Source organism: Scyliorhinus torazame, chromosome 1 (assembly GCF_047496885.1).
Source record: "Scyliorhinus torazame isolate Kashiwa2021f chromosome 1, sScyTor2.1, whole genome shotgun sequence".
NCBI classification, from domain to species: Eukaryota; Metazoa; Chordata; class Chondrichthyes; order Carcharhiniformes; family Scyliorhinidae; genus Scyliorhinus; species Scyliorhinus torazame.
The window spans coordinates 76395550-76539728 of record NC_092707.1 but is presented as its reverse complement, the minus strand read 5'-3'; the positions used below and the strand labels follow the sequence as shown (position 1 = coordinate 76539728).

Genomic DNA, 144179 nt, shown 5'->3' with positions numbered 1-144179 from the left:
TACAATTTCCCTAGCCATCTCTTTTAACACTCTGGGATGCATCCCATCAGGGCCAGGAGACTTGTCTACCTTTAGCCCCATTAGCTTGCCCAATACTGCCTCCTTAGTGATTACAATCATCTCAGGGTCCTCACCTATCATATCTTTATTTCCATCAGTCACTGGCATGTTATTTGTGTCTTCCACTGTGAAGACTGACCCAAAAAACCTGTTCAGCTCCTTAGCCATTTCCCCGTCTCGTATTATTAAATCTCCCTTCTCATCTTCCAAAGGACCAATATTTACCGTAGCCACTCTTTTTTGTCTTATATATTTGTAGAAGCTTTTACTATCTGCTTTTATGTTCTGAGCAAGTTTACTTTCATAGTCTACCTTACTCTTCTTTAGAGCTTTTTTAGTAGCTTTCTGTTGTCCCCTAAAGACTTCCCAGTCCTCTAATCTCCCACTAATTTTTCCCACTTTGTATGTTTTTTCCTTCAATTTGATACTCTCCCTCACCTCCTTAGATATCCACGGTCGATTTTTCCCCTTTCTACCGTCTTTCTTTTTTGTCGGTATGAACCTTTCCTGAACACTGTGAAAGATCGCTCGGAAGGTTCGCCACTGTTCCTCAACTGCTTCACCATGAAGTCTTTGCTCCCAGTCTACCTTAGCTAGTTCTTCTCTCATCCCATTGTAATCGCCTTTGTTTAAGCACAAAACACGAGTGTTTGATTTTACCTTGTCATCCTCCAACTGTATTTTAAATTCCACCATATTGTGGTCGCTCCTTCCAAGAGGATCCCGAACTATGAGATCATTAATCAATCCTGCCTCATTACACAGGACCAGATCTAGGACCGCTTGTTCCCTTGTAGGTTCCATTACATACTGTTCCAGGAAATTATCCCGGACACATTCTATAAACTCCTCCTCACGGCTGCCTTTACCAACCTGGTTAAACCAATCGACATGCAGATTAAAATGTCCCATGATAACCGCTGTACCATTTCTACATGCCTCCGTTATTTCTTTGCTTATTGCCTGCCCTACCATCCTGTTACTATTTGGTGGTCTATAGACTACTCCTATCAGTGACCTTTTCGCCTTACTATTCCTGATTTCCACCCAAATTGATTCAACCTTGTCCTCCATAGCACCAATATCATAGAATTTACAGTGCAGAAGGAGGCCATTCGCCCCATCGAGTCTGCACCGGCTCTTGGAAAGAGCACTCTACCCAAGGTCAACACCTCCACCCTATCCCCATAACCCAGTAACCCCACCCAACACTACGGGCAATTTTGGACACTAAGGGCAATTTATCATGGCCAATCCACCTAACCTGCACATCTTTGGACTGTGAGAGGAAACCGGAGCACCCGGAGGAAACCCACGCACACACGGGGAGGATGTGCAGACTCCGCACAGACAGTGACCCAAGCCGGAATCGAACCTGGGACCCTGGAGCTGTGAAGCAATTGTGCTATCCACAATGCTACCATGCTGCCCTTACTATTGCCCGGATGCCATCCTTAAACAACAAAGCTACACCACTTACCGTCAATTCTATCCTTTCGTATAGTCTGATACCCTTGGATATTTAACTCTCAGTCGTGACCACCTTTTAACCATGTTTCAGTAATGGCCACTAAATCATAGTCATTCACGATGATTTGCGGCATCAACTCATTCACCTTATTCCGTATACTACGAGCATTCAGGTAAAGTACACTTATGCTGTTTTTTATGTCTTTGTTATGAATCCTATCACCTTGATCAGTAACTTTTCGCAAATTATTTTTCCTCTTACCCTTTCTCCTAATTTTCCTTGTCTTTGAACCCATATCTCTACATAATAACCTGTCACGTAACCTGCTGCCTTGATCTCCATTAACCATTATACTGTCCATAGCTTTACCCTTCCCTTCCCCCCAACTTGCTAGTTTAAAGTCCTTGTGACCAACCTATTTATCCTATTTGCTAGAACAGTGGTCCCAGAATGGTTCAGGTGAAGACCGTCCCAACAGTACAGGTCCCTCCTACCCCAGTACTGATGCCAATGCCCCATGAAATGGAATCCCTCTTTCCCGCACCACTCCTTTAGCCACGTGTTAACTTCCCTAATTTTCTCAACCCTATGCCAATTGGCACGTGGCTCGGGTAGTAATCCAGAGATTATAACCCTGGAGGACCTGTTCTTTAATTTAGTCCCTAGTGTTTGAGAATCCCCAAACAGGTCCTCTTTCCTAGTCTCATCTATGTTGTTCGTCCCAACGTGGACCAGAACAACTGGATCCTCCCCCTCCCTCTCCAAAATCCTTTCAAGCCGATCAGAGATGTCCCTCACCCTGGCACCGGGCAGGCAACATACCATGCGGGACTCACGATCTGGCTTACAAAGGATGCCATCAATCCCCCTAATTATAGAATTCCCTACAACTACCACTTGTCTTTTTGCTCCCCACTCTTGAATGGCTTCTTGTACCACGGTGCAGTGGTCAGTCAACGCATCCTCCCTACAGCCCTCTTCCTCATCCACAGAGGGAGCAAGTACCTCATACCTGTTGGACAAGGTCAAGGGCTGAGGCTCCTCAACTCCTAAACTCAGGATCCCCCTACCTGCCTCCCTTGCAGTCACACCACTCTGTCCCTGACCACTGACCAAATTAACAGTACTTATTCTACCAGGTGTGACTGTCTCCTGAAACAAAGCGTCCAGGTAATTTTCTCCCTCCCTGATGTGCCGCAGTGTGTGCAGCTCGGTCTCCAGTTCATCAATTCTGAGCCGAAGTTCCTCGAGCAGCCAACACTTGCTTCAGATCTGGGGCGTCATTCTCCGCCGGCGGGAGTCTCCGTTTTGCCGGCGCCCGGGGGGTTTCCCGACGGCGTGGGGCTGCCCCACAATGGGAAACCCCATTGACCGGCCGGTGTTACGGAGACTCCCGCCGGCCGGTCGGGGCAGAAATGTGACGGGGCGGGTCGGAGAATTTTGCCCGTGGTCACTGACGGTCTCAATGGGATCCACCCGTTCCATCATCATACAGCAACAGCATATCACCTGTCCAGCCATATTCAACTAGTTAATTAATTTAAATAATTTAAAAAAATGTTTAATAGAACCTCAAGGATAAACCCGAACACCAACAAAAACACAGCCCTCTCTCGCCACTCACCCGAACTCAGTCACTCACCTAAACTCAGACGCACTCTGTTCCAATCAGCACTCCCGTGTCTAAAGGCACTCCTGCCACACCTTTTGTACCCTGCCTGATTTCCAATGAGCCAATAGGCCTGCTCCAGGAAGTGAAGTCTCCAACTGCCATCGACCTGTAAACTAAGCTCTTTTAAATATGCACTCACCTCTCCCAGCAACCCTGCAGCCTGTGGCCTGCTCCAGGAACTGAAGTCTCTTTTAAATATGCACTCACCTCTCCCAGCAACCCTGCAGCCTGTGGCCTGCTCCAGGAACTGAAGTCTCTTTTAAATATGCACTCACCTCTCCCAGCAGCCCTGCAGCCTGTGGCCTGCTCCAGGAACTGAAGTCTCTTTTAAATATGCACAGGGTCCAGGACAGGGAAAAAAATCCTAAAGTGGGCCCGGCAGACGAAAGCGAGCACGTGGGAAGGGAAGACCATAAGGGTGTACCAGGACATTGGGGCGGATCTGGCCAAAAGAAGGGCTGAATTCAACAGGGCCAAATCAGAACTCTACAAAAGTAATGTGAAATTTGGGATGCTATTCCCGGCCAAACTCTGGGTAACATTTGAGGTAAAGGAGCAGTTTTTTAACACCCCAGCGGCAGCAGAGGAGTTCATTAGAGCGAACAAACTGGGGGGAGGGACAGCTACAACGGCCATCATGAAAGCGACGGGGATTGAAAAGAAAGAAAGAATCGGAACAAAGAGCAGCGGGCAGACCGCAAACAGAGACAATACGATCATGTACACACGTGTTTGGTGCACTGTGCGGGACTGTGCTGACTCGTTCCTGGGCTCATTCTACCTCTCAATGCAATGGGGGGGAGCGAAGCAAGGTGAATGAGGGTGAAAAAGGCGAACAGGAGGGCGAGAAAAGGGCTAGCAAAACAAAGGTAAAACAGGACCAGAGCAGGGCAAGTGATGGGAGGGGGGCCACAGTGCTTGCGAGGAGGGCTAACACGGGAGGGCAGGAAGAAAGGAGGGCCGCGGCGCGCCTCTCAGGGGAGAGGGAGTGCCTGGCACAAAGAGAAGGGGGGCAGGGCAGAAGGGGGGGAAAGGACACGGGGCGGACAGAGGAACAGGGACTAAGGGGGGGGGGAGAAGAGTCGGGGGGAGAGCGCAGAGCAAAAGAGAAGCAAAGGGAAGGGTGAGGTAGATAAACAGCACGAACACAGGCCTCGGCAGGCATGGAGCGGGGCGAGGAACCAAGATGGTGCCACAAACAGCCACTCGGGAGGGCTTCAGGACGAAGGGAGACCCTGGAGTGCAGGGGCGCAGCCACATGGTGTACACACAGCTGGCGGCCATGGTGGGCGCCCCCTGGACAAAAGGAAACCCCGGAGCCCTGGGGCGCAGCCACATGGTGTACACACAGCTGGCGGCCATGGTGGGCGCCCCCTGGACAAAAGGACACCCCGGAGCCCTGGGGCCCGACCTCATGGTGAGAGCGGCGACCGCGGCCATTTTGTACGGCCCCCTAACGAAGGGAAACCCCGGAGGGCAGAGGCGTGTCCACCAGGTAAGTATGGGTGACCCCGCAGGACTGGGGGGGGGTCAAAAAAAAACCACCAGGATTGTTACCTGGAATGTAAGGGGACTCAACGGCCCAGTGAAAAGATCCAGACTCGTCACCCACCTAAGAAGCCTAAAAGCAGTCAAAATCTACCTACAAGAGACGCACCTGAGGGAGAAGGATCGACTGCTGGTAAGAAAGGGCTGGATGGGACAGACATACCACTCATGCTACGGGACAAGGGCTAGGGGGGTAGCAATATTAATTAGTAAGAGGACGAGGTTTACGGAAACCAACCCCGTTACGGACCCAGGGGGACGGTACGTCATGGTCAGCGGTGTCCTGGAAGGGGCACCGGTCGTACTGGTAAATGTGTACGCTCCCAACTGGGACGACACAGAATTCATAAAGAAGACCACGTCAGAAATCCCTGACCTTGACACACACCGACTGATCATGGGCGGCAACTTCAACTGTGTACAGGACCCACTGACCGACCGATCAAACCCCAGAGCAGGGAAAAAGACTGCCATGGCTAGTGAACTAGGAGCATTTATGAAGCAGATGGGGGCGGTGGACCCATGGAGGTTCCTGCACCCGGGAGAGAAGGAATTTTCATACTTCTCACAAGTACACAAGGTATACACCCGTATCGACTTCTTTGCAGTGGGGAAATCGGTGCTTCCAGGCATCACGGGAACGGAGTACTCCGCGATTGTTATCTCTGACCACACACCACACTATATGGATGTGAGGTTGGAGACAGGCCGTGCCCAGCGCCACACATGGAGGCTGGACACGGACCTCCTGGCCGACAAGGCCTTCTGTCAGAAAACATCGCGGGTCATAGACGACTACGTGAGTAACAACCAAAACGGGGAGGTCTCACCCTCCCCCTTCTGGGAGGCACTGAAGGCCGTGATTAGAGGAGAGATCATAGCCTACAAGGCAAGCAGAGATAGGGAAGAGAGGGTGGCCAGGCAACAACTGGTGGACTCCATCCTGGACGTCGACAGAAAATACTCCGAGGCCCCGACCGTAGAGCTGCTGGTGGAGAGAAAAAAGCTGCAAATGGACTTTAACCTGCTATCCACTAGGAAAGCAGTGTACCAACTCTGTCAGACACGGGGGACCTTCTACGAACACGGAGACAAGGCTGGCCGCCTACTGGCTCACCAGCTGAGAAAGCAGACAGCCACAAGGGAAATAGCGCAGGCAAAGGATAGCAGAGGCAGACTGGTAACAGAACCAAAGGAGGTCAATCGGGCATTTGAGACCTTCTACCGTGGACTGTACACCTCCGAGCCCCCCAACGGGGACGCGGGGATGAAACAGTTCCTAGACGGACTGGAACTACCAGTTGTGGGGGAAGACAGACGGGCGGAGCTGGAAGCACCAATAGACCTGGGAGAAATCATGGAGCGCATCAGCTCCATGCATGCGGGGAAGGCACCGGGACCCGATGGGTTCCCGGCGGACTTTTTTTTTCCATAGAATTTACAGTGCAGAAGGAGGCCATTCGGCCCATCGAGTCTGCACCGGCTCTTTGAAAGAGCACCCTACCCAAGCCCACACCTCCACCCTATCCCCATAACCCAGTAACCCCACCCAACACTAAGGGCAATTTTGGACACTAAGGGCAATTTATCATGGCCAATCCACCTAACCTGCACATCTTTGGGCTGTGGGAGGAAACCGGAGCACCCGGAGGAAACCCACGCACACACGGGGAGGATGTGCAGACTCCACACAGACAGTGACCCAAGCCAGAATTGAGCCTGGGACCCTGGAGCTGTGAAGCAATTGTGCTATACACAATGCTACCGTGCTGCCACGGTATTCTACTAATACCGCGAGCAAATTCTACTAAGAATTTGCACCAGTCCTGGCCCCACACCTAAGGGACATGTTCGCGTACTCACTGGCAAGGGACACCCTGCCCCCAACGCTAGCGCAGGCCACAATTTCACTGATACCCAAAAAAGATAAAGACCTGACGGAATGCGGATCATACAGACCCGTGTCACTGCTGAACGTGGATGCCAAAATACTCGCAAAGGTCCTGGCCAAAAGGCTGGAGGACTGTGTGCCAGAGGTGGTCGCAGAGGACCAAACGGGCTTTGTCAAGGGTAGGCAGCTCACAGCGAACATCAGGCGGCTGCTGAACGTAATAATGACACCCTCTGGGGAGAGAACACCAGAGGTGATCGCCTCCCTGGACGCAGAAAAGGCCTTCGACAGAGTCGAATGGAAATACCTCCTCGAGGTACTGGAATGGTTTGGGCTAGGAGCCGGGTTCACCGCCTGGGTGAGGATACTGTACAATGCTCCCAAAGCGAGCGTCCGAACTAACACCACCAGCTCTAAATACTTCCAGCTGCAGAGAGGAACAAGACAGGGCGCCCCCTGTCCCCACTCTTGTTCGCTTGATGCACGAGCAATTGCACAAAGACTAAAGTTGGGTACAACAGTGGCTTTATTACAGTCAGATGCATGGCCTCCTGCTGCAGCTGGCGAAATGGCAGAGCAATGGAGGTCATGCATATTAATACCGTTCTCCGTGGGCGGAGCCAGCCGGCAGGAGCTACCGGCAAACCTGTAGTGCAGGTCCTACCTTACATCTCCTATTACAGTGGTTCACCACATTCACCCCCTGTTAAAAATGAGTCCGGCGGGGGTGACGTGAAACTATATACAATTAGTGCAATTATGTACAGTGATAGGGAAAGAAAAGTCCATGTTGACGGTCCGGAGTCCATCAAAGGTTCAGCCGGTCCGGTGCTTTGGTGCTTCGTTGGGAGCGGCGTAATGGTGGCGGCGAAGTCAGTGCTGGCGGAGGTGGAGGTGGCACCAATGGCGGTGGTGGCAGTGCTGATGCTGGCCAGTCATCGGGGAACTCCGGGAGCGTGCAGAAATCCTTTTTGTCCTCTTGTGCGGAAAAGGGGAAGGGGGGGGGCTGCTCTGGTGGGGTCAATATTGGCGGCGCGGTCGGAGGTGGGGGGGGGGGCACATTGGTGGGGGGGTGTGTTGGTGTGGAACCTGACGGTGCCAGGTCCCTGAGTGAGACAGTATCTTGGCGGCTGTCGGGGAACTCAACGTAGGCATATTGAGGGTTGGCGTGGAGCAGGTGAACCCTGCCCACCAAGGGTCCGCCTTGTGGAGTCGGACGTGCCTACTGAGAAGGGCCGGTCCTGGAGCAGCGAGCCAATTCGGGAGTGACACCCCGGATGTGGACTTCCTGGGGAAGGTAAAAACACATCCATGGGGTGTGTTGTTAGTGGCGGTGCACAATAGTGACCGGATGGAGTGTAGAGCGTCAGGGAGGACCTCCTGCCAGCGAGAGGCTGTGAGGTTCCTGGACCGTAGGGCCAGCTGGACGGCCCTCCAAACCGTCCCATTCTCCTGTTCTACTTGCCCGTTTCCCCGGGGATTGTAACTGGTCGTCCTGCTGGAGGCTATACCCCTGCTGAGCAGGAACTGACGCAGCTCATCGCTCATGAATGAGGATCCCCTGTCACTATGGATGTATGCGGAGAAACCAAACAGAGCGAAGATGGTGCTGATGGCCTTGATGACGGTGGCAGACGTCATATCGAGGCATGGGATGGCGAAGGGGAATCTGGAGTACTCATCGACCACACTGAGAATGTATGTGTTACGGTCCGTGGAGGGGAGGGGCCCTTTGAAATCCATGCCGAGGTGTTCAAAGGGGCAGGAAGCCTTCACCAGGCGCGCACGGTCTGGCTGCTAGGAGTGCGGCTTGCACTTCGCACAGACCAGGCAGTCCCTGTTGACTGTCCTTACTTCCTCGACAGAGTAGGGCAGATTGCGAGCTTTGACCAGGTCATAGAGATCATAGATCATAGAATTTACAGTGCAGAAGGAGGCCATTCAGCCCATCGAGTCTGCACCGGCTCTTGGAAAGAGCACCCTACCCAAGGTCGACACCTCCACCCTATCCCCATAACCCAGTAACCCCACCCAACACTAAGGGCAATTTTGGACACTAAGGGCAATTTATCATGGCCAATCCATCTAGCCTGCACATCTTTGGACTGTGGGAGGAAACCGGAGCACCCGGAGGAAACCCACGCACACACGGGGAGGCTGTGCAGACTCCGCACAGACAGTGACCCAAGCCGGAATCGAACCTGGGACCCTGGAGCTGTGAAGCAATTGTGCTATCCACAATGCTACCGTGCTGCCATGGTACAATCGAGTGATCCCCGGGTGACAAAGGCAGTCGTGTAGGGCCCGGAGTTGGTCCACTTGTGCGCTGGCACATGTACCTCGGGAGAGGGCGTCTGGGGGCTCGTTGAGTTTACCGGGGCGATACAAGATCTCGTAATTATAGGTGGAGAGCTCGATTCTCCACCGCAAGTTTTATCATTTTTGATCTTGCCCCGCTGTGTGTTATTGAACATGAAGGCTACCGACCGTTGGTCAGTGAGGAGAGTTAATTTCTTACCGGCCAGGTAATGCCTCCAATGCCGCACAGCTTCAACGATAGCTTGGGTCTCCTTTTCGGCGGATGAGTGTCGAATTTCAGAGGCATGAAGGGTGCAGGAAAAGAATGCCACGGGTCTGCCTGCCTGGTTTAGAGTGGCGGCAAGGGCGATGTCTGAAGCATCGCTTTCTACTTGGAAAGGCAGTGACTCGTCCACTGCGCGCATCCCGGCCTTGGCGATGTCTGCTCTGATGCGGGCGAAAGCGTGTTGTGCCTCGGCCGCGAGGGGGAATTGGGTGGACTGAATAAGTGGGCGGGCCTTGTCTGCATAGTTTGGGATCCACTGAGTGTAGTAGGAAAATAACCCCAGGCAGCGTTTGAGGGCCTGCTGTCGAACCCCTGGTGATAGCCCTGCGGGACGCAAAAAGCTGGAAGGGAATCTGGAGAGGAGACAGAGAGCACAGAGTCTCACTCTATGCAGATGACCTGCTCCTCTATGTCTCGAAGCCACAGGAGGGACTGAAGGCAATACTGCAAATGCTGAAAGAGTTTGGAACCTTCTCGGGCTACAAACTTAACCTGGGCAAAAGCGAGGCATTCCCAGTGAACCCAAACGGGGGAGGGAGAGAGCTGGAGGGGCTCCCGTTCAAAACAGCCCAGAACAGATTCCGCTACCTGGTGATCCAGATAGCCAGAGACTGGACATAGATCCACAAGTAGAACCTGACCAGCCTGGTGGAGGAAGTAAGTAGAGACCTTCAAAGGTGGGGCTCACTCCCACTCTCCCTGACGGGAAGAGTGCAGACGATCAAGATGAACGTACTGCCAAGGTTCCTCTTCCTGTTTAGATCCATTCCGATCTTCATACCCAAGGCCTTTTTCCAAAACGTAGACAGTCTAATCATGGCGTATGTGTGGGGGGGGTAAGAACCCGAGAATCCCAAAACAGACACTGCAAAGAAGGAAAATCAAAGGGGGCTTGGCTTTACCAAACTTACAATACTACCACTGGGCAGCAACGGCAAAAAGAGTGAGGGGATGGGTACAAGAACCCGACACAGATGGGGTACAAACGGAGGAGGCATCCTGTAAAGGAACGACCGTCCGGGCCCTGGCTACAGCAGCACTTCCATCTCCCTCAACAAGATACAGAACAAGCCCAGTGGTAGCAGCCATGCTGAGAACATGGACCCAGCTCAGACAACACTTCGGGATAACAAAAATGTCCCCCATGGCCTCCATCTGCGGCAATCACAGATTCCCCCAGCCATGCTAGATACCACCTTCAAAAGATGGAGGCGGGATGGGGGCACATTGACGGTTGGGGACTTCTACGTAGGGCACAGACTGGTGATACCAGACAAACTGACGAGGAAGTGGAGGCCAGCAAAAAGACAGGAAATGAGACACCGCCAAATAAAACACTTCCTCCGCAAAGAGACAGTGGGGTACCCTGGGGCCCCAGAAACCACACTACTAGAGGACCTGATAGGCACAAGCAACGAGAAGGGGGGAAGTATGTGGGAAAATATACGGACAGCTACTGGACAGAGCCCAGACTCCACTGGACGAGATCAGACAAAAATGGGAGGACGAACTGGGGACAGAGGTAGGATGGGGACTCTGGAGCGAAGCACTGAGCAGGGTGAACTCCACCTCCTCCTGCGCAAGGCTAAGCCTAATGCAGCTCAAAATGGTGCACAGAGCGCACCTGACCAGAACCCGAATGAGCAGGTTCTTCCCGGAATCTCTTTTAACTAACTTACAGTGAGAGCAGAACTGTTTCACTGTCCACACTTTAGCCAGATGAGCACTCAACTGAAAATGCTTTCTCAAAATCCCTGATGCCTTAGCTCCACCCCGCAATGACATCATCTTACCATGCTCCTTCTTCTCCTTCACTGAATAAATGCTGCAATCAGCACCATCTTCCTCCTGGAGCTGCAAGTCTTGCTGCTGCGGTAAGCTGTACAGAACATAGCACTGTCATTCGCAAGACCCAAGCTGGTATCTACTTAAAAGTGCATCCAGATCTGTTCAGGCACCTAAAGCATATCTTCAACATTACAACTGCTGGCTCGATGACAGTTCTTGTGGCCCCGGGCCTCACTGCCTGGATGGCTCATGAATGTCATCAGGATGTCTTCTGTGGGTAGTCCTCGTATTCAAGAAGTAAGTCCCATTACAGTTTCAAGACCTGAAGATCTCAGGGAGGGTTGTGTGGCACAGGACAAAAGCATCATGGCTGTTCTCTGAAATTTTTGCAGACACATATATGATGATCTTTTTATGGTTCCAAATGAGCTGTGCCTGGATGGAGTGGAAGCCCTTATTATAGATGCTGACTCCAGGATGATCTGTGGGGTTTTTCTTTCATTCAATGTGTGCAGTCAATGACTCCGTGAACTTCACAGAAGCAAGTAGAGCTGCAAAGCTGAGAGTTTTTTTAACTCATTCATGGCTGGTGGGCATTGCTCACGAGGCCAGCATTTATTGTCTTTTCATTTTGACTAGGCTGATTGGTGGCAAAGTGCACACAATTGCCAGCCCTGGCATTGGTCACGTGCATGTTGTATTTGTCGTCAACAGATAGCGTTATTCTGTAAATATCTCCTACAGATCCATGGAAGGAGCCAGAGGTGAAGACATTTAGAGCAGTTTTCACTTTGATAACCTTAGATAAAATGTGACCACTTGGCAGCAGGTCTTTTTCCAACAGCTTGCAAATATCTGCGACCTTCCTTTCTGATACAGTATCCTGAGCCTCCTAGAACACTGGTGTTCAGGCATGTGCAGGAAGCTGATCCTCTGTGTTGTGTGTAGCGCCTCCTGTGAGCTGCACTGCTGTACTCATCCCCTCTCTCTTGTAGAACAGAAGGTCAGTGAGAAGAAAGCATCTACTTAGAGCCTAGAAAGCTGAAGACATGGTTACTGTAATATTTCCCATTCACCAATTAGGTAAATAACAACTGCAACATTTATTTACATATAACTACATTGAAGAGGCTTGCAGCCTCGTGGTTGCAAATCAGCTTCCAGAATCAAACTTACCTGATACAGAAGCCCGTGCTTACTCGGGTGATCCCTCACCCTGGTCCCTGATTGGTTACTCAAATTACGTGACCGTCCCGGAAGATCGTTCCTTAAAGGGAACAAACACCACATTCTTCCCCAAGTTATTTTATACATCGATAATAATTAAGTTACTTCGTCCCCAATAATTAGACACATATAATCAACCCATCATAAATTGAGTCTTTCAAGTGGTTTCTGATTTCCAGTGGAGGGGCATGACTCCTCTGTCAGGGGTACTTCCACTGAGGTGCATTCTGCAGAAACCACGATACCCAGCATCTCCTCAGGCACTGGTAACTCAGCTTTATCTGTTTCCATGGGGACGACAGGCTCACTACTCCACTGCTTGGATAGCCAACAATGTTTCCTGCTGGCAACATGATTGTAGGTGGCAATACTGGCTGCTGGGACAACTCTCGTCCTCGTAACTGGTCTACATGCTTCCAGACGATTTGTCCTTGTACATCCATTTCATACGACAAAGGCCCTGCTTTTGATACAACAACCCCTGGGACCCAACTCGAGCTGCATCTCAAATTTCTGATATACATTGCTTCCTCCACTGAAAACGACCTTGTTGATTTGTCTGGATCATTTTTCTTCTGACTGCACTAACTGGCCTCTACCCTCCCCGGCAAATTCAGAAACACCAGGCTTGGTCTGGTCCTAAGATGTCGGCCCATCAACAGCTCTGCTGGTGGCATTCCCATTGTAGGATGCAGAGTGATTCTATTGCCCAGAAGGAATCACGAAATTCTGGGGTGGAATTCTCCGTTCCATTTTTTTAAAAGTCTTTTTATTGGTATTTTCAAAAATTATATACATTGCCGTTAGTTTTCATTTACTGTACAATACAGAAAGGTTTGTTCTTTTCTTCCCTTAACATTTTTCGATATACAGTCTGTTCCCATCTGTCTCGGCGTGTAGTCCTCCCTGCCTCCCCCCTAGCCCGCCCCTACCTCTACCCCCCCTTGTGCCCTTCCTGTTCCCCCCCCCGTTCTTTTCTCCCCCCCTCCCCGTCGACTTTGGCCATGTCTCTCCTGTGGCGGGGAGGGGGGGGGGGGAGAGAGGTTGCCACCTGCCCCCCCCACATTGCCTCTTTTGTGCCTCTCCAACCCTTCCTGCAACCCTCAGATTCCATATTTAATCTTCTCCAGGTGGAGAAATTCCGAAAGGTCATCTAGCCAGTCTGCAGCTGTGGGTGGTGCTGGCAATTGCCAGCCGAGCAGGATTCTCCGCCGTGCGATTAGGGAAGTGAAAGCTAGGGCGTCGGCCCTCTTCCCCATGTGTAGCTCTGGCTGTTCTGATACCCCGAGGATTGTCACGTTTGGGCATGGCTTCACCCTCACCCCCACAACCTTGGGCATTGCCTCGGAGAAGGCTGTCCAGAAACCAGCAACCTTTGGAAAGCCCAGAACACGTGGGTGTAGTTGGTGGACTCCTCTGACACCGTTCACAATTGTCCTCCACCGCCGGGTAGAACCTGCTCATTCATGTTCTTGTGCACCACTTTGAACTGCATGAGGCTGAGCCTTGTGCAGGAGGAGGTGGAGTTGGCCCTTCTTAGAGCTTTGCTCCAGAGCCCCCAACCCACTTCTGTCCCCAGTTCATCCCCCCATTTCCGTCTGGTCTCGTCCAGTGGTGTTCGAGCTCTGTCCAGTAGCTGTCCGTATATTTTCCCGCAGAGTCCCCCTTCTTTACTGTCCATGTTCATCAGATCCTCTAATAGTGTGGTCTCCGAGGCCCGGTGTACCCTACTGTCTCCTTGTTGAGGAAGTGTTTTACTTGTACGTGCCTCATTTCCTGTCCTGTCGGCAGTTCCCATTCCTCCATCAGTTTGTTTCGCGTTGCTAGTCTGTTTCCTATGTAAAAGTCCCTAACTGTCAGCGTATCCCTGTCCTGTCTCCATTTCTCAAGCGTGGTGTCTAGCATGGCTGGGGGGAATCTGTGGTTACCGCAAATGGGGGCCATGGGGAACATCTTGGTCAGCCCAAAGTGCTAAGTTGAGCCCAGGTTTTCAGTGTAGCCGCTACCACTGGACTTGATGTATATTTTGTCGAGGGGGATGGGAGTGCTACCGTAGCCAGGGCCCGGATGGTCGTCCACTTGCAGGAGACCTCCTCCACTCCGATTTGGGTTGTGTACCCATCCCCTCACTCTCTCCGCTGTTGCTGCCCAGTGGTAGTCCTGTAGGTTCGGTAGTGCCAGGCCACCTTTGATTTTCCTCCTTTGCAGCGTTGGTTTGGGAACTCTCGGATTCTTACACCCCACCCCCACACAAACGCCTTGATTAAGCTGTCTACGTTTTGGAAGAAGGCCTTGGGGATGAAGATCGGTATGGATCTAAACAGGAAGAGGAACCTCGGCAGCACGTTCATTTTGATCGTCTGCACTCTCCCCGCCAAGGAGAGTGGGAGTGCGCCCCACCTCTGTCGGTCCTTTTTGACTTCCTCCACCAGGCTCGTCAGGTTCCACTTGCAGATCTGTGTCCAGCCTCTGTTTATTTGGATCCCCAGGAATCTATTTTGAGCTATTTTAAACGGTAGCCCCTCCAGCTCTGTCCCTCCCCCATTTGGGTTCACTGGGAATGCCTCACCTTTGCCCAGGTTGAGTTTATAACCCGAGAAGGTTCCGAACTCTTTCAGGATCTGCATGATTGCCTTCAGTCCTTCCTGTGGTTTTGAGACATACAGGAGCAGATCATCCACATAGAGTGAGGCTATCGCCAGGGGTTTGATGGCCAGCGCGAATAAGAGCTGGGACAATGGGCATCTTTGCCTTGTGCCTCTTTGTAGCTGCAAGTATTCAGAGCTGGTGGTGTTAGTTTGGACACTCACTTTGGGAGCGTTGTACAGGAGCCTCACCCAGGCAGTGAACCCTGCTCCTAGCCCAAACCGTTCCAGTACCTCGAGGGGGTGGTCCCATTCAACTCTGTCGAAGGCCTGCCTGTCCTTGTCAGCCCAACGAATGTTCCCCAGGTGCCCCAGTATCACGATTCCCATTGCCAAGTCACTCTTGCAAACTAAGGTTAAAACCAATGTGAGATGTGCCCTTATGAAGGAGCGATGATGGTTAAGGGCAGCACGGTAGCACAAGTGACTAGCACTGTGGCTTCACAGTGCCAGGGTCCCATGTTCGATTTCCCGCTGGGTCACTCACTGTGCGGAGTCTGCACATTCTCCCCGTGTCTGCGTGGGTTTCTTCCGGGTGCTCCGGTTTCCTCCCACAGTCCAAAGACATGCAGGTTAGGTAGATTGGCCATGATAAATTGCCCTTAGTAACCAAAAAAGGTTAGGAAGGATTATTGGATTATGGGGATAGGGTGGAAGTGACGGCTTAAGAGGGTCAATGCAGACTCAATGGGCCGAATGGCCTCCTTCTGCACTGTATGTTCTAAAGAGGTCCAGATCAGTCCAAAGATGTGCAAGTTAGGTGGATTGGCCATGCTAAATTGCTCCTTAGGTTCCACAGGATAGGTGGGGTTACGGGGATAGGACAGGAGCGTAGGTTTAAGTAGAGTGCTCCTAGGGCAGCAGGGTGGCACAGTGGTTAGCACTGCCTCCTCACGATGCTGAGGATCCGCGTTCATTTCTGGCCCCGGGTCACTGTCCACGTGGAGTTTGCACATTTGTCCCGTTGGTCTCACCCCAGCAACCCAAAAAGATGTGCAGGGTAGGTGAATTGGACATGCTAAATTGCCCCTTAATGGAAAAAAGAATTGTGTACTCTAAATTTATAAGAAAACTAAAGTAGGGTGCTCTTTTGGATGATCAGTGAAGACTCGATGGGCTGAATGGCCACCTTATACACTAGGGACGCTATAGTATTACGATCAACATGCTCACATACTTTGCCAAACAGTCAAGGTCAAAACTACACATGGCCACAACAAACTAGTGATGGTACACAGTGATGCCCCAAAGCCAAACAATTATGTGGTCGCCTCAATACAGTGCTCAATACATACAAAATCGCCATCACCTACTGCAGGTATCTGAACCACCACCATCGATTACCACTGTACTCCATGCATCACACAAGCTTGCCACCCTCCCATTGATTCTGTCTACACCTCCCACTGCCTCAGGAAGGCAGACAGCATTGTCAGAGACCCCTCACACCCAGTCTTTGACCTCTTCCAGACCCTTCCATCAGGCAAAAGATATAGAAGTCTGAAGACCTGCACATCCAGACATAGGAACAGCTTCCTCCGCACAGCTACTAGACTCCTCAACGACTCTCCCTCGGACTGATCTGTTCCCTATAAGAACACTATTCACGAGGCCCTATGCTGCTCTCCAATCAATAATTGTTGATGTACCATTTGTCAATGTACTCTTGTCAATATTTTTTTTATTTGTCTGTTATGTACGTACTGTGTATATTCCCTTGGCCACAGAAAAATACTTTTCACTGTACTTCGGTACATAAGACCATAAGACATAGGAGCGGAAGTAAGGCCATTCGGCCCATCGAGTCCACTCCACCATTCAATCATGGCTGATTTCAACTCCATTTACCCGCTCTCTCTCCATAGCCCTTAATTCCTCAAGAAATCAAGAATTTATCAACTTCTGTCTTAAAGACACTCAACGTTCCGGCCTCCACCGCCCTCTGTGGCAATGAATTGCACAGACCCACCACTCTCTGGATGAAGAAATTTCTCCTCATCTCTGTTCTAAAGTGACTCCCTTTTATTCTAAGGCTGTGCCCCCGGGTCCTAGTCTCCCCTGCTACTGGAAACAACTTCCCTACTCCACCCTATCTAAGCCATTCATTATCTTGTAAGTTTCTATTAGATCTCCCCTCAACCTCCTAAACTCCAATGAATATAATCCCAGGATCCTCAGACGTTCATCGTATGTTAGGCCTACCATTCCTGGGATCATCCGTGTGAATCTTCGCTGGACCCGCTCCAGTGCCAGTATGTCCTTCCTGAGGTGTGGGGCCCAAAATTGCTCACAGTATTCTAAATGGGACCTAACTAGTGCTTTATAAAGCTTCAGAAGTACATCCCTGCTTTTATATTCCAAGCCTCTTGAGATAAATGACAACATTGCATTTGCTTTCTTAATTACGGACTCAACCTGCAAGTTTACCTTTAGAGAATCCTGGACTAGGACTCCCAAGTCCCTTTGCACTTGAGCATTATGAATTTTGTCACCGTTTAGAAAATAGTCCATGCCTCTATTCTTTTTTCCAAAGTGCAAGTACATGTGACAATAAAATATCAATCAAATCAATTCAACCTGCAATCGAGGTTCCTACACCATTGAAAATGGAGGCCCCGGGTTTCCCGGTGGTGGCTATGAAGGAGTAAGTCGCACATTTGGTGGCTCCCGCTCGGGTCAGACTTTTGGACCTTTCCCCCCGATATTTTACCGGACTTGATTTGAAAAATCGATGATAGAGGCAATTGTGTACTGGATTCCCAAATCAGTGCATGGAGAGGAGGACTAGAAGTGCTCGCAAAGGCAAAAACAGACGGACAGAGAAGGCTTGGGCTGAAGCTGCAGTGGGAGAAAGCATGGCGGATGACTGGACCTCTGGCTTGTCGACCCAGTGGTCAACGGAGCAGCTGATGCAAGTTATCCAGGAGGGCTTCGCCAAGCAGAAGCGGGACTGCTTGGACCCGATTAAAGAGACTGGATTTGCGCGGCTGGAGCTTAGATTGGATGCCCAAGATCGGCCAATCCAGAAAGTAGAGAAGGCGCTGGCTGACCAGGAGGAGCACCAGTAGAAAAGGCTCCTGGAGAAGAGGGAGAACCTAGAGAATAGGTCCCGCCGGTAGAACTTGAGGATTGTTGGGCTCCCGGAGAGGTCCAAAGGAGAGGATGCTGGGGCATACATAGCGGGCATGTTCGAGAAGCTGCTGGGGTATGGGGCATTCTCCCGACCCTTGGAGGTGGACAAGGCTCACAGAGCGCTCGTGAGGAAGCCGCGAATTGGAGACCCCCTGAGGGCAATGGTGGTGAGATTCCACAGGTATTTGGATAAGGAGCGTATTTTACAGTGGGCCAAGCAGACATGGAGCTGTAAATAGGAGAACAGTATCCTGCGGATCTATCAGGACCTGAGTGCGGAGGTGGCCAGGAGAAGACCGGTGTTTAACTAGATCAGGTCGCCCCTTTTAAAGAAAAAGGTGAAGTTCGGACTGCTGTATCCGGCCCGTCTCTGTGTCACGTACGAGGAGCAACATTTTTATTTTGAGTCGCCTGAGGAAGCGCAGGACTTCGCGAAAAGGAAAGGACTGGTGGCGGACTGAGAACTTTTGAACTTTGCTGCAACGTTCATGTTTTTAAAAGTTTCTTATTTTTCATTTTGTGGACACTATTTGCAATGCGTTCTGTATTGATTTGGGGCCAGTTGCAGAGCTGAGTGAGTTAAAGTTTACATTTGCACTGTTAGGGGATGGAGTGTGTTTGTTTAGATGCTGGATCTCTTGCTTGATCAGGGCCCACCGATCCGCGGGCGGGCCTGTGCCGTGGGGGCAATCTTTTCCTTCCGCCTTCGCCATGGTCTCCACCATGGCGGAGGCGGAAGAGACTCCCTCCACAGCGCATGCGCGGGGATGCTGTGAGCGGCCGCTAACACTCCCGTGCATGCGCCGCCCGGCAATGTTATTTCCGCGCCAGCTGGCGGGGCACTTCCGCCAGCTGGCGGGGCGGAAATCAGTCCGGCGCGGGCCTAGCCCCTCAAGGTTAGGGCTCGGCCCCCCAAGATGCGGAGGATTCCGCACCTTTGGAGCGGCGCGATGCTCGACTGATTTGCGCCGTTTTTGGCGCCGATCGGCGGACATCGCGCCGATACCGGAGAATGTTTCCCAAGATATTTGTAAACGTGAAGTAGTTTATGTTACTGTTCAGCTGATAAAGTCAGACATTAAGTTAAATGTTAACTGGTTTCAAAGTTTTGTATTTATAAAATAATATTTGTTAATAAATGTTTTATATTAAACTTTACAAGCTTCTACAAATATCTTATTGAAACATCAAAACTCCACATGGACAGTGACCTGGATCGAACCTGGGTCCGCAGCGCCTTGAGGCAGCAGTGCTAACCACTGAGCCACCATATCGCCAACCATTGGGTGTTCTTGAAGAATTAAGGAGGTTCCTTCAATTAAGCCTACTTCTGAGCAAAGGTCTATCAGGCATTGAAATCTTTGTTCCATTTCTTGAGGTAAGCCTACAAGGTGTCTTTGAAGAGCTTCCTTTGTCCTTCTTAATTATGAGATAATTATAAATGAATAAGATAATTGAAGTAAACAAGGCACAAACATATTTAACACGGTGGCACACTAGTTAGCACTGCTGCCTCACAACACCAGTGAACTGTATTCAATTCGGACCTTGGGTGACTGTGTGGTGTTGGTACATTCTCCCAGTGCCTGCATGGGTTTCTTAGAACCATGGGATAGAACTATAAAAATCCTACAGTGCAGAAGGAGGCCATTCAGCCCATCAAGTCTGCACCGACCCGCTGAAAGTGTACCCAAGAGTCCCAACTGCCAAAGCAAAACTATTCCCTGCCCTATCTCCGGAACCTGACCTGTAAACTAAGGGAGACTTGGCATGGCCAATCCCCCTAACTTGTACATCTTTAGACTGTGGGAGGAAACCAGAGCACCCAGAGGAAACCCACGCAGACACCCATGGGGAGAATGTACAAAGTCCACACAGACAGTCACCCAAGGCCGGAAATGAATTCATGACCCCGACGCTGTGAGGGAGCAGTGCTGACCACTGTGCCACCATCGTCTCCTCCAGGTGCTTTGGTTTCCTCCCACAGTCCAAAGATGTGCAGGTTAGGTGGATTAGCCTTACTAAATTGCCCTTGAGAGTTCAAAGGTTAGGTGGGATTATGGGGATAGAGCGGGGCGTGAGTCTGGGTAGGGTGCTCTTTCGGCGTGCCAGTGCAGACTTGATGGGCCGAATGGTTTTCTTCTGCACTGCAGTGATTTTATAAACACTAACAAAAAAAATCAGCTCTTACAAGGAAAGCGACAGGAAAAACCCCTGGGGTGCTTTTAAAATCTTACAACCATAACCTAAATTAAAACATATGGGACGGGATTTTCCGCCCCACCAGACACTGGCGGGACTTTGCCCCGCCGGCAGTGGGACCCTTCGTCCTGGCAGCTGGCCAATGGGGTTTCCCATTGATGCCATTCCCATGTCGTTTTCAATATAAATCTCTTGTTTAAATGCCTGCCCTCAATGGGCATTTCCAAGTTGGCCACGTCATCAGGGGGCAGGGCTGCACTCCCCCTGCACCACACTGGAGCCTGCGCAGACTGGGACGCTGGAGTTCCTAGGCTGCCGAAGGGAAAGGAAGGTACATCGCATTATCGGAGCACAGGTAAGTGTGCAGAGTTTGCTTTTAAAATTGGCGACCCGTGGCTTCCCGCTGCTAGCCGGAAGTTACAGGCCATTATCTCCCCATCTGCAGATCACCTCACTCATGAACACATAACAGCTCTTATCCTTTTTCAGAAAGTCATTAATTTGTAACCTATTCTCAGTTAAGTACATAGAATTAAAGCAGCAGATTTTACTTGTTCGTGTATTAATTGCATGAGTTAGCATTTACTCAGTATGGGTAACACACAAAAGAAACAAATATTACTTTTATAAAAATATCCCAGATTCAAATGATGATATTTTAAACTGAGAATATGTTTAATTTACCTCTTTTCAAACAAGAAGGTTTTGAAACTCAAAACCCCATACAGACTAATTGCTTCACAGCTCCAGGGTCCCATGTTCGATTCCGGCTTGGGTCACTGTCTGTGTGGAGTCTGCACATCCTCCCCGTGTGTGCGTGGGTTTCCTCCGGGTGCTCTGGTTTCCTCCCACAGTCCAAAGATGTGCAGGTTAGGTGGATTGGCCATGATAAATTGCCCTTAGTGTCCAAAATTGCCCTTAGTGTTGGGTGGGGTTACTGGGTTATGGGGATAGGGTGGAGGTGTTGACCTTGGGTAGGGTGCTCTAAATTCTATGATAATCTATGATAATCTATTGCTCTTTATTTGTCAACTTAAAAAATTGTTTGTCATCCCCTTTTATATGAGTTGCTATTTTCCATACTCAATTTATTTAATCAATTAAATCTCGAGATCAACTACCGGCATGGTAGTTTTAAGAGAACAGTCACACTATCAGGCATACAATTGGTATGGAAGTTAAGTGTAACTAACACTTTACTTCAAAGGGCAACAGCAAAGTCTGGATGAGTTAACCTTTCCACAAAAGGGAAAGCCTTTAGGTCCCCGATTGTCATTAAGTTGTCTTGGAAGTCTTGAAGCTACTAGACTTGTTGGCTTTGACTCATGATCCATCTGTATTTAAAACAAATCCTCGGTTTGGGGCCCAATGAGTTAATCTGGTCTAGATGCCTCTGCCAATTTATAAGAAAATTAAAATTCATAATGTCCGCTGTATAAAAATTTCCAATCAGCAAATATAAAGAAAAAATAGTGAAATCTCTGCCAATTGGAAAAAACAGAACCAAAGTTTTCAAATCTAATTACATCATCACTGCCCTTCACAAAGAAGCACATGGGCTCCTTCAACAAGAAACGCTGGGCTGAATTTTCCATTCTGGAGCCTAAGTGTTGACGCCATCGTGAAAACTGTGATCGGGTCCACTGCTGCAGCGATTCAACTGCTCCCAAGGGGCTAGCACAAACATAACGTGGAATGGCACGCTATGATTACAGGAACAGCGGGCGATTCGCCGGTTCCGTGATTGGCGCCCCGCCGTGGCTGGACTTAATACATTCTCCCCCTCCCACACACAAGCGCTGCAGAGAACATGGCCGTAAAGAGAGCAGTGCAGTGTTTCCGGGACGCCGAACTGGAGACCCTCCTTGACTCCGTGGAGGAGAGGAGGCTGGTGCTGTACCCCGGGTCGGGATGGAGGTCACCAGGTGCCGTCGTTCGCCGTGCCTGGGCAGAGATGGGAGCGGTCATCAGCGCCGTCGGGGAGGTGGCCCGGACTGGAGACTAGTGCAGGAAGAAACTGCACGCACTCCTCAGGGCGGCCAGGGTGAGTATCCAACGTTGTGCCCCTGGCACCAAGCACCCTACCATCACACACATGTGACCCGGACCCCCTCCCCTCCCCGCAGAAGGATGGCTGGACCTCCACCCTGGCCCACATGCCAACGCCCATGCCAGCCGCAAAGGCCGTGTATCCTGGCCACAGATACCCAACCCCTGGGCTGCATGTGCTGGACTGTCTAACAGTGTCGTTGTTTGTGTTTCCCACACCCCTCAGGACAAGGCCGCACACAACCGCCAGGAGCAGGATAAGACTGGAGGGGGAACCATCAGGCCTGCTTCCCCCACCGTGCCCGAGCAGAGGGCACTAGACATTGTCGGTGGGCCGGAGGAGAGTGAGGTCGCCGACGCAGGGGTCGGTGGCGCGCCACGAAGTGAGACCCCCTGCCTGGTTGCAAGTCTACATGACAAATATGTGCCCACCCCAACTCCCCACACCCCAACCCCTCTCACCCCAACCCCCCTCACCCCATACCCTAAACCCCCTCATCCCAACGCTCCTCACCCCAGACCCCAACCCCCTCACCCAACCTCCCTCACTCCAGCCCTCACCACCTCCCCACTGTCTAACCATACATGCCGTCTTGTGTCTTGCAGGACCAGCCAGGGATGGGCCCGGGACATCCAGGGCCCCCTCCCCCATCCAGTGCCAGAGCCAATGCCCCTCCAGACAGCCGAGCACTGACGGGGAGAACAGCCGGAACAGCAGCAGCTCTGCCCGACACCCATGAGACCCCGGAATTCGGGTCAGAGGAGGACACTGACTTTCCGTCACTGCTATCTCCTACACTGTCCACCATCTCATAAATTATCACCTCGGATGGGAAAATTAGTGAAGAGGCTCCTGGGACACTCACTGGTGCGCACCATACAGTTGTTCTGGTACAGCAGGTGGAGGTAGGAGCATCCGAGGGGCTGGACAGACAGAGGACAAGCCAGTTCTAGGGACAAGCTGCTGCCCAGATGGGTCCCAAGCTTCTGGAACATCCAGTCCCACCCATAGTGCAGGCGCAGTCAGAGACCCAGCGACAAGAGGAGGAGATGACGGCCGACTTCCAGCACCTGCAGGGGCAGGTGGAGGAGTCCATCCGCGTGCAGGAGCAGGGGTGGTCCCGGTCATGCATGCCACCCAAACCGAAACCGCACGGGTGGCGTCCGCGGTGGAGACAATGGGGTCGATGATGTCGGACATGGGTCAACAGTTGCAAGGCCTGGGGCATTCTGTGCAGGCGGGGGCCAAGGCCCAGGACAGAGCTGCCCTCTCACAGGCAACCATGTGCCGGAGCCAGCTGGAGAATGCAGCGGCACTCCTTAGTGTGGCAGAGTCACAGCAGGCCATTGCTGAGACCATCGCCGGCATTGCCCAGGTGCTGGCCGGTGTCGCAAAGACACAGAGGGAGGTGATCCAGTCCCAGAGGGAGGTTGCCCACTCACTGGCTGACGTGACACAGACCCTGAGGGTGGTGGCACAATCGCAAAGAGATTTGGTGCAGGCCCAGACAGAGATGGCCCACTCCCTGTGCTCCATGGCCGCGAACATTCAGACCCTTGTCGATACCAGAGCGGGCCTCCAGGACTGGCAGGGCCAGGTAGCGGGGAGGTCTCGGGGGATGGCTCCGCTGACACCCCCGTCCCGTGGAGAAGCCAAGGGACCATCAGGCACCCCGATGGAGGAGGAAGTGACGGGGCCCATGCGGGTGACTCCTGCAGGGGAGTTCCCGGAACACCGCAGCACCTCGGACTCTCCCCCTCCTGTCCCTGGTGCATCTGGTGGGCAGTGGGCAGAACAGGGTGGCACCATGCCAACTGGGACGTTCGAGGAGCAGCCAGGTCCATCCAGGCCAGGCTGCCCCTGGAGACATGCGCCAACGGGGACCCTCGTCGCAGGGCAGGAGTCACAGCTGGCTGCCTCCACTCCTGCTGTACCGTCTGGGGAAACACAAAGGTGTAGTGGTAAGGACCATAAGGCCAGAAAGTTAGACACCAGTTAAGTTGGCACAGGTGCAAGGCACAGCTTATATATAGGGGCCAGGGCACAGATTGTATACAATTGTTCAGAATAAACATGTTCACACCGTTGAAACCAGCCATGGTGCTCTGTCTGATGGGTGTGGGGGTGGGGCGGTCAGTGATGGGCACTGGGGGTGAGGGGTGGTGGACGAGTGAGGCCCAGTGGGTGAACCGTGTAGCCCCCTCCTCCCCCGATCGTCCCCATCACTCCGTACTCAGCTATTCGACAGGACCGTGTGATGGACTGGTTAGGTCGCATGCAGTGATCACCCAAGTGGAAGGTGCTGCTGTGGGCATAGTAGAAGCTGTGCGACATTGGAGGCATTACCTGGCCAGCAGAAGATTCACTCTCCGCACTGACCAACGGTCGGTGGCGTTCATGTTTGATAATGCACATCGGGGCACGATTAAAAACGACAAGATCTTGCAGTGGAGGATAGAACTTTCCACCTACAACTATGAGATCTTGCATCGTCCCGCGAAGCTAAACAGACCCATCCTGCTCCGAAAACACGTGCGGGCGCACAAGTCGGACCCGTTGGTCGAGAGGGTCCACATGCTGCATGCTGACCCCCAGTACGCCTACGTGGCGTTCCCGGACGGCCGGCAAGATATGGTCTCCCTACGGGACCTGGCGCCCGCCGGAATCCCATGCGCACCTGAACCCCCCCACCCCTCTCCACAGCACCTCACAGGAGGGTCAGTTCTCCCGCCACCCCTGCCTAGGCCCTCTCACCCACCGACGCCCCCTATAGGCACCCCCCTCTCTTGTCAACCGTTTGCCCCACCAGCGCCGTCTAGGGGTGACAAAGCTGCCATGGAGGCCAAAGCCACGCTCCCGGAGTCGCAGATGTCCGGACCCCCACCGGAATCACCATCGAGGCTCAGATGATCCAGGAGGACGACCAAGCCACCCGACCGACCGATTGCTTCCGTATAACCGACCTGTAACTGTAAATAAACACTGAATGTATATATCTTCCACAATTGTAAATATTCTCTACAACCCTGTAAGGAGGTATCACGGTACCTCCATATCTGATCATACCATGTTAAATGCAATTGTAACCACTGGCCACCCCCCCCGCTAGACTCTTTTTTAACAGGGGGTGAATGTGGTATTATCAGGTATTGCAGTACCCGAGAGGCTGAAGACCATTGGTTAAACCTAGGAGTTTACCATTGGTTGTTTTGTATGTAGCTACGCCCTGATGGGCGGGGTATAAGAACCGGTGCCGTCCCAGCAGCCCTCATTTCTGTACCGAAGCTGCTGGGGAACAGTTCTAGTCTATTAAAGCCTTCAGTTATGTTACTACCTCGTTTTAATAGTAATTGATTGTGCATCATGCGGCTGGACGCGTACCTTCTCCCCCGCATATCCGACCTGGTAAACAGGATTGCGCATTATAAGGTCTTCTCCACGGTGGATCTCAAGTCCGCCTACCACCAGCTCCCCATCCGTACTAGTGACCGCAAATACACTGTCTTCAAGGCAGATGGGCAGCTCTATCACTTCTTAAAGGTTCCCTTCGGTGTCACCAACGGGGTCTCGGTCTTCCAGCGCGAGATGGACCGAATGGTTGACCGGTACGGTTTAAGGGCAACATTCCCGTATCTCGATAATGTCACCATCTGCGGCCACGACCAGCAGGACCATGACAGCAACCTCCGAAAATTTCTCCAGACTGCTAAAATCCTTAACCTTACATACAACAAGGATAAATGCGTGTTCAGCACCGACCGCCTAGCCATCCTCGGCTACGTAGTGCGAAATGGAGTTATAGGCCCCGACCCTGAATGCATGCGCCCCCTTATGGAGTTCCCCCTCCCTCACTGCTCCAAGGCCCTCAAACGCTGCCTAGGGATTTTTAGCTACTATGCTCAGTGGGTCCCCAACTACGCGGACAAGGCCCATCCCTTGATCCAGTCCACAGTTTTCCCCCTGTCGATAGAGGCCCGCCAGGCCTTCAGCCGCATCAAAGCAGACATTGCAAAGGCCACGATGCAAGCCATCGACGAGTCCGTCCCCTTCCAGGTCGAGAACGATGCATCCGACGTAGCTCTGGCGGCCACCCTCAACCAAACGGGCAGACCCGAGGCTTTCTTCTCCCATACCCTCCATGCTTCCGAAATCCGCCACTCCCCAGGCCATAGTAGAAGCTGTGCGACATTGGAGGCATTACCTGGCCGGCAGGAGATTCACTCTCCTCACTGACCAATGGTCAGTGGCTTTCATGTTTGATAATGCACAGCGGGGCAAGATAAAGAATGACAAGATCTTGTGATGGAGGATCGAACTCTCCACCTACAACTACGAGTTCTTGTATCGTCCCGGGAAGCTAAATGAGCCTCCTGACGCCTTGTCCTGCGGCACCTGTGCCACCGCACAAGTGGACCGCCTCCGAGCCCTCCACGAGGACCTCTGCCACCCAGGAGTCACTCGATTTTTCCACTTCATCAAGATCTGCAACCTGCCCTCCTCCATCGAGGAGGTCAGGACAGCCACCAGGGACTGCCAAATCTGCGCGGAGTGCAAACCGCACTTTTACCGGCCAGAGAAAGCTCACCTGATAAAGGTTTCCCGTCCCTTTGAACGCCTCAGCATGGACTTCAAAGGCCCCCTCCCCTCCACCGACCGCAACACGTACTTCCTGAACGTGAGTGATGAGTACTCCCGGTTCCCATTCGCCATCCCCTGCCCCGACATGACCGCAACCACCGTCAAAAAGGCCCTCCATAGCATCCTTGCACTGTTCGGGTTCCCCGCTTACATTCACAGTGATAGGGGGTCCTCCTTTATGAGCGACGAACTGCGTCAATTCCTGCTCAGCAAGGGCACACATATGTCAAACATGTCATCATGGCACATATACCCGTGCACAACCAAGTACCATGGAGCAGGACGACCAGTTACAACCTCCGGGGTAACGGACAGGTAGAGAGGGAGAACGGGACGGTCTGGAAGACCTTCCTACTGGCCCTATGGTCCAGGAACCTCCCAGCTGGCAAGACGTCCTCCCGGATGCCCTCCACTCCATCCGGTCACTGCTTTGTACGACCACCAATCAGACACCTCACGAACGTCTCCTTGTCTTCCCTAGGAAGTCCTCCTCGGGGACCTCGATCCCGACCTGGCTGGCAGCACCTGATCCCATCCTGCTCCGAAAACACGTGTGGGCGTACAAGTCGGACTCGTTGGTCGAGAGGGTCCATCTGCTCCATGCTAACCCCCAGTACGCCTACGTGGACCTGGCGCCCGCCGGAACCCCACGCACATTCCAGCCACCAGTCTCAGCCACCCCTCCACCGCAGCACCTTGCAGGAGGATCAGTCCTTCCGCCGCCCCCGTCTAGGCTCCCACACCCACCGACGCCCCCCGCAGGCGCTCCCTTCCCAGGTCAGCCGTTATTCCCACCAGCGCCGTCTAGGGGTGACAAAGCTGCCATGGAGATCGAAGCCACACTCCCGGAGTCACAGACGCCCGAGCCTCCACCGGCGTCACCACCGAAGCTCCGACGATCACAGAGGACGACCAGGGCCCTTGATCAACTGATTGCTTCATTTTAACTGTAATCTGTAAATATAAACCATCAAATGTACATAGCTACCAGACTTGTAAATAGTTACTAAACACTGTACGGAGGTATTACGGGACCTCCATAACTAATTATACCATGTTGCTATGTTTTGTAGTTTCTGGCCACCACCCCTGCCGGATTCTTTTTGTAACAGGGGGTGAATGTGGTATTATAAGTATTATGGGACCTGATAGGCTAAAGCACCATTGGTGGAAACTGTATGCTTTCTATTGGTTAGAGTGTATGATAGCTCCGCTCTGATAGGCAGGATATAAGAACCCGTGCTGCCCCAGCAGCCCTCATTCTGTACCTGAGCTGCTGGCAGAAACATCTAGCTTATTAAAGCCTTCAGTTGGACTACAACCTCGCTTTAGTGGTCATTGATCGTGCATCAGTCGCACAATGGGAATCATTGTCGCGGTGCTCCGCGTTGGTTTGTGGCCTCCGTATAGGCATCATCAGCCACGACCAGCAACAGGTAACCACTGTCTCCCAGCAACCAGCCCCGCAGCTTGGGGGGGTGGGGCGGGGGGGTTTCACAGATTGTGCCAGTATGACGGAGTCATGTACATGCCTGGGTACCGGGTGCCGATGCGCAGGAGCCGCATCTGTTGGTCACAGGCCACCTGAATATTCATGGAGTGGTACCCCTTCCTGTTCGTGAACAACGGCCTGTTATCCGCCGGTGGCCGCAGGGCGACATGCACCCCATCGATTACCCCCTGGACCCAGGGCATCCCGGCGACGGGAGCGAACCCCGCTGCCCGGACATCCTGGTGGGTGCAGTCCACTGGGTACTGGATGTACCGGTCCGCAAGTGCACACAAGACGTCCGTAACGGCACGGATGCACCTGTGCACCGATGTCTGGGAGATGCGGGACAGGTCCCCACTCAGCGACTGGAGCGGTGTCATCCCCCATTCCCATGCGGTGCCAGGTGCGCCACCATGTGGCCGATATGTTTGACAGTTTCCATGCTCATCTGCAGTCTCCTCCTGCATGCCCAGTCCGGGAGGTCCTCAAAGGACATGTGGTCATGGTAGACGCGTGGCCACATCCACCGCTTCCTTGGCACCATCTCCTCCTCCTCGCCCTGTTGGACAGCCCGCCATCCAGCATGAGCAGCTGCCACTTGCCCCTCTGTAGCCTGCTCCTCTGCTGCAGCCTCCACCGCCTCTCTGAGCCGCAACCGCTCACGCCGTCACAGGGGTGCATGCAGGGCAGCAGCTGCCGCCACGACGACCAACATCGCTGGTTGATGACCGAATGCCATAATTATCTGCAGGGTGTGAGAGGAAAACATGTCATCATGGCACATATACCCGTGCACAACCAAGTACCATGGGCTGCACAGTGGCCCTGGATGTCACCACGCGTTCAAGCCACGCATGCGACCCACGCCCCCCCCCCCCACACACACCCGGCCCTGTCGGTACCCCCGCTCCTGGCGCCCGTCCATGCTGCCAGGGCTGTTTGATGGCACTGCCCTCACCAGGGGCTGCCGTAGGTGTGGCCCTGGGTGGAACGCCGGTGGGTGCCACTGGTTGAGTTTGGTGGCCATGGGAAGGGGGGGGGGGTGCAAATACGGCCATTTTCGCTGCGTCCACAAGGGACCAAGGTGGGTGGCCTGCAAGATGGCCACCGTTATGGCACTAAGTATGTGGGCAATGCCCCTGTTCTGTTGGAGGTTGCGCGGCTGCTCGGACTGTACCCCCCTTCCCCGCCCCTCCCCCATACCTGGCAGGGCCCCCACCCACCCTGCAGAAAGCATGGCCGGTGTCCGATACAGGAGCCCGCAGTCCCCCAAGCCACCTCCTACCTCCTCTCGCAGCCGCGTCAGCCAGCACGTCAGCTTCACGATTTTTAATAGGACATTAGAAACACGCCGTCGGGAAATCGGCCCATCCGAGGCACAGAAATGGTCGTCAAGGCAGATATTGAGATGCATACTGTACTTCTGGGCCGCGCGAGTGCTGCGATTCCAGCGATTTCTGGGGTCCGGAGAATGCCGATTCAGCGCGAAACCGCCGTCAGCCTCAAAGAACAAAGAACAAAAGAACAAAGAAAAGTACAGCACAGGAACAGGCCCTTCGGCCCTCCAAGCCTGCACCGACCATGCTGCCCGTCTAAACTAAAATCTTCTCCACTTCCGAGGTCCGTATCCCTCTATTCCCATCCTATTCATGTATTTGTCAACACGCCCCTTAAACGTCACTATCGTCCCTGCTTCCACCGCCTCCTCCGGCAGCGAGTTCCAGGCACCCACTACCCTCTGTGTAAGAAACTTGCCTCGTACATCTCCTCTTAAGCCTATGCCCCCTAGTAATTGGCCCCTCTACCCTGGGAAAAAGCCTGACTATCCACTCTGTCTATGCTCCTCATAATTTTGTAGACCTCTCAGGTCGCCCCTCAACCTCCGTCGTTCGAGTGAGAACAAACTGAGTTTATTCAACCTCTCCTCATAGTTAATGCCCTCCATACCAGGCAACAACCTGGTAAATCTCTTCTGCAACTTCTCCAATGCCTCCACATCATTGTGGTTGTGTGGCGACCAGAATTGAACACTATACTCCAAGTGTGGCCTAACTAAGGTTCTATACAGCTGCAATATGATTTGTCAATTTTTATACTCAATGTCCTGACCAATAAAGGCAAGCATGCCGTATGCCTTCTTGACTACCTTCTCCACCTGTGTTGCCACTTTCAGTGACCTGTGGACCTGTACACCTAGACCTCTCTGACTGTCAATACTCTTGAGGGTTCTACCATTCACTGTATATTCCCAACCTGTATTAGACCTTCCAAAATGCATGACCTCACATTTGTCCAGATTAAACTCCATCTGCCATCTCGCCGCCCAAGTCTCCAAATGATCTAAATCCTGCTGTATCCGCTGACAGTCCTCATCGCTATCCGCAATTCCACCTACCTTTGTGTCGTCCATAAACTTATGAATCAGACCAGTTACATTTTCTTCCAAATCATTCATACATACTACGAACAGCAAAGGTCCCAGCACTGATCCCTGCAGAACACCACTAGTCACAGCCCTCCAATCAGAAAAGCACCCTTCCATTGCTACTCTCTGCCTTCTTTTTTTTTTTAAATAATTTTTATTAAGGTTTTCATAAAATATCAATAGCAAAATGAAAAAGGACTCCAACAGGGTTAAGTACAAAACACAGTCCAAAAAAGCAACCCTCCATACCCCCCTCCCCCTGTACATAAATAATAAATTAACATTCACACCCCGACTTAACACAACAAATATATACACCCCCTCAGACCCCCCCCGTGTAAATAACTAAAACAAAAATAAAGTAAACACCCCCCCTCACCCCACCGAGTTGCTGCTGCCATTGATCAATGTCTACAGTTCTGCCAGGAACGGTTGCCACCGCCTAAACCCTTGTACTGACCCTCTCAAGGCGAATTTCACCCTCTCCAACTTAATAAACCCCGCCATATCGTTGATCCAGGATTCCATGCTTGGGGGCCTCGCATCCTTCCACTGAAGAAGAATCCTCCGCCGGGCTACCAGGGATGCAAAGGCCAGAATACCGGCCTTTTTCGCCTCCTGCACTCCCGGCTCCTCTGCCACCCCAAATATTGCGAGCCCCCAGCCCGGCTTGACCCTGGAACCTACCACCCTCGACACCGTCCTCGCTACACCCCTCCAAAATTCCTCCAGCGCTGGGCATGCCCAGAACATATGGGTGTGATTCGCTGGACTCCCCAATCACCTAGCACATCTGTCCTCGCCCCCAAAGAACCGGCTCATCCTTGTCCCGGTCATGTGTGCCTTGTGCAGCACCTTAAACTGTATGAGGCTGAGCCTCGCGCACGATGAGGAAGAGTTCACCCTCCCTAGCACATCTGCCCACGTCTCTTCCTCAATCTCCTCTCCCAACTCCTCCTCCCACTTACCTTTCATCTCCACCACCGAGGCCTCCTCCTCCTCCTGCATCACTTGGTAAGTTTCTGAGATCTCCCCCCCCCCCCCCCCCCCCCCGCCGAGTGCACCCTGTCCTGTACTGTGCGTGGCAGCAGCCGCGGGAATTCCACCACTGCCGCCTGGCAAACACCCTTACCTGTAAGTACCTGAAGGTGGTCCCCGGGGGGGGAGCCCATACTTCTCCTCCAGCTCACCCAGGCTCGCAAACTTCCCGTCCACAAACAGGTCCTCCAACCTTCGTATCCCTGCCCTGTGCTACCCCGAAAACCCTCCATCTGTTCTCCCTGGGACGAACCGGTGGTTCCCCCGTATTGGGGTCCACACCGAAGCACCAACTTCCCCCCTGTGCCGCCTCCACTGCCCCCAGATTTTGAGGGCAGCCGCCACCACCGGGCTCATGGTATACCTCCTTGGAGGGAATGGCAGCGGCGCCGTTGCCAGCACCCCCAGACTCGTACCCACACAAGACGCCGTCTCCAGCCTCTTCCATGCAGCCCCCTCCCCCTCCATCACCCACTTGCGCACCATCGTCGCATTGGCGGCCCAGTAGTATCCACAGAGGTTGGGCAGCGGCAGCCCCCCTCTATCTCTACTCCGCACAGGAACACCCTTCTCACCCTCGGAGTCCCTCGCCCCCACACAAACCCCATTATACTCCTGTTGACCCGCCTAAAAAAGGCCTTCGGGATAAACACGGGGAGGCACTGGAACAGGAACAAAAACCTTGGGAGCACCGTCATTTTGACTGACTGCACCCTACCAGCCAAGGACAGCAGCAACGCGTCCCACCTCTTGAACTCCTCCTCCATTTGCTCCACCGGCCTTGTGAAATTAAGCCTATGCAGGGCCCCTCAGCTCCTAGCCACCTGGACCCCCAAATACCTGAAGCTCCTCTCCGCCCTTTTTAGTGGGAGCTCGCCAATCCCCCTCTCCTGGTCCCCTGGGTGAACCACGAACAGCTCGCTCTTCCCCATGTTGAGCTTATACCCCGAGAAATCCCCGAATTCCCTGAGGATCCTCATTACCTCCGGCATACCCCCCACCTGGTCCACCACATACAGCAGCAAGTTGTCCGCATCGAGCGACACCCTATGCTCCTCCCCACCCTACACCAACCCCCTCCAGTTCCTCGACTCCCTCAGTGCCATAGCCAGGGGTTGAATCGCCAGTGCGAAGAGCAGGGGGGACAGGGGACACCCCTGCCTCGTCCCTCGGTGCAATCAAAAGTACTCAGACCTCCTCCTGTTTGTGGCCACACTTGCCATCGGGACCTCATACAACAGCCTAACCCACCTGACAAACCCCTCCCCAAACCCAAACCTCTTTAGAACCTCCCACAGGTACCCCCACTCTACCCTATCGAAGGCTTTCTCATAAGAACATAAGAACTAGGAACAGGAGTAGGCCATCTGGCTCCTCGAGCCTGCTCTGGCAGTCAATGAGATCATGGCTGATCTTTGTGGACTCAGCTCCACTCTCCGGCCCGTACACCATATCCCCGAATCCCTTTATTCTTTAGAAAGGTATCTATCTTTTTCTTAAAAACGTTTAAAGAAGGAGCCTCAACTGCTTCACTGGGCAAGGAATTCCAGAGATTCACAACTCTTTGGGTGAAGAAGTTCCTCCTAAACTCCGTCCTAAATCTACTTCCCCTTATTTTGAGGCTATGCCCCCTAGTTCTGCTTTCCCCGACCAGTGGAAACAACCTGACGCATCTATCCCATCTATTCCCTTCATAATTTAGGAGCTGGTTTAGCTCACTGGGCTAAATCACTGGCTTTTAAAACAGACCAAGGCAGGCCAGCAGCATGGTTCAATTCCCGTACCAGCCTCCCCGAACAGGCGCCGGAATGTGGCGACTAGGGGCTTTTCACAGTAACTTCATTGAAGCCTACTTGTGACAATAAGCGATTTTCATTTCATTTTTCATTTCATAATTTTATATGTTTCAATAAGATCCCCCCGCATCCTTCTAAACTCCAATGAGTACAGTCCCAGTCTACTCAACCTCTCGTCATAATCTAATCCCCTCAACTCTGGGATCAACCTAGTGAATCTCCTCTGCACTCCCTCCAGTGCCAATATGTCCTTTCTCAGGTAAGGAGACCAAAACTGAACACAATACTCCAGATGTGGCCTCACCAACACCTTATACAATTGCAGCATAACCTCCCTAGTCTTGAACTCCATCCCTCTAGCAATGAAAGACAAAACTCGATTACCCTTCTTAATCACCTGTTGCACCTGCACACAAACTTTTTGCGACTCGTGCACCAGCACACCCAGGTCCCTCTGCACAGCAGCATGTTTTAACATCTTACCGTTTAAATAATAATCCATTCTGCTGTTATTCCTCCCAAAATGGATAGCCTCACACTTGGCAACATTGAATTCTATCTGCTAGACCCTAGCCCATTCACCTAACCTATCCAAATCCTTCTGCAGACTTCCGGTATCCTCTGCACTTTTTGCTTTACCACTCATCTTTTTGCTTTACCACTCGTCTGCAAACTTTGCCACATTGCACTTGGTTCCCAACTCCAAATCATCTATGTAAATTGTGAACAACTGCGGGCCCAACACTGATCCTTGAGGGACCCCACTAGTTACAGGTTGCCAACCAGAGAAACACCCATTTATCCCCACTCTCTGCTTTCTGTTAGTTCACCAATCCTCTACCCATGCTACCACTTTACCCTCAATGCCATGCATCTTTAGTTTATGCAGCAACCTTTTGTGTGGCACCTTGTCAAAAGCTTTCTGGAAATCCAGATATCCATTGGCTCCCCGTTATCTACTGCACTGGTAACGTCCTCAAAAAATTCTACCAAATTAGTCAGACACGACCTACCCTTTATGAACCCATGCTGCGTCTGCCCAATGGGACAATTTCCCTCCAGGTGCCCCGCTATTTCCTCCTTAATGATAGATTCCAGCAGTTTCCCTACAACCGAAGTTAAGCTTACCAGCCTATAATTATCCGCTTTCTGCCGACCTCCTTTTTTAAACAGTGGTGTCACGTTTGCTGCTTGCCAATCCTCTGGGACCACCCCAGAGTCTAGCGAATTTTGATAAATTATCACTAGTGCGTTTACAATTTCCCTAGCCATCTCTTTTAACACTCTGGGATGCATCCCATCAGGGCCAGGAGACTTGTCTACCTTTAGCCCCATTAGCTTGCCCAATACTGCCTCCTTAGTGATTACAATCATCTCAAGGTCCTCACCTATCATATCTTTATTTCTATCAGTCACTGGCATGTTATTTGTGTCTTCCACTGTGAAGACTGGCCCAAAAAACCTGTTCAGCTCCTCAGCCATTTCCCCGTCTCCTATTATTAAATCTCCCTTCTCATCTTCCAAAGGACCAATATTTACCTTAGCCACTCTTTTTTGTCTTATATATTTGTAGAAGCTTTTACTATCTGCTTTTATGTTCTGAGCAAGTTTACTTTCATAGTCTACCTTACTCTTCTTTATAGCTTTTTTAGTAGCTTTCTGTTGTCCCCTAAAGACTTCCCAGTCCTCTAGTCTCCCACTAATTTTTGCCACTTTGTATGTTTTTTCCTTCAATTCGATACTCTCCCTCACCTCCTTAGATATCCACGGTCGATTTTTCCCCTTTCTACCGTCTTTCTTTTTTGTCGGTATGAACCTTTCCTGAACACTGTGAAAGATTGCTCGGAAGGTTCTCCACTGTTCCTCAACTGCTTCACCATGAAGTCTTTGCTCCCAGTCTACCTTAGCTAGTTCTTCTCTCATCCCATTGTAATCGCCTTTGTTTAAGCACAAAACACTAGTGTTTGATTTTACCTTGTCATCCTCCAACTGTATTTTAAATTCCACCATATTGTGGTCGCTCCTTCCAAGAGGATCTCAGCGTCCATCGCCACCACTATCTCCGCCTCCCTCTCCCTCGCCAGTGACATGATAACGTTCAGAAGCCTCCGCACATTCGCGTTCAACTGCCTCCCCTTCACGAACCACGTCTGGTCTTCGTGGATGACCTGCGGCACACAATCCTCAATCCTCATGGCTAAGACCTTCGCCAGCACCTTGGCATCTACGTTTAGCAACGGAATCGGCCTGTAAGACTCACATTGCAGGGGATCCTTGTCCCACTTCAGGATCAAGGAGATCAGTGCCCGGGACATCGTCGGGGGCAAAGCCCCCCCCCCCCCTTGCCTCATTGAAGGTCCTAACTAGCAACGGGCCCAACAGGTCTATATATTTTTTATAGAATTTGACCGGGAAACCGTCCGGCCCCAGTGCCTCCCCCGCCTGCATGCTCCCCATCCCTTTGGTCAGCTCCTCCAGCCCAATCGGGGCCCCCAATCCCGCCACCAGTCCCTCCTCCACCTTTGGAAACCTCAATTGGTCCAGAAAGCGGCCCATCCCTTCCTCCTCCAGTGGGGGCTCGGACCGATACAATTCCTCATAAAAGTCCCTGAAGATCCCATTGATGCCAACCCCACTCCGCACCACACTCCCTCCCCTGTCCTTAACTCCCCCGATCTCCCTAGCTGCGTCACGCTTCCAAAGCTGATGCGCCAGCATCCGGCTTGCCTTTTCCCCATACTCATAAATCGCCCCTGGGCCCTTTCTCCACTGCACCTCCGCCTTCCTGGTGGTCACCAGTTCGAACTTGGCCTGGAGGCTGCGCCTCTTCCTCAACAGTCCCTCCTCAGGCACCCCCGCATACCTCCTGTCTGCCCTCACCATCTCCCCCACCAGCCTCTCCCTCTGCTCCCTCCTCTCCTTGTAGGCCCTAATGGAGATCAGCTCTCCCCTAACCACCGCCTTCAGCGCCTCCCATACCACCCCCATTCGTACCTCCCCGTTATCGTTGGCCTCCAGGTACCTCTCTATGCTTCCTCGGACCCGCTCACTCACCTCCTCTTCTGCCAACAGCCCACCCTCCAAGCGCCACAACGGGCGCTGGTCCCTCTCCTCCCCCAGCTCGAAGTCCACCCAATGCAGGGCGTGATCCAAAATGGCTATCGCCGAGTACTCGGTATCCTCTACTCTTGCTATCAGCGCCCTGCTCATAATAAAAAAGTCGATCCGGGAATAAGCCTGATGAACATGCGAGAAGAATGAAAATTCCCTAGCCCCCGGCCTTGCAAATCTCCAAGGGTCCACCCCTCCCATCTGGTCCATAAACCCCCTGAGCACTTTAGCCGCCGCCGGCTTCCTACCCGTCCTAGACCTGGAGCGATCCAGTGCCGGATCCAACACCATGTTAAAGTCTCCCCCCATTATCAGGCCCCCCACTTCCAAGTCTGGGATCCGACCCAACATGCGCCGCATAAAACCCGCATCGTCCCAGTTCGGGGCATACATATTGACCAGTACCACCCTCTCTCCCTGCAGCTTACCACTTACCATTACGTACCTACCGGCATTGTCTGCCACAATGCTCGACGCCTCGAATTACACCTTCTTTCCCGCCAAGATCGCCACCCCTCGATTTTTGGCATCCAGCCCCGAATGAAACACCTGACCTATCCACCCTTTCCTCAATCTTACCTGGTCTGCCACCTTCTAGTGTGTCTCCTGGAGCATAACCACATCTGCCTTCAGCCCCTTCAGGTGCACGAACACGCGGGCCCGCTTGACCGGCCCGTTCAGTCCCCTTACGTTCCAGGTTATCAGCCGGATCAGGGGGCTACCTGCCCCCCTCCCCCGCTGACTAGCCATAACTCCTCCTCGGCCAGCCACGCGCCCGCACCCCACGCCCGGCCCGTTCCCCACGGCGGCAGAACCCTGTCTCAACCCCCCCCCCACTCGCTCCAGTTCCCCCTTGACCATAGCAGCAGCAACTTGATTTTTCCCCACCCCCCCCCACCCCCCACCCCCACCGGGCTCGGACCCATCCTAGCTGCTTTACTCCCCCTATTGCACTTCCGCAAGTCAGCTGACTCCTGCTGACCCCGGCCACTCCCGCCTCTCCTTCGACTCCTCCCATTGTGTGACACACCTTCTCTTCCATTCCCCATCCGCAGGCTCTCTTCCTCCCCCTTCCATCCCAAGTGCGGGAAACAGCCCTCGCTTCCCCACCCCGGCCACGCCCCCTCCAGTCTTCAGCGCGGGAAAAAGCCCGCGCTTTCTACCTACCCGGCCCCACCACCTCTGAAGCAGCTCCTTTTACAGGCCCAGTCCCCTCACCCTCGACTCGGGCCTCCCCCTCCCCCGCGGGGCCCCATCTCTCTGCCGGCCATCCACCCCTGTTCCATTTGCTTACCCCCCCTCCAAGAGCCCCCCCAACCAACCCAACCAAAACAGTGCCCAACCCACCCTAACCACCCTCACCGAACCAGAAAGAAAAAAGAAAAAACATGAGCAAAGGACCCCCCCTGAGAAAGTAACATATCAACCACAATCCCCAAAAGCCCATCCCGACCCTCAATCTGTGTCCAACTTTTCGGCCTGAACAAAGGCCCACGCCTCCTCCGGAGACTCAAAATAATGGTGCCGGTCCTTGTAGGTGACCCACAGTCGCGCCGGCTGCAAGATGCCAAACGTCACCCCCTTCCTCTGCAGCACCGCCTTCGCTCGATTGTACCCAGCCCTCCTCTTCGCCACCTCCGCACTCCAGTCCTGGTATATTCGAACCTCTGCATTCTCCCACCTGCTGCTCCTCTCCTTCTTGGCCCACCTGAGCACACACTCCCGATCAGCGAACCGATGAAACCACACCAGCACCGCCCGCGGAGGCTCGTTAGCCTTGGGCCTCCTCGCCAGCGCTCTATGGGCCCCTTCCAGCTCCAGGGGCCCCTGGAAGGACCCCGCTCCCATCAGCGAGTTCAACATAGTGACCACATAGGCCCCCACGTCCGGCCCCTCCAGCCCCACCGGGAGGCCCAGAATCCACAAATTCTTCCGCCTCGACCGATTCTCCATCTCCTCGAACCGCTCCTACCATTTCTTGTTGAGCGCCTCGTGCGCCTCCTCCTTTACCGCCAGGCCTAAGATCTCGTCCTCGTTGTCAGAGATCTTTTGTCAGGCCTCGCAGATCGCCACCCCCTGGGCCGTCTGTGTCTCCAGCAGCTTATCGATAGAAGCCTTCATCGGCTCAAGCAGGTCCGCTTTAATCTCCCTGAAGCACCGCTGGATAACCTCCTGTTGCTCCTGCGCCCACTGCATCCACGCTGCCTTGTCCCCGCCCACCGCCATTTTGTTCTTCTTCCCTCGCACCTTCTTCGGGTCCACCACCACCCCGCTCCTGGTAAAAGCCATATACTGTCGGGGAACTATTGTACTCTCCTTCCCACCGCGGGAAACGTCAAAGAAATCCGTTGGGGGCCCTGAAAAGAGCACAAAAGTCTGTTTTTTGCGGGAGCTGCCGAATGTGCGACTTAGTTCCACATAGCCGCAACCGGAAGTCTACCCTCTGCCTTCTATCACCTAGCCAGTTCTGCATCCATCTTGCCAGCTCACCTCTGATCCCGTGTGACTTCACCTTTTGTACCAGTCTGCCATGAGGGACCTTGTCAAAGGCCATACTGAAGTCCATATAGACAGCATCCACTGCCCTAACTGCATCAATCATCTTTGTGACTTCCTCGAAAAACTCTTTCAAGTTAGTGAGACACGACCTCCCCTTCACAAAACCGTGCTGCCTCTCGCTAATACGTCCACTTGCTTCCAAATGGGAGTAGATCCTGTCTCGAAGAATTCTCTCCAGTAATTTCCCTACCACTGACGTAAGGTTCACCCACCTGTAGTTCCCCGGATTATCCTTGCTACCCTTCTTAAACAAAGGAATAACATTTGTTAAGTAATGGGTTAAGAGACATTCCAATTAGTTGTCTCATTTATGTTATGTATCCAATAATTGACACTGATATGTAAAGAGGCTTCAGGTGGCCTTTGTGTCAGGTGATGTGCAGATATAGTTTTGTGCAGAGACTGTTAAAGGGAAATAAAGGTGTTTGTATAAGGAGCAGTACCTTTGACTCTTTATACAACACAGCTAAATGTCTGACAAATGGTTGCAGAGGATGGTTGCTGTGCAAATGTGAAGGGTTGAAAGATACAACTTTTTCAGACCAAACCAAGGAGGAGTGAGAAGAAAAAAAGAAGATATATGACTGAACCTAGGATAAAGATGGCTGGATATGACTACCCCCTCCTTATTTTCTGAAAGGGGATTGTACGACCAATGGAGAAATGCAGTAGTTATGTGGACTAAAGTAACTGCCTTGGGAAAGAGAAAATAAGGTATGGCATTGGCTCTTTCTCTACCTTATGACAGTAAAATCCGAAGCAAAGTGTTTTCTGAGCTGGAATTGAAAGAGTTAGACTCAGAAGAAGGTCTGGAGACTCCATTACGTTATATGGATAAGATTTATAAAAAGGATGACTTAAGGGCATATGAAGCATGGTCGGATTTTGATAGGTTCCGGAAAATAGAGGATTTCTCCATGGAATGCTATATAATGGAATTTGCCAGACCATATAAAAGGCTGCAGAAACACAATCTGGAATTTCCACAGTCTGTGTTGGCCTTTAAATTAGAACAAAGAACAAAGAAATGTACAGCACAGCAACAGGCCCTTCGGCCCTCCAAGCCCATGCCGACCATGCTGCCCGACTAAACTACAATCTTCTACACTTCCTGGGTCCGTATCCCTCTATTCCCATCCTATTCATGTATTTGTCAAGATGCCCCTTAAATGTCCCTATCGTCCCTGCTTCCACCACCTCCTCCGGTAGCGGGTTCCAGGCACCCACTACCCTTTGCGTAAGACACTTGCCTCGTACGTCTACTCTAAACCTTGCCCCTCTGACCTCAAACCTATGCCCCCTAGTAATTGACCCCTCTACCCCAGGGAAAAGCCTCTGACTATCCACTCTGTCTATGCCCCTCATAATTTTGTAGACCTCTATCAGGTCGCCCCTCAACCTCCTTCGTTCCAGTGAGAACAAACCGAGTTTATTCAACCGCTCCTCATAGCTAATGCCCTCCATACCAGGCAACATTCTGGTAAATCTCTTCTGCACCATCTCTAAAGCCTCCACATCCTTCTGGTAGTGTGGCGACCAGAATTACTTGACTGTGCTAGAGTGAGCAACATGGATAGGCTCCTGGTTTTGACAGGAGTTCAGTTTGCGGATAAGGATACCTTATTCGATCAGATGACTGTAGCTTTAAAAAAGTTTCTGGGTAAACATTCGATCCCGATGGCTCTGATAACCTAAGTAGGTCAGTCTGCAATAAAACAAAATATGGAAGATACACTACGAACAGGATGGCGAAATCGCACGGCTACAAACAGGTTCCAAGACTATAGAAGGAGATTGGGACCCGGAAATTATGAAGACAGAAACCAAGTTAGAACCTACAATAGGAAGATGAACCCCAGAAATGCCCGGGGTATGATAAATCGATGTTTTTGTTGTGACTCTCAATACCATTATGCTTTCAACTGTCCAACACGTTGTAATAGAGTGTTTGAAGCGACACATGACACGAAGAGTCAGAAGAGGAAAAAGATAGTGACCAGAAAGAAGGCATTGTCCTATTAACAAGCAGTTTTATACCGGTAATGAGGGTGCAGAATGAGGTTGCAGAATCCTTCAATTGTGCTGTATTGGACTATAAAAGCTGCCTTTTTGCAGGACATCAGCTCCAGAGAGACATTTTTCTCCGTCCTCCTAAAGAGGCAGCTAACACAGAAGGGGTACCCTGGAAGTTGAACAAATGTGTATATGGATTGAATGACACGTCTCGAATCTGGTACTTTTTGGTAAGGTCAGTTTTGTTAAAGTTAGGCTGTTGCAAGTTGAAATCAGATCCGGCAATGTTTTACTGGCACTATAAAGGAAATCTTTCTGGCATCTTTATGATGCAAGTCAATGATTTTTTGTGGAGTGGGACTAGTGATTTCGAAGCTATTGTAATCTCTGGTTTGAGGAAAGAATTCAGGGTTGGAAGTCGGGCTTCCGGTGCATTTAAATATATTAGATTGGAAATCGGACATCGGAAATCCCTGCGGGATGCCCTGCGATTGTACGAGCTGGAAATGCTCGTGATGGAGAAAGTTGAAGCAGCGGAGCAGGCACAGAGTGGCATGTGGCAGCCGCCCAGGTTGGAGAGACGGCTGCCCAATACAGTGAGGAGGAGGAGGTTCTAATGAGGCCTCGTGTGCATTGGCACGACCTGTCATTCGAGGACCTGCCGGACCAGGCATGCCGTTGAAGATTCCGGTTGAGCAGAGAGACAGTGCGACATATCTGCCAGATGTTGGCACATCTGGTACCGCAGCGGTATGAGGGAGGACACCCGCTCCCAGTGGCCGTCAAGGTGACGACTGCCTTGAGCTTTTACAAGATGGGGCCCTTTCAGGCGTCCAGTGGGGGCCAGTACGGGATCTCACAGATCTCGGTGCACAGGTGCATCCGCGCTGTCAAGGAGGTCCGATATTCCCAGGTGCCTCAGTACATTCATTTCGATGTGGACCGAGCAAACCAGGATGTCCGGGCAGGGGATCTTACCGCCATCAAGAGGATGCCCCGGGTCCAGGGGGGGTGATCGATGGGATGCATGACCCCCTACGGGCACCTGCGGATAACAGGGAGCTCTACACAAACCAAAGGGGGTTCCACTCAATGAACGTGAAGCTGTTAGTGACCATCAGCTGCGCATCATACACGTCTGTGCCCGATACCCGGGCAGTGTGCACTACTCCTTCATCCTGGCACACTCCATGATTCCTGACATGTTTTTTTTTCAAATATTTTCATTCTCCATTTTCACATTTTCTTCAGAATTTACACCCCACCAACAAACAGTAAATGGTAACAAATACAAAGTCAATCCCTTTAGCAACAACAACGATCCCATCCTCCCACCACCCCAAACAACGGCCCACCTGACAATATAAGCATCAAATAAAACAAACTCTCCCACGGTGGGAAAAGCAAAGGAAAAAAAAAGAAAAAGGAATCAGGAATCGCCTATGGTCACCATTGACCTATAGAGTCCAAACCCCCAGCCCCCCCCCCCTAACATTCAATTCCATCCAATCCCCGAAAGAGTAACGTACATGACACCTATGAATTGTAACCACCCCCCTCCCCAACTCCTCCCCTCCACTTCCTCTTATAAAACTCCTCCCCCCAACCTCTGTTCCTTCCCCCAACTTTCCACCCTGGCTAGACTCATCGGAACCTGTTCTGCCAGGCTCCGATGGCCGCAGCCCCTCCCCCCACCTCACTCCCGTTCACTGGCCAGCTTAAACCGGCCAGCGCGGAGGCCCCCGCCCGGGTCTCTTGCCCCCTTGCCCGGTCCCAGGAAAACCAAGAAATCCCCTTTAGCACACAAACCCCGCATACACACCCAAACCCCAAAGAACCATCATTGCAAGTGAAAGTCTCATCTCTTCCCTTGTCCAAATGTATACAACGTCGGCTCATTTAGCACATACACCAGCACGCAGTGAAAAAATACTGTTACATGAGGCTACATACATGACCATTTCTCAATTCAGCCACAGTCCTTCTGCCTTCACAAACTCCTCCGCTGCTTCCACCATCCCAAAATAAAAGTCCTTGGATTTGTAGGTCACCCTCAACTTAGCTGGGTATACTATGCTGCACTGCACCTTACTGATGTAGTGCCTTCTTCACCTGGCTGAAGGCAGCCCGCCTCCTCGCCAGCTCCACTGTAAAGTCCTGATATATGCGTTTACCAGCTCCAGCCCACTGCACCACCCGCTTCTGCTTTGCCCAGCACAGGACCTTCTCTTTCACACTGTATCTACGAAAACACAGCGTCACTACTCTTGGCGGCTTACTCTCCTTTGGTACAGGCCTCCACGACCGATGAGCCTGATCCAGTTCATATCGGGAGAGATCATCCCTTTCCCCAATAGCTTCGCCAACATCGTGGCAAAATACTCAGTCGGCCTTGGGCCTTCCACTCCTTCGATAGACCCACAATCCTCAGATTCTGTCGCCTGGATCTGTTTTCCAAGTCGTCCATTTTGGCTCGCAGACCCTTGTTGATCTCTATCACCTTCCGCATCTCCTTCCCCATCGAGGTAAGTTGATCACTGTGCTGCGATAAAGTCTTTTCCACTTCCTTCAGCGCCTCACCTTGCCCCCGCACCTCCGCCACTGCGCTCGCTACCGCTGCCCTCACCGGGGCAATCGCCTCCTCCACCAGCACTTTCAATACCACCCCCATATCCTTCCTCATTGCCTCCATGTGTTTTGTGAACTGCCTTTAGAGTTCCACGGCCATCACCTTAGTCATTTCTTCAGCTGTGGGCAATGCGGCCTCCCCTGGTGCCCCAGCCTCCACTTTTCTTGCCGTCCCCGCGGTGGCCTTTCCACTCCCCGACGGACTTCCAGCTTCTTTTTTCATGGCTGTTTTTTTAACTTATTTTTGACATTTCCCTTCACTGTGCCTTCTCCCTGCTTTTGCCGCCTTCGTTGCCCCCAGCACCGGGCTTTAAACCCTGAAAATGCCATTCCCGAATGGGAGCCCTCCAATGTGCGGCTGCCTCCCGCCCGCCGTCACCGGAAGTCATTCCTGACATGTTTGAGACGTCCCACCGGCTGGGGGATTTGCTACTGGGTTACAGGCGTTTTACACTGCGGTTGTGACTGCTGACATGTATCCAGAGGCCACAGATCAACAGGGAGACCCACTACAACAACCCCCATACAGCAACCAGGAGTGCGTCAGCCTCCTGAAGGTGCGGGTCAGGTGCCTGAACCGTTCTGGAGTGGCCCTCCAGTATAATGCTGAGAGGATCACCTGCATTGCATCCTCCTCAACATCGCACAGCAGAAGGGCGATGTGTTGGAGGAGGAGGAATGCCAGGCCTCGTCCGACGAGTAGAATGTGGGGGAGTCTGAAGGTGGGCAGAACATGGAGCCCAGGCAGGCACGGGAGGCTGCACGTGTGCCATTGCCAATGTGCACGGGATGCTCTGATAACCTCCAGGTTCACTGACTAGGGGGGTGGGGGACTGGCCATGGGCATGGACAACGCATCCCAACACCCCTCCCCCTCACTCCATCGCCCCCTCCACCACCACCCCCCCCACTGCAACCCCCTCCAGTGATACATACCTGCCACACTACAGGGTGAGGGCCTTGGGTTGGCAGTAACAGCGTATCTGGTCCATGGGATGGAGGATAGTGACAACCCCTTTGCGATGAGCTCTGGTGCTCTGCATCGTTTTGACAACGCCTGACTCCTGCCCACTGCGAAATTAAGAGCAAGAGTAGGCCACTTGGCCCCTTGAGCCTCATAAGACAACCTGCCCATGCCTGGTATTAGTCCAGCAGACCTTCTTTTAACTGCTTCTAACGTATTTACATTGTCCCTTCAATACGGAGACCAATGCTGTACACAATGCTCCAGATGTGGCCTCATCAATGACCTGTACAACTGAAGCATAACCTACTTTTGTAACCAATTCCCCTGACAATAAATTATAACATTCTGTTGGCTTTCTAATTACTTGCTGTGCCTGTATACTAGTCTTTTGTGATTCATGCACAAGGACACCCAGATCATTCTACACCTCAGAGCTGAGCAGTCTCTCACCATTTAGATGATATATTTCTTTGTTGCCGCAAAGAGAAAAGCTATGGAGTTGCCCACACTCTAGACTCTTGTAAACATGATGAGAGGTTTAAGGGTGTTGCGCATACAATCAAGATGGTGATCTGCCCAAAGCCCACGCAAACACACTGTTGATGACGCTACACATTACACGACGCATAACCAGCAGGAATGTATTCCCAGATACATAACACCTTCCTCCTTTACTTCATTACAGTGCAGTGACAGTAATTAACATTTATCCAACAGAATCTCTGATATGTTATTTCTATACATATATACAATGAGACAGTCTTTGTGGTGGACATCTATTCCTTTTTGGTAGAATGCTGCCTTCTTGAACTTGGCTACTTGTGACCATGGAAGTGTCCCCATTCCTTTCTGTAAATGGTAATTCGACAGTAGTAATTTTGGTGTCTGTCGAAACAAACCTGTTGGATTTTAACCTGATATTGTAAGACTTCTTACTATAGACACTGAAAAGTCCTCAAAACAGAATCTGAACTTGTCACGGTCTCTGGTCCCTGTTCCAAAGTATAGCTCTCCAGGTCTTCTAAAAGTAGAACCTCTTGAGACATTTCTGCAACTCACTTTTTGCGGCAAGTAACTGATCAGCATGATACATAAAAGATACTTTGAAAGCAGACCAAGGCAGGCCAGCAGCACGGTTCAATTCCCGTAACAGCCTCCCCGAACAGGCGCCGGAATGTGGCGACTAGGGGCTTTTCACAGTAACTTAATTTGAAGCCTACTTGTGACAAGAAGCGATTTTCATTTTCATTTCATATTGGATCTGTCTTTGCTTGGGTCATTTCTCATTGGTGATGTAATTCCTAGCTAACACTCTCTTGCTGGTTGAATACTCACTTTTTGGGGATTTGTTTCCCACCTAACAATTTGTGCTTGTTGTCATTTGACAATTTCTGAAGTATCAGGTAGAGTTAACAAATCATACTGTTTGTAGTTTCCTCTTAAATACCAGCATTGCCAGTAACCTTTGCATGACAGCATGTACGGTGCTCCGATTTATGGGTGGCACGGTAGCACAGTCCCAGGTTCAATTCCCACTTGGGTCACTGTCTGTGTGGAGTCTGCACGTAATCCCCGTGGCTGCGTGGGTTTCCTCCGGGTGCTCTGGTTTTGCTCCCACAAATCCCAAAAGTTAGGTGAATTAGACATCCCGAATTCTCCCTTTGTGTACCCAAACAGGCGCCGGAGTGTGGCGACTAGGGGATTTTCACAGTAACTTCATTGCGGTGTTAATGTAAGCCTACTTGTGACAATAATAAAGATTATTATTAAAATTTTAGACATTTGTTTACTCTTTATCATAATGTTCCCTGGTGATTTGATGCTTTGGCAGAATGCTTTAATGATTACACAAAGTGCTTGATCAATCCCTTTGCTACTGGATGATATGGAGATAACTTGATATGGTCTATACTGTTCCCTTTCAAGTAGTCCTCAAACTCCTGACAATTTGCTCCGGTGTTCCGAATCTTGTGAATAGTTTGCCTAGTTTTTCAATGATCTGTTCAGTTGTTGTTGACTTCATTTTGACAGCATTCAAAATCACCAAGAACACGTGATGCTCCAGTGAACCAGCATAATAACAAAGAACAAAGAAAAATTACAGCACAGGAACAGGCCCTTCGGCCCTCCAAGCCTGTGCCGATCCAGATCCTCTATCTAAAACTGTCGCCTATTTTCTAAGGTTCTGTATCCCTCTGCTCCCTGCCCATTCATGAATCTGTCTAGATACATCTTAAATGATGCTATCGTGCCCGCCTCTACCACCTCCGCTGGCAATGCGTTCCAGGCACCCACCACCCTCTGCGTAAAGAACTTTCCACGCATATCTCCCTTAAACTTTTCCCCTCTCACCTTGAACTCGTGACCCCTAGTAATTGAGTCCCCCACTCTGGGGAAAAAGCTTCTTGCTATCCACCCTGTCTATACCTCTCATGGTTTTGTAGACCTCATTGAGGTCCCCCCTTCAACCTCCGTCTTTCTAATGAAAATAATCCTAATCTACTCAACCTCTCTTCGTAGCTAGCACCCTCCATTATCAGGCAACATCCTGGTGAACCTCCTCTGCACCTTCTCCAAAGCATTCACATCCTTTTGGTAATGTGCAGACCAGAACTGTACGCAGTATTCCAAATGTGGCCGAACCAAAGTCTTATACAACTGTAACATGACCTGCCAACTCTTGTACTCAATACCCCTCCCGATGAAGGAAAGCATGCCGTATGCCTTCTTGACCACTCAATCGACCTTCAGGGTACAATGGACCTGAACACCCAGATCTCTCTGTACATCAATTTTCCCCAGGGCTTTTTCATTTACCGAAGAGTTCGCTCTTGAATTGGATGTTCCAAAATGCATCACCTCGCATTTGCCCGGATTGAACTCCATCTGCCATTTCTCCGCCCAACTCTCCAATCTAGCTATATTCTGCTGTATTCTCTGACAGTCCTCTTCACTATCTGCTACTCCACCAATCTTAGTGTCATTTGCAAACTTGCTAATCAGACCACCTATACCTTCCTCCAGATCATTTATGTATATCACAAACAAAAGTGGTCCCAGCACGGAACCCTGTGGAACACCACTGGTCACAGTTCTGCATTTTGAGAAACTCCCTTCCACTACTACTCTGTCTCCTGTTGCCCAGCCAGTTCTTTATCCATCTAGCTAGTACACCCTGGAGCCCATGAGACTTCACCTTCTCCATCAGCCTACCATGGGGAACCTTATCAAATGCCTTACTGAAGTCCATGTATATGACATCTACAGCCCTTCCCTCATCAATCAGCTTTGTCACTTCCTCAAAGAATTCTATTAAGTTGGTAAGACATGACCTTCCCTGCACAAAAACATGTTGCCTATCACTGATCAGCCCATTTTCTTCCAAATGGGAATAGATCCTATCCCTCAGTATCTTCTCCTGCAGCTTCACTACCACTGATGTCAGGCTCACCGGTCTATAATTATCTGAATTATCCCTGCTACCCTTCTTAAACAAGGGGACAACATTAGCAATTCTCCAGTCCTCTGGTACCTCACCCGTGTTCAAGGATGCTGCAAAGATATCTGTTAAGGCCCCAGTTATTTCCTCTCTCACTTCCCTCAGTAACCTGGGATAGATCCCATCCTGACCTGGGGACTTGTCCACCTTAATGCCTTTTAGAATACCCAAAACATCCTCCCTCCTTATGCCGACTTGACCTAGAGTAATCAAACATCTATCCCTAACCTCAACATCCGTCATGTCCCTCTCCTCGGTGAATACCGATGCAAAGTACTCATTAAGAATCTCACCCATTTTCTCTGACTCCACGCATAACTTTCCTCCTTTGTCCTTGAGTGGGCTAACCCTTTCTCTCGTTACCCTCTTGCTCCTTATATATGAATAAAAGGCTTTGGGATTTTCCTTAACCCTGTTTGCTAAAGATATTTCATGACCTCTTTTAGCCCTCGATTCCTCGTTACAGATTGGTCCTACATTTCCGATATTCTTCCAAAGCTTCGTCTGTCTTCAGTCGCCTAGATCTTATGTATGCTTCCTTTTTCCTCTTAGCTAGTCTCACAATTTCACCTGTCATCCATGGTTCCCTAATCTTGCCATTTCTATCCCTCATTTTCACAGGGACATGTCTGTCTTGCACTCTAATCAACCTCTCTTTAAAAGCCTCCCACATAGCAAATACAGATTTACCTTCAAACAGCTGCTCTCAATCCACATTCCCCAGTTCCTGAGGAATTTTGGTATAGTTGGCCTTCCCCCAATTTAGCACTTTTCCTTTAGGACCACTCTCGTCTTTGTCCATGAGTGTTCTAAAACTTACGGAATTGTGATTCCCAAAGTAAACCCCGACTGAAACTTCAACCACCTGGCCGGGCTCATTCCCCAACACCAGGTCCAGTATGGCCCCTTCCCGAGTTGGACTATTTACATACTGCTCCAGAAAACCCTCCTGGATGCTCCTTACAAATTCTGCTCCATCTAGACCTCTGACACTAAGTGTATCCCAGTCAATGTTGGGAAAATTAAAATCTCCTACATCTTTCCATAATCTGTTTACATATTTGTACCTCTATCTCACGCTCGCTGTTGGGAGGTCTGTAGTACAGCCCCAACATTGTTACCGCACCCTTCCTAGTTCTGAGCTCTGCCCATATCACCTCACTGCTCGAGTCCTCCATAGTGCCCTCCTTCAGCACAGATCTCTGCCATGGTAGAGTCAGCCTGTTGCTAACTTTTGGTTGGTTCAATTGGCTCTGTTTTATAACCTTTGCTCTAGAGACGCCAGGTATCTTTATGATACGGCAACGAGGTTCAAGTTCAAGTAATGATCAATAACTCAACACACCAATTAGTAAGATTCAAATCAAAGCACATTTATTATACACAGTAAATCACTACTCATGCATAAACTCTACTTTCTAGGCTATTTCTATCACTAACAAGCCTATACTTAGCTTCGGACTGGCCCACCAGGTCAGGGGAACAAATGGCCTTTCGTTCGGGTTCTGAGTCTGCGGGACCACTGGGAGCTCTTCCGGGGCAGGTGTGACCTGTATAAGAAGGACGGGTTGCATCTAAACCGGAGAGGCATAAATATCCTGGCCGCGAGGTTTGCTAGTGTCACACGGAGGGTTTAAACTAGTATGGCAGGGGGGTGGGCACGGGAGCAATAGGTCAGAAGGTGAGAGCATTGAGGGAGAACTAGGGAATAGGGACAGTGTGGCTCTGAGGCAGAGCAGACGGGGAGAAGTTGCTGAACACAGCGGGTCTGGTGGCCTGAAGTGCATATGTTTTAATGCAAGGAGCATTACGGGTAAGGCAGATGAACTTAGAGCTTGGATTACTACTTGGAACTATGATGTTGTTGCCATTACAGAGACCTGGTTGAGGGAAGGGCAGGATTGGCAGCTAAACGTTCCAGGATTTAGATGTTTCAGGCGGGATAGAGGGGGATGTAAAAGGGGTGGAGGAGTTGCGCTACTGGTTCTCACTGGAACGAAGGAGGTTGAGGGGCGACCTGATAGAGGTATACAAAATTATGAGGGGCATAGACAGAGTGGATAGTCAGAGGCTTTTCCCCAGGGTAGAGGGGTCAATTACTAGGGGGCATAGGTTTAAGGTGAGAGGGGCAAGGTTTAGAGTAGATGTACGAGGCAAGTTTTTTACGCAGAGGGTAGTGGGTACCTGGAACTCGCTACCGGAGGAGGTAGTGGAAGCAGGGACGATAGGGACATTTAAGGGGCATCTTGACAAATATATGAATAGGATGGGAATAGAAGGATACGGACCCAGGAAGTGTAGAAGATTGTAGTTTAGTCGGGCAGTATGGTCGGCACGGGCTTGGAGGGCCGAAGGGCCTGTTCCTGTGCTGTACATTTCTTTGTTCTTTGTTTGTTCTTTGATTCAAAAGCTGGTATGGACTGGTAGCTAGGAGCGCCTATCTCGTAGCGAGCATTGACTTGAGACTGACTTTCTTGGAGGCCGCCGGACAGTTCACTCTCAGGGGTTGCTTTGCATTGCTGAGTGACCCTGTCAAGGAGGACGATTTGAACTTGGGGGCTTTAGTTTATAGTCCCCTGGGGCTTCCCGCCCTTCGGGGCGTACCCCGTACCTGGTTTCAAGTGATTGGACTTGGTTCCAATCACTTGGTTCGATTTCTCCAATGCTGGAGCGGTTCTTTGGGCGGTCTTTAAGTGTCCGTTAACCTCTTTTGTGTTGGCTCCTGCTGGTGCCGAGGAGTCTGGCTTGGCTTTGTTTACCTTAAAATGTTTCGATTGTTCCCGGGGATCGCTCATTACTATGTAGATGGCTGCTACATTACTATGCAGATGGCTGCTTGTATCGATGCTGTCTGGGTTTCTGCAGAGTCTAATACACAGTAAACTTGCACCTGCTAGTTTTTGCCTGTGTTGGCTGAATTTCCCTTCAGCCTTTGTGGTTCTCCATTTTAAGTCGGGAAGTGGCCAACTTAGGTGGCTACAAGCCATTCCCACAGATGTAATGGTGGAGTGTTCCTTAGTTTTGCACAAATTGGCATTGCCCAATTTTCTCTTCAATTTGAGCATCTAATCTTGGCCACCAAAGTAGCTGTGTGCCGATTTCTTCATCCTTACTACATCAGGATGTGCCTCACATAGTTGGTAAAGGACTCTATCTACTAGGCAAGTACGAAGGAATAATCACAGATTCCCCACAATAGAATTCCATTCTGGACTGTCAACTCAAATCTTCATGTGATGTCGGGTTTGAGGTCTGGCTTTTTCCTATGCATATCTGACAGCATTCTGTTTTGGACCAAGTCCATCACCTTCCCCGTCACTGGATTGGTTCTTGTATATCTTTGAACTTGAGATGAAGTCACGGGTACACTATCCAGAAGCGAGAAATACAAAATATTGATTAAGTGTTCTTCAGGGTCTTGATAAATCTTGATAAAGCATCAACATTTGAATGCTGCTCTGACTTGTGATACTGTATTTTGTAATTGTGCATCAACAATATCAATGACCATCTCTGCAATTTACTAGCTGCCCTAAGATTGTAATCAAGGGTAATGTCCATCAAAAGGGGAAAATGACCTCCATAAAGGTAACACCGAAAATAATGCTCAAAGCTTCTTTTTCTAACTGAGCGTAATTCATTTCAATGCTAGTGTGTGAAGCAATGCTATTGGTAATTCCTCTCAGGAAGGCATAATGTTCAAGACGACTGCACCAACCCCATAGGGCAAGGCATCGCAAACTATCTGGAACTTCATTTTGGGATTATAATGAACCAACAGCTCTGACTTCTGTAAAGATTTTTTCATTTCATTGTATGCATTCTCATATTCTTCTGACCAGTGTGTAAAGGTTTCAATTGTGTTGCTAAATTCACACAAATATGCCATAATTGATCAATCCTAAAAACAACCTTAATTGTGTCACAGTTTGAGGATGTGGTGCTTCTAAGATTCCTGACATTTTCTTTGGTTCTTTGTGTAAACCATCTTTGTTCATAATTTGACCACGGAAATTTATTAGTGACTTGAAAAAGTCATACTTTTCCTTCTTAACTCTCAACTTGTCGCTCTGTATCCGCTTCAGGGTTGCTTCCAAATTCATCAAGTGTTCCTGTTCACTCGAATCGGTAATCATAGAATAAAATCCTTACAGTGCAGGAGGAGGCCACTTGGCCCATCGAATCTGCACTGAACCTTCAAAAAGCCCCCTAACTAGGCCCACTCTCCTACCCTATCCCCACTCTATCCACATTATCCCACCCAACCTTTGGACACGAAGGGCAATTAGCTTGGCCTATCCACCTAACCTGCACATCTTTGGACTGTGGGAGAAAACCGGAGCACCCAGGGGAAACCCACGCAGACATGGGGAAAACTCCACTTAAACAGTAACCAAGGTCGGTATTGAACCCGGGTCCCTGGCGTTGTGAGGCAGCTGTGCCACTGCGCTGCCATCAAAGTATGTAATCGAAATAACATTGCAGTCCATCCAATCCACTTAGAATTTGATCCATGGATCTTTGAAAATAAGCAGGTGCAGATGTTTTTCCAAAAGGAAGTCTTCTGTAATGAAACACACCCTTGTGCATGACATAACCCCCATGAGGCCAATGGGGAAACCATAATCAATCTCCCTGTGGGGCTTGTGGAGTACAACCTTCCCCGGTGGTAGGCCTCCTGGGGCTTGGAAAACCGAGCACAAAAACCGATCCGAGCAGGGACCGGCATGTTTTTTTTAAATTTAATTTTTCCAATTAAGGGGCAACTTAGCATGGCCAATCCACCTATCCTGCACATCTTTGGGTTGTGGGAATGAGACCCATGCAGACATGGAAAGAATGTGCAAACTCTACACGGATTGCGACCCGAGACCGAACCCGGGTCCTCGGCAGTGCTAACCACTGCGCCACCATGCCGCCCTGGGACCGGCATGTTAGTGTCCCATCTAGGACAGTGACGTGTACATAGTTACTGCCGTGGGCAACTTTACGTTTAATTGAATAGATATTTTGTCATTCCTACCACTGGCCTCCTGGTCATTAAAGTGCATCAGTAGTGGCTGTGATTCGACAGCCACGTACATCTGTAGATATGCCTATGAAAGATCAATTTTACTGATTTTCAGTCCTCCAGAAAGTTCAGCAAACGAGTCTTCATTCAAGTTTCCACGGACAACGAGAAGAGGCAACTTCATCAGCTGTCCATTTCTTCTACTTTCACCATAATGCATCCTTTTAACGGTGCAACCTCTTCAGTGTATGTTGTTAGGATCACATTTGATGGTTTTAAAGTCAGATGCTTCAGATTTTAATGATTAGTGATACTGCTGTGCCCGCATCCACTTCGATTTTAATTTCATGACCGTCAAGTTTTGGATTTGCCCCAAAATATTGTTGATCGCCCTGCATTGACAAAGCACCAAGCTTTAGTTCTTGCAGTAGCTCAGTTTTCAAGTGATCTTGAGCTTCATCCACTAATTTGTAGACACGACTAGATCATTTTACTGTGCTGTTATTCTTGCCCTTCCTTGGTGTAGAAGTTTTCTAAACCCAAAATACCTTGGCAATGTGGCCCTTCTTGCTGGAGTATTTGATTTACTCCAACATTCCCCCACTGAGTGTCCAACCTATGTACAATGATAACAGGGTTGCACCTTTGCAGCCTTGTTCCTAGAAGTATCCATTTTGTAGATCTTTGCTCTCGCCCCTATCTGCAAAGCTTCTCTCGTACCAAGCTCCATTGATGTGGCAACTTACACTGCAGTTTTTAGAGTTAAATCACTGACAATAAGCAGCTTCATCTGACTAGGTTACAGCGTAATCCACAAACCAGCCTGCCTTGAAGAGTATCATCAAGTATTGTACCAAATTCACAACACCTATCTAATCTTCTTAAAGACGCTACAAATTGTAAAATGGTTTTGCCTGACTATGGCTGTGGAATCAAAATCTTTCTGCAATCAATAATGGTCTAGGAGAGAAATGAAAATGAATTTTCATTAATTCACTGAAGGATATGTTTCCTGGTTTTGCTGGGTGAACAAGATTCTGTAGCAGCATAAACGTATCTGGGCCAACTGTACTGAGAAATGTTGCGACCTTTACGTCCTCCGGTCTCAAACGCATCCATGGCACCCGTTTTTCATGCTATTTTTGGATCGTGGCTCCTGGGTTTACACTTACTACCTGACGACTGTGTTGCAAAGTACGGCACAAACAAACTCTTAAACAAGCAACTAGGAAATCGTTCCCGTTATTGCCTGAGCATTTTGACTTTTTGCCTGAGTTATGGCCTGTGCAGTCAGCAAGGTACCTTGAAAACAATTTGAAATCTTACCTCAGCAAGTGGACGTGGTGGCATGGTGATATTGTCACCAGGCTAGTAACCCCAGAAACCCAGAGTAATGCTCTAGGGACCCAAGTTCAATTCCCGCCACTGCAGATGGTGAAATTTGAATTCAATAAAAATCTGGAATTAATAGTGTAACGATGACCATCAAACCATTGCCGATTGGCGTGAAAACCCCTCTGGTTCACTAATGTTCTTCAGGAAAGGGAATCTGCCGTCCTTACCTGGTCTGGCCTCCAGGCCCACAGAAATGTGGTTGACTCTTAACTGTCCCCTCAAGGGCAATAAATGCTGGAACAGCCTGCGCCACTCACATCCCATGAACAAATTTTTTAAAACTGAAAACCCCCCGTTCTCGCAGCCCAGATCCCACTGCATCAATATAGCTGGTCTGCCTGAAAGACCCCTCTGTAAGGCTTGACCCCATTGGGAGCAGGTGTTAAGGTGACATGAGTGCACCCCTGTCAAGGTAAGATTTCAAGTTGTTTTCAAGGTGCTATGCATATGGGCTTGGTGAGGTCATGGAAAAAAAATTAATTTCAACTTGCAGGTGCCCAAGGTTGCTGGAGAAGAGTGCTGTGCAGGTTCTAATATGCGGATTTCGAGCCAGCACAGTTTGGTGCATGCAAAGGATCAAACCACCAAGAGGTCACACTTTAAGTAATGCAATTGAATTCAGTCATCATAAATCAAGTTACATAAGGGCAAAGTCTAATGTTGGTTGCAAAAAAGGAGTTGCAGCCTGCCAGCTAGCAGAGGATAAAAATTTTAACAGTAAAGGGAATACATCATCAGCTTATTCTGCCTGGAACCTGTTAGCTATCAGATTGACAAGGGCCTCTCTGTTGTGGTGTACCCTTGCAATGGCCTATGCACTTGCCTCCATGGCATTATGGCGTTTGTCATCATCAGTCCCTTCACGAACCTAATCATTGGAGGAGACATCTCGATCCTCCACGGCTTCCTCAGCCGAGACATCTCCCCTTCATAGCAAGTGGCCATGCAGACCGCAGCAAACAAAGCACAGCAGACAATTATGATACAGAACATGCTCCTTGGTGAGTATTGGAGAACCCCACCTGTTCAGTCCACACATCTATACCTCAGCTTTAGGAAGCTATCATCTGCTCAATCATAGTTCTTATGAAGACGGGTACAGCATTTCAGCTCTCTTTAGCAGCATTCTGCGGATGACAAACTGGTGCCATAAGCCAGGTTATCCCTTGTTCGCAAGGAGTCAGCCCTGCAATCACTGAGATCCTTCAAAAACTTGTGGCCACCTGGAGGTAGTTCAGAAAAGGGCATCATGAGAAATCACTGGGAAGAGAGCACAAATGTACAGGATATGCCTTCTGCGATCACTTTCAGTGTATGCTCAAGTGGAAACTTCCTATTGATGAGTGACTGGCTGATGCCAGGGGGCTCTCAACGCCACATGTGTGCAGTCAATAGTTCCTTACACTTGTGGAAAACCTGCAATTGCTGCAAAACCCAACAGTCTGCAGCATGGCTTTCAGGATCCAGGCAGAATTGGACAAATTGGTGCACTCTTCTAAAGAAGGCTTGGCACCTCCCATAGGCCCTTGTGTGTCGATGACTGGGAAATGCCAAATGGGTGGAGTGGAGCCTTGGAAAGAGCCACTAGAAAAAAAGTTTAGTACAGCAGTAATCGAGGTGCAGTAGTTAGTACTGCTGCCTCATGACGCTGAGGACCCAGGTTCGCTCTCGACCCCGGGTCACTGTCCATGTGGAATTTGCACATTCTCCCCGTGTCTGTGTGGGTCTCAGCCCCCACAAGCCAGAGATGTGCACGTAGGTGGATTGGCCATGCTAAATTGTCCCTTAATTGGGAAAAACAAAATAATTGGGTACTCTAAAAAAAAAAATTATTTTTTTATTTTAAAAGTACAGCAGTAACATTTAATGCCGCTGGAATAGGGTTGCCCCCATCTCCTTGCAGCCACAGATCCTCATGGAGAAGTTGGCAAAGGTGAGCAACCACATTCCAGGACATCCTACCTCAGGTATTGCCTTTTGCTTAACTGTAGACAGTTGTACCATCTTCCAAATACTGGAGATTAGGCCAAAGCTCACAGTCATACTGGCTCCTAGTCGCCTGCATCCTGACTTTTTTGAGGGCCTGCTGCCTTTTGCTGCTCAGAACGTTGCTCCTCCTGGTCCTGTGCTAACCTGCGCCGGTTCTCTCATCTGGATGAGAGCCAGGATAAAGGCAGGGTAATATGAAGCCTGCATCATTGGGACCTCATTCTTTAATCTATGTAGTGAGCATAAGCTTTGTAGATTAGTCTCCATCTCTGAGCCACCAAGCCAGTGATCAGCTCTGTGCTTGATTTCCACCTAGATATGGCATCCCCACAGCACATCTTCCAGGTGAAGGGCACCTTGGAGAGCAGAGGTGAGTGTTCCTTCCATTCATACTTGACTGCATGGAGACATTGCACATTGACCTGGGTGAAGATGGCCAAGATACCCTCCCTCAGACACTATTCAACCTGTCTCCATTACGGTTGAGACTTTTTTGAGAGATCTTTGTCTTAGTGTCATAGAAAGGTTTACCACATGAGCCCTTGTCAGCCATGACCATTTACCAGGGAGAATATAGGTTTGGAGTTGGGTGTTTGTTGTCGTCCACCACCTTTGCCCCTTGGAGGTATTCACCTCCCTTCCTGCCTCGGACAACAATAGATGGCAAATCGCAGAAATTGAATGGCAGCTCCAAACCTTGATGGGTTCTTGTGGAAATGCGAGACATTAATCATGGAACAATGCTAGTTTATTGAGCGTTGCAATCTTGGGAGCATAACTCAGCTAAGCCCGGTTCTTCATGGAGTTGACTAATAATTAATTTGTTTGGCCCAAAAAATGAGGCATTAATTCCTCCCACCCATTTTGAGACCTCTCCCATATCAAATTCTTGAGCAGTTTTACGAACTGCGCAACCACCTTGAGAGCTTTAGCATGGAACGTGAGGTTCATCAGTGCATTGAGGGCCTTCTACCCTCCCCATGTTACGTACCAGGGTCCTTCCATCCTCCTCCAAAATCACTGCCTTCTCATTTCCTCTCACTCCAGTAACCATTCAGCCACCCAGCTTACCCTAGACCCAATTATTACTTACATTGCCATTCCTGCTCTCTCCAATGCTATCTTCACTGTCAATGTATCTGTTCCTCTCCTAACCCTGACCCCTCGATGCTACTTGTACGACTTTCCACAACAACCCCACCATGAGGCCAGCCATTACCCGCTGCCCCTCCCCCCCATGAGCTGAGGACCTCCACCCTACCTGATCCAACTCCTCCCTGACTGTGACTGTAGCCTCTGAGTCCCAACACCATCTTTCAAACCCCGTGGACCAAATTCAAAGACTCACAGACCATGTTCTTTATTCACATGTCTCTACGGACGATGTTCACTGCCCAGAGAGTCCTTCCGCTGCCCTACAATGGGACCAGACATGCATGACATGCTTATCCTTCTAACACCAAAACAGTCCAGTTCCCTTCCTTGTGTACCTTTCTAATGAAGGATGGCCACTTTGTCTTCCTTCCCTAGACACCATTCAAAAAATAAATTCCTAATTCTTCATTTTCCTGCCCCGGACACCCTTTTAAATAAGCCCTTCCTTCCCAGAACAGCCTCCCAATCTTCTTTATTTAGCCTCCCTCCCACATCCAGCTTTCATGTAGATCAGTCAAGAGGCTGACATTTGTGAATGGTCCATAAGATAGCCAAAGCAGAGGCTACTCACTTCAAAGTCATGGAAAGAGTCAACTTCATTTTTGGACAGAAGAGGGGCAGAAATGGTTGTTGGAGGTTCCTGGTTATAGATGTTTCAATAAGATTCGGGAGGATGGTAAAAAGGTGGGGGGGGGGGGGTGGCATTGTTAATTAGAGATAGTATAACAGCTGCAGAAAGGCAGTTCTTGGAGGATCTGCCTACTGAGGTAGTATGGGCTGATGTCAGAAATAGGAAAGGAGCAGTCATTTGTTGGGAGTTTTCTATAGGCCCCCCAATAGCAGCAGGGATGTGAAGGAACAGATTGGGAAACAGATTTTGGAAAGGTGCAGAAGTCACAGGGTAGGAGTCATGGGTGACTTCAACTTCCCAAATATTGAGTGGAAACTCTTTAGATCAAATAGTTTGGATGGGGTGGTGTGTGTGCAGTGTGTCCAGGAAGCTTTTCTAACACAGTATGTACATTGTCCAACCAAAAGGGAGGCTATATTGGATTTGGTACTTGGTAATGAACCAGGGCAAGTGATAGATTTGTTACTGGGGGAGCATTTTGGAGATAGTGACCACAATTCTGCGACTTTCACTTTAGTAATGGAGAGGGATAGGTGCGTGCAACAGGGCAAGGTTTACAATTGGAGGAAGGGTAAATACGATGCTGTCAGTCAAGAACTGAAGTGCATAATTTGGGAACATAGGCTGTCAGGGAAGGACACAATTGAAATGTGGAACTTGTTCAAGGAACAGGTACTCTGTGTGTCCTTGATATGTATGTCCCTGTCAGGCAGGGAAGAGATGGTCGAGTGAGGGAACCATGGTTAACAAGAGAGGTTGAATGTCTTGTTAAGAGGAAGAAGGATACTTATGTAAGGCTGAGGAATCAAGGTTCAGACAGGGCGCTGGAGGGATACAAGATAGCCAGGAGGGAACTGAAGAAAGGGATTAGGAGAGCTAAGAGAGGGCATGAAAAATCTTTGGTGTGTAGGATCAAGCAAAATCCCCAAGGCCTTTTACACATATGTGAGAAATATGAGAATGATTAGAGCGAGGGTAGGTCCGATCAAGGACAGTAGCGAGAGATTGTGTATTGAGTCTGAAGAGATAGGAGAGGTCTTGAACGAGTATTTACGAATGAGAGGGCCATATTGTTGGAGAGGACAGTGTGAAACAGATTGGTAAGCTCGAGGAGATACTTGTTAGGAAGGAAGATGAGTTGGGCATTTTGAAAAACTTGAGGATAGACAAGTCCCCCGGGCCTGACGGGATATATCCAAGGATTCTATGGGAAGCAAGAGATGAAATTGCAGAGCCGTTTGTAATGATCTTTTCGTCCTCACTGTCAACAGGGGTAGTACCAGGGGATTGGAGTGGTGAATGTCGTGCCCCTGTTCAAAAATTGGAATAGGGATAACCCTGGGAATTACAGACCAGTTAGTCTTACTTCGGTGGTAGGCAAAGTAATAGAGAGGGTACTGAGGGATAGGATTTCTGAGCATCTGGAAAGACACTGCTTGATTAGGGACAATCAGCACAGATTTGTGAGGGGTAGGTCTTGCCTCAAAGTCTTATTGAATTCTTTGAGGAGATGACCAAGCGCGTGGATGAAGGTAAAGCAGTGGATGTAGCGTAAATGGATTTTAGTAAGGCATTTGATAAGGTTCCCCATGGTAGGCTCATGCAGAAAGTAAGGAGGCTTGGGATAGTGGGGAATTTGGCCAGTTGGATAACGAACTGGCTAACCGATAGAAGTCAGAGAATGGTGGTGGATGGCAAATATTCAGCCTGGAGCCCAGTTACCAGTGGAGTGCCGCAGGGATCAGTTCTGGGTCCTCTGCTGTTTGTGATTTTCATTAATGACTTGGATGAGGGAGTTGAAGGGTAGGTCAGTAAATTTGCAGACGATACAAAGATTGGTGGAGTTGTGGATAGTGAGGAGGGCTGTTGTCGGCTGCAAAGAGACATAGATAGGATGCAGAGCTGGGCTGAGAAGTGGCAGATGGCGTTTAACCCTGAAAAGTGTGAGGTTGTCCATTTTGGAAGGACAATTATGAATGCGGAATACAGGGTTAACGGTAGGGTTCTTGGCAATGTGGAGGAGCAGAGATCTTGGAGTCTACGTTCATAGATATTTGAAAGTTGCCCCTCAAGTGGATAGAGCTGTGCAGAAGGCCTATGGTGTGCTAGCGTTCATCAGCAGAGGGATTGAATTTAAGAGCCGTGAGGTGATGATGCAGCTGTACAAAACCTTGGTGTGGCCACATTTGGAGTACTGTGTGCAGTTCTGGTCTCCTCATTTTAGGAAGGACGTGGAAGCTTTGGAAAAGATGCAAAGGAGATTTACCAGGATGTTGCCTGGAATGGTGAGTAGGTCTTACGAGGAAAGGTTGAGGGTGCTAGGCCTTTTCTCATTAGAACGGAAAGGATGAGGGGCGACTTGATAGAGATTTATAAGATGATCAGGGGAATAGATAGAGTAGACAGAGACCTTTTCCTCGGGTGGAACAAACTATTACAAGGGGACATAAATTTAAAGTGAATAGGGGGATGTCAGAGGTCGGTTCTTTACCCAGAGAGTAATGGGGGCATGGAATGCACTGCCTGTGGAAGTAGTTGAGTCGAAAACATTAGGGACCTTCAAGCAGCTATTGGATAGGTACATGAAGTACGGTACAGTGCTGGGGTGTAGATTGATTTGTTCTTAATCTAGGACAACATCGTGGGCCGAAGGGCATGGCCCGTGCTGTACTTTCTATGTTCTATGTTCATCAAGACCAAGTTACTTATGCACAGTTGTAAAAGTGAACGTTCTAATTTCTGACTGGTGGGGAACTTATATGGAGGCGAAACTTAATTCCAGTGAGCTGGCCTATTAACGAGCATGCATTCGCAAAAAAAAAAGGCTTCCCGACATTGTTCATTGGAAATTCGACCTGCCTTTAAAGTCCCAAGAACATACGACCGGCGGGATCTTCAAATCATTTTGGATGTCTGACCGCATCTGCCATGGGGGAACCCGCTGCAATGATGCCAGAAAATCTGGACCATAATTTGATCCCACCATAGGAAACTGATTTTTGGCCTCACGCTGTATTACATTTCCCCCTACTTGCCAAGCTTATGGAAGATTCCAAGCAATGATCCTCATGTGGCCCTTTACCACACTCTTGTTGCTTCACGAGAAAAAAAAAGAGGTCCACTTCTCTGGAAGTTTATTCCGCCCAGTTGAATATCCAGGTCATCCAGACTCGAAATGTTGGGCGCGATTTAACTGAAAGGGTTCTAAGGGCGGGATTTACTGGTTGTTCACGCTGGCGGAAAATTCCGGTCCCACGTCGGCGCACGGGTATTCAGGCAATGAGGGGTACTGTCACTGGGAAATCCCGTCCATGTGGAAGCCATGTGTTGTTCCTGCTGCTCCTACTTCTGTGGCCTGGGCCAGAAGCTGGCTGGAGCAGGTGTCCGGATGTTGGGACTGTTATATTACGTGATTATACTATGTCGTTACTCTTTGCTTATCCCAGAATGGTCTGATGGTTGTGGTTCAATGAAACTATCAGTCTTCAATGCAAAGCAAATAACATTTAATGAATAACGAATATAAATACTAATATCCCATTAGTTTTTTTTAATGAGTTTGTTCACTCTTCACAACTATAATTGATGATAAAGTAAATCAGAAGAAGTATTAACTATGTTTAACTACACGTGCCAACTAAGCTATATCTCTTTAACACTCTGCTGTCGAGTCACTCCTGGATCGAAGAGGCGGGAAGATCCTGAGTTCAGTTTATATACATGGATCTAGTGCTGCCATCTAGTGGTTCTCTGACACTATGATACATTTGTTAACCCTTTACATACCAGCAGATATACAGATCACTACATCCCCCTTTTTATTTAACATATTTTCTGTGTATCAAAGAAAATTGTATAACTATCTAACAATGAATAATGAGATGTATATCTGTACAAAGCAAAACTGAGTAATGACTGTACACAACAATTGATATATTACAAGTTCAGCCTGTTTGGTTTTTTCACTTACCCCTTTATAACTCACCACTCAAACTCCCAGTTTTCACCCAACTCCAAGAAGCACTCTCACTCAGCCCAGCCCAGGCAGCACTCCCAGTACTCCTCTCTCTCCTTGCTCTCAATTCCATTGACGAGAGGCTACTACAGGCATTTGTAAAAGAGAGAGGGACAGAACATTCTGCTGGTAAGGCCTGGCCTGCAGTTCAGCCTGAGGCAAGATTTAACAATTGCCTGCCTTCCTTTCTGCTTGTTTGATGGACTACTGCTGCTGACACTTGGAGGAAGGAGAAAAGGGTAGTGGCTGGTTCATCTGAATGACTTGTTGCGGGAGATGGAGGAAGTCAGGTGCCCTGCTGCCAGTGCTTTGAGAGAAAGGGTGGCAGCCGATTCAAATGCAACATGCTGGAGGTTTGGACGATTGGTTTAGCATCTGATAATGCTTTTGTTTGGACTGCTGACTGTTTACCGTTTCTATGTTTGGGAGCCATGTGTTGTTCCTGCCGCTCCTACTTCTGTGGCCTGGACCAGGGGCTGGGTGCAGCAGGTCACCAGATACTGAGACTGCAGGAGGAGTAGGGTGATGGTTCACCTCAACTGGACACCTTGGAAACCGTGAAGATGCGTCTTTGAAGGATGTTCGCAGCTTTTGTGAGATAATGACTGTTTTGTCTCAAGTTTGGAGGCCATGTAAATGGCTGGTTCCTTTTGTACTATTGCATATTGTTGTTTAATGTTCAGAACTCATATGCTTGTTCTTATATTGTTGCTGTTTCTTGTTTAATGTTTGGGGCATGTCTGCTGCGACCCATCTCACTTTTATGGCCTTGTCCCCTGGCGAATAGCCAGTGCTGGAGAAGGGGTGGGGTTCCCACTCTCCTTCCTCCATTGTGCCCCGTGTCTACGTGATCTTTTCCTGTGGTCTGTGCTGCTTGTTTTCACGCACATGCAGGGGCGGATCTACTATGAAACTAATGAAGCTTAAGCTTCAGGGCCCCTAATCCCGGAGGGGCCCCAGAAGCGACTTTAGTCCACATTGCTTAAAAATTTTGGGTCTACTGTATGAGAAGGGGTTTTAAAAAAATAATAATATTAATAATATAGTGTAATTCAATACAAAATAATAGTTAAAATAAAAATTAAAAGGTTATTAAAGTATCATGTAGGCTAGCCGTAAACAAAAAAACGTTCAAATTAAGGATGTTTCATTCTAAAAATATTAAATATAAAATAATTATAAATAATTTAAAACACTATTAACATTTATGACAGAAATACAAACAGTAGATGACGCGTCGTAACAAAAAAGGGGAGCTGTTGAAAAGGCAATCACAATGCTAACGTGAATTTTCAACGTGATAGCACTCGTGATAGCGATCTAGACAAGAATTTTTTTCAATAAAGTGTTCATAAGGATACAATATTTTAATTACCCCTACACAAAAATAAATGTTATATTTAAAAAAGTAATGTAAGTAATAAAGGTGAAATAGTGTTAGATTAGCCTAAGCCTATTGTTTTTATGAAGAGGTGAACGGAAGGTAGGCTACGACTGCATAGCTTAGGCTAATACTATATTACAAGTATTTCTGAAAAAGTAATAAAAGAGTGAATTTGTGTTAAATTACAGGTGTTTATTATGAAAAGTGTTCAAATAATGGTAACTTCCCAAACAACTGTGAAAATAGCATATTCCAGCTTTACCAACTTGTGGTATAAATTCTTTGCATCTCGTTTACATTCAGGCTTCTCTTCTGAGTCTTCAAAAATATGTTTGAGAGTTTGTAAAATACCCATATATCCATTTTTAATTGCCCGGACTGCTTCATAGTGTGCAGACCATCTAGTTACACTTAAGCTCTTTCGAGAAAAATGTAGATTGCCCTGTGTGTTTAAAATCCCCCATCTTCGTGGAGATCCAGAAAAGAAAACATACAGCTCCTGCAAAATAGTCAACAACTTCAGGTACAGTAGACACTGCCTTTTCTCCAACAAGGTTAAGTGAATGAGTTGCACATGGTACATAGTCTGCGTACCTGTTAATGTTTTTAAAGAGTGCTTGCAGCCCTTTCTCCGAGCCCTTCATGTTAGATGCATTATCGTAGGACTGACCACGGATATTTTCAAGTGAAAGCTTATGTTCACCCAGGACTTGTTGTATTTTGTTGAACAAGGTGGTGGATGAATGGTTTTCTATCGGTAAAAATGTTAAAAATCTCTCACAGGGTTTACATTATAGCAGTATCGAACCACAATTACCAGCTGGTCAACATGTGTCAGGTCACAGGTTACATTACCTTATCCTATGAGTTTTGGTGGCCTAGACTTGCCTAACTTAGTCTAGCCTAGCGTAGGCTAGCTTGAACACAGCCTAGTTTAGCCGATTTAGCTTATTTATTATAAATCTTAAAAAATGGCGCTTTACTTTCTTAGAAGGTTTTTTTTTTTAAAAAACTTTCTCAGAAAGTAGACCTAAAATGTTTTCCTTTCAAAGCATGCGACAATAGTCGCACGACTCAAATTGATTAATTTTTTGTTGTATATATTTCAACAACACAAAGTTTGAGAGTCAGTAGCACAGATGTTATAAAGGTGGAGTGTCGCAGTAAGTTGGCTGTTCTGCTGTGGCTAATGTAAACTTCATGGGGGCCATTGAACTTATTGCAGAGTTCGACCCATTTTTACATGAACATCTCGAGAAATGTAAAAATGAAAAAGGAAATGCTACTTACCTATCCAAACCCGTGTATGAAGAATTGATAGAAATCATGGGAAAAAAATGTGCAAGATGAAATTGTGAATCAAATCAACAACCTAGACACCAAATACTACTCTATTATTGTTGACTCTACAAGTAAGTAACTCCAAACCCCTGGTTTTGATGTATTTGAAGGTTATCTTCTGCTATCATCTTTACTTTCGTTTGTTAAAGAACTCAGAGAAAATTCAGCCGATAGGATTGCACACTATGAATCAGAAGCAAAAGGTTTGTGTGAAGATATCACCTCAAGTTACTCTGATGCTTCCAAATGCATTGTTACAAGGAGATTTTCAGATGGAACAAGTGGTATTGCTTCTTTGAGGAGCTGACAAATTTAGGATAGAAGTTCTATATCAACTGCTCTTCCAGTTACGGAAGAGGATTGACCCATATGAACAGATTGTGAAAAGGTTCAAGTTTCTCTCAGACTTGGTGAACAATTCTGAAATTGATGAGGACAGTTTTAAACTTATATCATATTACAAAGATGATATTGACCACAAATTAGTAAACAAGTGTTATCAGTTCAAAGAATACTTGCACCGTAGGAAATCCCAGGACACAGAAGAAAACACGGCATCTAAAATGCAATGCGCAGAAATTCTTCAGCTTATTTGTGAGCAACACCTAATTGAAGTGTTCCCCAATATTACTACTGCATTAAGCTGTACTTGACAATGCCTATCACGAGCTGCGAAGCAGAAAGTAATTTTTCAAAGCTATCCTTTATAAAGAACAAATTTCGGTCTACCATGACTGAAGAGCGCTTAAATTCTTTATGCATATTGTCTCTAGAAAAGGACATTGCAAGGAAGCTCTCATATGACAAAATTGTACGTGAATATGTTGCTAGAAAAAACAGAAAAAAGAGTATTTTGTAAAATGTGCTTCATGTTATATGTATTCTCATAGGTGTCTAAAATAAAAGATTATATTGGCTGTGGTCTTTTCTATGTTTTATTTCATCATTCTATGATACATCATGCATGTATATAACATTTCCCTAATTTTCATCCCCCCATAACTCGAAAACTATAAGGCATAGGAAATTTTTGTTCACACCAGTGACTTTGACATGTGAGATAATCCAGTACAGCAATTTTAATCAAAATCTGAGATGTAGTGGTTAATTTTTTTTTTAAATTTGTGGTGATCTGTCATAGAACAACCCCATTGAAGAAGATAACAGTGGTTACCCAGACCTCGTTGCTGGTTGCGAAGGGGCCCCCATAACAGTTCAAGCTTCAGGGCCCCAAAAATGTAGGTCCGCCACTGCGCACATCTACTCTAACAGGCATGCATGCGCAGTCATTCACGTATATACTCAATAAGCATGCACATTCTCACTAATATGCACGCACTCGGTGCATATCTTCTTGTACATGTACTGAGAGCTTTTCCACTGATGTGGGTCCACCAATGGGCGGAGGGGTACTTGACTCGGCAGCTGGTGAGATAGTACTCCATTTTGATTTTTGTCTCAATTTTGTTATGTTTCTGCCCGTTTTGTGTTTTCCTTCGGTCCACGCTACTGATGCTGGTCGGGTTAGGGGTATTCCCTCTCCTTCTTCCACTATACCCCGTGTCAGCGAGACCTTTTCCGGTGGACCGTGGTACTCGTTCTAATGCATGCATACTCAGACAGGCATGCACGTGCAGTCATTCACGTATATACTCTTTATACATGCACAATCTTACGCATTTTCACAGTAACTTCATTGCAGTGTTAATGTAAGCCTACTTGTGACAATAAATATTATTATTAATAATATGCATGCGCCAATGTTCAACACACACTTTCCTGTACACGCATTGGGCGCCCTTCCACCGATGTAGGTTCCTGCGAGATGGGGGTGGGAGGGTCGGGGGCAGAAGGAGGAGGGTGCACTTCCTTGACGGCTGCTAGCGTTGTTCCTTTATTGTTTGTAATGCTCTGTACTTGGTTTGGTTTATAATGTGCCGGAGCTATTCCGGGCTGAATTGTGCCCCTCTTGGGAGGGGTTTGTTTTTCTCTCTCTCCCCCCGCCGTACTCCATGTTGGAGTGGCCTTTTCCGGTGGGCTGGGCTGGTGTGCCTTTCCACTGATGTAGGCTGGGGGGCGGTGAGGTGGTAAGTGTGCTCTGGGTGCCAAGTGTTTGGTGTCCTCCTTGTACTGTCTTCTGTATTTTAATAATGTTAATAAACTAAAATACAACCCTGAAAGTATGTTTAATTACCACTTACTCCTTTAGAACTCACCACTCGAACTCCAAGTTTTCACCCAACTCCAAGAAGCACTCTCAGCCAAGGTACCACTCACCGTGACAACGGTGGGGTCGGAAAATCTTGCTGGTGGGCCACTTCTGCCGTCAAAAAACACATAGCGGGTTGGTCGGTAAATCCCGTCGCCCAGAATGTTTTTTCATCACTGGGGAGCTGAACTGAGATCAGGTGGTCATTTTGAAAGGTTTCCCCACTCTCAAAGTGAGCTTGTGGGTCCATGACACCCCCACACACTCATGGGTATTGCCCCACACTCCGCCAAGTGAGGACACTCCGCTATGGAGTTCCTGGGGGCCGCACCTCTACAGCCCCTCCGAAACTCCCTAACAGGCCCTCCCCTTCCAGGGTCCCCACCCATCAACCCCCCCCCCCCCAACTTGCGAGGCCCCATCTAACCTGCCCCCCGACCCATCATACTCCCTTTCACCCTGCTTTTCTGGGCATGGCCCCTTTTGGGCCCTGATCCTTGGCAGAGCTCCTGGTGACTTGGCAGTGCCATCTGGGCACCTTGCAGTGTCAGGATGCCAGCCTGGCAGTGTCAAGGTGTCTGCGTTCAAGGGGTCACCCTGCACTATCCCTGGTCATCCAGGGGCCTCCGATGCCCTAGGCAACCGCCCCCCTCGCCCCCGGTGCTGTTCCAATGTGGAGCAGTAACTGGGGCTATTTAGCACAGGGCTAAATCGCTGGCTTTGAAAGCAGATCAAGGCAGGCCAGCAGCACGGTTCGATTCCCGTATCAGCCTCACCGAACAGGCGCCGGAATGTGGCGACTAGGGGCTTTTCACAGTAACTTCATTTGAAGCCTACTTGTGACAATAAGCGATTTTCATTCATTCATGTGCAAACTCCACACTGACAGTGACCCAGAGCTGGGATCGAACCTGGGACCTTGGTGCCGTGAGCCAGCATTTCATTTCATTTCATTTCAGTACTGAACGGTGCCTGGCTGCGGCCTCCCTAGCAGGGCCGGTAGATCCTGGGAGGCCGGTAGATACCGGGTAAGTCGGATTTATGTGGCTTGGTCCCGCCTACTCTGGCCAGTTCCTGATCCCGCGGGGCATTGTACTGTCGGGAAGCCTGCGGGAAGCTTCACCCGGGATCTGCCAGTCACGTTGCTCTCCCGTTGGGCGCAACGTGGCTGGGAGATCGTGCCTGTTCGCTCCCTTCTCTTTCCACAGATGCTGTCAGACCTGCTGAAATGGTCCAGAATGTTCTGTTTTTGTTCTTATATATTCCAGCATCCCCAGTAATTTGCTTTTGTATTATGATCATTTTTGCGTCCCTTTTTAAATTATTTCACCCCTCACTCAGCAGACACTGCCACGTGTCATATTCTTTTGCCCGCTCAGCTGCTTCATGTCTGTCCTGATCTCGCTGCCACCTGTTCAGGTGAGGTGTACGGTGTGGGCTGAGTAGCGCGAGGGGCGGCCGAGCAAGCAGTTTAAACTCGCGCGAGAGTTCCGTCCCCGCATTGGGATTTGGCGCCAAACCTCGGTCACTATGGCGACGGTGAAAGAGCCTCGGAGCAGGAACCTTCCATGGTAAGAAGAGCAGTGGCGGGGGAGAGGGAGCGGTTAAGAGTTGATGGCCCCGATAAACTCCGGAAACCTATCTGTCTTGCATTGCATTCTACCGAAGCTCCGGGAGGGAGGGGCTGCCTGTATGCGGCCCTGAACCGAGTGAGCGACCGCTGGGGCCGGCGCGAGCCAGCTGCAGATTTGAAATGAAACGGAAAGTCCGCGCGCCCAGCTGCTCGGCGCAATTCCCCCCCCAATCGGAGCCGATGTCGCGGGGACGGCTCGGCACCTCCCCGGGGGGAAATATACATGTAGCTACCAACAGCTTACTTTACCGCCGGCCACGGAAGGCCTGCTTCTCCTTGTCGGACTTGCAGACTCTAGAAAACCCTGGACTTTATATCTGTTCATTGCAATCCCCTGATGCACACAAGTGCTTCAGAAAAATCATGTCTTTTATGAAAGTGCATCACAAAAATTAAATTCGACATTATATGACATGAGCTCAGTTCCCTTCAGTGCAGCATTACTAGACGTCATATATTCGACAGTTCACACTTCTGATGCATACAGTCGGAGCAGGATGACCAGCTGATCGGTATTTTAAAGAATTGCCCCCTTTTTTGATTGTCCTGTCCCGTGATTCCAGCAGGACAGCCTGTGGGGACACTGATCTCGGGGAGTTTGAGCTTGATTGATCTGAACGGGTACCACAAGTGCGTTGGCCAGCAGAGAGATGATGATATTCTGACTCCGGAAGATGCACTGTATTTTTTAATTGATGTTTACCTTTCCTCTTGCCACTATAGTCCCCTCCCCCACAGTCACCAGCAAATCCCACTGCCAGCGCCTGGTCTCCCCCCCCCCCCCCCCCCCCCCAGCCCCCAGTCAAAATGACCCTTATTTATGTCAAGAAATTTCAGATATACTAATCCTAGCAGGTTGACAACCGGAAATCTCTGTTCGAGCATAACGGTTGGGTATCCCGAAGCTAAATACTAGCAACCAGTACTGGATGTGATCCCTCGATTTCCATCTACACTCCCGTTGCCCCCATTCAGTCTACTATGCCAGGAGGACTTTACGAAGTCTTACAACACCAGGTTAAAGTCCAACAGGTTTATTTCGATGTCACTAGCTTTCGGAGCACTGCTCCTTCCTCAGGTGAATCGCCTGAGGAAGGAGCAGCGCTCCGAAAGCTAGTGACATTGAAACAAACCTGTTGGACTTTAACCTGGTGTTGTAAGACTTCATACTGTGCTCACCCAGTCCAACACCGGCATCTCCACATCAGGAGGACTTTAGACTGTGGCTTTTCCCCTTTGAGCTTTTGAAGTGCTTTAATGCATCTCCGAGCACATATATCAGCATCTTGGAATATGCCAGTCTGCACCACTTGGTCATGAACAACTCCTTGCACTGAAAGACCAACCAGTTTTGGGCAGACCAAAATGAGTATTTTACTGAGTCGATGGTCCCACACGTTTCTTCTTGTTAATTTGGTCAGTTTTTTCTGTGTTTTTTACTGTATTGACGTTCATACTAAAATCCGCCCTATTGTTTCCCCCTCCCTCCCCCCAATATGTTGAATAGGGTGCCACTACTAACCCAAAAAGTTTGGGGGTGGGGGAAGAGTAGATGGACATTGAGGATTCACATCCCCAGCTGGTCCTCCATTTTGGGATATCCAATCATTATACGTGAAAAGAAATCAATTTGCCAACACAACTAAGATATGTATATCTGAAATAAAAAATAAAATAAAATGTAACGGGATGGGTATTCAGCCCATTATGCTTGTGCTGATGCTAACTTTTTCCTCTTTGTTTTCCTTCTAAACATTTACTCTGTGGAAAGGTTTCTTCTCATTTCCCTTTTCTCTTTGTAGTTACAAGCCTGAGTTTATCTCTTTTTGATAATTTGCCAAACAGTGGAAGGTACCTTTCGCAGGTTGCCCTCTTTCAGAATTTTGAAGCCGCTATTGGATCCGACTTTACATTCTCTGTTCCAGTGAAAAGAGCTCCAATTTATTTTGGGTCTTGAAAATTACAACTTCTGAGCTCCCTCTCAGAAGAAAGTGACAGATTGCTGTGTGCTCTGTTTCACAGAGGTATGGCTCACTCTTGCATCACCAGATAGTGCCATACAAGTTGAGGGCTTTTCAATACACCGGAAGGACTATACAGCATCCTCGGGCAAGGTAAAAGGTGGAGGATTTTGCCTCCTCATCAACTCTTCCTGGTGCTCAAGACATGGTGACCCTGGCGAACTACTGCTCCCCGCACCTGGAATACCTGATTGTGAAGTGTTGCCCATACTACTTTCCATGGGAGTTCACTTTTGCCATCATCACAGCGGTCTACATCCCACCCGGGGCAGAAGTGAAGAAGGCACTTGATGAATTATACACCGCTATAAATAAGAATGAAACAGAATACCCGGATGCCTTGTTCATTATGGCTAGGGACTTCAACTAGACCAACCTCAGAGTGTACTGCCAAAATTCTACCAAAACATTTCCTGCCCTACCAGGGGCCCCAACATCCTTGACCACTGCTACACAAACATCAAAGGTGCCTACTGATCCATCCCTCGACCACATTTCGGAAAATCAGGACACAAGACGGTGCTCCTTCTCTCGGCGTATAAGCAAAAACGTAAGCTTGAGAATACAGTTAAGACGGTCATGCAGTGCTGGTCCAAGGCAACATAAGAGCTCCTACGTGACTGCTTGGATTTAGTGGATGGTCCATATTCAAGAACTCAGTGGCCAACCTAGACCAGAATGACTTCATAAGTAAGTGTATCGAAGATTGCATGCCAAAGAAGGTTGTTTGTTCCCCAACCGGAAACCATTGTTTAACCGGAATATCCACTCCTTATTGAAGTCCAGGTCTGAGGCGTTCAAGACAGATGACCCTGACCTATACAAGAAATCTAGGTATGACCTCTGCAAAGCCATCAGGGACGCCAAGAGACAATACCATAAGAACTAGGAACAGGAGTAGGCCATCTTGAGCCTGCTCCGCCATTTAATGAGATCATGGCTGATCTGTGTGGACTCAGCTCCACTCTCCGGCCCGTACACCATATCCCCGAATCCCTTTATTCTTTAGAAAGGTATCTATCTTTTTCTTAAAGACGTTTAAAGAAGGAGCCTCATCTGCTTCACTGGGCAAGGAATTCCAGAGATTCACAACCCTTTGGGTGAAGAAGTTCCTCCTACACTCCGTCCTAAATCTACTTCCCCTTATTTTGAGGCTATGCCCCCTAGTTCTGCTTTCCCCGACCAGTGGAAACAACCTGCCCGCATCTATCCTATCTATTCCCTTCATAATTTTATATGTTTCAATAAGATCCCCCCGCATCCTTCTAAACTCCAATGAGTACAGTTCCAGTCTACTCAACCTCTCGTCATAATCTAATCCCCTCAACTCTGGGATCAACCTAGTGAATCTCCTCTGCACTCCCTCCAGTGCCAATATGTCCTTCCTCAGGTAAGGAGACCAAAACTGAACACAATACTCCAGATGCGGCCTCACCAACACCCTATACAATTGCAGCATAACCTCCTTAGTCTTGAACTGCATCCCTCTAGCAACGAAAGACAAAACTTGATTAGCCTTCTTAATCACCTGTTGCACCTGCACACCAACTTTTTGCGACTCATGCACCAGCACACCCAGGTCCCTCTGCACAGCAGCATGTTTTAACATCTTACCGTTTAAATAATAATCCATTCTGCTGTTGTTCCTCCCAAAATGGATAGCCTCACACTTGGCAACATTGAATTCCATCTGCCAGACCCTAGCCCATTCACCTAACCTATCCAAATCCTTCTGCAGACTTCCGGTATCCTCTGCACTTTTTGCTTTACCACTCATCTTAGTGTCGTCTGCAAACTTTGCCACATTGCACTTGGTTCCCAACTCCAAATTGTCTATGTAAATTGTGAACAACTGGGGGCCCAACACTGATCCTTGAGCGACCCCACTAGTTACAGGTTGCCAACCAGAGAAACACCCATTTATCCCCACTCTCTAAGACTAAGTAGAGTTCCAGACTAACAACATGGACTCTCGTTGATTGTGGCAAGGCTTAAGCAATATAAAGAGCTACAACGCAAAGCTGAGTAGAATCACTGACAACAAAGCACCCCTCTCCGATGAACTCGATGCATTCTTTGCTCGTTTCGAGCAGGAAGCCAACAAACCATTGTCAACTGCCCCAACAGCCTCGGGCACACCCATACCTACCATCACAGACTCAAGTCAGATCCGCCTTCTTGAAAGTGAGCCCACAGAAAGCAACGTATCCTGACGGAGTCCATGGTCGTGCATCCTGTGTGAACCAACTTGTGGGTGTGTTTGTATACATCTTCAACCTCTCCCTATTCTTTTCCGAGATTCCTCCCTGCTTCAAGAAGACCACTATCACACTAGGAAATGTGCCTCGACAACTACATTCCGGTGGCCCTGACATCTGTTATTATGAAGTGCTTCGAGAGGTTGATCACAAGACAAATCAACGCCATACTCCCAGAATGCCTTGGTCCACTGCAATCTGCATACTGCCACAACCGGTCCACAGCAGACACTATCTCCTGGCCATACCGCCACAACCGGTCCACAGCAGACACTATCTCCCTGGCCCTACACTCATCCCTGGAACATCTTGACACAAGGACTCCTATTCATTGACTACAGCTCTGCCTTCAACACCATAATCCCAGCCAAACTCGTATCCAAACTCAAAAGCCTAGAACTTGGTTCCTTCCTCTGAAATGGAATCCTCCACTTTCTGACCCAGCGATCACAATCCGTAAGGATAAACAACAATTCCTCCACGATAGTCCTCAATACCAATGCCCTGCAAATCTAATTACTTGGCCCTATACTATACTCCTTCTACACACATAACTGTGTGGCAAAATTCGGCTCCAACTCCATGTACAAGTTTTCTGGTGACATGACTGTAGTGGGTCGGATCTCAAATAACGATGAGTTAAAGTGCAGGATGGAAATAGAGAACCTAGTGGCATGGTGCAATGACCACAATCTCTTCCCTCAGTGACAGCAAAACTAAGGAGCTGGTCATCGACTTCAGGAAGTGAAATGTCGTACACGCCCCTATCTTCATCAATGGTACTGAGGTGAAGATGGGTGACAGCTTCAAATTCCATGGTGTAAACATCACCAACAATCTCCTGGTCTACCCATGTCGCTGCGGTGACCAAGAAAGCACAACAGCACCTATACTTCCTCAGGAAACTAAAATTTGGCTTGACTCTTACCAATTTTCACAGGTGCACTATAGAGAGCATCCTATCTGGCTGCATCACAGCTGGGTGTGGCAACTGCTTAGTCCAAGACCGTAAGAAACTACAGAGTTGTGAACACAGCCCAATCCATCACGTGAACCCGCATCCTATCCATTGACTCTGTCTACACTACCCTCTGCCTTGGGATAGTGGACAGCATAATCAATGAACCCTCCCACCTGGGTTATTCTTTCTTCCGACCTTTTCCATCGGGCAGAAGATTCATAAGTCTGAGAACACGCATTAAAAGATTCAAAAACAGCTTCCCCGCTGTAACCAGACCCCTGAGTGACCCTCGTTTATGGACTGAACTGATCTCTCCATGCATTTTCTCTACTGTGTCGCACTATACTCTGTATGCTTCACCCGATGTCTATCTATTTACATTGTATATTTATCGTATGTCATACATGAATCGTCACTGCACACATTCAATGTCTCAATTTCCTTCATTTAATGGAGTAGCCAGAATTGCAAGCAATGCACAAACTTTAGCCTAGCAAGTGTTTTGTACAAAACTAGCATCACTTATGTGGCTAGTTTGCTCGATGCTAGTGGAAAACTAGAAAACATGTCTGACCTAGCTGTAATAAATATTTTAAATAAACTCGGTTTGTATTGAATAAACTCGGTTTGTTCTCACTGGAACGAAGGAGGTTGAGGGGCGACCTGATAGAGGTATACAAAATTATGAGGGGCATAGACAGAGTGGATAGTCAGAGGCTTTTCCCCAGGGTAGAGGGGTCAATTACTAGGGGGCATAGGTTTAAGGTGAGAGGGGCAAAGTTTAGAGTAGATGTACGAGGCAAGTTTTTTACGCAGAGGGTAGTGGGTGCCTGGAACTCACTACCGGAGGAGGTAGTGGAAGCAGGGACGATAGGGACATTTAAGGGGCACCTTGACAAATATATGAATAGGATGGGAATAGAAGGATACGGACCCAGGAAGTGTAGAAGATTGTAGTTTAGTCGGGCAGTATGGTCGGCACGGGCTTGGAGGGCCGAAGGGCCTGTTCCTGTGCTGTACATTTCTTTGTTCTTTGTTCTAAAAACATTTGTACTCAACACAGCCCATGGCCAAAGTAATATTTTAGGATTGCTCTTCCCTTCCCTCTTTTCTGGTTTTACCATTGAAGAATGGACGCTCACTCATCTGTGATCATGGTTCAATATCTCTGAATATAATTACAGAGTTGTTACGGTGCAGAAGGAGGAATTCAAAATAACAGTTTAGACAATCACAAATAAAAGCCACCTAATCACTCCTGGCCACTATGTGGTGCTTTCCCTTTGTAACCTGCGATGAGCTGGAGGCACCCTGCTCATATGTGGCTGCTTGCGGCTCAGATCCGCAGGACAGTCATCCTGATTTTGGTGGTGCCAGTGGGAGCACGTCCAAAGGCTACTGCATCGGTGTCAATGCAGGCGCGACCTCCGTCACAGGGCCTTTGCTCAGAGGGGCCAAGGAGACTGCTCCATAAGGAGTGGCATTATCCTCCTCATCAGTGAGTGCCTAAGCCATTTGGTGCTCTGGATCACTCGAGGGAATCCGCAACTGGGCCACCAGTGGATCCACACAATGCGCCTTTGCACCACTAGAGCTACTGACAAATGTACAGTTCCTGCTCCTACTTGAGTACTGCTGCATGTGGTTCTCCATAAGTGTTGCCACTCTCTCTCGATGGAGAAGCTCCACTGTTCAAACCCCAAGCCATGATGATGCACGTGGGTTGAATAGATTCCTTCGTTCTTAGCCCAGGGCTCCACACTGGGCGCGATTCTCCCCAAAAATTTCGAAGTAAATTTGTGGTGGGTTTTTCAGGCGAGTTCCCCACTGCTATTCAATGACACTTAGTCACTTTTTGGGGCTCTAGAGAGTTTCTCACTGGTTTAGCACTAGGGAGCTGACCTCTGAGATCAGGCCTCCATTTTGAAAGGAACCTCCTACACACGTGGACATTACCCATACCCCCCACCCCATGTGAGGAAACCCTGCTATTGGTCCCTGGGAGTCCCCCCTTACAGCACTCTCTCTCTTCCTGGCCCTTGGCAGTGCCATTCTGGGACTTGGGCACACTTGCACTGGCACCCAGGCAGTGCTCCTTCTGGCTTGGCAGTGCCAAGGTGGCATCTGGGCAGTGCCAAGGTGCCTGTGTTCCAGGGGAAGGGCCAAGGAGCCACCATGCACTTACCCTGACCAACCAGGGGTTTCAGATGGCCCGGGAGCACCCCCCCCCCCCCCCTCCTCCCGGGTGCCGTTCCGCCTGGTCCACATTTGTGTGGACCAGCACTGATAGATGCCTGACTGCCGCCTCGAGGCTCTCTGCAGGCCTCTCCCTGGTAATCTCCGACCGCATTGTGCTCTTGCTTGACTATCTTTGGGAATTCAGGCATGTGGCCACATATCTCATGCTGCGGTCACAGCAGAGCTGCTTTGTATGTGATTCTCAATGTTGTGCTTGTGTCCAGTTGAGCCTGACTCCTCCACGTGTCCGATCCCTCTCCCTAGCATTGTGTGCCATTTTCTGCAAGAAAAATGGAGAGAGATTAGGCATTGCTGGCCTCTCTCCCCAATTCCAATAGTTAATGTAAATGAGATGCTATATTTATCAGTGCTGCCAGCTCCTTTGTAGCGCTCGGGATTTCATTGCTGACAGGTCAGTAATTACCCATGTTCAGAAGCATCCACATCCTTCGTCTACTCAGCTAGTCTGTGTCCTGGTGACTGCACACCTGCAGGCCTATCATCTGTGTGTTGTGCTGCACCTAAAGGGAGGCGTCACTAAGCCATGGGGCAGTCCTGTCACAGTTACCTAGTCTCTAACTCTCCTCCCTTCTACCTACCATTGCAAGACGGCTGCCACAATACTGACTGCCATTGTCTCTTTAAATTGGGCCTGAGCTCTCCGCCTCCACTAGCTGCCATACCAAATCGGTCGTCGAACCTACCTCCGGAACATTATGGCCAACCTACAGGAATATTGATTGCTTCCTCCCTCTGTGTGTGGTCAGGACTTGGAAGTGGTACCGATTGGTCGCAATCCCGAACAAAAATTCCTGATCATTACTCTCTTTGTGTTGAAATGTCTTTTCAGCTGTTTTAATATTGTGGAACTTTGCATGTATATGTATTGGTGTATATCATACATCTGTTTATCAGATAGTAGGTCTTCCGTGCATCCTTGTCCTGGTGATTTAGAATCATGAAATTGATTTTATCTACCTTAAATTCAATACTTTTATTCCAGGGTGGAAAAGTATCGTCCCCAGACTCTGGATGATCTTATTTCCCATCAGGACATCCTCAATACAAGTGAGTTGTTGTCATTGACATAAGGCATAAGCTTGCTGTCAACTAAAGATTGAAATTACCTATAATAAAAAACAGAAAATGCTGAAATTGCTCAGCTGGTCAGGCAACATCTGTAGAGACAAACAGTAAATCTTTCATCAGAACTCTGCTGAATACTCCCCTCTTCACAGATGAGTATTTCCAGCATTTTCTGATTTTTGCATCTGCAGTATTTTGCTATTGAAGTTACCCAATATGTTTCTAAGACAAGAAAATTATCTGCAACAAGTAAATATTTATATGATTAGGATATTGCATTGCTGTAGGTATGTGTGGAGGAACATCTTAAGTTTAAGCATTAACATTTGAGTAACAATTTAACAGCATATTTGTAGCAAAATCTGATTCAATTGTACTTTTGTATTGGGGATTAACCTTCAATGTATCACATTGTGCAACCTGAAAACTTTTGCTATGAAAGTATGTATAGTTTCCCTGCAAAGTGTTCAAGAAATGTAGCAATTCTATATAGTGCTTTTTAAATGTGTTGATACTGCAGGTATTTATGATCCATGACTGTGCTTTACAATAAGCTGGTGACATGTGAATTCTTCTTCATCTGACAGTGAGAGATCAAAGAGGCTGTATTCCATAAGCTCCAATATGAAATATAGTACAAAATATAATAACTGAAATTGGTATGTTTCTTGGACATCTTGTACCTATACTTTTTTTTGCACTGCTTTGAATTGTCTATTTACTACAGTAATGTCCAAGGAATAAAGCGTCTCGAAAAATATTGACAGTAAATATTGTCTCTGCATCCATTAACCCTCTTTATCACTGAAGATTGATGTGCTTCACTAAAATATTAGTGCCATACACTTTATAAAAATAAATATTTCTTGCTTTGAATTTTTTCAGCTTAGAACTAAAGGTAAAATCATACACTAACAAACTTCATGAATTGATCAAAATATTCTAATCCAAAGGAGTAATGTCAAGACTTTGAGTACAACCCTCTCTAGGTGACACCATGTTTTGTGTGACATATTATAAGCTCATTATTTTAAAGTTCTACTTATGCCAAAAATCCTCCTGTGTCTTTTGATGCTGATTTTTGGTTGTGGTTTTGGTAGGACAATCCAGTGGGGTCTGAAATGTTAATTGGGGGGGGGGGGTGCACAGAACTGGCTGAGAGATGAGCCAACTGTTAGTCTGTAAATGAAAAGATAGTGAAGATGCAGTTTAATTATCTTGGGTGGAATTCTCCCAACCCAAGGACTCCGATAGGGGGACCGACCCCTCTAAATGCCCCCTCCCCCCACAGGGACCCTCGTAGGGGGGCACTCCTACAACAGGGACCCCTCTAATAGAGGGACCCCCTCCCCCACAGGGGCACCTCTAATACTGCCCAACCACAGGGAACCCTCTAATAGGCGGACCCCCTCACAGGGACTCCTAATATAGGGGGACTCACCAGAAGGATCCCTGTAATAATGGGGCCACCCACAGGGACCCCTGCCTAAAGGAACCCCCTCCACATGCAGACAATCCCGCCCAGAAAGATTTTCCCATCCCCCCCCCCTTGCCTAGAAAAGGGACCCTGTCTGGAAGTTTCTTACCTTGCAGCTCCAAGTGTCCATTCCTCGAAGGAGAGCAGCTGTGTGCTTGTGTCTGGTTCCCACAGATCCATTATCTGCAGGCCATTCATAGCATTCAGGTAGTGGTCTGTGATTGACGGCTCATAAAAAACACCTGCAGCTTTGATCCATTCATGTTCCCTCTAGCTTCCAGACAGTGGCCCCTTTTCTGTGAGGGGGGGGGTCTGTGTATGGAGGGGTGCTCCTTTAGGCGGGGAGCACCCCTATTATAGGGGTCCCTGGGAGGATCTCCCCCTGTAACAGGTGTCCCTGTGGGGTGGTGGGTCCCCCGTTACAGGAGTCCCTTTGGGTGGGGGTTTGAGAGAGGGGGCTTGGGCAGGCAGTGAATTGTTGGGGGGGGGGGTGGTGGAGAATGGGGTGGCCTTGGATGATCTGTATCAGCATGGCCCTGGCGTGGTGGACCTCGTGGTGGGCCCAGGTCCACCATGTCAGGGCCAGCTTCTGGAGATCACAATTGATTCACGCCTGCGGGGAGCGGAGAATCGCTAGAGGCTGGAGCTTGGGGCACTGGGTCCGCTAAATAGGTGCAAATGGGTCCTTAAGAACCATTTGCATTTATTTACATTGTCCCACCTCCAGCATGCATCGTCGACCTCATTCATGATGCCAGCAATGTGCCGATTTCCCCCCCCCCCCCCCCAAATGCCCGATTGTCCATCCGATCGGAATGCATTTTGGGTATCCTGGGATGGAGAATCCGGCCCATTATGTTTTAGGAAGTTGTAAAACCTGTTCAGAAAGTCATTTATCTTTTCCCTTTCAAAGTGCATTTGATTTAAGAGCACGTTTGTGTGATTCCTTTTCTAAGAGAATTAGCTGTGTAGGAGGCACACAAGACAGCTCCTGCACTGTAAATATAATTGCAAAGATCTGAGTGGGTGAGGGAGAAATAAGTACCCAGTTGTTTAAAGATAAAGGGGGTGATTCGCCGAGCCCCGCTCCGGGATGGAGAATCGCTGCAACCGCGCCCCGACGCCTGCGCGCGATTCTCTGAGGTGTGGAGAATCGGCGCCGGCATGGCGCCGGCCACGGGTTGCTGGAATCGGTGGGGCCGCCGATTCTCCGGCCCAGATGGGTCAAGCGGCCGTGCCGATACGACAGAGTCCCGCCGGCGCCGTTCACCCCTGGTCGCTGCCGGCGGGAACGCTGCGGGAATGGTCGGGGGGGGGGGCCTCCGATGGGGTCTGGCCCGCGTTTGGGGCCCACCAATCAGCAGGGCCTACTTTCTGGCACGGCCGGCCCCTGAACACCGACCCATGTTGAGTTGGGGCCGGCGTGCGTAAGAAGTCCCCCGCACATGCACAGGTTGGCGCGGCCCAACTGCGCATGCGCAGGTTGGCGCGGCGCCCATTTGGCGCTGCGAAAGGAGGCTGGAGCGTCGTGTACTGCTCCAGCACCGTGCTGGCCTCCTCTGGGGACGAGAATCTGTCGTACCTGGTCCGGTTCGCGCTGTCGTGAAATGCGACGGCGCGAACACTTGGGCTCCACATTGGAGAATCGCCCCCAAAGAGTGGAATTTTCTTCCTCCTCCGCGGCATGTTCTGAAGCGGTGGAGGGTGGCTGGCCAGTGGTAGGATCTTCTGGCCCCACCAATCGCGCATCTCAACAGGGGTGCACTGTCAGCGGAACTGTAAGATCTCCCCAGCATGAACGGCCAAAGATTCTGTCAAAGGTCAATTAGAATTTTCCATTTCTAGATTATGATGCAAGGGATTGGATTCTGCTTTTTTTCCCCCCCCACTGCAGCTCTGTGCTTCGCATTACTGTGACCCACTGCTGCACAAACAAGATGTCGGGTTGAAATTTGAGATGTGTTTTGACTTCATTGCTGGGCTCCAAATTATCAACTTAAAGCCCCTCTGTAAGAATTTTTTGAAAGGCCATTAGTATCAGTTTATTGTTGGTTTCAAATTTGTTTTTCGGTAATGGTCATGTTAAACTACATTTCTGTTGTTACCTATTTAAATCTTTTTAAATATATTTTTGTAAAGTAGTAGGTCAGTAGGAAATTGATACTATGCGCATGAATTTGGTGCAATCAGTCATTAGTCCTATTTGTTTTCTTCATAAATGAGATGAAAAGATAATCTTTTCCAGGTTAGACATTTAAATTTGTCTACAGGAGTTAGGTACTGCTGATATTATTAGGTTCATAATTGTATCAAAAAATCCTTGCTCTTCGGTGCATTTGTGTTAACTTGTGAGCTTTACTTGTGAGAGTAATTAATCAAAGTTTGTTGATGATGGGGGAAAGGAAAGCTGTGGGGAGGACAGAGAGAGACTGCAAAGAGATATGGACAGATTATGTGAGTGAGTAACAAGATGGCAGATGGAGTATAATGTAAGGAGCTGAAATTATTTAATTAGGTGATAAGAATAGAAAAGGAAGGTGTGAAACCTGGATGTGCTTGTATAAGGAACGCAGAATGTTAGTATGCAGTTGCAGCGAGCAATTAGAAAGGCAAATACCATGTTAGCCTTAGTGCAACAAGTTGGAAGACAGGAATAAAGACAATTGTACATGGTTTTGGTGAGATCACCTCTGGAATATTGTGTGCAGTTTTCATCTCCACATTTAAGAAAGTATATTCTAGCATTAGAGACGCTACAGTGAAGATTCACTAAATTGCCCCTGGGATGAGGGAGTTTTCCTATGATGAGAGGCTAAGTAAAATGGGTTTATATTCTCTGGAGTTTAGAAGAATGGGGTGATGGCACAGTGGTTCGCAGGGACTCGGGTTCAATTCCAGCCTTGGGTGACTGTAGAGTTTGCACTTTGTCCCCCGACACTGAGGGAAGGGTTGCGTGCTTTGCGTAAGGAACTGCTAGCCTTTTCAGGGTTTTCTGTTTAATATCCCAGCTGTTGCATTCTCATCGTTAATCTAACACAGTGATCACGTTGCTGCACTGTTCAAGTTGAGAGTTGTTGATCTTTATCTCTACACACACAGTGTAAACACACCCTTTGCTGCGCATTCTTCCATGTAAAACACTGAAACGTGGTCTGGTCTTAAAGCATTTTAATCTGCACATAGCAACTATACAACATGTCCATCTCAGTTACTTTTAATTTATGCATTTAAATTTAATTTAATTTTAATGTGATTTAATTGACCTGTATGCAGCAGGGAAATCATTAGCGGGTTTGGAATCCATTTGTAATTGAAATAGGCTTTGTCATGGCTTTTTTACTTAGCCACATCGTTAGTATCCTGCTTCCGGGTTTCCCAGCCAGTCAGAGAGGGTGGGCAGGATGATGTGCTGAATCTGTCAAAGAAAGGATTTCTAGTTAAAGGAATCCTAGGAATCCTGGCAGGGGTCAAGATATTGAACTGTTCATTGATTCCTGTAGCTTCAGCAACTACAGGAGTGGAATGGACTTCTGCGAGGGCTGCCTCCACAATTCGCTTCCTCTTCAGAGTCTCAAACTCTTATCTGAGGTTCTGCTGAGGAATATGAAGGACTGAAATGAGGTGATTTTTGCCAAGGATGGGAAAACTTGGATGAAAGTGGCCCTGGATGTGACCCATGGGTCCCTTGAACCTGGAGACAGTGCCCAAGGTGTTCAGGGATCTCTGATGTCAGGCCCCATACTATGATGGATGAGGAGCAGACAGTAATCCATCAAATTGTTGTCCTTCTTGGTTTCCAACGGACGTTTTAAGAATTGATGAGATTCCAATGGCAAGTCATTAAGGAATAAGACTCGGGCTGAAATAATGAAGCACCTTTATTGCCTAGGCTTGCTCGAAGGTGTGGTTGAATTTTGCAAGACATGTCACACATGTCAGTTGGTTGGGAAACCCCAGCCATCGATCAAACCAGCTCCATTGATCCCAGACCTGCTTTGGTGAACTATTTAGAAAGGTTCTGATGGATTGTGTGGGCCCCTATCCAAGATCACAAGGGGTATCAATATTTTAAAAATATTGTGGATTTGTTCACCCGATTCCTTAAGAAAAAATACTGGAAACGTAATTGAAGGTTAATTCAGTTTACCATCAGATATGAGTCACACAGAGAGGTTCAGTTTGATCGGGGATCAAATTTTGTGTCACAAATGTTTGTGCTGGGGAGGCCACTGAATGACGGGAGGCCATTGGATATGGGGTGGCTCTTGTTAATTGTATGGAAATGGGGCTTAAGTGGTGATAATTGGTTTCTCGCCACTCAACGGCGAGATCCCGATTTCACTTACGGGAGTGGGCCTGTTGCATCACAAACTGTTTGCCGCCTGGCACAGTTCTCGTTATTGGACTCTCCCGCTATTCACCGGCCTCATTTTGTTTGAGCGAGAGCGTAACGAGGCTGGAGAATCGTGTCCAATATGTATAGATGGACCAAGGCAAACCTCTTCAGCTGTGCATGATGTTGATGTGGGAAATGCTGCACCCATAAAACAAAACTATTACTGATTCAAATCCTAAAAAAATTGGCTTCAGCCCAAGCAGAAAGTACATTTTGTTGGACAATGATACATTGAATCAAATCAAAGTAGCTGGGGTTCCCCAGTTATACTGCCACCAAAACTGATGAACCACTAAAATTCTACATTGATTATAGGCAAGTTAATGCTGTAACAAAAAATGATTCATGTCTAATTTCCCAACTTCAGGATTGCATTGGTAAAATTGGAATTTCAGACTTTGTTAACAAGACTAATTTGCTAAAAAGTTATTGGAAAGCCCTGTTAACGAATCAAACCAGAGAAACCTCTGCTTTTGTAACCCCAGACGTCAGTACCAATGTATGGTTATGACATTTGGAATGAAGAATGCACCAGCTACCCTTCAAAGATTGACAAACCAAGTGCACGTATCAATGATCATTGATCACTCTCACCATAGAAAGCATCCTATCTGGCTGCATCTCAGCCTGGTATGGCAACTGCTCGGCCCAAGACCGCAAGAAACTTCAAAGAGTTGTGAACACAGCCCAGTCCATCACACAAACCTACCTCCCATCCATTGACTCTATCTGCACCTCCCGCTGCCTTGGGAAAGCGGGCAACATAATCAAAGACCCCCTCCCACCCGGCTTACTCACTCTTCCAACTTCTTCCATCGGGCAGGAGATACAAAAGTCTGAGAACACGCACAAACAGATTCAAAAACAGCTTCTTCCCCACTGTTACCAGACTCCTAAATAACCTCTTATGGACTGACCTGATTAATACTACACTCCTGTATGCTTCACCCAATGCCGGTGTCTATATATTTATATTGTGTACCTTGTGTTGCCCTATTATGTATTTTCTTTTCTTTTCATGTACTGTTTGAGCTGCTCGAAAAAAAAAATACTTTTCACTGTACCTCAGTACCTGTATCAATAAACAAATCCAATCCAATCTGTTTGTCTATGGAAACACTTGGGAAGAACCTGTGAGACACCTATGTGCTCGATTTGATAGACAAAAGAAAGTGAATTTGCCCAGACCAAAGTCGCAAATTTGGAACATGTCATGTTGTGATGTCAAGTGTTTCCCAAAGAAGCTAAAGCTCAAGCGATTGTAGACTTTACTGTTCCAAAACCATAGAATCCCTACAGTGCAGAATGTGGCCCTTCAGCCCATCAAGTCTACACTGACCCTCTGAAAGGGAATTTTACCTAGGCCCACTCTCGCCTTATCCCCATAACCCCACCTAACCACATCTTTGGATTGGGGGAAAAACATTGAGTACTCTAAATTTATATATTTTTTAAAAAGATACTGGTGTAGAAGATGTGGTCAGTTTTTCTCAAGAAAATACGCCACAACTGACTGTTCAACATTTTGAAGTATATGTTTTGAATAATCAAGGAGAGGCATTAATTTATACTGATCATAATACACTTACATTTTTGGAGAGGTCCTTGTTGTTTGCTGGAGTTTGATGCAGCAGCCCTTCAACCTAGAATTTTAACATCTTGCCAGGAAAAACAATGCAATTGCTAATGCTCTGTCCAGAGCTTAAAGAAAGGGTGTTGAAGATGAGGCAAGCTTGTATTTTGTGAGACAGACTTTAATTGAAAAGGGAAACTGAGGCAGCACGGTGGCACAGTGGGTTAGCCCTGCAGCCTCACAGTGCTGAGGTCCCAGGTTCGATCCTGGCTCTGGGTCACTGTCTGTGTGGGGTTTTCACATTCTCCCCGTGTTTGCGTGGGTTTCGCCCCCACAACCCAAAGATATGCAGGCTAGGTGGATTGGCCACGCTAAATTGCCCCTTAACTGGAAAAAAATAATTTGGGTACTCTAAATTATAAAAATAAAAATGTTGTGAGGGAAAAGGAAACTGAGAAAGGAAACTGGCCTTCCCAGTTTCTAAGGAAACTAACATTTCTGGAGAGACTGGAACTGGTGGAAACGAGTATATGGAAGGATACAGAGCCATTGGAACGCAGTTGATGATGATTCCAGTGGTGCAGCTAAAGGAGACAAAACCTAGAATAGAGGCCAGAAGCTGATAATAAATAATATATAAATGCTGCAGTTGTTTCTCTTATTTGAAGATAACATTGTTGGATCTACACCATGCAGATCGCCGTAAGCAGAGTTGAGTTTCTGCAGATGTGTGCCATCTTTGGTGAAGATCGTCCCCATGAAACTTGGGTTTGTTGTGTGCAGCCGTTTACTGAAGATGGGGCTTATAGTAATGAACCCGAAGGAGGAAAAACTGGTCTCTCTGACTAAGTTCTTCTGATCTTCAGGATTGTTGGCACATCATGGAGCAGATTAAGCTTGTGTTGATGTTTGTGTTGTGACCGTCTGTATTGATGATAAGGTTTGTGGCTAAAATTGCTTCATCAGAAATAATTATAGAAATGGTAAGATTAATGTACTCGGTGTTGCAGGACCAATTTACTCCAGAGTACTCAGTGAAAGCAGGAAGGTTATATGTGAACCACTAGCTTACGTATTCAGTAGATCTTTGAGACCAGGATTGTTTCCCATGGATTAGTGGGTGAATTATTTGACCCCATTATTGTGATTGAAGATATATCTTAACTACCAAAAGCTGTTTGGTAAAATACCACAATGGGAGAAGTGGGGAGGAGGGTGGAGGTGGAGGAAATTTGATGTTGAGGAATTTTAATCTTGGAACATTTATTGAACCCATAAAAGCAGAGGGTTGTTAACTGGAAACTATCTGTTTACATAAGAGTTCAACAGGGCTCTGTATTGGGACTTTATAATGATCTAGCGGGCAGAAGGTTTACATACAATCAATCATTCTTAAATTCATGGAAAATGTAGAAATACAACTCAAACCGCCTGAGTAGGTTGTAGCAAAACCTCAGGGGATCTATTAATAGGACCATTCAACACAAGTGAAGAGTACTATTCTTGGACTATCTAAGGCTCTCCTATGCTTGTACCTGTATTTGGACTGTTTCTGTCCAGTTTTATTCACTGCACATGCTAAATGATGCAGTGTAGGGCACTGGAGACTACCAAATTGTACAGCTCTTTGTTATGCCAAGTATTGTGGTTATTTAGTTTGGAGACGAGTAGCCTTAAGAGTGGTTATTGAAAGATTTAAAACAGTGATATAACCGCATAAAGTCCAGCTAAATGTTATTTGAAGGATGAGGGGCTGTGTTTAAAATCAGTTGGCAAAGAGTTGGGTTATTTTAGATATTTTAAACAGGGAGTTATTGCCCGCTCGAACAAACTGGTGAGTATGGAGTTTCCACAAGAGCACTTCATAGTTAGAATAGCTAATTAGTTGTGATTTGTGGTAAACCATGGACAATCATAGTCTGGACGTTTGCTTGAAATGATCAGGGAATAGGGCGGCGTGGTGGTTTGCACTGCTGCCTATGGTGCTGAGGACGCGGGTTCAATCCCAGCTCTGGGTCATTGTCTGAGTGGAGTTTGCACATTGTCCCTGTGTCTATATGGGTTTCACCCCCACAATCCAAAGATGTGCAGGTTAGGTGGATTGGCCAAGCTAAATTGTCCCTTAATTGCGGGGAAAAAAATAATTGGGTACTCTAAATTTATACAAAAAGAAATGATCAGATCAGAGAAGAATTTCTCAAGTTTCTATTGAAGCGGCTCCAACTTTCTGCCCTCCAGGAGACGGTGAGAAAAGGGAGCAAGGTGGTGAATAACGGTCTGAGCCTGCTCTGCTGATGGAATGGGCTGGCTTCTGGGCTTAATGGTGTTTGTTCACCCTTCTTACATGTCGAGGAACACATGAGAGGAGCAAAGCTGTGGTCTGCATAGGGTTGTCACACTAATAGGAGAAGACTGCCAGTACTTTGGTACGATGGTGTGACTTAGAAATACTTTTGGAGAGGTTTTGAGGCCAACAGTACGTGAATATCATAGTGAGCCTGTTAGCATAAGGGCAAGACCAGAGAGCCAACATGACCCTATATCCATCAGTCCCTATTCATTTCAAATAACAACTAACTGGCCTGCATTGTTTTTAAACATTTCAGTAATAAGTTCTGTAAAACCTACCTTTCTCCAAGTAAATAACTAACTTATAGAGCACTTAACTAAGTGCTTCACAATTGGGTGCAATCCTGGCTGCCCTACTATGAAGCCTGTACAATGCCTCAATATCCTTTACCATTTGCAGCAAATAAACCACAGGACACAGGTCTTATAGGATCTTGACTAAACAGTTAAAATCCCTCTGTGATTGGAGCTAAGTGTGCCCAAAGAATTCTAGAGAATTACTAATGATTGATCCATCAACCCGGAACATTATGTGGCTTGAGAGATGGTGCAGGAGGGAGGGGTTCAGATTTTTGGGACATTGGAACAGGTTCTGGGGGCTGTGGGACCATTACAAATCGGATGGTCTACACCTGGGCAGGACTGGAACCAATGACCTAGGGGGTGCTTTTGCTGACACGGTTGGGGAGGTTTTAAACTAATGTGGCAGGGGGATGGGAACCAGATTAGGAAGTTAGAGGTCAGTAAAGAGGCAGCAACTAAAGCCAGTAAGGTAGTAGATAATAAACTCAAATGTGACTAAGGGGAAGAGTAGACAGGGAAGAGATGATGAACGCAAAGGGACAGGTGGTCTGAGGTGCATTTGTTTCAATGCGATAAGTGTAGCAGGTAAGGCAGATGAACTTGGGGCTCGGATTAGTACCTGGGAATATGATGTTATTGGTATTACTGAGACTGGGTTGAGGGAAGGGCAAGACTGGCGACTAAATATCTCAGGGTAGAGATGCTTCAGGAGGGATAGAGAGGGAGGTAAAAGGGGTGGAAGAGTTGGATTACTGGTCAGAGATGATATCACAGCTGTGATTAAGGAGGGCACGATGAAGGATTCGAGCACTGAGGCAATATGGGTAGAGCTAAGAAATAGGAAGGGCGCAGTAACATTGTCGGGACTTTACTACAGGCCTCCCAAAAACGAGCGTGAAGTAGAGGTACAAATATGTAGACAGATTATAGAAAAATGCAGGAGCAATAGGGTGGTCGTGATGGGAGATTTTAACTTCCCCAACATTGAATGGGACTCATGTAGTGTTGGAGGCGTAGATGGAGCAGAATTTGTAAGGAGCATCCAGGAGAGTTTTTTTAGAGCAGTATGTAAATAGTCCAACTTGGGAAGCGGCCATACTGGACCTGGTATTGGGGAATGATCCCGGCCAGGTGGTTGAAGTTTCAGTTGGTGATTACTTTGGGAATAGCGATCACAATTCCGTAAGTTTTAGAATACTCATGGACAAAGACGAGAGTGGTCCTAAAGGAAGAGTGCTAAATTGGGGAAAGGCCAAGTATAACAGAATTCGGCAGGAGCTAGGGAATGTGGATTGGGAGCAGCTGTTTAAGGGTAAATCCACATTTGAAATGTGGGAGTCTTTTAAGGAAAGGCTGATCAGAGTGCAGGACAGACATGTCCCTGTGAAAATGAGGGATAGAAATGGCAAGATTAGGGAACCATGGATGACGGGTGGAATTGTGAGACTAGCTAAGATGAAAAAGGAAGCATACATAAGATCTAGGCGACTTAAAACTGATGAAGCTTTGGAGGAATATCGGGAAAGTAGGAAAAAATTTCACGCGCAATAAAGAAGGCTAAAAGGGTCATGAAATATGTTTGGCTAACAGGGTTAAGGAAACTCCCAAAGCCTTTTATTCGTATATAAGGAGCAAGAGGGTAACTAGAGAAAGGATTGGCCCACTCAAAGACAAAAGAGGGAATTTATGCATTGAGTCAGAGGAAATGGGTGAGATTCTTAATGAGTACTTTGCATCGGTATTCACCGAGGAGAGGGACATGACGGATGTTGAGGCTAGGGATGGATGTTTAAATACTCTAGGTCAAGTCGGCATAAGGAAGGGGGAAGTTTTGGGTATTCTAAAAGGCATTAAGGTGGACAAGTCCCCAGGTCCGGATGGGATCTATCCCAGGTTACTGAGGGACGAAATAGCTGGGGCTCCAAAAGATATCTTTGCAGCATCCTTGAGCACGGGTGAGGTCCCGGAGGACTGGAGAATTGCTAATGTCCCTTTGTTTAAGAAGGGCAGCAGGGATAATCCAGGGAATTCTAGACCTGTGAGCTTGACGTCAGTGGTAGGCAAACTGTTGGAGAAGATACTGAGGGATAGGATCTATTCACATTTGGAAGAAAATAGACTTATCTGTGATAGGCAGCATGGTTTTGTGCAGGGAAGGTCATGTCTTACCAACTTAATAGAATTCTTTGAGGAAGTGACAAAGTTAATTGATGAGGGAAGGGCTGTAGATGTCATATACATGGACTTCAGTAAGGCGTTAGATAAAGTTTCCCATGGCAGGTTGATGGAAAAAGTGAAGTCGTATGGGGTTCAGGGTGTACTAGATAGATGGATAAAGAACTTGCTGGGCAACAGAAGACAGAGAGTAGTGGTGGAAGGGAGTGTCTCAAGATGGAGAAAGGTGACTAGTGGTGTTCCACAGGGATCCGTGCTCGGACCACTGTTGTTTGTGATATACATAAATGATCTGGACAAAGGTATAGGTGGTCTGATTAGCAAGTTTGCAGATGATACTAAGTTTGGTGGAGTTGCAGATAGCGAGGAGGACTGTCAGAGAATACAGCAAAATATAGATAGATTGGAGAGTTGGGCAGAGAAATGGCAGATGTAGTTCAATCCAGGCAAATGCGAGATGATGCATTTTGGAAGATCTAATTCAAGAGCGGACTATACGGTCAATGGAAGAATGGGGAAAATTGATGTACAGAGAGATCTGGGGGTTCAGGTCCATTGTACCCTGAAGGTGGCAACACAGGTCGATAGAGTGGTCAAGAAGGCATACAGCTTGCTTGCCTTCATCGGATGGGGTATTGAGTACAAGAGTCAGCAGGTCATGTTACAGTTGTATAGGACTTTGGTTAGGCCACATTTGGAATACTGCGTGCAGTTCTGGTCGCCACATTACCAGAAGGATGTGGATGCTTTAGAGAGGGTGCAGAGGAGGTTCACCAGGATGTTGCCTGGTATGGAGGGTGCTAGCTATGAAGAAAGGTTGAGTAGATTAGGATTGTTTTCGTTGGAAAGACGGAGGTGGATGGGGAGACCTGATTGAGGTCTACAAAATTCTGAGAGGTATGGACAGGGTGGATAGCAACAAGCTTTTTCCAAGAGTAGGGGTGTCAATTACAAGGGGTTACGATTTCAAGGTGAGAGGGGGAAAGTTTAAGAGAGATGTGCGTGGAAAGTTTTTTTACGTGGAGGGTGCCTTGAACGCTTTGCCAGCGGAGGTGGTAGAGGCGGGCACGATAGCATCATTTAAGATGCATCTAGACATATATGAACAGGCGGGGAACAGAGGGAAGTAGATCCTTGGAAAATAGAAGACTGGTTTAGATAAAGGATCTGGATCGGCGCAGGCTTGGAGGGCCGAAGAGCCTGTTCCTGTGCTGTAATTTTCTTTGTTCTTTGCTATTTAATGCCACACGGTGGGTTAGATCAGTGTTTTTCAAACTTTTCTTCCAGGGACCCATTTTTACCAACTGGCCAACCTTTGGGACCCACGCCGGCCGACCTTCACGACCCACGTCAGTCGACCTTTGCGACCCACCATTTTCTCTTACCTTGTTTGCTGCTGCCAAAATGGAGGAATCGCAATCGCGCCCAAGGCATGTGATGGCGACGTTCGGGGGCCGAGACCTGCTCTCTGCCTCCCTCAGGCAGGAAGATTGTAAAAAAATCTTCTGCGTTTCCGATTGCGCAAATTTGCGGTCTTCAGCCACAGCAGCCGGCTTTTATCTTCAATTTTTATTTATTTTTGTAAATTGTAACAATGTTGTTGCACGGCACGTTTAATCAAAGAGATCAAAGCCCATGTCATCGTCAGACTCTTCAGATTCTTCCTGTTTCTTCATTTTTCCCTTCAGCAGCAACAGGGGCAACGGTGGAAACAACTGCTGCAGCAGCTGGGGCACTGCTACCAGCACCAACGCTGCAGATCAGACTATTGACGTCAATATTAACCAATACCTTGGCTGAGTACTTCCGAACCGGGCAGAGCGAGCAGCAGCTGGCTTTTAACTATGCCGGCTGAGAGCAGCATTTTTACCATATAAAAAAAATGCGGCCGCACTGCGCCTGCGTGACCTCGTTTTTTTAATATGGTAAAATGGCCGCTCGCAGCCGGCATAGTTAAAAGCCGGCTGTTGCGCACGGATTTGCGCAGTCAGGAGCGCCGTGATGGACGGCTCCGCGACCCTCCCGACACGCCCACGACCCACCCGCAGGTCGTGCCCCTGACTTTGAAGATCACTGGGTTAGATTCATCACTGACTGCTGTAATATTACCCATTCAGCTCCAGATAACCTCTGCACAATAAAGGGTTAATGAATAGGATGATCTCTGGTGAATAAGCAGTAAGACACTCGCTAGTGCTTTGTGCTGATAAACTGCGTGTTTAAATGATTTGTAGGTTGTAAATCTTAGCTGATAATTTGTATCTAAGTTGTGTCTTTCTGGGAGCGGTGAATCCGGCTCCTGTTAACACCTATCCCCGGAACGAAAATTAGACCACCCGGGAGGCCTTCGCCAAAGTCGGGTTTGCAGAACCAGGAATTTTCCCGACACTTAAAGAGGCAGTCTGCTTATGGAGGTGCTAAGTTATTGCACTTCTTGGGTAAAACAGATTTTTGTGGCTGAGATTTATTTGGGAATTATAATGTAAATTAACAACCAAAAGATTGTTGATGATGTAGTAAGAGGTCGGCTAAAACCACTTAAAACAATTCTTTTGAGCTATTTAGCTAGTTGGCTTTAGGGCAGCACGGTGGCGCAGTGGTTAGCACTGCTGCCTCACTGCGCTGAGGTCCCAGGTTCGATCCCGGCTCTGGGTCACTGTCCGTGTGGAGTTTGCACATGCTCCCCATGTTTGCATGGGTTTCACCCCACAACCCAAAGATGTGCAGGGTAGGTGGATTGGTCACGCCAAATTGCCCCTTAATTTGAAAAAATGAATTGGGTACGCTAAATTTATTTTTAAAAAGCTAGTTGGCTTTATGTTACCTGTTGGTTGTCTGTTTCTTACCAGTCCCATTGACAGCATTGCTCGGCTAACAGTGATGTGTTGTGAAATAGAAACAGAAAATGCTGTACTCAACCAATCAGGCAAGACTTTTGGCGAGAGAAACAAAGTTAACGTTTCAGGTCAGTGACTTTTCATTTGAACTGGCTGATCTTATCAAAATGACATCTTTTGGATTTGCTTCATTTCAGTTCAGCGGTTTATCAGTGAAGACCGGTTCCCTCACCTTCTGTTCTATGGACCGCCAGGAACTGGGAAAACATCAACTATTTTGGCCAGTGCCAAATGTCTGTATAAGGACAAAGAGCTAAACTCGATGGTTTTAGAGGTAACAGCTGAACCTTTTCTGAATCCTAAAACACTATAATGTGAAATTACACCACACAGTGGAATGCAGTTTTAATTATTCTATCAGCAGTCCTTCCAAGCAGGGATGCATTTAATGACATTCTATTTAGAGAGGAGGGGTGTGAAGAACCAAGTTGTCTCAGGGCCACTATCATGACTCTTAATGCCTAGCTTACAGCAACATTCGTGAGGCCAGGGAGCAGGTTGCCCACATGTCACCTAGGAGATCTTGAGCAACCGGAAGGGTTAGCAATCTGTAACAAAAATGACAACTGTAAAGCATGACATGTGCTAATTCGAACCGATGCTGAAACAAACTAAAACTGTTTGTGTGGTGCTGCATTGTGTTGAAAGTTTGTAACTTTGGCTTTAATTTCCGATGAAACGTTCTTCCTTAGATTATCATAGAATTTACAGTGCAGAAGGAGGCCATTCGGCCCATCGAGTCTGCACCGGCTCTTGGAAAGAGCACCTTACCCAAGGTCAACACCTCCACCCCATCCCCATAACCCAGTAACCCCACCCAACACTAAGGGCAATTTTGGACACTAAGGGCAATTTAGCATGGCCAATCCACCTAACCTGCACATCTTTGGACTGTGGGAGGAAACCGGAGCACCCGGAGGAAACCCACGCACACACGGGGAGGATGTGCAGACTCCACACAGACAGTGACCCAAGCCGGAATCGAACCTGGGACCCTGGAGCTGTGAAGCAATTGTGCTATCCACAATGCTACTGTGCTGCCCTGAATACTACCGTGCTGCCTATATACTCTATATATCAATACAGATTTAGTTTGTCCTCAAACAAGTGGCCAAGTCATGAGCTTGTTTTTAAAATCTATGGAAATAAAGTACATTAAATGGGTAAAGTAACTAATTTGGGAAACATTAGGAATATTACAACCAGCCTAACTTGTGTGGTGGGTTGTTGTTTGAAAATGTGTTGAGAATCGGTTTGAGCTCGCTGTGATGCTCTTGATGACGATCCAAAAGTTTGCCAACATATGCTAACTAGACTCTGATGTGATAATCTTTATTTGTCACAAGTAGGCTTACATTAACACTGCAATGAAGTTACTGTGAAAAACCCCTATTCGCCACACTCCGGCGCCCGTTATGGTACACAAGGAGAATTTAGAATGTCCAATTCACCTAACAGCACGTCTTTGGACTGTGGGAGGAAACTGGAGCACCCGGCGGAAACCCATGCAGACATGGGAGAACGTGCAGACTCCGCACAGACAGTGACTCGAGCGGGAATCAAACCTGGGACCCTGTAGCTGTGAAGCGTTGTGCCAACCACTTGTGCTAATATGCTGCCCCTCAGCACGTCTTTCGGGACTTGTGGGAGGAAACCGGAGCACCACGCAGACACCGGGAGTACGTGCAGATTCCGCACAGACAGTGACCCAAGCCGGGAATTGAACCTGGGACCCTGGCACTGTGAAGCAACAATGCGAACCAGCCACATCAGGACCTTTGGAGGAGTGTTAAGTAATGAGCCAAAACCTTCCAAAAGAGTTGCTAAGAGAGAAATTACCTGTTTTATGCATTTAAATAGGTAGCCATAAAATATTTTTAGTGCAGAACATTTTTTGTAAAGCAAGACAACTAGAGAGTATTTTAATAATTCAAGTAAGACCTAGATGAAAAGGAATACTGGATTTTAAACTATATCTTATTTTACATCCTGGATAGTCTTTTCAGTAGAAAAAAATCCAATTAATCTGATAATAGTTTTCAACCCCAAGGGTATGAAATTTTAATTACCTCTTACATTAATTGCTCATACACTTAAACCACATATCCTTGTTTTGTTCCAAACTTTTGAATCCCAAGTATGTGTAAAGTCTCAAGGCTGATTATTTTTTTCTAAAATGTGTATAATAGTTTGGGATTTTACATGAACTAATAAAATTCCACAGGTGGTTTTACAAAGGAATCGATCTGCGTGGATCTCACCCACACAACCCAAAGATGTGTGTGGTAGATGTATTAGCCACATTGCCCCTTAATTGGAATTTTAAAAAAATCTTTCAGAAGGAAATACAAAGGAATCAGCAGGTGAAGGGTTGTTGCTGCCCAATCCTTTGTATTATTATTAGGTGGCAAATATAGAGGAGATTCGGCAATGGTGGAAAGAGGAATAAGCGGAATGGGTACTGGTGGAGGAAGCGTCATGTAAGGGGCCAGCTTGAAGGCTTTAGCTGTGGCCCCACTCCCATTTACCTCAGAGACGTTTACAGAAAGTCTGGTGGTGGCATCTTCCTTATACATCTGGAGCCAATTTGGATTGGAAATATGTCAGTGCTAGCCCCTATTGATGGAAACCACCAATTTACCATGGCAAGATTGGGTACAGCATTTAAACAGTGGCATAAAGGAGGGTAAAATACATATTCTTAGAAGATGGGTTTGCAAACTTTGAAGTATTGAGTGAAAAACATAAAATGCAGAAGGAGACATTTAAATATCTTCAATTATGAAATTTGGTGAAAAAGGAGTTGACCTCTTTGCCTCGACTGCCAGATAACAACCACTTTGATAAATTGCTCTTGCCAGATGAGTTGGGAGATGGGAAAATTACGAACATTGATAGATGGCTGATGGACGCAAAGAAAACACCGATTGAAGAAATAAAACAAAAGTGGGAGGAAAAGTTGGATATAGAATTGGAATGGGGAATATGGAGTGAAATGATGCACAGGGTCAATACTAATCTTCATGTGCTAGCCTGAGCTTAATACAATTAAAGGTATATAGGGCCCATATGACACAGGAAAAAATGAGCAGATTCTTCACCGATGTAGAAGATAGGTGTAAAGAAGACCAGCTAACTATGTCCACATTTTCTGATCATGTCCACAATTAGTGGGGTTTTGGATTCAGTATTTAAAACAGCAGTGTTGCTTCACAGCGCTAAGATCCCAGGTTCGATTCCGCTTGGGTCATTGTCTGTGCGGAGTCTCCTTATGTCTGCGTGGGTTTCCTCCGGGTGCTCCGATTTCCTCTCACAAGACCACAAAGTCAGGTTTATTAGGTGAATTGGACATTCTCAATTCTCCCTCTGTGTACCCAAACAGGCGCTGGAGTGTGGCAGCTAGGGGACTTTCACAGTAATTCATTACAATGTTAATGTAAGCCTACCTGTGACAATAATAAAGATTATTATTAAAAATTTTGCAGATGGAAATATTACCGGGACCTCTTGAGGCAATGTTTGGAGTGTCGGATTGTTGTAAGGCAACACCAGAAAATTCCACATGTGTAATTCCTTCAGTTCAATAGAAAATCCATTGTGACAGCATGATAACATTTAAGTATATCTAGCACATTGGTCCAGACAATCCTCCGACTTATTACACAATTGGTTCCTGAAAACCGCATCATAAATCGAAACATTGTAAGTTGGACCCACGTTTCCCATTGGTGCAATATTGAAAACGGGTGATTGGTTCGTGAACACATGTTAATGTCCAGTCCTTCAGGTTTTTTTGGTATCTGCTTGGTGGCCCCAGGTGGTGATAAGCCACTTGTCTGAAATTATTTGTCAGTCAATAATTTCACTGTAGGAGATTAAACTGTACAGGTACGCTAGGTGATGAGCTTAGTGTGAGACCATGGAAGACAGTAGATCTGCCAGCACCAGTGTAAATTTATGTCTAAACTAGGCACGCAAAGCCAAGACGGATAGCACTGCCTCTTCCTCTCCACTGTTTCCTCTCAGTCTACTGTCTTATGTGTCTCAGTCTCCATACGTGTCTCAGTCTCCATACCTCTATGCTGTAAGGCCACATTTCCTACTAGAAAATCGGAAGGGAGGTTTCTCTGCCTCCACTGGCTTGTTCGGGGCCAAAAATATAAAAGGCAGGCGGCGCAGAAAGTTGTAAAGCTGAAACTGACATGGTAAAGCTGAAATAGAGTGTAAATTTACAAATGTCATAAGTACCACTTGTAACCCGAACATCGTAAAGTTGAGGATTGCCTGTACATTGTTTTGGGGAATAATTGTACTTAATCCAATAGTATTAATATGTTAATATGCTGCTTGTGTGCTACTGAAATTGTTCCCAGCGACAAACTCAAATACTTCATTGTGTCTACAGAAAGATCGTCTGAGCTATGCATTCAGTGGGTGTTTTTCACAGTTCAAAGGTTTCATATTCTACTTTACTGCTATTTCAGTAGTAACATTGGCCCAGTTTCTGTGATTTAGTTAAAAGTTGAGTTGCAACAGTAATAATGAAAATTTGTGTTTCTTTGATAATGGAATAATGACCTAAAAATGGCACTGAGTTTTTGGTTACAGTTAATTTATCAGCAAATTTTATTCAATCCTACCAACATTAGAGAGAGAGTATATGTTTGCCTATTAAAGGGATGTAATTCATTTACTGTGAAGCCATTTAAAACTGTTATTTTATTTTTCTTTGTAGCTGAATGCCTCAGATGATCGAGGTATTGACATAGTACGTGGACCTATACTGAATTTTGCCAGTACCAGAACCATTTTCAAGTAAGCACTATAATGATTTCAGTTCATGAAGAAAAGTCTATTTACAAATAGTGTTGCTCCTGTTATGAAGTCTGATGATTCTGATGTTGTGAGGTAACTGAAGGAACAGCAAGTAACTTTAGCTGAACTTTGTAACACAGCTCCTATCTCTTTTTCAGACAACTAGAATATTTCATAGAATTTACAGTGCAGAAGGAGGCCATTCGGCCCATCGAGTCTGCACCGGCTCTTGGAAAGAGCACCCCACCCAAGCCCACACCTCATGACATGTGCTAATTCGAACCGATGCTGAAACAAACTAAAACTGTTTGTGTGGTGCTGCATTGTGTTGAAAGTTTGTAACTTTGGCTTTAATTTCCGATGAAACGTTCTTCCTTAGATTATCATAGAATTTACAGTGCAGAAGGAGGCCATTCGGCCCATCGAGTCTGCACCGGCTCTTGGAAAGAGCACCTTACCCAAGGTCAACACCTCCACCCCATCCCCATAACCCAGTAACCCCACCCAACACTAAGGGCAATTTTGGACACTAAGGGCAATTTAGCATGGCCAATCCACCTAACCTGCACATCTTTGGACTGTGGGAGGAAACCGGAGCACCCGGAGGAAACCCACGCACACACGGGGAGGATGTGCAGACTCCACACAGACAGTGACCCAAGCCGGAATCGAACCTGGGACCCTGGAGCTGTGAAGCAATTGTGCTAACCACTGTGCTACCGTGCTGCCCTAATATGGTGTCGGTGGCCCAGTACTGAATGCTTCAGTTGGCATTCTTCATGTGTAAGCCTGGTCACTGAGTGTTTACGTCTGGTTATTCGCTTATTAGGTCCTCGTAACAACTCTTGTCCATGTTCACATGAAGTACAGCCAATTCTTTGCTGAATAAAGGTTATTTGCATTATTGTAATCCAGCAATTATTTATTCCTTTATTATTTTAAGGTATCCTCCGCATACTTTCTGTAGTAATCTCGTTTGTGAGAATTAATATAGAATGTTTTGGAGTATCAAACCCACTCATTGGCCAACGAGTTTTATTAACCTTCAACCATTCACAAGAAATGATTCAATTATTTTAATATTCTTTCAGAAAAGGTTTCAAGCTTGTTATCCTAGATGAGGCAGATGCCATGACTCAAGATGCTCAGAATGCTCTCAGACGGGGTAAGAGCTGGTAGTCTTGATTTTAATGGAACAATTAGCTTGTTTCATGATTTCTATACATTTTTTATACATTTAAGATGGTGCTGTGATATATGTTCATATTTTCACCTGTTTTCCGTAATTGCAGCTATGCAAGGCACTGCTTTAATAGCTTCCGGTAAGATAGCTTGAAGTGTGTGGTTTACAGCATTGCAGAGGTAGCGAGGAAATGGGAAGGGAGGATTTTTTTGAACATATATAACACAACACAAATAATCCTTTTTTCTTTGATATTTATTCCTTTAAAAAAAATCTTGTCTCAGCTCTCCTAAACATCACACGCTAATCTCTGCACTTTACCCCAGGGAAGTAACCTGTTCATGGGCATGAAGCAGCATTTGAATACAACTTGTTTACAACCACTGCCTCTGGATCATGCATGTGTGTGCACACTTCCCAGGGAATGTGCATGACAGCTACATCCTGGGACACTGTTGGGGAATAAGGGCACCTGCTGAGGTCCTGGCTAATGATGCCAATGTGGAGGCCGGAGTCAGAGGTGGAGACCCGATAACGAGGCCCACATTGCCACCCATGCTGTTCTTGAGCGTTTTATTGGACCGCTCAAAATGCAGTTCCGATGCCTGGACCGCTGTGGTGGTGCACTGCAGTACACCCCCAAGTGGGTCTCCTGCTTTGTGGTGCTCTGCTGTGCATTCCACACCTGGCACAGCAGCGGGGCGACATGCTGGAGGAGTGGAGGGACATGAGGCCTTGTCTGATTTGCGCCCCACCCACACACCAATCCCTCCTACCCTCCTCCGTTTGATCTTGGACCACTATGCCCAGGAGGTTGGGGGAGCGCAGGGAAACGGGGCGGGATGCAGGTAGGCCTGCTGTGAAGATTAATGTGACAGAGACTTCACATGTATCACGTATAACATGTTTTAATTGTGAACATTTAACATTTCTATTCCCTACAGATAGTGTCCTCCTCCAGCGCCCACTCTGTAATCCTCATTCTTCTTGACCTTTTGTGGTCTACTGCTACGTCAAGGTGGGGTCTCCAGGATGCACATCAGAGGTGGCAGCAACTTACTTATTTCCATACCCTGTGGCCTTTGATGCCCTTGGTGGACACCCACTGGGGGGCCTGGAGCTGGAGTGCCCAGCCGACTTGGGTGTCGCCGTGACACCTGTTCTGTCTGCTGCCCTTGATGCTCCGGTGTCCGAAGGGTGGGGATTCAGAAGAACTGGAGACGCATCCTCCTCCCTGATGGTGCCCCTCGGGCCCTGGGGTCTCCATGGGACGGAGGCCAGCTGGAGTGAGCGCCAGAGGCCACTGCGTCATCTGGCTCAAACAGTCCTTCACGTTCCCATTGTCTGTGACATGGTATCGGCACCCTCTCTCAACGATGCTTCTCAGCGACTTGGGCCACGCTCAGGATTGCCTTGGCAATATCCACCTGTGTCTGGGACATGTCACTCATCGAGTGGTAAATGATTTTGAGACCCTCAGTCAGGTCGTCACAGACCGAACCATGCCTTGGGCACCTCCACTTAAGAAGCTGACATCGTGGTCCAGGCATTCCACTGTGGTCGCCACCCTAGCAGTGTTGGCCTTGGTGCCATGCATTGTTGGCATTGTCTTCTGTGCATGTAGCCTTTAGGACTCTTCCAATCGGCTATGTGCTTGCTGGAATGTCGCTGACATCCCCTCCTGAATCTTACAGCTGTGCCCTATCATCTGCTTCAACTTTGTGATAACCTTGTCCAGAGTCTCGGCATCTGACTGGGAGTCAGCTGAGTCCTGGGATCCAGCAGACCCCTGACTGCTGATTCCTTTGGATGTTCCTGACTCCCCATGATGTGCATCAGCAACTGTGTGGTGCTCAGCAGATTGTGCGCCAGAAGCCTGTCCGATAATGTCGCCCATCGAGGTCTGTGTCTCTCTGCTGGTGGAGGGTGTGGATGATAGCTGTGATGCGTCGATGGTGGTCTCCTCTGAGATGGTCTCTTGGATGGCGATGGTGGAGTAAGGTGGTGATGAGTCCAGATAGCCAGGTGGTCCGTGAAAAGGAAGGATAATTTTGTCTGACATGAACAACTGAGACAGGTCGTAGAAACATAGATAATAGGAGAAGGGCATCCCGCCCTTCGAACCTGCTTTGTCATTCAATATGATTATGGTTGATCATCCAGCTCAATAGCCTAATCCTCTCTCTCTCTCTCTCTCTCTCTCTCCTCTCCCCCCCCCCCGGCATGCCCTTTGATCCCCTTCGCCCAAGTGCTATATCCAACTGCTTCTTGAAAATATAAATATTTTGATCTCAACTACTTTCTGTGGTAACAATTCCACAGACTCACCATTCTCTGGGTGATGAAATTTCTCCATTTCTCAGTCCTAAATGGTCTACACAGTATCCTGACCCCTGGTTCTGGTCACCTGCACCATTGGGAATATCCTTTTGCATCTTAGAATTTTGTAGGTTTCTATCAGATTCCCCCCCCCCCCTCATTCTTCTTAACTCCAGCGAATATAATCCTAACCAACTCAGTTTCTCTTCATATGCCCATCCTGCCATTCCAGGAATCAGGCCGGTAAACCTTTGCTGCACTCCAGAGCAAGAATGCTCTTCCTCAGATAAGGAGACCAAGATTGCACACAATATTCCAGCTGTGGCCTCACCAAGGCCCTGCACAATTGCAGCAAGACATCCCTGCTCTTGTATTCGAATCGTCTTGCTATGCAGGCCAACATACCATTTCCCTTCTTTACCGCCTGCTGTATCTGCATGCTTATCTTCAATACTGGTGTACGAGGACACCAGTGTCTCATTGCACACTCCCCTCTCATAATATATGGCCATTCAGATAATAGTCTGCCTTCTTGTTTTTGCTACCAAGTGGATAACCGCGCATTTATCCACATTATGCAGCATCTGTCATTCATTTGCCCACTCATTCAACTTGTCCAAATATCACTGAAGGATCTTTGCATCCTTCACACAACTCCCCCTCCCACCCAACTTTGTGTGATCTGCATCTTTGGAGATATGGGCCGGGATTCTCAAATCCTGCGGCCAAGTTCTGACGCCGGCGTTAAAAGTGGCGCGAGCCACTCCGGCATCAATGGGACTCACCTGGCAGTTATCCACCCCTTCCCAGGGGGCTAGTACGGCGGTGGAGTGGTCTCTGCAGCTCCGGCGCCCTAAAGCAGGCGCGCCACAGTTGGCCCGAGTTTGCGCATGCGCGCCACGGTTGGCATGAGTTTGCACATGCGCGCCTTGGTCAGCGTGAGTTCGCGCATGCGCGCCACATGCGGCGCGAGTTCGTCAATGCACATGGGTTCTCGTGCCCACGCCGGCCCCCGGGCAATATGGCGGGACCCTACAGGGGCCCGGCACAGAGGAACATAGGCCCCCACGGAACCTGCCCGCCCACCGATTGGTAGGCCCCGATCGTGGGCCAGGCCACCGTGGAGGCCCCCCCCCCCCGGGGTTGGATCCCCCCCGCCCTCCCCCACCAGGCCCCCGCAGACAGAACTCCGAGGTCCCGCCGGGCGGGACCATACATAACCCACGCTGGCGGGACTCGGCCCGTCGAGGCCCGGAGAATCGCTGGGGGGGGGGGGGGCGCTTTCAACGGCCCCCAACCGGCGTGGGGGCGATCCCGCGGGTGCCCGAAAATCGGCGAGCCGGCGTTGGGGCTGCGTGGCACAATTCCCGCGCCCCCCCCCCCCCCCATGGGATTCTCCAACCCAGCGCGGGGTCGGAGAATCCCGGCCCTTACGTTTTGTTTCCTCATCCAAATCATTAATGTATATTGTGAATAGTTAAGGTCCCAGCACTGGTCCCTGCAGTACCCTACTTGTAATTGCCTGCCATTTGGAAAAAGACCCATTAATTTTTACTTTGTTTCCTGCCTGCCAACTAGTTTTCTATCCATCTCAATACACCCCAATCCCATGCGTTTTAATTTTACACGCTAATCTCTTATGTGGGACTTTGTCGAAAGCCTTCTGAAAGTCTCAATAAACCACGTCCACTGGCTCCCCCTCATTAACTATACTAGTTACATACTCAAAGAATTCCAGTAGATTTGTTAAGCATGATTTCCCCTTCATAAATGCATTGACTAGGGGCTTTTCACAGTAACTTCATTGAAGCCTACTTGTGACAATAAGTGATTATTATTATTATTATTATTATTATTATTCTGACTGTCCAATCCTGCCACTGTTTTCTCAGTGCTCAGCTATAAAATCTTTGATAATGGATTCGAGAGTTTTTCCCACTACCGACGTCGGGCTTGCTGGTCTATAATTCCCTGCTTTCTCTCTCCCTCCCTTTTTAAACAATGGGTTACATTAGATACCCTCCAATCTGTGGAAACTTCCACAGCCTATAGAATCTTGGATGATGACCAATGCTATCCACTATTTCTAGCGCCACTTTCTTAAGTACTCACGATGTAGATTATAAGACTCTGGAAATTTATCAGCCTTCAATCCCATCAATTTCTCCAACACCATTTCTCTGCTAATATTGATCTCCTTCAGTTCCTCCCTCTCAGTAAACCCTGTGTTACCCAACATTCATCTGGGTGAAAGATCCTCACCTCTGCGGCACAGGCCAACCTTGCTGATGGTGACTGCTCTTTTCTCGACGACTTCCAGATCCCGTTCCTCATACGGGGTGAGGACTCAAATCTCTGGTACTCTGCCCCCCATCTTGGCCCTTTCTGTTTATTATGGACTTTCTTCTCCTGTAGGGTCAAAGAGAGGGCAGCAGCTCACAATGGGTCAGCAGGAGTCTATAGCAGGTGGCATGTGTGGGCACCGCACCTGGACATGAAAGGGATTGACCCTGCTGCTGGTCCTCCGAAACCCCGGGGGGAACGGGATGTCCCATCTCGCATCCACAGCGTTGAGAAGCCCGGCCAGGTCGGCATCCCCAAAGCGAGGAGCAGGGCTGCACACTGCCATGCTCGTGTGTTGACTAGTGAGTGATGAGGGAGCGTTTAAAAGCAGTTTCCCCTTGTTAGTGGCGAGACGTTGTAGCGTGAGTCTGGTGAATCAAAAGACGAGACGGGCAGTAATGGCGAGAAACTCATGAATGCTCATTTCCAGCCCAGGCCGCGATCTCACCAAAGTGTCTGTTGAGAAACACTCCACCAAATGAGTCCAAAATAACACTTAGAAATGTTTCCATTAAATCGCGCCCAATATTGTTGTCCACCACGCACTCATTTTTTAATTTAATAATCTTTATTGTCAAAAGTAGGCTTGCATCAACACTTGTGAAAAGCCCCTAGTCGCCACATTCCAGCGCTGTTCGGGTACACAGAGGGAGAATTCAGAATGTCCAAATTACCTAACAGCACGTCTTTCAGGACTTGTGGGAGGAAACCGGAGCACCCGGAGGAAACCCACGCAGACACAGGGAGAATGTGCAGACTCCACACAGACAGTGACCCAAGCCAGGAATTGAACCTGGGACCCTGGAGCTGTGAAGCAACAGTGATACCCACTATGCTTCCATGCCACTATAAACTTTTATTCGTAATATATTTGTATTTAGTCTTGTAAAAATGTATTCTTCGAAATAAATATGATTGGATGTTATTTTAGTTGTATTTAAAGTAGCAACTCCTTTTTAAAGCTGATTAAGAAATATTTTCTTTCAACGTCGAAATCCAATCAAAACGTTATATTGCCTAATACTACATGTACTGTTTTTCTACATTCTAAACTCATTAATAAAATTAATAATTCATTGTTGTGGTGCAGTTATTGAAAAATTTACAGAAAACACCAGATTTTGCCTGATCTGCAACTACCTGTCAAAGATCATCCCTGCTTTACAGTCTCGATGTACCAGGTTCCGCTTTGGTCCGCTGTCACCGGAGCAGATGATTCCAAGATTGGAATTTGTCATCAAGGAAGAAAAGTGAGTCTCTTAATCCTATTGCACCACATAATGACTGTAGAAAATTAAGGCCAAAATTATACTGTCCAATGTACTTTTTAAAGCAGTTTCCATCATTTTCTGTCTTCAGTTATCCTGTAGTGAAATCTGTTACCGAGCAGAGGTGTGCAAAAGACATTTTAGCAGAGATTATATTAAAAATCTGTCGGGTTTTTTTTTTTTTGTCCTTTTTCCCCCCACACTTGCTCTTCATCAAATTGCTTTCAGTAGCAACCCAAGAAGACTCTAATCTTATGCAAAGTAGCATTTTTACAATTTCCAGTTGTATACTCCATACTCCCAGTTTATACAGTTTGTAAGCTGCACATGTTTTCTACCCACTCCTGTGCTATTAATAAAAATGTTCCCACCATTCCTGTTTACTTAATTTTTTTCTAACTTTTGAAGATGTCTTCTGTAATTTAGCTATGTGGAAATCTAGCCTCACTTCTCATTTTTAAGGTGGGAGTAGAAGAGGTGGGTGCTTAGCTAAAATGCCATCCAGCTGATGTCTGTTCATGCTATTTACTGCAAACTGTTTTATTTAAAAGAGAAGTAATCACCATCTATGTGCTGTTCCTCAATTAGGTGTCGCTGCAATCACATTATTTGCTGAGAAGGCATATGCACCTGCTCTGAATTTTTCGACAGTAGTAGTCTGAAATGCATTGCTAGTAATCGTGTAATTGCAGTGATTTTTCTTTCTGATTTCCCTTTCCTGTGGGGAGGTGCCTCAGCCTCCACTTAATGTGTTCCTGAATCAGCATGTTTATGACCCAAGATTTAAACAGTTGTAGGAATCAAAACAGAATTCACTGGACTTGAGGAGTAGGCTTTCCTGACTCAATTAAAATCATTGTATTCAAGTTAAATTGCTAAAGTATTATCCCATTCCATCTTCCCACTAACTAATCAAGTATTCATTCTTCTGTACATGTTGCATGAATACAGTGATCCTCTGTCATGAATTTGTGATCAATCAAAGGAAATTAATTTTTTAAATTCTGTAACCAAACATCTATGTTTTGAGGAAAATTTGAATTTGAAGGGACTCTAACTTCATTAAATCCTGACCATCATTAAATCCTGACCACACATATCGGCGTCGGGAACAGAGAATCCCACCCACTGCTCCGGCTCGTGCTATTAATTTTTTTAAGGTTTCACATAACTTCCTCTCTTTACAAAGCCTAGAATCCCATATGCTTCAGCAACTGCTTTTGTTAACCTGAACAAAAACCCATGCCACTCTGTTTTTGCACCCCCTTTTAAAATTAACTTCTATTGTCTCTCCTAATTTTTCCTACCAAAATATATCACCGTACACTTTTCTGCCATGTGTCCTCCCATTCCACCAGCCATACCTCTGTCCTCTTCAAATCTTTTAATATTTTCACTATATACTACATTTCCAAATTTCATGTATAATTTCAAAAATGTGCCCTGTAGCCCCAAGTCCAAGTTGGAAATGTATACTTTTTTTTCAAAATCAGCAATCCTGGGGATTACAACAATATACTCCCCTTTAGCCTAAAAAGCAGCTATGTACCACAATGGCCCCCTTGACAATTTGTACAATATAGAACATAGAACGCTGTAGTGCAGTACAGGCCCTTCGGCCCACGATGTTGCACCGAAACAAAAGCCATCTAACCTACACTATGCCATTATCATCCATATGTTTATCCAATAAACATTTAAATGCCCTCAATGTTGGCGAGTTCACTACTGTAGCAGGTAGGGCATTCCACGGCCTCACTACTCTTTGCGTAAAGAACCTACCTCTGACCTCTTGTCCTATATCTATTACCCCTCAGTTTAAAGCTATGTCCCCTCGTGCCAGCCATTTCCATCCGCGGGAGAAGGCTCTCACTGTCCACCCTATCCAACCCCCTGATCATTTTGTATGCCTCTATTAAGTCTCCTCTTAACCTTCTTCTCTCCAACGAAAACAACCTCAAGTCCATCAGCCTTTCCTCATAAGATTTTCCCTCCATACCAGGCAACATCCTGGTAAATCTCCTCTGCACCCGCTCCAAAGCCTCCACGTCCTTCCTATAATGCGGTGACCAGAACTGTACGCAATACTCCAAATGCGGCCGCACCAGAGTTCTGTACAGCTGCAACATGACCTCCTGACTCCGGAAGTCAATCCCTCTACCAATAAAGGCCAACACTCCATAGGCCTTCTTCACAACCCTATCAACCTGGGTGGCAACTTTCAGGGATCTATGTACATGGACACCTAGATCCCTCTGCTCATCCACACTTCCAAGAACTTTACCATTAGCCAAATATTCCGCATTCCTGTTATTCCTTCCAAAGTGAATCACCTCACACTTCTCTACATTAAACTCCATTTGCCACCTCTCAGCCCAGCTCTGCAGCTTATCTATATCCCTCTGTAACCTGCTACTTCCTTCCACACTATCGACAACACCACCGACTTTAGTATCGTCTGCAAATTTACTCACCCACCCTTCTGCGCATTCCTCTAGGTCATTGATAAAAATGACAAACAGCAACGGCCCCAGAACAGATCCTTGTGGTACTCCACTTGTAACTGAACTCTATTCTGAACATTTCCCATCAACCACCACCCTCTGTGCTGCTACTGCTTTTTTCCGTTGAGCTTCAAATTTTCTGATGAACATAATTTGTGGTAACTTTTGAAAGTCCACATACACAACATCAGGCTGGTTTAGCACAGGGCTAAATCGCTGGCTTTGAAAGCAGACCCAAGGCAGGCCAGCAGCACGGTTCAATTCCCGTACCAGCCTCCCCAAACAGGTGCTGGAATGTGGCGTCTAGGGGCTTTTCACAGTCACTTCATTTGAAGCCTACTTGTGACGAGCGATTTTCATTTTCATCAACTACACCACCCTTATCCACCCTCTATTCCCTTATCAAATTATCCAAACAAAATTTGCCATTAACAAATCAATGGTGGCTCTTTTAGTCTATGCTTATTCAAATAGTTAATTTTCTCCTCAATCATTGTTTGTTAAAGCTTCGCCACCACTGAGACTAGCCTATAATCACTAGGTTATTTCTTTTTTTTGAGCAAGCGTGTAAAATTCCCAATCCTCTGGCACCATCTTGTATTTAAGGACCATTGGAAGAATGTGACCCTCTTGCAATTTTCTACCTGACCTTTCTCCGTAACCTAGGATGCATACTACCTTGTGTACCTTGTCTTGCCCTATTATGTATTTTCTTTTCTTTTCATGTACTAAATGATCTGTTTGAGCTGCACGTAGAAAAATACTTTTCACTGTACCTCTGTACACGTAACAATAAACAAATCCAATCCAATTTAATACTATCCAGGTGACTTATGTATTTCGGGCCTTTTTAATACTCCCTCATTATCTGTCTTTTTAAAATCTCGTCTAGTATACTGACAACCTCTTTATTTACTGCAGCTTTGGCAAGCACCTCTTCCATGACAAATACTGATGCAAAATACTAATTTTAGTACCTCAGCCAAGCCTGCTGCCTCCAACAATAAATCACCCATTTTGGTCCCTTATTGGCCCAATAGCTCATCTGAGAGCTCTTTTACTGTTAACATGCCCGTAGAAGGCCTTTTGGATTTCCTTTTATCTTAGCTGCCAATCTATTCTTGTACTGCCATTTTGTCCCAATTATTTATTTTTTCACTTCACATCTGTATATTTTATATTTATCCTGATATTGTTGGGATTGTCCGGGAATATACTCTGGGTACACCCTGAATCATAAGAACATAAGAAATAGGAGCAGGAGTGGCCATTTGGCCCCTCAAGCTTACTCTGTTAGTCGATAAGATCATGGCTCATTTGATTGTAGCCTTAGCTCACTTTCCTGCCTGTAGATCAAAAATCTGTCTAAATCCGTCTTGAATATGTTCAATGACCCCCATTCTCCCCTGCTCTGGGTTAGTGAAGTTCAAAGATTAACAAAATCCTCCTATCTCCATCTTAAATGGTTGGAAATGTGTTCCCTAGTTTGAGACTCTTGTGTGAAGGAAAAATACTCTTGGCGTTTACCCTGTCAAGCCCCCTCAGAATCTTTTATGTTTGAGATCACCTCTCATTATTCTTAACTCCAGTGAATATAGGTCCAACCCGTTCAAGCCTTTCCTCACTTTGCTTGTGGTCTTACTGAGGGTTATTTGCTCAAAGAATATAACATTATTTCCAGCACCAGTTCTGATGAAAGGCCTTTCACCCAAAATGTTAATTCTGCTTCTTTCTCTACAGATATTGCCTGACCTGATGAATGTTTTCAGCATTTTTTTAAATGCCAGATTTCCATAATTGATTTGCAATATGCTTCTGTTAGTACTTTAGCATATCTTGGTACCCTTTTAGTCAAGCCGAGTCCAAAGTTACAAGGTTACTAATTAGGACTACTTGACTACCGCAGAATATGTGAATGCCGTTTATACCTCAAGAACCTCGGAATGTAAAAACTAACTTTTTCAAAGCAAGCATATCCTAGAAGACATGTCTTGCCCCCATGAGTGTAGTTATATCACTGTTAACCTATATTGTATATTTTGGCCATAACGTACTCCTCCCAGAAATTTTCAAGACAAGCTAACTGAAATAATACATGTCATTACAGTGTCAACATAACTACAGATGGACTGAAGGCCATTGTGACACTTTCCAATGGTGACATGCGTCGATCTTTGAATATTTTGCAGGTCAGTTATTCGTTTGCATTGTACACGCGTTATCAGTGCTGGCATTCCCTTGTTTGACACTAATCAAACTGTGTATTGAATCAAACAGAGCACAAATATGGCATATGATAAAGTGAGCGAGGATACGGTGTACACTTGTACAGGTCATCCACTAAAATCAGACATCGCAAACATCCTTGACTGGATGTTAAACAAAGACTTCACCACTGCATACAGAAGTATCCTTTGGAAATGAAACTAGAAGAGATTGCACGTAATATTGATGTTTTTACTGATATGATATTTGTACATTGTTTATGTTTAGATCTGACTCATGAGTTACATAGAAATTAAAACAGAATTCAGCTTGATGTTTATCCTCCAAATAAGTGTACTCCAGAAAGCCTGTCTGATTCTGACAAGCCCTTCTTTCCTTCAGCCACATACCTAACCTATTCTTTAATGTTGCCATGATCTCCATTTGAATCACTAACTCTAGTTGTGCATTCCACAGCCTAATCACCCTGTGAACAAAAATAAAGATTTTTTTTTTCTGCTCTCTTTCCTAAGCCTTACATTTAATTTTGTATCGCTTTCCTCTCATTCCTGGACTCGTAGTCACTGAAAACAAACAGTTTCAATCGCCCTTTCTCATTCCTTCTGTGGCTAGAATTTTACGATGTTCAGCAGACCTATCCGAAAGCATGTAAAATCATGTGAGACGATGTTGGGCGCAGATCCTGCTGTCATCACGGCCTTGTGCGATATTTGGGACAGCGCACGCGTGTGGGAGTCTGAAGCGTGCCCGCCAACAACCAAAAGGCCAATTTAAATGAATTAAACAGTCGTTGACTGGGATTTTACACTGCCTATCTGCCTTTACAGTTGGCGGGGCGGGCCGATTGGCATGATGGCCTTAATATATAAGCTGTAACCTCGATCCAGGTCAGGGAGATGAAAGTCGGGGCTCAAAATTAACAAATGTGACTGGGAACTGAGGTCTGTGTATGATTGCGTTGCCCAGAGCCTCGTTTTTACAGGTCAGCAGCTTCCCTCAGGCAGCTGTGCAGCAGCTGTCGCCCGGAGGGAGCACATTGTAAGTGCCAGCCCACATGCTCCTTTTACTTGGCACCTGGCCTCCTCCCACCCTCCCTAGCAGTGCTCACCGAGCACGTTTCACGCTGGATAGCATGATATCGTGTTACCAACTTGACCTTGGGTGGGAGCAGGTATCACATCACCCAGCGCGCTCGAACTCAAAATTCAGGCCTTATATTTAAACCGCTTTCATCAAATCAATCTTCTGTCTTCTCTCCTAATGAAAACAGCCCCAATTTTTTCATCTTTACCTTGTACTTCCTCGTAGCAGATAGCAACCCAATTAATCTGTGCTGTATCCTGTTGGTTGCCTCAACATCCTTTTGTGTTGAGCAACAAATTGCACATACTACTCAATGTGTCAGGGTCACCAATATATCTTGACTTTAATTAATCATGAATCATTCTGCTGTGGTGGCTGCATATTTAAACAATATTTAAAATAAAGATGGTTAGGACCTGTCTCTTATTAATATAGGTGGAAAGCCATACAGAAGAAAAATGTAGGCCTTTTGACCGTCACTGAACTCGCAGCTTGGACTATAAACAGCATTGATGGAGATTATGGAGGAACATGCAATTCATTGTTTGATGTCCTGATTGCCATTTGTTTATTCTACTCCAAAGAAAGAAAAATGAAACATGCGTTTTAAAAGCAACAAAATTGTCTTTAGTGTTAATTATGCATTGTTCCCAGCAAAAGCACAGCCATTGATGCAAAATTCAAGATATCGATGAATGGAATTATTCCTCACTGCATTCTGTCACCAAGATTGAAACCATCTAGTCAACTGCCTCTGTCACTTCCATTCTCCCCAGTGCACTGTACCAAACTTATAATTAAAATTATTTCCTCCTCCAGTTTCTTTCCTGTCTTCTCTCCTGCCTTCTCTGAGCTCCTTTGTCCATGCGAACCACCATCTTCTCCCTTGGCTCTATTCCACTAATCACCCAGTTTCCCTTCCTGGTTCTGGTGCTAGCTGACATTGTTTTAATGGATCTCTCTTCAAGTTCTGTTGTGCTCTCCTTCAAATCAGCTGCATTCAGCCCTTTCAAAATGCCAACCCACCCCTCTTCCCATTTCTCTCCAAAATGCTTGAACATGGGTTGTCACCTCCCAAATTTATCCCCATCTTTCTTGGAACACTGTTTGAATTTCTCCATTAGATCTTTGGCTTGCCGCAGTACCAAAACGTTATACTGCCGCAGAGGTATTCACGAACATCTTTAACCTGTCCCTACTCCACTCCGAGGTCCCCACCTGCTTCAAGAAGACCACCATCATACCGGTACCAAAGAAGAACCAGGCCTCCTACATTCTATTGTTGTAAACTTGCAGTAATCCAAAATTACTACCCGCATCCTAACTTCCACCTCTGTACATGCTATTCACATATCACCCTATGCTCATTAATCTACCTTGTAGTGTTGTTTGGCTCCAGGAGCCAATTATAAAATTCTCATCCTGATTTTCAAACCATTCCATGACCCAAACTCCACCTATCCGTGAAATCTCTTTCAGCTCTGCAATCCCCTGAGATATCTGCACTCGAACTCTGGCTTGTAGAGCATCCCAGATTTTAATTACTCCAACCTTGGTGGCTGTTCTTTCAGCTGCCTAGGCTGAAGTTCCAGAATTCCTTGCCTACACCTTCTCAGCTCTCCACATCTCTTTTCTTCTTAAAACCTACCTCTTTGACTAAGCTTTTGGTCATCTGCCCTAACATCTCCATTTGTGACTGTCATATTTTGTTTTCTAATGCCTCCGAGAAGTGACATGGATGTTTTATTTAAGTTAAAGATATAACTAAGATGAGTGGTAAAGCAAAAAGTGCAGAGGGTACTGGAAGTCTGCAGAGGGATTTGGGTAGGCTAAGTGAGTGGGCTAGGGTCTGGCAGATGGAATACAATGCTGACAAATGTGAGGTTATCCATTTTGGTAGGAATAACAGCAAAAGGGATTATTATTTAAATGATAAAATATTAAAACATGCTGCTGTGCAGAGAGACCTGGGGGTGCTAGTGCATGAATCGCAAAAGATTGGTTTACAAGTGCAACAGGTGATTAAGAAGGCAAATGGAATTTTGTCCTTCATTGCTAGAGGGATGGAGTTTAAGACTAGGGAGGTTCTGCTGCAATTGTATAAGGTGTTCGTGAGGCCACACCTGGAGTATTGTGTTCAGTTTTGGTCTGCTTACCTGAGAAAGGACGTACTGGCACTGGAGGGTGTGCAGAGGAGATTCACTAGGTTAATCCCAGAGCTGAAGGGGTTGGATTACGAGGAGAGGTTGAGTAGACTGGGACTGTACTCGTTGGAATTTAGAAGGATGAGGGGGGATCTTCTAGAAACATATAAGATTATGAAGGGAATAGATAGGATAGATGTGGGCAGGTTGTTTCCACTGGCGGGTGAAAGCAGAACTAGGGGACATAGCCTCAAAATAAGGGGAAGTAGATTTAGGACTGAGTTTAGGAGGAACTTCTTCACCCAAAGGGTTATGAATTTATGGAATTCCTTGCCCAGTGAAGCAGTAGAGGCTCCTTCATTACATGTTTTTAAGATAAAGATAGATATTTTTTTGAAGAATAAAGGGATTAAGGGTTATGGTGTTCGGGCCGGAAAGTGGAGCTGAGTCCATAAAAGATCAGCCATGATCTCATTGAATGGTGGAGCAGGCTCGAGGGGCCAGATGGCCTACTCCTGCTCCTAGTTCTTATGTTCTTATAAATACAAGGTGCACTGTACAGTGCCTTCCCAAAACATATATATGCAAAACATTGGGCAGTTGGGAGAATTGATTAGAAAGTTTCAGTATGTATGATGGCGTAATAAATATGTTGTACAATGAGTTTATTTATACTGCAAGCCAAAGTTTCCCAGGTTATTGTGCTATGGTTTATTTTAATAAATGACTTGGCAGGATATTTAGTTGATGTAAAGATGCTGTTTTTAAAATCCCTTAACTTTATCTACAGATATCATGGAATTAAAGACCTTAAAAGGTTTAGCCCTGCATGACATTTTGACTGAAATTCATACTTTTGTGCACAGAGGTAAGAGGTCTCGATTTAACAAAATTGAACTATTAAGTACAACACCGCTGTCAAGAATTTGCCCATTGCATTGCCTTTATGAAAGATATATCTGTATTTTCGCAGATTGGAGAACATTTCCTAAACACTCATTCTAATTTTATATTCGAATGTCTTTCATTCTGGTTATATTTTATTAAACTGGGGATTAGTATAATTTCCTACACCAACTGAGAAAACGTCAGAATGAAGTCCTGATGAGGGCAATGATACATTTTAAGTTGTCGTTTCTGTTCTATTTTACTCACACAATTGTGCAAAGAGGAGACAAATGTTTTACTAGCTTTAATTGAAAAGTTAATATTTTTTGGTGAATTCAAGAAAAGTTATGATGGATCTCTCCGAGAGTCTTGAATAAACAATTTTTCTCTATTAAGCAAGTTCTTGGGAAAATGTGATTACTTGCAGTTCAAGGACTGTGATGTTATAGAGTGGTATGTTTAATATTGCTACCTTGGCTCAGCAGGTAGCATTCTCACAACTTGAGGTATAGGTCACACTGCTAGAATCAAGGACATAATATTGGTTGTCAATTCAGTCCAGCACTTTGTTTTTTTTCCTGTTTTTAAAAAAACATTTTTTTTTCCAATTAAGGGGCAATTTAGCGTGGCCAATCCACCTACCCTACACATCTTTGGATTATGGGGTGAGACCCACACAGACACGGGGAGAATGTGCAAACTCCACACGGGAAGTGACCCAGGGCCGCGATCGAACCTGGGTCCATGGCGCCGTGAGGCAGCAGTGCTAACCACTGCACCACCGTGCCGTTCCGTTCAGCACTTTGGACATGCATCTCACCTTATGGCTAAGATGTTAAACTGAGGCCGCGCCTGTCTTTTCAGGTGAAAACAACATTAAAAAAATCCTATGACACTATTCCAAATGGTGCAGGGATTCTTCCTGGTGTCTTTTAATTTCATGCTTAGATTATGATGTTGTTGGCATGGCTTGTATTTTATTCATTCCTAGCACAGCTCAGTGGCTTCTGAGACTATTTGAGGAGGCGATTAAAGATTACAAATAGGCCAGACCTTGCCCCTTGAGGGTTGTCTTCAGTCCAATTACTTCATTGTTTTCAAATTTACCAATTAATTGTTTTTAATTCTATGTGCCGCCACACTGTCATGGCCAACTCTTCTCAACAGCACCCCGCCCCAATCAGTCACTACTCAAGCGGCCTCTCAACACTGCAGTGTTTGGAGACGAGGATTTCTACAGAACCATTTCTGACCAACTGGAAGTTTGGGGTTCCGGTAAAAATTGGCTCCCCATAATTTCTGATGTCGCTGCAGCACTCAATAGCAGCGAACATCTCTGCTTTCACCGCTATTGGGATTGGAAGATTTGGGCCTTTTTGTTTTGGGCAACCAACCTCAATTTGGATTTTGTTCCACTCACCCATCCCTGTTTTTGAAATAAATACAACATGCCTTTTTTTGTGAGCATCCTTAATAAGGGAAGAACCTGATAGAGCATCCTGAAGGGTATGGTTAACGTCTAAAAATTAGATCCAACTTTTTGTAATTAGATCATTTTTAATCCACAACTCGATAAAATAAATGCAAGTGCCCCAATAAGCTAAGTTGATTCTCCAAATTTGGTCTGTAAACAGAATTTTGTTTGTATAAAGTGATATTAGTTCTATTTTTATTGAGAATTCGGGAAGAATTGTTTCAGTCTTAACTTTTATGTCATGTAAACTGGGTGTTGCATGTTGCTATATATTAGTAAGGAGATGTTTCGGGAAATCTCAAGGGTGCATTCAGCAAACAGTGTAGTTGATAGCTTTGTTACAGCTGTGTGCATTCAAATACTCAGCAGAGACCAGGTCCTGATGACACCATCTGCTAGGTGATGCTGGATGTTTTCTTGCTCTTGTTTCCTTGGAGACGGTTGGTGTTTCCATAACAACAAGATGTTCTCTTGTAGGAGGAACCACTTGGTGGATTTTGAGTGTATGATCTAATAAGTTATTAAAGTGTGCTTCATGTAAATAAACAGTAAGATTTGCCTTTAGTAGATTTTGATTTGCATCAACCTTGCTCTGTTGCCCCGTGTCAGGTTACTGCTGCTGCCAGTTTGTTTCAGGAATATACTGTTTTCCGTACAACAAATTAACTTGTATGCATCAGGAAGTCCACGATTGGATTCAGTATTGAAACTGAAGTTTTTATGGTAGCTTGACCTCTCCTGCTCCGTTCTCCAGGTTTCGTATGTTAGGCTTTTTCAATTTGTTTGCATAAAATAGAAATTTCAACTTAAATCTTGTGGTTATGATAGAAAAATGTACCATTTCCAAATCCTAAAGGTTTGTCTTATTCCACATGTGAATCTCAGGCATCATGATCTCTCATCTGCACCCCATCTCCACCTGCTATCTGTCCTTCCCAAATCGGTGGCTATGCTGACAGCTGCCTGTCTCCCACTCTCCCGAACGTTCACCCTGGAAATTACTCTGCCTCTCCATCTACTTAAGGCCATTCTTAAAACTCACCTTTGACCAGGCCTTTGGCTACCACTCTTAATTTATCTTCCAGCTTTGTGAAGTACTCTAATGCTTTTTCTGCATTTTAAACACACTATTAAATGTAATTTTTAGTTCAAATTCATTCATGGATGTGAGCTGATGAGACTGTCATTTATTGACATTCTAGAATTGCCTTAAACAGTGTAGCTTGCTCGGCCATTTCAGAGCAGACAAGCGTTAACTTCATCAAGTTGAAGAGAATCGTAATAAAGGAAACTATGATGGTACAAAATGTGAGTTGGCTATTATGGATTGGGAAATGTTACTTAAAGGGATGACGGTGGATAGGCAATGACAAACATTCGAAGAGTGCATGGGTGAACTGCAACAGATTATTCCTGTCGGGCGCAAAAGTAAAACGGGAACGTTGGTCAAACTATGGCTGGCAAGGGAAATTAAAGGATTACACATTATCCAGAAAAAAAACAACAGACCTGATAATTGGGAGCAGTTTAGAATTCAGCAAAGGAGGACCAAGGGATTGATTAAGAAGGGAAAACAGCAAAGGAGGACCAAGGGATTGATTTAAGAAGGGGAAACAGCAAAGGAGGACCAAAGGATCGATTAAGAAGGGGAAACAGTATGAGAGTAAGCTTGTGGGGAACCTAGAAACTGACTGTAAACGTTTCTATAGGTATGTGAAGATAAAAAGATTGGTGAAGACAAATGTTAGGCCCCTTACAGTCAGAAACAGGGGTATTTATAATGGGGAACAAAGAAATAGCAGACCAACTAAATATATATTTTGGTTCTGTCTTCAAAAGGGAAGACACACATAACGTATCAGAAATGTTGGGGAACATCAGGGTTTAGTGAGAGGGAGGAACTGAAAGAAATCCGTATTAATTGAGAAATGATGCTGGTGAAATTGATGAGATTGAAAGCTGACAAATCCCCTGGGCCTGATAATCTACATCCCAGAGTAGTTAAGGAAGTGGCCCTGGAAATAGTGGATGCATTGTTGGTCATCTGCAAATCTGCAGATCTATAAAGTCTGGAACAGTTCCTACAGATTGGAGGGTAGCTAATATAGCCCCACTATTTAAAAAGGGAGGTAGAGAGAAAACAGGGAATTCTAGACCAGGCTGCCTGACGTCGGTAGTGGTGGAAATTCCAGAGTTTGTTATAAAACATTTAATAGCAGGGCACTTGGAAAACAGTGGCAGATTCGGATAGCGTCAACATGGATTTACAAAAGGGAAATCATGCTTGACAAGTCTACTGGAATTCTTCGAGGATGTAACTAGTAGATTTGATTCGGGGTGCTAGTGGATGTAGTTTATTTGGACTTTAAGAAGGCTTTTGACAAAGACCAATATAAGAGATTAGCGTGTAAAATTAAAATGCATGTGATTGGGGGTAATTTATTGAGATGCTTAGAAAACTGTTTGGCAGACAGGAAACAAAGAATAGGAATAAACAGGTCTTTTTCCGAATGGCAGCCATTGACTAGCGGGGTACTGCAGGAATCGGTGCTGGGACCCCAGCTATTCACAATATATATGAATGATTTAGATGAGAGCTGAATGTAATATTTCCAGATTTGCAGATGACACAAAGCTGGGTGGGAGGATTAGCTGTGAGGAGGATGCAGAGATGCTTCAGTTTGATTTCAACAAGAGAAGTGAGTGGGCAAATCCATGGCGGAGCAGCAAGGTGTGGATAAAAAGAGGTTATCCACTTTAGTAGCAAAAGCAGGAAGGCAAATTATTATTTGAGTGGCTATAAATTGAGAGAGGGGAATGTGCAACGATACCTGGGTGTCCTTGTGCACCAGTCACTGAAGGTAAACATGTAAATGCAGCAAGCGGTAAAGAAGGTAAATGGTATGTTGACCGTCCTAGCGAGAGGAATTGAGTACAGGAGTAGGGATGTCTTGCTGCAATTATACAGCGTCTTGGTGAGAGTACGGCTGGAATATTGTGTGCAATTTTGGTCTCTTTACCTGAGGAAGGATGTTCCTGTTATCGAAGGAGTACAGCGAAGGTTGACCAGACAGGTTCCTGGGATAGTGGGACTGACAATTGAGGAGAGATTGAGTCGGTTAGGATTATATTTGCTGGAGTTCAGAAGAATGAGGGGTGATGTTATAGAAATCTATAAAATTCTAACAGGACTAGACAGGGTAGGTGCAGGAAGAATGTTCCCGATTGTGGGGGAGTCCAGAACCAGGGATCACAGCCTGAGGATACAGGGTAGACCACTTTGGACTGAGATGAGGAGAAATTTATTTATTTCGATAGTGGTGAGCCTGTGGAATTCGCTACCACAGAAGTAGTTGAGGCCAAAGCATTGTATGTTTTAAAGAAGGAGATAGATATAGCTCTTGGGGCAAAAGTGATCAATGGATACGGGGGAGAAGGTGAGAACAGGCTATTGATTTGGATGATTAGCCAGGTCCTAATGCATGGTGGAGCAGGCTACAAGGGCCAAAGGGCCTACTCCTATTTTCCTATATCTATGTTTCTATGTAACCACGTCGCTGTAGGTCTGGAGTCACATATAGACCAGACTGGGTAAAGATGGAAGATTTCCTTCACTAAAGGAACCAGATGAGTTTTATAACAATCTGGTAGTTACTTGGATATCATTACTGTTACTAGCTTTTAAATTTCAGATTTATTTAACTCACTGAATTTAAATTCCCCAGCTTCCAAGATGGGATTTAACCTCATGTATTTTGATCATTACTCCAGGTCTATTGATTTCTCATCTAGTACATAGAGACTTGTGCCCCAAATATAAATCGATGCTGTTGTTTTTACCTTAACCCAAGGAAAATAAAAAAATTCAAACATAACTAATTGGAAGATTATTAAAATTATCTTGTCTATTTGATTGAAAAATGTTCCATGTACAAATGTTCATAGTCTGCATATATTCCTGCTGTGATAAAAGTAACAATGGAGATGTTTTACATACAATTCTGGTAAGAATTTGTGAACAAAGCAAAGTTGTCAACCTATTGCCGTTTGTTTGGAAAACTAGTTTGATTCTATGATTTGATCCTGTTTCTGAGCACGTAAAATTGACCATTAGGAGATAGATGAGACCAGTCATTTTAATTTGCTACCAACAGCCCATTTTTTTTTTCTTGTTTCATCCCTCTGCAACGATTTTTAAAATGAAAAAAATATCACGTTGCAATTATATAAATAGTATTCCTGTTTTTCAGTTGATTTGCCACCTTCGGTTCGTATTCATTTATTGATCAAGATGGCTGATATAGAGTAAGTATTATTTCATATTTTTCTGCTTAAATGGATATTCCTAGCACCTGCATATGAAATTGTAAAAGTACATGTGCTTCTTTAGGGATGAAATTAGCAAGTTGGTGACATCCATGGAGTTTTTGTAAAACTTTAATTTGCTGAGCGTATTTTAAATTTATTCAACAACTTCATTAAGATTAGGTTAGAATCTTTGAAAGTTTGTGTATCGTTGCATGGTGAAATATAAATGACCTTTACCTTCATGACATGAACAAGATTACTTTTAGTATTGTCACCCTTTTATTATGGGAACTTCACAAAATAACTCAATCCCTAGATATATAAACAGTGGATCCTTAGCAAGCAGTTCCTGTTTTGAAACTGCATATGCACAAGACAATAGTATACAACAGGAATAAAATTGGGGAATCTTTGAAAACCTATTACAAGTACTGAGCTGTACATTAATTTTAATTGTTAAAAAATATTCATAAAAGCTGCTGACTAGACCGTGAGATACAGGAATTTCTAGATGGGTTGGAGTACCCGAGGTTAGGGGAGGGGGACAGGGCTACATTAGAAGGAGCGATAGTGGAGCAGGAGATAAAGGATGCGATTGGGAGGATGCAGTCGGGGAAGGTGGCAGGGCCAGATGGGTTTCCGGTGGAATATTATAAAAAATTCAAGGATAAGCTGGCACCCCTGATGGTGGGGATGTTTGAAGAGGCGATAGGGAAGGGGGTGCCACAAACTTTGGGGCAGGCATCGATTTCCCTGTTGCTAAAAAAAGATAAGGATCCGACGGAGTGTGGGTCGTATAGGCCCATATCACTTCTGAATGTGGACGCAAAAGTATTGGCGAAGGTACTGGCGGGTAGGCTGGAGGAGTGCCTCCCGAAGATGATAGGTGAAGATCAGACGGGGTTCGTGAGAGGGAGGCAGCTCTTTTCAAGCGTTAGAAGGATATTGAACGTCGTTATGGGTATTGAACGTGTCGTTATGGCACCGGCAGAGGGGAAGGAAACCGAGGTGGTTGTGGCATTGGACGCTGAGTAGGCGTTTGACCGGGTAGAATGGGGGTACTTGATGGCAGTTCTGGAGCGGTTTGGGATTGGACCAAGATTTGTGAACTGGGTATAGCTACTATATAAGGAGCCGAGGGCAAGTGTCCGCACAAACAATATTAGCTCGAGATACTTTTCTCTCCACCGTGGGACTAGGCAGGGATGTCCTATGTCCTCCCTGCTGTTTGTACTCGCGATTGAGCCGTTGGTCATCGCATTAAGAAGTTCGGGGGTATGGAAAGTAATAGTGCGGGGGGGATAGAGCATAGTGTGTCCTTATATGCTGATGCCGATGACTTGCTGTTATACGTGTCAGAACCACGTGTCGGAACCGAGTGTGTCGATAGGGGGAATATTGGACCTGCTTCGAGTGTTTGGGTCTTTCTCTGGGTACAAACTAAATCTAGACAATAGTGAGTATTTTATGGTGTCTTGGTCGGGGTGGGGGCAGAGGTGGGGGGGCTGCCATTCCGTAGGGCAGGGACTCGCTTTAGGTACCTGGGGGTGCAGGTTGCCCGGGAGTGGGGGGGGGCTCCGCAGGTACAACATTTCTAGTTTGGTTGGGAGAGTGAAAGCTGATCTGCCAAGGTGGGATGGTCTCCCTCTGTCACTGGCGGGTCGGGTACAGGCGGTTAAAATGAACGTGTTGCTGCGATTTCTGTTTATTTTTCAATGCCTGACGATTTTCCTGCCAAAGGCTTTTTCAGAGAGATTGAGGGAAGGATTACTTTGTTCATATGGGGAGGGAAGGTGGCCACAGTTAGAAAGGTGCTGCTACAGAGGGGAAGGCAGGCAGGGGGTTTGGGTCTTCCGAACCTGATGTATAACTACTGAGTGGCGATTGTGGAGAAGGTGCGGAGCTGGGTCAGAGGGGTTGATTCCCAGTGGGTCAGAATGGAGGAGAGTTTGTGCAGGGGGTCAGGATTGAAAGCACTAGCAACAGTGCCGCTCCCGATAGCTCCGGGGAAATACTCAGGGAGTCCGGTAATAATAGCTTCATTGAGAATTTGGAGGCAGTTTCACCAACAAGTCGAGTTGGGGGCATGGTCAAGGGAAATGCCGATTCGGGGGAACCACAGATTTGAGCCAGGGAGGTGGGATGGAAAGTTTCAGAAATGGAAGGAGAAGGGGATTAAGACACTAAAAGATTTGTTTCTTAGGGGTCGGTTTGCAGGATTGAAGGAGGTGGAAGCGAAGTATGGGCTGGAGCAGGGGGAAATGTTTAGATACATGCAGGTTCGAGATTTTGCCAGAAAGGAGATACAGAGCTTCCTGGTGGAGCCAGCCTCCACATTGCTGGAGGAGGTGCTAACGACAGGGGGACTGGAGAAGGGGGTAGTGTCAGGGGTTTACGGAGCTATTTTGGAAGAGGAGAAGGCACCACTGGAAGGGATCAAAGCAAAGTGAGAGGAAGAGTTGGGAGAGGATATGGAGGATGGGTTCTGGTGTGAGGTGCTCCGGAGAGTGAATGCCTCCACCTCGTGCGTGAACGAGCCGATTCTTTGAAGAAATAGAAGATGTGTGTGAACTTTGCGCGGGGGGAGGGGGGGTGTGTGCTAATCATGTTAATATGTTTTGGTCCTGCCCAAAGCTAGAGGATTACTGGAAGGAGGTTTTTGGGGTAATTTCTAAAATGGTGCACGTGAAACTGGACCCGGGCCCCCGGGAGGCCATATTCGGGGTGTCGGACCAGCCAGGGTTGGAAACGGGTGCGGAGGCAGATGTAGCCTTCGCCTCGTTGATCGCCCAAAGGCTGATAGGTTGGAGAGCAAACTCTCCACCCTGTGCCCTGACGTGACTGGGGGACCTGTTGGAATTCTTGACTCTTGAGAAGATTAAGTTTGAACTGAGGGGAAAGGTGGAGGGGTTCTAAAATTCATGGGCATTACTCATTGTGCACTTTCAAGAACTGGATCACATCGAACATTAGTTGGGGCGTGTGGGTGGGAGGGTTGGGGGGAGGGGGGCTGTGTGTGTTAATGGCGACTATGGGTGATCCCTAATTCCTTTTTGTCATTTGTTTGTGTTAATGTTTGGGGTTTGGTGGGAGGATGGGATCGTTGTTATTGATATGGGGATTGACATATTTGTTGCCGATTATTGTTATTGTTGGTGGATGTAAATTTGGGAGAAAATGTGAAAAAGGAGAATAAAACTATGGAAAAAAAAAATTTTTTTCTTAAAGCTGCTGACTAGTTCTAAATAGACTCCTAACAAAATAACATTGAACATGAAATCAGCAATGTGGTTAACATTCTTAATTAAATGGTTGTTTGATTTTATTGTACAAATTGATCAGCAGGATCCTGCACTGAACTCATGGCTGGATTAAGCTAATACTATATAACCCATCTCTACTCTGCTTGCACAACTGAACCTTCCACCATTAGAAATCCACATGGAAAATGAGAGGCTGGAAATTAGGGAAATCTGGAAAACTAGCTAAGAACAAGATCTATAACTGCCTTAAATAGACCTGTTCATGGAACAGTACCTCTGAATTGTTTTGTTGCCAATCATTAGAAACCAATGTTGCAGATTTTGTGAAACTTAACAGGTTTCTAAAATGTTTATAAGCATTTTAACACTCATTTCCTAAATGGAAAAATGTTGCCACTAGAAATTGTTTCAGCCACAAACATTTTTGATCAGCCTTGCAATGTTCACACAGAAAAATACCCTACCTGTCCTTTTAACATTATTCTGTGCTGTAAAGTGCGTTGATTACTTGAAAAGCAAAATGCCATAGAAAAGTACAGCACAGAAATGATGCTGGAAATCTGAAATAAAAACAGAAAATACTGAAAATATTCCAGGTCAGACAGCATCTGGGAGATAGAAGCTAAATTAACATTTCAAGTCAATGACCTTTCATCAGAACTGGAAAAGGTGAGAAATATAACAGATTTTTAAAGCACGTACTAAGCTAGCAAATGAGTAGAGGAGGAAAAAACAAAAGGGAAGATCATAGTTTCTGACCCAAGGTTTTAAAATGAAGTAGGTTAGAATGCTGCAGAAGTCCTAATTGTAATCCTCCAAATTTCTCTCTTCCAGAATTGTTCCTTTTAGATTAAAAAATGGCACATGTCACTCTGCTATTTGAGAAAGGTGACCGATAGAAACCAGAAAATTGTAGACTAATGTTTGTTGTTGGGAAATTGCTAAAGTCTATAATTAAGAAGAGCATGACTGAACACTTTGAACATTTTCAGCTGATGAGATTTTATTTTGAGGATGTGACTAAAGTAGTGGACAGTGAAATGTCTAAGGCTGTGTCCAGTGGAGTTCTGTGGGGATCAGTGTTGGGGGCCTTTGCTGTTTGTGGTTTATATAAACGATTTAGACTTGAATGTAGGAGGGTTGATCAGTAAGTTTGCGGGTTATATGAAAATTGGTGGGGTGGTAAATAGTGAGGATAAACTTTGATAAGGAGGATATAGATCGGGATCAGATGGGCTGATCGGTGGCAAATGGAGTTCAATCTGGATAAGTGTGGAGGTGTTGCACTTGGGGAGGAAAAACAAGGCAAAGGAATATATGATGAATAGCAGGACCCTGGGAAGCACTGAGGATCAGAGGGGCCTTGGTGTGCAAGTCCATCAGTCCCTCAAGGCAGCATGCAGGTGGATAAGGTGTTTAAGAAGGCAGATGGTATACTTGCCTTTATTAGCCAAGACATAGAGTTTAAGAGCAGGAAAGTTATGCTGGAATTGTCTAATCCATTGGTTATGCCACAGCTAAAGTATTTTGTGTGGTTCTGGAATCCATATTATAGGAGGGATGTGATAGCACTGGGAAGGGTGCAGAGGAGATTTACAAGGATGTTGCCTGTGCTGGAGAGTTTTAGATATTAAGAGAGATTGGATAGACTTGGATTGTTTTCCTTGGAGCAGAGGGAGCACATGATTGAAATGTATAAAATTATGAGGGGCATAGAGTAAACAGGAAGAAACTTTTCCCCTTGGTGGAGGAATCAATGACAAGGGGGCATACATTTTAAATAAGGGGCAGGATGTTCAGATGGGATCTGAGGAAAAGCTTTTTCATCCAGAGGGTGGCAAGAGTCTTATTTGAAAGGGTGGTGGAGACCGAGACCCTCATTTAATAAGTATTTAGATGTGCACTTGCAATTGCGAAAGCATACAAGGCTATGGGCATGGGCAAAGTTCTGGAAAATGGGATTTGAATAGTTAAGTGGTTGTTTTTGACCGGCGCAGACATGATAGGCCGAAGGCCCTATTCTGTGCTATAGACCTCTATGGCTCTATTTCTTATATGGACTTCCAGTTGGCATTTGATAAAGTTCCTCGTAAGATACTGTTGAGGCTCATTCAATTCAAGGAAAGTTATTGACTTGATTAAGAAATGGACTGAGTGGAAAGAGAGAATAGGGTAATGAAAAAATGAATGAAAATCGCTTATTGTCACAAGTAGGCTTCGAATGAAGTTACTGTGAAAAGCCCCTAGTCGCCACATTCCGGCGCCTGTTCGGGGAGGCTGTTACGGGAAATGGGCAAGTACTCTAACTGATGGGGTGTGACTGACCAGTGGTGTTCCACAAGGATCTGTTGTGTGACCTTAACTATTAACACTGGATAAAAGCAAATTACTGCGGATGCTGGAATCTGAAACCAAAGAGAAAATGCTGGAAAATCTCAGCAGGTCTGGCAGCATCTGTAGGGAGAGAAAAGAGCTAACGTTTCGAGTCCAGATGACCCTTTGTCAAAGCTATAAGACAGAGAAAGTGGGAAATTATATACTGTGGAGGATTATTTGGTTTAATAAAGTTTGCTTATAAAATAACAAAGCCCTATTTCTTACCTCCTGGAATCGATCTTTCCGCACAATCTTAAAACTTAAAAATGTTATGGTTCTGGTCCAGTCTCTTAGCCATTGTTAAGAGCTGACCAGGTGTCCATAACGTTCAGCTACAAAGAAAAGATTTAGGGTTGCATTCACTGGAATTTAGACGGTTGAAGGGGTAATTTGATTGAATTTTAAGGCATTAAGGGAACAGAGTAGTAGAAAGAGATTTTGCGCTCATTGGGGTTCTAGGGCTGAGGGCATAGTCTAAAATTTAGAATGAGAAACAGTTCTTCACAGAAAGGGATGTAGAGGTTTGTAACTTTTCAAACTAGATCAACTGTTACCTTTAAAACTAAGATTGATCTTTGTTAACCAAAGGAACAGGAAGCAAATTCAGATATATGGAATTTTTGTCACCAAGTATCCATGATCTAATTGAAAGGTGGAAAAAGCTCAAGGGGTTAAATGGCCTACTCCTATCCCTGTGATAGGTTGGAAGGTAAGAGAGATGCAATGACAAATGGGATGATGGTGCAAAGAAAAAGGGAATGGCAAAAGAACAAGCAGAAGAAAAAAGATGGTTCTGGCAGACGTGTAAATGAGAATAACAATTACCAACAGTTACTTCTCTAAGATTGTAGAGATGTATCCAGGAAGGCTTCTTGATGCAATATGTAGATAGTCCAAGTAGGGAAGGGGCAGTATTGGATCTGGTATTGGGGAATGAGCCTGGACAGATGGTTGAGGTTTCAGTAGGGGAACATTTTGGGAGTAGTGACCACAATTCTTTAAGTTTTAGGGTACTTTTGGCTAGGGATAAGGGTAACCCTTGCATTAAGGTGCTAAACTGGGGAAAGCCAAATTGCGATAACATTAGACAGAAATTGAAGAATTTGCATTGGGTGCGGCTGTTGGATGATAAATCAACATCGGAAATGTGGGAGTCTTTCAAGCAACATTTGATTAGGATTCAGGAAAGTCACGTTCCTGAGAGAACGAAGAATAAGAATGGGATGTTTAAGGAGCCTTGGATAACCAGGGATATTGTGAACCTCATCAAAAAGAAAAAGGAGGCTTTTGTACAGTCTAGAAGTGTGGGGACAGTCAAAACCCTTGAGTATAAAGAAAGTAGGAAGGTACTTAAGTGGGAAATTAGGAGGGCTAGGAGGGGTCATGATAAGCCCTTGGCAAGTAGGATTAAGGTGAATCCCAAAGCTTTTTATTCATATGTAACAAGCAAGGGGGTGGCCAGAGAAAGGATTGGACCACTTAAGGACAATGGAGGGAATCTATGTGTTGAGCCAGGGGAAATGGGCGAGGTACTAAATGAGTACTTTGCATCAGTGTTCACTAAAGAAAGGGACTTTGTGGAAGATGATTCTTGGGATGGTGTGTGGGCAGTCTGGATCATGTTAACATTGAAAAGGAGGGGGTATTGGGTCTTTTAAAAGATATTACGGTAGATAAGTCTCCTGGGCAGATGGATTTACCCTAGAATACGGAGGGATGCAAGGGAGAAAATTGCCTGGGCCTTGACTGACATCTTTGTATCCTCATTGGCTACAGGTGAGATCCCAGAGGACTGGAGAATAGCTAATGTGGTACCACTGTTTAAGAAAGGTAGCAGGGACAATCGTGGAAACTATAAGCCGGTGAGCCTCATGTTGGTAGTAGGTAAATTATTGGAGAGAATTCTCAAGGACAGGATTTATACCCATTTGCAAACAAATGGACTCATAAGCGATAGCATGGTTTTGTGAAGGGGAGGTTGTGCCTCAATAACTTGATTGAGCTTTTGATGAGGTGACAAAGATGATTGATATGGGGAGGGCGGTGGATGTTGTTTACATGGACTTCAGAAAAGCCTTTGACAAGGTGCCTCATAGCAGACTGGTACAAAAGGTAAAGTCACACAGGATCAGAGGTGAGATGGTAAGATGTATACAGAACTGGCTCGGTTACAGAAGGCAAATGGTAGCAGTAGAAGGGTGTTTTTCTGAATGGAAGGTTGTGACTAGTGGTGTTCCACGGATCCGTGCTGGGACCTCTGTTGCTTGTAGAATACATAAACGATTTGGAGGAAAAAATAGCGGGTCTGATTAGTAAGTTTGCTGATGACACCAAGGTTGGTGGAGTGGCAGATAATGTTGAGGATTGGCAGAGGATACAGCACGACATAGATAGGTTGGAGACTTGGGCAGAGAAATGGCAAATGGAGTTTAATTCGGACAAATGTCAGGTAATACATTTTGGTAGGTCTAATGTAGAGGGGAAATATACAATAAATGGCAAAACTCTTAGGAATATTGAAAGTCAGAGCGAAAGTCACAGATCTTTGAAGGTGGCAACACAAGTGGACAACGTAGTCAAGAAAGCATACAGAATGCTTGCCTTCATTGGACGGGGCATCGAGTATAAAAACTGGCAAAGCCATGCTACAGTTGCATGGAACCTTGGTACGGACGCACTTGGAATATTGCGCACAATTCTGGTCGCCACACTGCCAGCAGGATGTGGAGGCTTTGGAGAGGGTGTACCAGAGGTTTACCAGGATGTTGCCTGGCCTGGAGGGTGTTAGCTATGTGGAGAGGCTGAATAGACTCTGACTGTTTTCATTAGAAAGGCAGAGGTTGAGGAGTGACCTGATAGAGGTCTCCAAGATTATGGGGGGCTTGGATAGAGTGGATGGGCAGGCACTCTTTCCCAGGGTGGAGGGGTCAGTCACCAGGGGGCATTGGTTTAAGGTCCATGGGGCAAGATTTACAGGAGATGTGCGAAGCAGGTTTTTTACACAGAGGATGGTGAGTGCCTGGAACGCCTTGCCAGGGTGGTTATGGAAGCAGGTACATTAATGGCGTTCAAAAGGCATCTTGACAAACTCATAGATAGGATGGGTATAGAGGGATACAGCACAAGGACGGGCTGAGGGTTTAGGCAAAGGTTGGTATCATGACCAGTACAGGCTTGGAGGGCTGAAGGGCTGTGCTGTACTGTTCATGACAATAAAACATGTGACAATAAAGATTATTATTGTTATAAATGTAGTTACTATTATGGATATCAATCTCTTATTTGACTGTCATCAGATTGGTAGCAGTACTGGAAGATCCTACATCAGTTGCCTGGTCTATGTTGAGAACTTTCTTTGTTTTAATTTTATCTGCGTTTATACAATGTCGACCACCAGTACAACAGATTTTTCAAAGATGAAAGATGTATTGACAGGGTTGATTAGAAGTCGTAGTTATGAAGCTGTTGAAGTTTAAACCAATGGATTGCTGACTTCCTCATTGCACCCTGTGTCAGATACAGTGGCTGTCTTTCCGAAAGTGTTCAATTAACAGAAGGTGTGCCCAGGGCACTTAGCTAAGGTCAATCTAATCCTCATTATTGATGCTGTCATTTCCTGACCTCAAATACTGGAAATACATAGACGATATGACAGTTGCAGAGTCAAGGCCAAGTGGTATGGTCAGTGAGGTTCAGGAAACATTTAATGCCCTCAATGAATGGTGAGGAGAAAGCTGCAGTTAAATGCTACTAAATGTAATGCCATGGAAGTAGACTTCGGAAGACATGGGCACATGCCCCTTGACACCCTGTCACAGATGAAAACCTTGAAAACACTGCGTATATACATTCAAGCCATCTTGAAGTGGGTGTGGTAAAAACCACAAGTGATATATTGTATGTATTACAGCATTGCCCGTATATTACAGGTACAACGGTAAATCCTTGCCTGCTGACTCCGCCCAGCAGGCGGCATATAAAAGTATATGCTCTTCCGCGCTGCTTCCATTCTGGTTCCAGCTGCGGGAGGCACAACATCTTGTGCAATAAAGCCTTGATTGTTTCACCATTCTCGTCTCATGGTAATTGACGGTACATCAATTTATTGCACAAGATTTTAAAAGATGGATCTCCTAATCAAGCCTGATCGCCTGCAGCTGAGCCCTCACACAGCCACGTCTACCTTCGACCACTGGTTAGCCTGCTTCGAAGGCTACCTCAGAGCAGCCACTGAAGAACCCTCGGACCCACAGAAGCTCCAAGTCCTCTACTCGCGGGTGAGCCCTGAAATTTTCCCCCTCATCCAGGATGCGCCCACCTACTCAGAAGCGATGACACTCCTAAGGGGACATTACGTTAAACCAGTGAATCAAGTGTACGCCAGGCACCTCCTGGCCACGAAACGGCAACTCCCCGGGAAGACTCTGGACGATTTCTTGCGGGCCCTACAGATCCTCGTTGGGAACTGTGACTGCCAGGCAGTTTTGGACGTCCAGCACACCAAACTATTAATTAGAGACGCTTATGTCACGGGCATGAAGTCTACGTACATCCGCCAGCGACTATTGGAAGGGGGTACGCTCGATCTTGCGGAGACTAGGTAGCTTGCTAATTCACTAGAAGTGGCCTCCCATAACCTGGAGTCCTACACCCCCGACAACGCGACACCCTAGTGGGCACCACCAGCTGCAGACTCCAGCTCACCGCAAGCCTGCGCTGCGCGGCAGCCAGCCAACTCTGGGGGGCCCAAATGTTATTTTTGTGGACAAAACAAACACCCAAGGCAGCGCTGCCCGGCACGGAGCGCGACCTGCAACGGGTGTGAGAAGAAAGGACACTTTGTTTCTGTTTGCCAGGCCCGGTCAGTCGCCGCTGTTTCCAGGTCCGGCATTTCTACACCCCCCATGGGCGCCGCCACCTTCCCCACCGCAAGCCATGTGCAGCCCGTGGGCGCTGCCATCTTTGCCGCCCGCCATGTGCGCCCCGTGGGCGCCGCCACCTGCTGCGCCATTTTGGACCGCACCTCAGGACCCCTGCACCTCTGACCGTTCGCCGCCTATTGCTATCTTTGCCACCGCTGATCAGCCCGGGACCTCCCAACATCTTCCGCAGCTCACCTCCATCATCCTGGATCAGTCTCGGCCCCGCAACTTCGCGACCGCTACAACGACAGTGAAGATCAACGGGCACGAGACGACCTGCCTCTTTGACTCTGGGAGCACAGAATTTCATCCACCCCACTATGGTAAGGCGCTGCTCCCTCCCGGTACACCCCGTCACCCAGAAAATCTCCTTGGCCTCCGGATCCCATTCTGTTGAAATCCGGGGGTACTGTATTGCGACCCTCCCCATCCGGGGTGTAGAGTTTAGCAACCTCGGGCTCTTCGTCCTCCCCCACCTGTGCGCTGCCCTGTTGCTCGGCCTGGATTTTCAATGCCATCTCCAAAGCCTTACTTTGAAATTCGGCGGACCCCTGCCCCCCCCTCACCGTCTGCGGCCTCACGACCCTTAAGGTCGATCCACCTTCACTGTTTGCGAACCTCACCCCAGACTGCCACTAGGAGCAGACGGTACAGTGCCCAGGACAGGACCTTCATCAGGTCGGAGGTCCAACGGCTTCTGCGGGAGGGGATCATTGAGGCCAGCAACAGCCCCTGGAGAGCTCACGTAGTGGTGGTGAAGATTGGGGAGAAGCACAGGATGGTCATTGACTACAGTCAGACCGTCAACCGGTACACGCAGCTTGACGCGTACCCCTTCCCGTGCATATCTGACATGGTCAATCAGATTGCGAATTATCGAGTCTTCTCCACAGTTGACTTGAAGTCCACATACCACCAGCTTCCCATCTGCCCGGAGGGCCGCCAATACACTGCGTTCGAAGCAGATGGCCCCCTCTATCACTTCCTCCGAGTTCCCTTCGGCGTCACCAATGGGGTCTCGGTCTTCCAGCGAGAGATGGACCAAATGGTTGACCAGTACGGGCTGCGGGCCACCTTCCTGTACCTAGATAACGTCACCATCTGCGGCCACGATCAGCAGGACCACGACGCAAACCTCCAAAAATTCCTCCATACCGCCAAACTTCTTAACCTCACATACAATAAGGGGTGTTCCGCACCAACCGCTTAGCCATCCTTGGCTTCGTAGTGGAAAATGGAGTTCTGGGGCCCGACCCCGACCGCATGCACCCCCTCCTGGAACTCCCTCTCCCCCACTGCCCCAAGGTCCTGAAACGATGCGTGGGGTTTTTCTCATATCACACCCAGTGGGTCCCTAATTATGCAGAGAAGGACCGCCCACTCATCAAGTCCACGATTTTTCCCATGACGGCTGATGCCCGCCAGGCCTTCAACCACATCAAGGCGGACATCGCCAGGGCCACGATGCACGCGATCGACGAGTCCCTCCCCTTTCAGGTCGAGAGCGATGCATCGGACGTGGCTCTGTCCGCCACCCTCAACCAGGCGGGCAAACCCGTGGCCTTTTCCTGCACCCTCCATGACTCTGAAATTCGGCACTCCTCTGTCGAAAAGGAGGCCCAAGCCATTGTGGAAGCTGTGCGACATTGTAGGCATTGCCTGGCCGGCAGGAGATTCACTCTCCTCACTGACCAACGGTCGGTTGCCTTCATGTTTAATAATACACAGCGGGGCAAGATCAAAAATGACAAGATCTTGAGGTGGAGGATCGAGCTCTCCACGTATAATTATCAGATCTTGTATCTCCCAGGGAAGCTCAACGAGCCCCCAGATGCCCGAACCCGCGGTACATGTGCCAGCACACAAGTGGACCGACTCCGGGCTCTCCACTATGACCTCTGCCACCCGGGGGTCACCCAGTTCTTCCATTTTGTCAAGGCCCGCAACCTGCCCTACTCCATTGAGGAGGTCAGGACCGTCACCAGAGACTGCCAAGTCTGCGCAGAGTGCAAGCCGCACTTCTACCGGCCAGATAGAGCGCACCTTGTGAAGGCCTCCTGCCCCTTTGAACGCCTCAGCGTGGACTTCAAAGGGCCTCTCCCCTCCACCGACCGCAACGTGTACTTCCTCCACGTAATTGACGAGTACTCCTGGTTCCCTTTCGCCATCCCGTGCCCGACATGACTTCTGCCACGGTAATCAAAGCCCTGCACAGCACCTTCACTCGGTTCGGTTTCCCCACCTACATCCACAGCAATCGGGGATCCTCTTTCATGAGCGATGAGCTGCGTCAGTTGCTGCTCAGCAAGGGCATCGCCTCGAGCAGGACGACCCCCGGGGAAACGGGCAGGTGGAGAGGGAGAAAGGGACGGTCTGGAAGGCCGTCCTGCTGGCCCAGCGGTCTAAAAATCTCCCGGCCTCCCGCTGGCAGGAGGTCCTCCCCGACGCACTCCACTCCATCCGGTCGCTCCTCTGCACCGCCACTAATGGGACCCCTCACGAACGCGTGTTTGCCTTCCCCAGGAAGTCCACCTCCGGGGTCTCGCTCCCAACAATGGTGACAGTTCCTGGACCCGTCCTCCTCCGGAAGCATGTGCGGAGCCATAAATCGGGCCCCTTGGTCGAGAAAGTCCACCTCCTACATGCAAACCCGCAGTACGCCTACGTGGCACACCCCAACAGGTGCCAAGACACAGTCTCCCTTCGGGACCTGGCACCCGGTGGGTCCCCACCCCCGACCTGACACCCCCCCCCCCCCCCCCCCCCGGTTGCCTCATTCATCCCTGCGCCACTCACCCTCCCTCCAGCGAACCTCACCGCAGCCCCCGACGGCATCCGTCCTCCCACTGGATCCACTCCGGGGTGACGAAGACGAGAACATGCTCCTGGAGTCGCAGGTGACCACGCGGCGCCCACATCCCCACCAGAACTGAGGGGATCGCGGCGGCGGGTCAAAGCCCCCGACAAACTTAATTTGTAATGTTTTTTGCACCCCCGCCGGACTTTTTTTTAAACAGTGGGTGAATGTGGTAAAAACCACTAGTGATATATTGTATGTATTACAGCATTGCCCGTATATTACAGGTACGACGGTAAATCCCTGCCTGCTGGCTCCGCCCAGCAGGCGGCGTAAAAAAGTGTATGCTCTCCCGCGCTGCTTCCATTCTGGTTCCAGCTGCGGGAGGCACAGCATCTTGTGCAATAAAGCCTTGATTGTTTCACCATTCTCGTCTCGAGGTAATTGACGGTACATCAGTGGGATAGCTCATTGCACAATATGCTAAATGGATCTTCATCCTCAGATCCCTCATCCTCCGATCCTTTTAGACTTCCTGTGATCGTTTGTTCTCAATCTTATTATTTAACCTATATATGAATTTTTTGATGGAAGCTACACTGCATTTCAGTCTTTGGACTGTGAAAGTCTTTGAGTAAAATACCATTCTTAAAAAGCTATTGACCTAAAAAAGAGCAGTGGTTGTGATCTGTAATTATTGAACTCGAAGAGTCTAGCAGGCTGTAAAGCGCCGAATGAAAAGCCGAGATGTTCTTCCTCAAGCTTATGCTGTTTCAATGAAGCTCAACACATGTGTTTGAGGACAGAGAGGTTAGAGCGGGTGTGACGGGTGACTAAGCTCTGGGTTATGTTTGCAGGCTGAACGGAGGTGATTGGCTAATTGTAGAACCATAGAATAGAACCATAAAATCCCTACAAGTGCAGAAGGAGGCCATTCAGCCCATCCCGGTCTGCACCAACACTCCGAAAAAGCATCATACCTATTCCCACATCACCACCATAAACCCACTTAACCTTTTGGACACTAAGGGGCAATTTTAACATGGCCAATCTACCTAACCACATCTTTTGGTTTGGGGACGGAAACCGGAGCACTCTGAGGAAACCTACACAGACACGGGGTGAATGTGTAAACTCCATACACCAGAGATCGGAATTGAACCCGGGTCCCTGGTGCTGTGAGGCAGCAATGCAAATCACTGTGCCACCATGCCCACAATATGCATGTAGTTTCCCCAATTTGAGACGACCGTGTTGTGAGCAGTGGAATACAGTACAACAATGGAAAGAATTAAAAGTTATTCGCTCTTTCACCTGGAATAGGTGCTTTGGAGCCCTGGATAATGAGGGTGGAGGTTTAAAAAAAGACAGAAGTTACATCTGCATTTGCACAGGTGGTGAATTGAAGAATAGATCAGGACATTGCAGAAGGAACAGTCTCTTCTGAAATGCTGAAAGGTGAAGGGGAGGTGTTTCTGGTGTGGTGGGATAGGTGCCTGATTGTGGTTCTGGAGAAGGAAAAGGGAGAGTCAAAGTGCAGGCAATGCAATGGACGCAGTTGAGAGTTCTGTCAATAATGATTGAAGAGGGAAAAAGACATTTGGGGAACACTGGTATATGAATTTTCATTTCATTTCATTCATCATCAGAACAGATGTAATCGAGAAACTGGAGGAGAGTCCTCAGAAGAAGTGGGATGGTAGGAAGTGCAGTCCAGACAGCTAAGGAAATCAGTAGACTTATAGTGGCTATTGGTCAACAGGCTATAGTGTTAATTACTTTAGTAATTGCAAATAACTTGGTAAAACATAGGGCAGTCAATAACAACTGCTCGTAGCAACGGGGTTGCTATGGTTAAACTAATTTGGACTGTTTATTGTTACACATAAGAACCCAACAAATGGTAGATTGCCATATGTGCAATGTTAGTGAATATTGTTGCCACTGTTATGTAAATAATTGTGGCTTGTTTTTCCCCAGTTCTTGCTTCATTTGAGTTAAGCGGTTAACACCACAAACCGCTCTCCAGAGTGGAGTAACATGGGTCAGAGCAATTGATTTGCCTATTATTGACTACATTTTCCTGATGCACTGCTGGACATCAAAGGGAGCCAAACAATATTTGAGGAACACACTGTGGATAGCCTTTTCAAGTTACATAGTTAATTTGAGTGAAAAGAAACAAAAACTCTTAACAGCTGCGATTATGGAATTAACTTGACTTCTTACTTTACTTTCATAGGTACAGGCTGGCTTCAGGAACGAGTGAGAAAATTCAATTGAGCTCACTTATTGCTGCATTTCAAGTTGCCCGTGATATGGTTGTTGCTGAAGCCTAGTGAGTTTGTTATCTGTATGAAAAATGTAATGGTTTGATTAAAGTTAAATTTTTCTGGTTTGGAAACAGAGGCTCTCTTTTATGTTTTGTCCAACATTGTTAAAACTGAATTTTTTTTAGCACAAAAGCAACAAATTGTAATCATGACAGATACTGTAATTAAAACAAGAATTCATAAACAGAACTCAACTTGCATTCATGCACGTTTCCATGGAACCGATGGAATGCAGAACTCTGCACTGAGCCTAAGCCACAAGATTCACTCCATTGGGCATTATCCATTGGTTTGAAAATTGATCCACATTTTCAGAACATTTTAAGCTACTTTTGAGGCGGCACAATGGAGCGTGGTTAGCACTGCTGCATCATGGCGCCGAGGATCCGGGTTCGATCCTGGTCAGTGTGTAGTTTGCACATTTTCCCACTGTCTGCGTGGATCTCACCCCTGCGACCCAAAGATGTGCAGGGTAAGTAGATTGGACAGGCTAAATTGCCCCTTAATTGGGGGAACAAAAATAAGCTGCTTTCCCAAACTACTCCTGTAGTAGCTACCAAATAATTGGAAGATTGGAAGCCCTGGGATTCTCACGTAAAGAAACCACCTCTTGTACTTCAGCGTTCTGTTTAGTTTTCCCCCAGTGGGTCTCACTTCAAATAGGCCTGTGCCAATATTTAAAATTCAAATATTCTAAATTTGAATTTTGTTTTTTATCAATATTAAAAAAATTATACTTGCAACAGCTATAGAGAAAAATGCAAATGATTCTGTTTCCGCACTGAGCTTTGCGTATTAAACAAGTGCCACCTACTGGACATTTTACAATGTTATTTTGAGTTTTGAGTTGTAGGAAATATATGGTCAGAACATATGATAGCCAACTTAATACATGATAGTAATTGACAGGAAGAATCCATTTTTTAATTTGTTACTCAAATCTCAAGTCTGTTTTTTACAAAATAATGCACTTGCCGATTTTCATGATACACAGTGGTTTGTTGCTGGCATAATTGACTAAAAAAGATGAAACTGACTTACAATAATTTAATAATTTTTATTGTCACAAGTAGGCTTACATTAACACTGCAATGAAGTTGCTGTGAAAAGCCCCTAGTCGCCACAGTTCGGCGCCTGTTTGGGTACACAGAGGGAGAATTCAGAATGTCCAAATTACCTAACAGCACGACTTTCAGGACTTGTGGGAGAAAACTGGAGGAAACCCACGCAGACACAGGAACAACGTGCAGACTCCGCACAGACAGTGACCCAAGCCAGGAATCGAACTAGGGACGCTGGCACTGTAAAGCAACAGTGCTACCCACTGTGCGGCTGTGTGCCATCACGGTTTACTTTGGTGGTGACATGGTGACACAGTGGTTAGCACTGCTGCCTCACAGCACCAGTGGCCTTGATTCAAATACGGCCTTAGGTGGAGTTTGCACATTCTCCCATTGTCTGATTTTCTGAATGGGTTTCCTCCCACAGTTCAAAGATATGCAGATATGCACTTAGGTGATTAGCCATGATCAATTCACGGAGCTGCGGGGGATCGGGTAGGAGAGTAGGCCTAGTTCCTGTGCCCTTTTGGAGGGCTGGTGTAGATTCAATGGGCGGAATGGCCTCGTTCTGCACTGTAGGGATTCTGTGGCAGTATCTATTTGCATTTATATAGCAGCTTTAATCTAGTAAAATCATCCCAAGGCACTTCAAAGATACGGTAAACAGAACTTGAAAGAAAAACATGGGGCAGAATTCTCTGATAAAGGGGCTATGTCCCCACGGGCGCAAATCACTCTGGACTTTTTTCTAGAAAGTCAGGATTGATTCTCCGTTTTTAAGGGGGCGTGCAGGAACCCAGAGTAGTCCACGCAGCTCCAACTGCCGATACGGGGCCCTGCACATCCGGCCGCGGGTCCACGCAACATGGCGGACCCAGACAGCAGGCCGACCCCCATAATATAGGCCCCCCCCCAGATCGCGCGTGCCTGCTGATCGGTGGCCCCCGATTGCGAGCCTGGCCGTCCTGGAGGCCCCCCCCCGGTGACTGTTTCCCCGTCCCTCACCAGGGTGGCCGCGCCACTCCCAAGTGCACGCCGGCGGGAACTCAGCCAGTTGCCAGCAGAGAATCGCCGCGGAGGCCTCTTTCAATGGCCCCTAACCCCCACCACGTCGACCGCGCAACTGGCGGCGATTCGCCGGTCCGCAGAGAATCCCGGGAAGGCGTCAGATCCAATTGCGGGTCTGACGCCCCATTCTCCGCCCCCGTGCCAAGCGCAATTGCAGTGCGGGGGCTCGGAGAATCCCGCCCATGATATTTGGACAAATAACCAAAAGCTTGGTCAAATAAGTCATTTTAAGGAGTTCCTAAAAGGAGATTAGAAGGGAATTATCGAGCTTCGGTATTCAACAATTAAAGCCAGAATTGATGAAGTGCGATTATGAGGGTTTTAGAGCTGAAGTAAATTAGAGAGGCGAGGTTGAGGAGCGATTTTAAAACCAGGCTGGGAATTTTAAAATTGCTTAATTGGGAGTCAGTGTAGGTCAGCGAGAGGGGTTGATAGGTGAACAGGACTTGGTGAGCAGAGCTACAGATGACAAGTTTACACAAGGGGGAGGCCAGCCAGGATTATGTTTCTTATCCCTAGATTTAGCTATTCAAAGGCACGAAGCGGATTGTCAGCAGCAGATGAATCACGGCGAGGGCAGAGCCAGGTGCTGTTACGAGGTGGAAATGGGCAGTCTCAGTGATGACACGGATGTAGTATTTTTAAGTTTGCAATTCTCTAAAGCACAGAGGCATCCTGATTTTTTTTTTCTATCTTCACATATGAAATTGGCAAAGCTTTAGTTAAGCAATCAAAAGTTAAATAGTACCATATCCCATCAAATCTATAGGTAATTTGTAAAGAAATGACTTCTATAGACAAACTTGTCACAGTACTGCTGATAAACACAGTTAAAAGTAAAGTTTATACTCAATAGATCATTTCTAGCAGAAAAAAATTTTAATATTCAGATTTTGCAGCACGGTAGCACAGTGGTTAGCACTGTTGCTTCACAGCTCTAGGGTCCCAGGTTCGAATCCAAGCTTGGGTCACTGTGGAGTCTGCACGCTCTCCCAGTACCTGCGTGGGTCTCCTCCGGATGCTCCAGTTTCCTCCTACAAGTCCTGAAAGACATGCTGTTAGGTAATTTGAACATTCTGAATTCTCCCTCTGTGTACCCGAACAGGCGCCAGAATGTGGTGACTAGGGGTTTTTCACAGTAACGTCATTGCAGTGTTAATGTAAGCCTACTTGTGACAATAAAGATTATTAGGTTAGATTATGAATCATTGAAGAGTTTATCCTTTTTAAATGTTGTCTAAAGCAAAATTTCTCTACAGGATTGGAGCTCAGGTTCCTACGTATGGCACAAGGCAGAGACCCAATTAAGCTATGACTGCAGACATCATAGAAAATACAGCACAGAATAGGTCCTTCGGCCCACGATGTTGTGCCGAACCTTTGTCCTAGATTAATCATAGATTATCATTGAATTTACAGTGCAGAAGGAGGCCATTCGGCCCTTTGAGTCTGCACCGGCTCTTGGAAAGAGCACCCTACCCAAACTCAACACCTCCACCTAACACCAAGGGCAATTTTGGACATTAAGGGCAATTTATCATTGGCCAATTCACCTAACCTGCACATCTTTGGACTGTGGGAGGAAACCGGAGCACCCGGAGGAAACCCACGCAGACACGGGGAGGACGTGCAGACTCATGAAAACTCTCTAATGCAACATTAATCAGTAATAGTTTTTTAAAAATCTGCCATCTGAATGATAAATCCCCATTTTGTCCAAAATGTTTAAGGCAAATGATTTTAAAAAAAAATACTGCTGTAATTTTCATGTTCAAACAAAACAAGTTTCATTGGGTGCGATTCAGCGGACTCTAAATCTGCTGAACGGTTTCTCGAGGTGTATCTCGATGGCTGAAGCTTTGAGAAACCCTGCTATTCAGTGGAACTTTGCGATTCTTTTTTATCTCTGGTAGATTCTCTCTGCCGAGGCTGCACTTAGATTTCCTGCTGACTGGCTTGGGGCGCCATTTTGATCAGCAGCTCCGATCTCCTTCCCCAACCCCCCCATGTTTTTTAATCCTCCCCTCCCCCCAACCTCGGGGAAGTTGCCAGGAAGACCCCTTTGCCAGGTGGGCCGACTCCTGACAGTGTCAACCTGGCACTTTGGTAGTACCAGAGTGCCACCCTGTTCTGCTCACAACCACCCAGGGGGTCTCAAATGGCCTGGGAGATCCACCCAGGTGCCGTCATGGCTGGTCCACATTTGTGTGGACCAGTACAAAACTGCACCCTAGTGAGGTGTCTCCGGTGTGGTCGCTGAGTACAGGGCAGCAGGTGAATCCAGTGTTCAGGTATTTAAATGAGCCTCTGGGCTCATTTAAACATTCAGATTTGGATTTTTAAATGTGTCACTGGGCTCATTGAAATATTCAGATCTGGATCTTGTCCAGCGAGGCTGAGATTCAGATTGCACTGGGTGGAGGAGTCTGGTGACTCACGGGGAGCCCAATCTGGGGCCTGTGCACGATTCACCCATTGTGCCCGGATCCACATCCGGCTCTTGGTGCCACACAGCAGAGCCATGGACACCCAGGAGATAGTGATCCAGTGGCCAGTTCATCGTACAGGGTCTTTTGCTATACCGCCTTCATCCGTGAAGATCACCAAGCCAGTGGATGTAATGTGTGTATGATGATGGAATTAGGACACATCCGTATCTGAATTGATTACCTTGTCCTGCCACATGAAAGGGTGGAAACTGTTCAGCAGACTCGGGTTCTCACAGGTTGTCTACATTCTTACTCAGCTTGGACATAATCGCAGGTAAGGCGTGTGTGTGGTGGATTGAAGCGCCTGATGTACATGCGACTGCTAATGATTGATGGCAGTGGGGAATTAATAAAGTTTAAAAAGTGGTGTGGGGGGGAAAGAGGGAACAAAGTTAACCTGGCTAAAGTGATAGGTGAATTAGTTGAGATGATGGTAGGCAGCGTAGAAACATTGTAGGGCATAGACTGTTATCACCTTTTATAGAATCAACACTGACAGCTTCGCCAGAAGTTTTTCATTCAAATCTAAATGAATTTTTGCCTGAAGAATAGTTTTTGAATAGCTTGTGAATAACAAATTTGTATAATTTTCACTGCTCTTTTGCCACACTTGAATTCCATCATCTCATCTAGCAAACCGTAACTGGTAAAGTGCCATAGGGATCAGTGCTACAATCTCAACTATTTTTGATCAATACTCAGTGACTTGGATGAATGGATTGTAGCCAAATTTGCCATTGAAACAAAAGGCAATAAGGGGGAAAGTGTAAGGCAGAGAAGCCATAGTCAAAAATCAAAAAGGGTGACAGTACCAGGTACAGTGACTGAGGGGAGCTCAGTGAATAGACCTAGTAATACTAAAAGGAATAAAACGGGAAGTAAAAACATAAATGGTAAGCGACACGGCAGGTTGTTACATGGAGATATGGGTTCAACGACAAGGAAAATTAGGAGAAAAGTTAAGAGGAAATATAACTTACGAGAGGTTACTGATCGAGGTGTTAAGATTCAAAACGGAGGTATAAAAGCCAGCATAAGTGTACTGTACCTGAATGCTTGTAGTATTCGGAATAAGGTAAATGAGTCGATGGCGCAAATCATAGTGAATGACTATGATTTAGTGGCCATTACTGAAACATGGTTAAAGGATGGTCACGGCTGTGAGTTAAATATCCGAGGGTATCAAACTATTTGGAAGGACAGAGTGGATGGAAAGAGAGGTGGTGTAGCTCTGTTATTTAAGGATGACATCCGGGCAACAGTAAGGGATGACATCGGTGCTATAGAGGATAAGGTTGAATCCATTTGGATGGAAATCAGGACTAGTAAGGCGAAAAAGTCAGTGATAGGAGTGACTATAGGCCACCGAATACTAACATTATGGTGGGGCAGGTAATAAACAAAGAAATAACTGATGCATGTAGAAATGGTACAGCAGGTTATCATGGGGGATTTTAATCTACATGTTGATTGGTTTAACCAGGTCGGTCAAGGCAGCCTAGAGTTTATAGAATGTATTCACGATAGTTTCCTAGAACAGTATGTAATGGAACCTACGCGGGAACAAGCGGTCCTAGATCTGGTCCTGTGTAATGAGACAGGATTGATTCAGGATCTCATAGTTAGGGATCCTCTCGGAAGGAGCGATCACAATATGGTGGAATTTAAAATACAGATGGAGGGTGAGAAGTAAAATCAAACACTAGTGTTTTGTGCTTAAACAAAGGAAATTACAAAGGGATGAGAGAAGAGCTAGCTACGGTAGACTGGGAACAAAAACTTTCTGGTGAAACAGTTGAGGATTAGTGGAGAACCTTCCAAGCGATTTTTCACAGTGCTCAGCTAAGGTTTATACCAACAAAAAGGAAGGACGGTAGAAAGAAGGAAAATCGACCGTGGATATCTAAGGAAATAAGGGAGAGTATCAAATTGAAGGAAAAAGCATACAAAGTGGCAAAGATTAGTGGGAGACTAGAGGACTGGGAAATCTTTAGGCGGCAACTGAAAGCTACTAAAAAAGCTATAAAGAAGAGACAGATAGATTGAGAGTAAACGTGCTCAGAATATAAAAAGATAGTAAAAGTTTCTACAAATATATAAAACACAAAAGAGTGGCTAAGGTAAAATATTGGTCCTTTAAAAGATGAGCAGGGAGATTTAATAATGGGAGATGAGGAAATGGCTGAGGAACTGAACAGGTTTTTTAGGTCGGTCTTCACAGTGGAAGACACAAATAACATCCCAGTGACTGATAGAAATGAGGCTATGAGAGGTGAGGACCTTGAGATGATTGTTATCATGAAGGAGGTAGTGATGGGCAAGCTAATGGGGCGAAAGGTAGACCAGTCTCCTGGCCCTGATGGAATGCATCCCAGAGATGGCTAGGGAAATTGCAAATGCATTAGTGATAATTTACCAATATTCAAAAGACTCTGGGGTGGTCCCGGCGGATTGGAAATTAGCAAACGTGACACCACTGTTTAAAAAAGGAGGTAGGCAGAAGGCAGGTAATTATAGGCCAGTGAGCTTAACTTCAGTAGTAGGGAAGATGCTGGAATCTATCGTCAAGGAAGAAATAGTGAGGCATCTGGATGGAAATTGTCCCATTGGGCAGCATGGGTTCATAAAGGGCAGGTCGTGCCTAACTAATTTAGTGGAATGTTTTGAGGACATTACCAGTGCGGTAAATAACGGGGAGCCCATGGAGGTGTCATATCTGGATTTCCAGAAAGCCTTTGACAAGGTGCCACACAAAAGGTTGCTGCATAAGATAAAGATGCATGGCATTAAGGGGAAAGTAGTAGCATGGATAGAGGATTGGTTACTTAATAGGAAGCAAAGAGTGGGGGTTAATGGGTGTTTCTCTGGTTGGCAATCAGTAGCTAGTGGTGTCCCTCAGGGATCAGTGTTGGGCCCACAATTGTTCACTATTTACATGGATGATTTGGAGTTGGGGACCAATGTGTCCAAGTTTGCAGACGACACTAAGATGAGTGGTAAAGCAAAAAGTGCAGAGGATACTGGAAGTCTGCAGAGAGATTTGGATAGGTTAAGTGAATGGGCTAGGGTCTGGTAGATGGAATACAATGTTGACAAATGCAAGGTTATCCATTTTGGTAGGAATAACAGCAAAAGGGATTATTATTTAAATGATAAAATATTAAAACACGCTGCTGTGCAGAGAGACCTGGGTGTGCTAGTGCACGAGTCGCAAAAGGTTGGTTTACAGGTGCAACAGGTGATTAAGAATGCAAATGGAATTTTGTCCTTCATTGCTAGAGGGATGGAGTTTAAGACTAGGGAGATTATGATGCAATTGTATACGGTGTTCGTGAGGCCACACCTGGAGTATTGTGTTCAGTTTTGGTCTGCTTACCTGAGAAAGGACGTACTGGCGCTGGAGGGTGTGCAGAGGAGATTCACCAGGTTAATCCGAGAGCTGAAGGGGTTGGATTACGAGGAGAGGTTGAGTAGACTGGGACTGTACTCGTTGGAATCTAGAAGGATGAGGGGGGGATCTTATAGAAACATATAAAATTATGAAGGGAATAGATAGGATAGATGCGAGCAGGTTGTTTCCACTGGCGGGTGAAAGCAGAACTAGGGGGCATAGCCTCAAAATAAGGGGAAGTAGATTTAGGACTGAGTTTAGGAGGAACTTCTTCACCCAAAGGGTTGTGAATCTATGGAATTCCTTTCCCAGTGAAGCAGTTGAGGTTTCTTCATTAAATGTTTTTAAGATAAAGATAGATAGCTTTTTGATGAATAAAGGGATTAAGGGTTATGGTGTTCGGGCCGGAAAGTGGAGCTGAGTCCACAAAAGATCAGACATGATGTCATTGAATGGCGGAGCAAGCTCGAGGGGCCAGATGGCCTACTCCTGGTTCTTATGTTCTAAGTGGGCAAACAATTTGGCAGATGGAACATAATTTGAAAAATGTGAACTTGTCCACTTTGGCTTGAAAAATAGTAAATCCGAAAAATGCAGAATTCGGTCCTTGCAGATGGATCTCAAGTTAGCATGCATGTACAGTAAATAATTATGACGGCAAATTGAATTTTAACCTTTATTGCAAGAGAGATGGAAAAGTAGGGATGTTTTCTACAGGGTACTGGTGCAAACACCAAGAGAAAGTTCACCAATTGCTCCTGCAATTGTTGTCTTATTTGCAAAGTTTGAGTAGGTTGGGCCTACCATATACTCATTGGAGTTTAGAGGAACTGGAGCTAAGCGTAAGATTGGGAGGGCGCTTGACAAAGTAGATACTGAGATGTTTCCTCTCATGGAGGAATCCAGAGGGTACAGTTTAAAAATAATGGGTCTACCATGTAATACGGAGTAGAAATGTCTTTGACGGTTATTAGTTTTTGAAAGATATTTT

At 47.1% G+C, this 144179-nt stretch overlaps 1 protein-coding gene across 1 annotated transcript; it reads left to right on the top strand.

Moving 5' to 3' along the window:
* Positions 1-69030: 69030 nt before the first annotated feature.
* rfc5 (replication factor C (activator 1) 5) lies at positions 69031-135250 on the top strand. The gene is made up of 11 exons (XM_072496809.1): positions 69031-69137; positions 77681-77745; positions 93071-93207; positions 97669-97748; positions 98840-98913; positions 104684-104843; positions 109473-109554; positions 109643-109772; positions 113609-113686; positions 119431-119485; positions 135089-135250. Exons 1-11 carry the CDS (start codon positions 69097-69099, stop codon positions 135183-135185), a joined length of 999 nt encoding a protein of 332 aa, XP_072352910.1. The 5' UTR covers positions 69031-69096; the 3' UTR covers positions 135186-135250.
* Positions 135251-144179: the final 8929 nt, after the last annotated feature.

What these genes read in the sequence shown, in the direction of transcription:
- rfc5 (XM_072496809.1), top strand. Translation starts at nt 69,097, where the DNA reads ATGGCGACGGTGAAAGAGCCTCGGAGCAGGAACCTTCCATG. An exon ending in TCAGAATGCTCTCAGACGGG is followed by an intron (nt 98,914 to 104,683) that starts GTAAGAGCTGGT and finishes GTTGTGGTGCAG; the next exon opens with TTATTGAAAAATTTACAGAA. An exon ending in GATCTTTGAATATTTTGCAG is followed by an intron (nt 109,555 to 109,642) that starts GTCAGTTATTCG and finishes TGAATCAAACAG; the next exon opens with AGCACAAATATGGCATATGA.